At 36.0% G+C, this 144,179-nt stretch overlaps 1 protein-coding gene across 2 annotated transcripts; it reads left to right on the forward strand.

Annotated features, from left to right (window-relative positions):
- Nucleotides 1-18,494: 18,494 nt before the first annotated feature.
- LOC122029995 lies at nt 18,495-104,589 on the forward strand. 2 transcript variants are annotated; one of them, XM_042589146.1, is made up of 11 exons: nt 18,495-18,984; nt 19,070-19,269; nt 19,370-19,430; nt 36,488-36,536; nt 51,366-51,420; nt 54,440-54,527; nt 55,953-56,071; nt 57,043-57,156; nt 95,938-96,031; nt 96,135-96,289; nt 104,215-104,589. In XM_042589146.1, the coding sequence occupies exons 1-11, from the start codon at nt 18,741-18,743 to the stop codon at nt 104,272-104,274; spliced, it is 1,239 nt and encodes a 412-aa protein (XP_042445080.1). In that variant the 5' UTR covers nt 18,495-18,740; the 3' UTR covers nt 104,275-104,589. The 2 variants fall into 2 exon arrangements, with proteins under 2 accessions (XP_042445080.1, XP_042445079.1); XM_042589145.1 differs by having other exon boundaries at nt 18,496-18,984; nt 57,043-57,168.
- The last annotated feature ends 39,590 nt before the right edge of the window (nt 104,590-144,179 follow it).

The following is a 144,179-nucleotide window of genomic DNA, read 5'->3' on the forward strand; positions in this document are numbered from 1 at the left end:
GGGCATGAAAGTAGTTCCTTATGCTTCGGCTGTGGGAAGCCTAATGTATGCAATGTTGTGTACAAGACCTGATATCTGTTTTACCGTGGGCATGGTTAGCAGATATTAGAGTAACCCTGGACAAGGACATTAGACTGTTGTAAAGCATATATTGAAGTACCTAAGAAGGACTAGAGATTATATACTAGTTTACCAAGCAGATGATTTGCTCCCTGTCGGTTACACGGATTCGGATTTCCAATCAGATAGGGACAACAGTAAGTCTACATCAGGCTATGTGTTTACTTTAGGAGGTGGAGTCATTGCATGGAGGAGTGTTAAGCAGAAATGCGTTTGAACTCAACTATAGAAGCTGAGTATGTGGCAGCCTCTGAGGCAGCCAAAGAAGCTGTATGGCTCAGGAACTTCCTAATGGACTTAAATGTGATTCCTGGTTTGCCCAAAATCATCACAATTTATTGTGATAATAGTGGTGCAGTTTCAAACTCGAAGGAACCACGAGCCCATAATGCAAGTAAACATATAGGCTACGTTTAGTTGGGTGTAATGTAATCTAGCTTGTAATGTAATCAAATTTGTAATGTAATGTAATGTAATCTTGATTACATTACTACGTTTGGTAATGTAATGTATGTAATTTTTGATTACAAAGGTGATTACATTCTTTTGTTTGGTATCCATTATTTTTTATAAGGAATGTAATTCATATTATTATAAAATGACAAAAATATCCTGTGACCTCTATCGGCGGTCGCCACACCTCTGCCAGAGTTTACAGTAGCCATCGGCTACCAACGGCCGGCAATCGGCGGCCGCGGTCGGCCGTCAACGGCGGCGGCCGGCCGACGGCGGCGGCGGCCGCCGACGACCGGCGGCCGGCGGCGGCCAACGGCCGGCGACGAAGGTCAGCTACCGGTGGCGGGCGGCGGTCGACAACAGACTAGGGGTATATTCGGCATTTAAACTTTGGTGAAACAATGACCTCGTAATGTAATCGGATTACATAGCATTTGCTTTGTAATCCAGATTACAAATCTTCACTACCTTTTGTAATCCAGATTACATTACATTACAACTTTTAAATCAAACCAAACAAAATAATCGACTTTGTAATGTAATCTGGATTACATTACAAGGTAGATTACAGACTACCAAACGCAGCCATAGAGCACAAGTACCACCAGATACGAGACATCGTCAAGCGAGGAGAAGTTGTCGTCCCCAAGATTACATCAGCAAATAACCTGGCAGATCCTTTCACTAAGGCCCTTCCGACGAAAGCTTTTGATCGACATGTGGAGGAGATGAGAATCAGATGTATGATAGCAGATATGATAGCTTAGTCTTTTAGTATAAGTAGGAGATTGTTAAAGTACTAAAAGCCTAGCTTTTGTAAACATTTATTTTTGAAATAAAAGAAATCACATTGGTCAAATGTCTACATTTTATTTGTTAAGTGTAGTTGTTCAATTAATTTATATTATAGATAACATGGTGTGTGGTGTAACATACAGAATATCATGTTATCAGTTCTTTATAAATTATAAACAATTGCTCACGACTAAAATGGAAAGGAACAAACCATTAGAATAGTCGTAGTGTAATTATGTATTATTTTATCTTGACTAATAAATTACACTAGTACACTCTAAGTATATTGAGTAAGACCATTTTAGGTAAGTTTTTTTATACTAACTTAGTAAAAGAACTAGACTTTAGTTATTATGGAAGTGTGTGCTCTTAATCCTAATATAATAACAAGCACATATATTTAGTATTTATTTCTTTAACTTATCAAAGGGTGAGATTTAGCTCGATAAATCAATAAGTCCGATAAGTTGGGAAATGATATTACTTATAGTGTGTGTTGTTGATTATAGAAGAAACTGTGTCGTAGTTATCTAGGTTGAGAATGTCCCCAAGAGGAGCTCATAAGGATTGTCATGTTAAACCCTGCAAGTGGACTTAGTCCGACATGACAATGAGGTTGAGTGGTACTACTCTTGGACTTAGATATTAATTAAGTGAGTTGTCAGTAACTTACTTAATTAGTGGGCATTCGTTATCTTAAACACAGGAAGACTAACACACACATGATAAGAATGAGCCCATAATGTAATTTGGGATTGGTGCAGTAGTGCAATAATAACTCTCCAGTAGAATGAGTTATTATTGATGAACTTGAGTTGTGTGTTCGGGGCGAACACGGGATACTCAAGCTCATCGGAAGGCCAAAATCAATTTCTCCTTTAGGTCCCTGTCGTAGCCTCATTAAAGCCTCAAGCCTATCTAAATAAAAGCTCTTCTTGGTGTCCAAGAAGGAGGCCGGCCCAAGGCTTGGTGACCAAACAAGGGTCGGCTACCATCTCCTCTTAAGGGGTAGGCCCTTTGCTTGGTGTCCAAGCAATGAAGGGCCGACCACAATTTATCAAATAAGGAGGGGTGTTTTGAATTTTTAAAATCTTCTCTTTGTAGAAAACTATAAGTTTTAAAAGAGAAATTTTAAAATATAAAACTTTCCTTATTTGAATTAGGCCACATGGTTTAATAGAGAGTTTTAAATGTTTTAAAACTTTCCTTTTTTAACCATCCTCATGGTTTTAAAAAAAAAGAAGAGAAGTTTTAAAATTAAAGTTTTCTATTTTTGCAACCATGTTAAAAAAGGAAATTTTTAGAAGAGAAGTTTTAAATTTTAAAACATGTTTTTAATTTTTAAAACTTTCTTTTTTTAACATCCACTTTAGGAAAGAGAGCTTGTAAAATTTTATAAGAGGATTTCTTCTTTTATAAAATTTTTCTTCCCCTTGATGATGTGGTTAAAAGGAAAAACAATCAAGAGGAAAGAAATGGAAAAATAAAAGGGGAAAAGGAAAAACAAGAGGAAGATTTTAATTTTTGTAAAAAGTCTTTCCTTATTTGCCTTGGGCAAGTATTATAAAAGAAGGGGAGGAGAGGCCACATGAGATAACAATTCTTATTCTCTTGCTTGGTGATCCTCTTGTGGTCGGCCCTCTCTCCCTCTCTTCTCCCTTTGCTCTCTTTTGCTCCTTGGTGGTGATGGTCGAATACTAGAAGGAGGAGAAGCTCTTTTGGGTGGTGTTCATCTTGGAGGATCGTCGCCCACACGACGTCAAAGGCGAGGTGAGGAATACGGCAGAAGATCTCGAGGTTATTAGCATACAAAGAGAAGGTATAATTAGCAATTGTTGTCCGCATCATGCTAGTTATTTTTCTTTGTAAGAATTCCAAACACAAGAGGCATTAGATTCTAGTTTTTCAGATTTGTTTTGAATTTGTGTTTTCTTTGTTTTGTTTTTCGAATTTGTGATTCGATTGTTCCTTTTGGTTAAACCTAGAGTTATATAAGGAAATTAAATATTAGCTTTCCTTAAAAGGTTTTGCCTAGGCGCTGGTGGATGCTCCCATACCCAAGAAGACCTTGTGCCTCGCCATGCAGTCTTAGAAGCCAATTTTGGAAATTAATATTTAATGAATTTATAACATAGATGGATTTGGATCAATAGTGTTAAGTTCCGCTTGCAAACCAAATCTAAACTATTAAGAATAGATAAGTTAAATTGGAATCAATGATGTTAAGTTCCGTCTGCGATTCCTAATTTAACTTCTAAAGAACACAATAGGTTATTTAGGAAAGGTTCGACACTTGTACAAAATTTTTATACAGTGGAACCAGTACGATCTTCCTAGGACTAACCAACACTCATGGGTTCATTAGTGTTGGAAAATTTTCATCATGTGAATCTTGCTTGGAAGGTAAAATAACCAAGAGACCTTTTAAGGCCAAGGGATATAGAGCGAAAGATGTGTTAGAACTGGTTCATTCTGATTTGTGTGGTCCTATGTCTATCCAGGAAAGTGGTGATTATGAATATTTTTTCTCTTTCATAGACGATTATTCAAGATACGGATACATTTACTTGATGCTCCGCAAGTCTGAATGTTTTGATAAGTTCAAAGAATATAGGTCGATGTGGAGAAACGTCTTGGTAAAAGTATCAAGACACTACGGTCTGACCGTGGTGGCGAATACCTCTTTGGAGAGTTTAGGAATTACTTATCAGAAGCTAGGATCCAATCCCAATTGTCTGCACTTGGTACACCCCAACAGAATGGTGTGGCAGAAAGAAGGAATAGGACTCTTATGGAAATGGTTAGATCGATGATGAGTTATTCAGAATTACCAAATTCGTTTTGGGGATATGTTTTGGAAACAGCAGTGTACATTCTGAATATGGTACCTTCTAAAATAGTTCCTTCCACTCCCATGGAATATGGAATGGGCTAAGCCTAGTCTGAGTCATATCCGGATATGAGGTAGTCCAGCACATGTGCTGAAGGGAGATACTGATAAATTAGAATCACGTACAGAAGTTTGTTTGTTTATGGGATATCCTAAGGGAATGAAAGGTGGTTTGTTTTATAATCCTAAAAATCAGAAGATCATTGTTAGCACCAATGCTCGATTTCCAGAAGAAGATTATGTAATGAACCACAAGCCCATAAGTGAAATTGTTCTAGAAGAAATTAGAGAGGACGCGTCTACTTTAGTATCAATAGTACAAGATGAAGTACCACAAGAAACTGCAACACGTGTCACAAATGATGCACAGTTACAGACAGTGCCTCGTCGTAGTGGGAGGGTTGTAACGCAACCTGAGAGATTCATGTTTTTGAGAGAGTCTTCGAACTTGATCTCGGGTAAATATGAACCTGATCCCCGGACATATGACGAAGCACTCCAAGATAAAGATATTGTATCTTGGCAAAAGACGATGAATTCTGAAATAAAATCTATGTATTCTAATAAGGTCTGGGAGCTTGTAGAATCACCAAATGGTGTAAAAGCCGTTGGATGCAAGTGGATCTACAAAAGGAAAAGAGGGACAGATGGGAAGGTAGAAACCTTCAAAGCAAGGCTTGTTGCGAAAGGGTATATACTCAGAAAGAGCGAATCGATTATAAGGAGATTTTTTTGTCGGTAGCTATGCTTAAGTCTATCCGGATACTCTTATCCATTACCGCTCATATGGATTATGAGGTATGGCAAATGGATGTCAAGACAGCTTTCCTTAATGGAAGTCTTGAAGAAAATATCCATATGAAGCAACCAGAGGGGTTCATTGAAAAAGACAAAGAGCATCCAGTGTGCAAGCTCAATCGGTCCATTTATGGACTGAAGCAAGCTTCAAGATCTTGGAACATCCGGTTTAATGAAGTAATCCAGTTATATGGATTTATTCAGTGTCCGGATGAATCTTGTGTATACAAGAAGTGTAACGGAAACGTGGTGGTATTTCTTGTACTATATATAGATGACAGTTTGTTAATTAGCAACAATGTCAAAGTGTTATCAGACGTAAGGGTATGGTTATCCAAACAATTCGATATGAAGGACTTAGGAGAATGTGCACACATTCTTGGGATCAAAGTCATAAGGGATCGCAAGAAAATGATGTTGTGCCTATCTCAAGTTTTATATATAGATACAATCCTTGCTTGTTTTAGCATGCAAATCTCTAAGAAAGGTTTCTTACCTTTTAGGCATGGAGTAGCCTTATCTAAAGAGATGTCTCCGAAGACATCAAAGAAGATAGAGGACATGAAGGCAGCTCCTTATGCTTCGGCTGTGGGAAGCCTAATGTATGCAATGCTGTGTACGAGACTGGATATCTGCTTTGCTGTGGGCATGGTTATCATATATCAAAGTAACCCTGGACAAGGACATTGGACTGCTGTAAAGAATATATTGAAGTACCTGAGAATGACTAGAGATTATATGCTAGTTTACCAAGCAAATGATTTGCTCCCTGTGGGTTACACGGATTCAAACTTCCAATCAGATAGGGATAATAGTAAGTCTACATTATGCTATGTATTTACTTTAGGAGGTGGAGCCATTGTATGGAGGAGTGTTAAGAAGAAATGCGTTTCAAACTCAACCATGAAAGCTGAGTATGTGGCAGCCTCTGAGGCAGCCAAAGAAGTTGTATGGCTCAGGAATTTCCTAATGAACTTAGATGTGATTCTTGGTTTGCCCAAAATCATCACAATTTATTGTGATAATAGCGGTGCATTTTCAAACTCAAAGGAACCACGAGCCCATAAGACAAGTAAACATATAGAGTGCAAGTACCACCAGATACGAGACATCGTCAAGCGAGGAGAAGTTGTCATCGCCAAGATTGAATCAGCAGATAACCTGGCAGATCCTTTCACTATGACCCTTTCGGCGAAAGCTTTTGATTGGCATGTGGAGAGGATGAGATTCAGATGTATGGCAGCAGATATGACAACTTAGTCATTTAGTATAAGTGGGAGATTGTTAGAGTGTATACTAAAAGCTTAGCTTTTGTAAACATTTATTTTGAAATAAAGAATCACATTGGTCAAAAATGTCTGCATTTATGATAAATGTAGTTGTTCAATTAATTTATATTGTAGATAACATGGTGTGTAGTGTCACACACAGAAGATCATGTTATCGGTTCTTTATAAATTATAAACAGGAGCTCGCAACTAAGATGGAAAGGAACAAACCATTGGAATAGTCATAGTGTAATTAGGTATTAATTTATCTTGACTAATAAATTACACTAGTACACTCTAAGTGTATTGAGCAGGACTATTTAAGGTAAGTTCTTTTTATACTGACTTAATAAAAGAACAAGACCTTAGTTATTATGGAAGTATGTGCTCGTAATCCTAATATAATAACAAGCACATATATTTAGTATTTATTTCTTTAACTTATCAAATGGTGAGATTTAGCTCGATAAATCAAAAAGCTCGATAAGTTGGGAAATGATATTATTTATAGTGTGTGTTGTTGATTATAGAAGGAAACTGTGTCCCAGTAATCTAAGTTGATAATGTCCCCAAGAGGAGCTCATAAGGATTGTCATGTAAACCCTGTAGGTGGACTTAGTCCGACATGACGATAAGATTGAGTGGTACTACTCTTGGACAAAGATATTAATTGAAGTGAGTTGTAAGTAACTTATTTAAATAGTGGACATTCGACATCTTAAACATAGGGAGATTAACACACTCACAATAAGAAGGAGGCCAAAATGTAATTTGGGATTGGTGCGGTAGTTCAATAATAATTCTTTAGTGGGATGAATTATTATTGATGAAATTAAGTTGAGTGTTCGGGGCAAACACGGGAAGCTTAATTTCATCGGGAGACCAAAACCATCCTCTCAGTTCCTATCGTAGTCTCTTATTTATAAAGAATTATACCCCACCTATACCCACCTTTATACCCATCTTAAGATGGTCGACCAAGCAAGCTTGGAACCCAAGCTTGGGTCAGCCAAGCAAATAGGATAAGCCAAGTTGTGTTGCCGGCCCTAGCTTGAACCCAAGCTTGGTGTGGTCGGCCACATCAAGTTAAAAGGATTTTAATTTTTTAAAAATTTTCTTATGTAGATTCCATGGTTTTAAAATAGAGAGTTTAAAATTATAAGTCTTTTCTTTTATAGCTTTCTACAAAAGATTAAGAAAAGATTTGATATTTTTTCTTATTTGTAGATTGAAAGAAAGATTTTAATTTTAAGAAAACTTTCCTTTTTTGTAACCATGTTTATGATTTAAAAGAGAGTTTTAAAATTATAAATTTTTTCTTTTATAAGTTTCTACAAAAGATTAAGAAAATATTTGATATCTTTCCTTATTTGTAGATTGAGAGGAAGATTTTAATTTTAAGATGACTTTCCTTTTTGGAAATCATCCACATATTTTAATAGAGAGATTTTAATTTATAAAATTCCTTTTATAACCAAATATGAAGGGAAAAATTATTAGAGAAAATTTTATTTTAAAATTTCCGAAAACAAATTAGGAAGTTTTAATTTGTGTTAAAACTTTCCTTGCTTGGAGCAATGAGGTGGTCGGCCATGATGTTTAGGAAAAGGAAATTGATTTTAATTAATTAAAATTTTTCTTTTCATGGCAAAGAAAATAAATAAGGTTTTATTTAATTTTTCCTTATTGCCAGTACCAAGGATTATAAAAGAGGAGGTAGGGGTGCCTTCATGAGAGACAACTCTATTCTATTTTCCTCCCTCTCTTCCTTGGTGGTGGCCGACCCTAGACTTTTCTCTTCTCCTCTTCTCTTCTTCTTTAGTGGCCGGTTTCATCCCTCTCTTGGAGCTTTTGTTAGTGGTCGGTTCTAGCTAGGAGAAGAAGGAGAGAAAGGAGGTTTTGTTTCTAGCATCCCTTGGAGCTTGGTGGTGGTGGCCGAAACTCTTCATCCCAAAGAGAAGTGCTTGGCCGAAACTTGCAAGAAGGAAAAGAAGGGCTTGGGTGGTTCTCATCTCGGTAGATCATTGCCCACACAACGTCCGAGATAAGAAGAGAAATACGGTAGAAGATCTAGAGGTCATTGCATACAAAGAAAGGTATATCTAGTAATTCTTTTCCGCATCATATTAGTTTTTCTTTGTATGAATTCCAAAAACATGAGGCTAGAGATTCTAGATTTTCTGATTAGATATTCAAAGTTGTGTTTCTTTTGTTTTGTTTTTCGAATTTGTGATTCGATTGTTCCTTTTGGTTAAACCTAGAGTTATATAAGGAAATTAAATATTAGATTTCTTTAAAAGGCTTTGTCTAGGTGGTGGTGGATGATCCCATACCCAAGAAGGACTAGTGCCTCTGCATGCAGTCCTAGAAGTCAATTTTAGAAATTAATATTTAATTGAATTTATAACATAGGTGGATTTGGATCAATAATGTTAAGCATCGTTTGCGATCCAAGTATAAACCATTAAGAACAGATAAGTTAAATTTAGAATCAATAATGTTAAGTTCCGTTTGCGATTCCGAATTTAATTTCTAAAGAACACAATAGGTTGTTAGGAAAGGTTCAGGACTTGTACAAATTTTTGTACAGTGGAACCGGTACGCTCTTCCTAGGATCAACCAACAAAAACAACACTGTGTTGCTTTATCTACTATTGAAGCTAAGTGCATAGCAATGGGTGAGTGTGTAGTACAACTGTTATGGATGATGCACACATTAAAATACTTTAATTTAGAATATAAAAATATAAAAATCTATATTGATAAGATCAGTTTAATTAACTTAATAAAAACTCTAGTGTATCATTTAAGAACCAAATATATTGAAATAAAACATCACTTTATTAGAGATCACGTCGACAAAGGAGACCTTAAACTTAACTATGTTAAGTCTAAGTCAAATTTGGTTGACACTTTTACTAAACCACTACCAGAATCTGAATTCAATAATTTATGAAGATGATTGGGATTGTACACGATAGATTAAGACTTTTATTATCAAATAAATTTTCAAGGGATTTGCAAATTCTAAGAAAATTATTTACTTTGTGTTCTAAAAATTTCCCATTTCTCTAGTGTTACAAAATTATTTTGTCCTTAGTAAATCCTTAGAAAGTATGATCCTATAGATCTAGGTAATGAGCATTTCACAAACACACTAAGTTTACCTTGATTGTGTATTTAAAAACATAGAAGGGTGTGAGATGTGTAGGCATTTTACCTGGACTTCAAATGATTATATTAGTGCATTAACATAAGTCTGGGTGAAAAATATCGAAATACAGTGATCAAGTTAAGCAATTCTTCTTAATAAACAATAAATTTGATCAAATTTTACTTAACATGACTAACAAAGGGAACACTACTATCTTTTAGTAGATAGTTAGTAACTAACGGTTAGACATGTACTAAAGATGTTGGTACTTGAATGTTAATTGTGTCCAATAAAGATATTAGATTCAGGAGGAGGATCTAATTTCAAAAAACAAGTACTTGAGAAATTTTTCTTAAAAATTTCTTAATTTTTTTAAAATATTCCTTAGGAAACTTTTTCTCTAAAATTTCTTTTAAAAATCTTACTTAGAAAATTTTTCCTTAAATTTTTTTAATCTTACTTAGCAATTTTTCTTTACATTGTTTTGAAAATCCCCACTAGAAAATTGTTGGAAAATATTTACCAAGAATAACTTTCCTTTACAAATATTTACTTAGAATTTTTTTAAAAAAAAAACTTTAAACAAATTTGCTTAGGAATTTTTTCAATTAGTTTGACAGTATTTTTTTTTACTTTGAAAATCTTTATTAGAAATTTTTTCTTTGCAAATACTTACTTAGAAATTTGTTTAAAATTTATTTAGAAGCTTTTTTAAAAAGTTCACTTAAGAATTTTTTTTTTCCTTTACTTTAAAAAAGTGGACTTAGAAATATTTAATGAAGAATTGTGAAGAAATTTTCCCTAAAAAGGTTTTTTTTTTATAAAGTCCTACTTAGAAAATAATTTTACCAAAAATTTTACTTACAAAATGCATTTAAAAACTGTTTGACTGAATTTCTGTTCAAAACCTCTTCATAAGTATGAGATATATAAAGTATTTATTTTCAACTATTTTCTGTATTGCTGTATAACATTACTTCTTTATGCTTGTATTTCCTTTACCTTAGTTTTTTTTGTGAATGTCAAAGGGGAAGAGTAAAGGTTAATGTAGAAAAATAAAACAAATGTAAAACTAACTTAGATCATTTATTTGCATTTTTAATATTATTTTTTTCTAACTTTAATCTAGATTGTTATTGCATCAAAAGGGAGGAGATTGTTGGTGCAATTTACACTAATGATCTAACTCAGATTTTGATGAATGACAAGTGTATTAAATATTAAATTTAGAGTGTTTTATGATCTAATTATTTTACTAAGTGTGTAAGAGTTGACGGGTCTAAATGACCTAATACTAGGCTAAAATCCAGTTAGGTCTGCGGGACCCGATAGCTGGTGAGAAGTCTAGATAGGTCCGTGGGGTTTGATATCGGCGGGAAGTCTAGTTGGGTCTGTAAGACTTGACAACTGGCGGGAAGATCTGGTGGGTCAAAGGTAAGTCAAGCGACTGCAAGTGATAAGTAAAGGTAAGCAACTGGAGGAAAGATCCAATGAGGCGCGTTCCTGGTCGAGGGAACTATAGTCGTCGGTCCAACTTAGGTCCATTTGGGAAACTTAAATTGAGGTCTTGACTAGATCCTGATCTCGAGAAGACAGGATCTAATTACTACTTTTATTTCATTAATGTTGTGTTAACTCTGTTTTACAGGATAAATATATTTTTATTGTTGGAGCAATCCCAATGGTCCGTGCGACCATGTGTTTTGGTGTTTGGGCAAAAGGTTTAAGTTAGGTTTACCCTTATTATTTGATATGTGTATGTGAGTGTGCAGGTTTGCAGGATAAGCATGTGACTTAGTTTGATGGCTTCGGGTCCGGTGAAGGATGGCATTGGGGATGAGCTGCAGGCTTGTATGCATCCGAGGAACCGTGGACAAGGCAGCAAGGACAAAGGCCGAGGGAAGCGACTTCGAGGCATACGCGAAGGATGACATTGGGGATGAGCCGCAGGCTTGGATGCATCCGAGGGATGAGAGCCAAAGGAAGTAGGCTTGAAGGCAAGAGGTCAAAGCTGCGATGAAGAGTCAAGTGAGTCGTGAGGGTCCGAGTGCGAGAGAAATGTACTCAGGATGGGAAACCCTAGGTTTAGGGTTGTACCAGTCGATTGGTACTGGGACCAGTCGACTGGTGGTGAGCATAGAGAGCTTATGTACCCAAACGGCTATGCACCAGTCGACTAGTGTAAGGACCAGTCGACTGGTAGAGAGACGTTGGAGTACCGTTGGGTTGGCACCAGTCGACTAGTGCAAGGACCAGTAGACTGGTGCAAGGACCAGTAGACTGGTGCAAGGACTAGTCGACTGGTAACGGGCAAATCAGCTTGCTAATTTCTTCCAAGCTCTATAAGAAGGAGCTTGGGATGGGCGGCCAAGGTGACGAAATTATACTTGGTTAAAGCCTAATTAGTAGTCACCAAAGTGCTCAAGGTTCTCTTGTGTCCAAGTGTTCTTGGTTGGTGTTGTGGTGAGGTTTTTCCACCCACAAGGAGTTGCTTGAGTAGCCAGAGTTTGCCGGGGGCTAATCCACCGAAGGATCGGGATCATCCACCTTATGGATAGCTGTGGAGTAGGAGCAAGTTATCTCCGAACCACGTAAACGAACGTGTTAGCGGTTTGCATTTCCTTTCTTAGTTTTAGTCTTTCTACTTGTTTGTTTGTATTTCCGCTTGCGCACTAACATTGTAGAAAGAAGCAAGTATTTGGGGGCACCGTCTATCCAACCCCCCTTCAAGCTGGCCACCAATCCTCCTACAGTTGGTATCAGAGCAAGGTTTGCACTTCACCGGACTAACCACCGAGAAGAGCAACTACAAGAAGATGACAAGCTTGATTGAACCTCGAAAGTTTGAAGGAGGAAGCCTTAGGGACATCACATATTGGATGATGAAGATGGAGGTCTTCTTCGACACGGATTGGGACACCATGATGGTGGTCAAAAAGCCGTTCGAAGTCAAGAAGGACAAGAAAGGGAAGAAGCTCTGACCACGACATTGGACGGAGGAGCAAACCTCACAGTCAAAGGAAAATGACAAGGTAATATCTATATTAATTGATATTTTGCCTAATGACGTGATGAGCCATGTAGGTAAATACGAGAACACCTACGATTTGTGGAAAAAGATAAAGAAGGTTCAATGGGAAGAACCTATGCCTACACAAGAAGAAGAAGAGCTCAAGGAGATGAGTTTAATTGCTCAAGTTGAGGAGGAGCAAACGGAAGTTGAGCCATGCTCAACATCCGAGGAGGAGAAGGAAGATGAAGCATTATCTACATCCTCAAGAATTGAAGAAAATTCCAAGGCAAGTGAAGAAGAAGAAGAGGTCTTGGAAGTGGTCAATCTAGCAAGCACCTCCACCGAAGTGAAGTCAAAAGACCACATAATTTGCTTCGGGTGTAATGAGAAGGGGCACTACAAGAGTAGGTGTCCAATGGGTAAGAAGAAGGTAAATCCTAAACCCGTTCAAGTTAATTTAAACACTAACAAAGGTTGTAGGAATGAAGAAGCCCAAAAAAAAGGAGAATGCACATCGTATGCTTCACATGTGGGGAGAAGGGACACTATCACACAAAATGCCCAAAGAAGAGGGAGATCAAGAAGCTTGCGCATTTAAAGACATGGGAGAAGAAGAAGAAGAGCTCAAATCAAGGGGGAGCTTTAAGGGTAAGGGAGGTATACCCTAATTTGAATCGTAATTCAAAGTCAAATTCAAATTTTTATGTTCCCATGCATGCTAGGAGAAATGATTTTGATTATCATTATTTACCCATGCAAAATTTTGGTTTTAGATATCATGATAGGAATAGGGCTAATGTAGATCAAAACCCTAGGAAACCCATGTATGATAAACTTAGAAATGGTAGACCTAAGGAGACCCAAGGCATTAATTCCAAGAAGGGGAGACAATGCCTAGAATGGGTAGGTCTAGGAATGTCCAATTTGGACAAATTAACTCTAAGGTTAGGAACCTAGAGAAGGAGAATCAAGCTTTAAGGGAAATGCCTGATAAGTTAAAACAATTCCTTAAGAGAATCAATATTGGATCTAAGGAATTAAGTATAGTGTTGGGTAGTCAAAGACCCAACAATGATAGATCAGGTTTGAGATACCGATCTAGTCCCTCTAAGGCCAAGGAGTGATCATATGCTAGGGTGGCAAATAATCATGGCAATGGAGAGTTTTCTAAGATTAAGGGAAAGTCTTATGCTATTGTTGCATATGACTATAGCAAGGAGAAACCAATAAATGACAAGGGAAAGTCATTTAAAGGTAAGAAGAAGTTAACCAAGGACAAAGTGTCCAAGGTTAAAAAGGTTAGGTTTGTAGGCCAAGTGTCATCGGAGGTGCACCGATATGGCCTAGCGATTGTGGATGAGTCACCTAGGGAGGTGACTAAGGCTAAGAGCTCTAGGGGGAGCTCTAATAGTCAAGTTGGGACCCATGGCAAATTGATCTCAGGTGGATACTACTTGGGAGTCTAGAGGAGCCATGGAGTATGCCAAATGGTTTGGAGACGGACTTGAGTCTCAAACCTAGGGATTTGACACACATGATTTGTGTTTCATGCAAGAAATATGACATGGGTCATATAGCATGATAATTGATTTTGGATGTATAGATGTCATATAAACCAATGCTAGGGATGCATTGTGGGTTGGTATGGGCAAATACATCAAGAGGAAGCCAAAACTAGGACTTTAGGTCAAGGTTCAATTGAACCATTTAGCTAGTTTTGGATTTTGTGTCAATCTTGGGATTGGTGATAGATATATTTTGTAATGTATTTTTCCCAAGTAGACATGGGTAAAATGGACCTCTCCATAAAATTTGGGGATCTTTGGAGGTCTGTGGAATTTCTAGTGCATTTCTGAAGTTAGCCAGAAAAGGTTAATTTTTCGTAAATAGGTACCACGATCGGTAACAATAATGTTTTTCAACCAATGCTTACAAGGTGTGTTGAAGGGGCAATCGATTGGTACTTGGGATGCTGATGCCGACTAATAGTTTTTTAGAGCTATTGACCATGTCAACTTGTTTAGATATATGAGATCCATGGGAATACATGAGTTTAGGTCATTTGGATGATAAGTTTTCAACAATTGAGATATTTTTGGAGAACTTTTTGGATGTTAGGCAAAGGGGGAGAAGTAAGGTTTAGTTAGGAAAATCTTAAGTGTCTTTGCGTAGGGGGAGCCTTGTGATTGGTTCTTAAATATCCCTGTGGTAAAATCCTAGCTCATTGGGGAGCTTAGGTGTAGGGGAGCCTTGTGATAGGTTCCAATGCATGTTACATTTTGTTTCGGCAGAGTAAGTCCAAGTGTGTAGCCTTGGCATCGTAAATCTATTGTATTAGCATGTTTATTTGCTATTTGTTTTCCCTAACTTAAACGAATTGCCAAACACCAAAAAGGGGGAGATTGTTGGAGCAATTGGTCCGTGACCATGTGTTCTTGTATTTGGGCAAGGAAGGATTTAAGTTGTTTACCTTGTTATTTGATATGTATGTGTGATGTTGCTGGTGCCTGACACACATGTGACTCAGTTGATGGCTTTGGGCCTGAATTGGGGGTGACGCTTGATGTGATCCAGCTGGGGTGGGACAAGGCAAAAGAAGGACAAGGGCAAGGCCGAGGGAAACGACTTCGAGGCTGTGCATGGGATGGCAGGACCAGCTGGCTTAGATGCATCCGAGGGGACGAGAGCCAAAGGAAGTAGGCTCAAGGCAAGAGGTCAAAGCTAGCGACAAGAGTCGTGAGGGTTCGAGTAGAGAAATGTACTGGATGGGAAACCCTAGGTTGTACTACCAACCGAGTACCGGAACCCAACCGTGGTGAGCATGAGAGCTGCGTCTGGTTCGACGGGCCCAAACTGATCAGGCCAGGAAACGCAAGGACTAGTCGACCGGTAGAGTTGTTGTTGACATGTCGACTGATGCAAGGACCGACGGTAACAAGCAAATCAACTTGTTGATTTCTTCCAAGCTCTATAAGAAAGAGCTTGGGATGACTACAGGACAAATTAGACTTGGTTAAAGTCTATTTAGTAGTCACCAAAGTGCTCAAGGTTCTCTTGTGTCTAAGTGGTCTTGGTTGGTGTTGTGGAGATTTCTCCACCCACAAGGAATTGCTTGAGTAGCCGTAGTTTGTCGGGCTCCATGAAGGATTGGGATAGACAACCGTGGAGCGTGCAAGTAGGAGCACGTTATGAACGAACGCGATGTTGCATTTTCTTTAGCTTTTATTTCTCTACTTGTTTTGTATTTCCGTGCACCAACATTGTAGAAAGAAGCGAGTAGTATTGGGGGCGCCTGCTATCCAACCCCAAGCCGGTCCCCATCCTACATTTATTTGTTTAGACTAACTCCTTTTACGAGATTCAAAAGTTGAAAAAGTCCGCTGCTCCGGGACTGAGTAAAAGTTATCCGGGCGCCGCATCAGTGGTCGAATCTCACGCCATGCTCGAGTGGTCCAAGGACCAAAAAGTTATCCTGTGCATGAGCCGTTTCGACAAGAGAATGCTACGTCAAGAATAATCCAAGAGAGGGTCGCAATGGATATGGTTCTACCTTCACTGAAGAGAACTTTTACACGAGAAGGCTCTCAATAACAAAGTGTCTAGAGGGTTGCACTCGATGAGATTCTAATTTTTCTTTTATTTGGCATTGACAACTAACTTAGTTCTTGTACACATATTTATAATTAATTATTCAAACTGATAGTGATTGCTAAGAGTGTCGACGATCGGCCTTAGAGTAGAGTCGTTATACTGGCTCGAACCAAGTAAACCATCTGTGTTAACATTGTTTTCTTTTTTCTTTAATACTTATTTTAACTCTCGATTTTCGACTACGCTAACCCCCTTCTTCCTTGAGCATTTTATGATCCTATACACACTAATATAAAATCATTGATCTATAGTTTGACAAACTTTATCCCTCTCATATTTTTCCCACTTCTCATTTAGTGTTGTTCGTTTTCTCTTCAATCCTCCTTTTTTTAATGACAAATTCATCCATGGAACCAATTTGTCCAACTTCATCTCCATCTATTGATTCTAATGAAGAAATAAACTTTCTTTTAGTTCTTTTTAAGAACCAAACAACTACATAGTAAAAAAATAGAGTTACATAATATAAAGAAACAAACAACTATATAGTAAAAAAAATAAAAAAAGAAAGGGAAAATGTTTAAAATTTTAAACAAACAATGAAGTATTAAACCAAACAAATAGACAGTCTTATATAGAAGGATTTTTTTTTGCAACAAACACTTTAGCAACCTAGATGAGAAGAAATTTTTTGCAACGAAAAACAAAGATTATGCATTTAAAAGAAATCTAACCTATAAGCAAGCAGTTGATGATGTGATGATGATAATTGATGATGATAGTTGATAAATCTTCATTTGTTCACTTTAGCTAGCATTAAGTTTTCATATTTCAAAGGGTTTAAGATAGAGAAGATAAACGATTATTGCTGCCGCTCTAGTGGAGCCTGTAGCTGGTGGCCATGGGCACTAGACCAGTGAGAGAATAGTGTGTGCCGTTCATATACGGGGCGAACTAGGTGTGGGCAAACTACTTGATGGGCCTTGTAAATAGAGCTATCAGACGGGTCAATTCATGGCGGGGCGTGCCAACCCATGACTGGTCAGCCATTTAACGGGGCGGGTTGATCTATCATCTTGGCAGGTTGGGAAATTTCCAATCCAACCCAACTTAAGGTGGGTTGCGGGTTAGACGGATCACCCCCACGAGCCTAAAAAAATATATATAAATAAAATTATATATAAAAATAAAAATTTTAAATTTGAATTACGAATTAGATGAGTCAAACTCATGATTTAGCACGCAAATATGATGATGTTAAGTATCTTCATATTCAAAGTTCAGTTGGGGTGTGAACTTCACATTCTTTATTTGATAGTTTGTTTTTCTAAGTGTTTGTTTTTCTTTCTTTTGACAATTGTTCTTTATTTGCGTCATATGGTCCAACTTAAGTTAAAAGTTATGTGATCTATCAAAATTTACCTAACATTTATATTATAACAACTATAATTTCATAGTTATAGGGGTATTAAAAATAAACCTGACTCGAGTCTACTAAAAAATATTAGGTTAGGGTTGGGGTTTTTGAGTTCAGGTTGGATTTGGGGTTTTGGCTTGTGTTAGGATAAGATTGGATTTGAGTTGATATGGGATTGAATTTATGAATTGTTATTTTTTGGGGGGGGGGGGGGGGGGTTAAAGTAAAATTTAGTTTAAAAATTAAGATGCTTTATGTATATAATAGCAAAATGTTAGTACGATAATGATGAAATATTAAGATAAAAGTAAAAAGTTATAGAAAAATAGTAAAAAAAAAGTCTTTTTTAATTGAGTGCAGTTTGGTTATTCGGGGCAGTCGAGTTATCCAAGTTTGAGTTTAGGATTTTTGAGTTATGTTCAGATTTGGATTTGGTTTAGGTTGAGATTTTTTGTAATATCCTCGATTCAATCCGACCCACTCGAATTAACATTCTTACATAACTGTTACAACTATGTGACAGCTCAGTTGTAACAACTACTAAATCATAGCTGCCACAATTATGTAGTAACTATAACTACTTATCATCTATAGATTCATAGCTGCTATAACACGCCTTCGATTTATGATTTAGACATGAAATATAAGCAAGAAATAATAATGAGAATAGTGTAATAAAGAGTAGTTAAATAATTATATATAGGATGAGACATCTTTTTGATAAAAAAAATAAAATGGAACCTCATCGTTACAAATAAATGATGTTTTTTTTTTAAAAAAAAATTTTGTATTATTATTTTTTAAAAAGTTATATAGAATTGTAGCAATACTATACTATTTTTTTTTTTAAATTAGTATAGAAGAATAATATTGTGATACATCATAATTTATTAATTTTTGTTTGAGATCGAAACGTGGTCAATTATCTGTTTCAAAAATAACCAGTCATAAGAAAGAAAAAAAATATTCCTAAAACATCGTTACCCCTGTCTTTTCTCAACTCCACGGCGATGTCAAGAGCTTACCCAATCGATGAATTTTTGGGGTCGAGACTGACAAAAGGTGGCTACCAGTTTGGGCAGAGGCAGGGAAACCTTCCGCCGTTCCGGTTCGCAAGGGGAGAATTTCGAAAGTGCGGGTGGAACTTTTGGGAGAAAGGAAGGCGCGTGGTCTGGAGATTTGCCAAACAAAAGCGATACTTGGAGCCGTAAACCAGGGCCGTGCAGCGGAGTGTTGGAATGGAAAGAACAGTAATAACAATTGATACTTCGTCGGAGATCACTGGTTCGACAACGTCACCGGGTGTTGCACCGGTCGTCCTCTCAGATGATCTGGTGGAGGAGCTCCTACGCTTCACTCTCTCCCTTACTGCTTCCGGGGCAATTGTCACCCTCCCCTTCTCCCTCTCACTCTCCCCTGACTACTGCTCCCACCTCCTGCAGCCTGAACCTTCCGCCCTTCTTCCGTTTCTGCATCCGTTTGGTATATAGGTGTTTAGTTTTCCCATTCCTGAGAAATAACCTTTATCTTTGCTGCTGATTAAAGCGAGATTTGTTACTTTGGCAAGACGGTGATGGGACTAGTGGTGTGCCAGCATATCCCTTGTACAAACACTTGGCGAGAGCGATACGAAGATGCATTGACTCAGGGAATTTCATCAGATCGTTGAGCAATGCTATGCCTTCCATTCCGCTAGAAGAAAAGACAAATCTGAAAGTGAATGAATGGAATAGCCTGATCTCGAACAAGGGATCGGAACTGACCAAGGTGAGCCATGATACTGCCATATTTTGATTTCTTGTCCTTGGTATCATTACCACTCTTATCTATCGGAATTGAATTTGTTCTATTTTGACATCATTTGCAGATGCTTAGCAATGTGGACTTCGAACTCCATGTTAAAGAACCTTTCTTCTCACAGCTGAGAGGTGGCTATTTCCTTTATCCCTGGTTCCTTTTTAAACATCCTTCCCAATTTGGCCAAAGCTGGATGTCTTCCTGAAAAAGCATATAGCTGATAATGCTATTGCACTATTTCTTGTTCCAAAGCATTTAACACCACTTCCTTATACTTTTTCTACATATGTATGTGATTCTATTGCATCAGTATATAACTGATTGTGTTTCTATTGGGATGATTGGCATGATCAAACTGTGATAATAAGCTTTGTCTCTCTTGTCAACTTATGAAGGTGATTTCTTAATGCTTATTAACTAGTACCAATTGTGGTATCATAAACTAAATTTAGAAACCCATGTACTTATCTCTGACACATGGGTGGCACAGTTTATGCTCTTTAAAGAATAAATTGTTCATCCTTTGAGTAAGAATCTCCATTCTTGTATAATTGGAATGACATACAAAATCTTTAGTTATTTTCTATAATTAGTCGTCCAGTTCCATGTATTCTTGTTGAATTGCTCCCAAGTCCCAACTCCCAACACATGTAACACTCCTTAACCAAAAACTACTTGTACTTTATTTATCATCACACATTTTGATGTGATAAAAAATTATGAATCTTTCACAAGTTTATACAATATCTACATGGAGTTCTCTTGTGTTGCTGAATATCTATGCTTTTATCCTTGTGGCTCTAGTGGTTTATTCGTGTCATGATTACAAGATAATGGTCAAACTAATTATCCTAATGACATATGAAACATTATGATAGATTGCAATGGTATAATAGATCTTTTTCTATTTATATTTACTCAACAAAATAAGATTTAACTTTTCTCAACAATTAGGAAAGTTGTTCAGAAATTTTCTGTAGAATGGTAAGTTAGGCTTCCTTAAATTTTTTCAATACCAACAAGAGGAACTAGGAAAGTGGTAGGGGAAGTTTGGGCAAGGTTTTATTTAAATTACTTGGAAGCAATGTGTGCCTTGTAGTTTAACTAGTAACTTTTCTCTTGCAATAATTTTTGAGTATCTAATGATAGATTTGTTAATAAACAGGAACTTAGGGAGTTATTTATAAATATTTTTACTATGATAATTATATAATAGATGGGATGACCTAGATAATATATTGATTTTTTCACTCTATTATTTCACATGGTAGAGAGCTTTATAACATGCACTAATTCCTTCTTCTTTGGTAACTTCTCTAAACCCTATGATTTTTGGTATTTAATTGCTTGCCCGTGACATCTTCAATAATTTATGTGCCATGTCTTATGTTGAACTCTACCTTGTTTTTGCACTCATTTGTGCTTAGGCTATATCTACTATCTTATGTGATCATACATAATGGATGAATGCCATCTTATATCTTCTTTGCATAAATAATTTCTTTATCTTAATCATACGGTTACCTTGTTGCCCATTGACAAAACATCTAGGTGTCCTCTTCCAATAACCCTATGCTTCCTTCTCATCTGATTCTGTCTGAGAGATAAAGAGATGATGATGTGCTGGTGATGATGGCTTGATCACTGACGAAGAGAAGACCTCCTCTGAGAGGGCAATTCCTTCAGATCCTGTGCACACTTAGACGATCTAACAAGGCGTTAGTGACCAAAGACCAGGGAAAAGATCCCTGCAAGACCCTCCTATGCTCAAGTCAGTACGATCTTCGGCGAGTGAAATGAAGAACAATAGTGGATATGCGAGAGCGTAGGTTTCAGATGCAGATGATGCGTACCTTGCCAACGGAGAGGATCCCCTTTATATACCATCTCTCACAACCTCCATGATCCTGAGATGATATCGTGCGTCGGAGTTTGTTAGATGATGGAAAATGTACAATCTGGATAATATGCAGTAACAGTTCGAGGAATCTTTTTGGTACCCACAGATGTACCTTTTTTGCCGTTTATGACTTATACCCTTGATAAAATTGTCGAGGGAGTATGCCGTCATAACTAACCTCCGCAAGAAATGTCCAAGGAATATTCCCTTATACTGTTAAAATATTGTCACTTGTTTGCTGAGTATATTTCGGCCGGTCCTTAAGCCGGTCTATTTGTTTAGTTGATGTACTCTACGCTAAATATATCTCAGCTGGTCCTTAAGCCGACCTCTTTTATTGAACCATTCAGTTGCCTTCTGTATATTTCTTTGCCCTATGTCAGATTAAGCTGCTCAATTATGTTCTGTGCAACATTAATATACTTGCTGGAGAATGGTAGAGTGTATCAGGATCCCGGGAAATTCCTTTGATAATAACAATGTTGTGTCAGAATTCCATTTGGGCGATTGATAATAACATAAATATAAGTGTCGTATGCTCAATCAATCCTTTACTTGACCAGGCGTATGTACACTTTGGTCGGACGCACCCGGAAAGATTTATGAAGCTGAGGGCCTTAAGCCCGGACAGCCGGTCGCATATATGGGAATTGATGAGGTTGAGTGCCTTTAACTCGGCCGGTCTTTATCTGGTCGGTTACACATATGGGAACTGATGAGGTTGAGCGCTTTTATCTCGGCTGGGCTTTATCCAGCCGGTTACACATATGAGAACTGATGAGGCTGAGCGCCTTTGTCCTGGTCGGATTTTATCCGACTGGTTACACATATGGGAGCTGATGAGACTGAGTGCCTTTAACTCGGCAGGTCTTTATCCGACCGGTTACACATGTGAAAACTGATGAGGCTGAGTGCCTTTATCTTGATCGAGCTTTATCCGGCTAGTTGCACATATGGGAATTGATAAGGCTGAGTGTCTTTAACCCGATTGGTCTTTATCTAGCCGGTTACACATGTGGAAACTAATGAGGTTGAGCGCCTTTATCCCGATCGGGTTTTATTTGGCCGGCCGCACATATGGGAATTGATGAGGCTAAGAGCCTTTAACCTGGCCGAATATCCGTACGATCAAAGCGTACATGCTCGCCCTGACTTTAAGATCGAACGAATGCACATGCACATGATTGATATGTTGTATAATGAGTCAGTCATTTCGGCCGCTATGTAAGACCTCCCTAAGATCCGGCCACCCTTGAGACATTATACTCCTTGGTTCGCTCGGCTTAACAACTGACCATCTTCCCCTGGCCGAATTAAAATTCGATATGGTTAACCCAAGGATTTTAACACTGGGAATTGATCCAGGCCAAATGAGGGGATATTATTCCTTTTAGAGTAGGACTATCATGTCATCTTGACTTTGACCGCCACGTCTCCTTCTAGGTCCATCCATCATACCCCGTATCATCATCCATCAAATTCAAAAACAACAAAAAGATGTCTCTTATTTTTTATTTTATTTTTTTGATAGAAATGGGCCCTAGGACCATATCCCACTTATGTAATTATAGATACCACTCAACCATTTGCATGATTTTTCTCTTACTTAGTGGCCTCACTTGCCCATATATTGCATTCTTCTAGATTCCCTAGCCAACCCATTTTCCTCACCATTACATGCCAATCCATTGCTAACCATTGTCTTATTTCTTATATTCTCCTACTGGACATGCAAGTTTCCTTCTCCCTAAATCTTGCACAACTTTAGGTTGTTTGTTTGCACTAAGAAACTTGGAACCCCTTCACGCCATGAGATTTCCAACCTTTGCACGCTTCTTGTATCTAAGCATCAAACACAAAAGTTGGGTTAACTATTTTCATGAAATGCTTGTGGATCTTGTTGGTGCAATTGACCAGTTTTGATATTTGTTTGATAATATGTTTATTGGAGAAAGTTGATCTAGTTGGATACTAGCAAAGGGAAATGAATTGGTGAGAACTCTGAGTAGGTTAATGTTGGCCAGATGCTTGGCAAACAAGTGAGAAGTCCTGATAGTTCAATGACCTAGGTTAAGACAAAGTCTAGTTAGGTAAAGGTTGACACAAAGAGAAAGTCCAAGTAGATCAAGTTTGACCGGATACTTGGCAAGGGAAAAGTCCAGAATAAGGTTGATCAGATATTTGGCAAGGGTAAAATCCATTAAGATTGACTAGATGCTTAGCATGTTAAAGTTTAAGGTTGACTAGATGTATGGCAAAGGTAAAGATCAAGTAAGTTTAGGTTGACCGGATGCTTGACATAGGGAAAATTCTAGGGAGTAAATCCTAGGGAGTGAGAAGTCTCGGAAAATTGAACTTCAAGCAAGTGTGATCGAAATAAGGTTTCCGATAGACTGTGTGTGATCAACCATACTAATGTATTTGAGCGACCGAAGTATTATATTTTGCATTACTACTTTTATTGTGCTAACTCAGTTTTACGGAAAATAGGATTTTCAATTGACCGAAGGTTTATAGAAAATAGGTTTTTTAATCGACTGAACAAGGAGGTCTGGTCGATCGATAATAAGAGATAATGTCGAGCTGGATAAGATCCTTTTGATGGAAAGGAGGGGTTCAGTCGACCGAACCCATATATTAGTCGACTGGACAAAAGGAAACTCTGATCAGATAAAGAGGAGACCTAGTTTGCAAAGGAAATGCTAGATTAGTTGATCGATAGGAAAGATTGGTCGACCGATCAAGCTGATTTCACGGCGTCTCGATTCGATTAGAGGATGCAAACTCGGACATCATTGAGGTTTGGTCGACCAATCAGAGGGATAGTCGACCAATAAAGGCAGAAATCAAGCACCGAATTTGCGGGATCAGATTTGGACCAGTCGACCAATTAGGGGGATTGGTCCACCGATAAAGTCCTATAAAAGCATCTCGAAGTAGAGACTCGACATTAATCATTCTATACTTGATAAAGCTCTCAGAGATTCTGCTTGTGTGATCATGGAAGCGCTAGGAGTAGCGTGCAACTTTCAGGCCTTTTGGTCCAGATCGACACAAGTTTGTTTGTATAATTTATATTACACGCATCTCATTTTATTATTTGTGATTGTATTCACTTTAAGAGGTTTCTTCGCCTTTGGAAGATTTCCGAAAATGAGAAAAAGACTTATGTTGAGTACACAGGTCTTGAATGTAGCACCCCTGAGGGTATAAACTAAGTAAATTCCTTTGTTTATTATCTCTCTTTTAGTTCCTTTATATTCTGCTGTGCATACTAACTTTGATAGAAAAGAAAGAAGAAAAGTGAGCGATGTTCGCCCCCTCTATCACACTTTTTCGTCCTACAATTGGTATTAGAGCTAGACGGGCTCATCATTGGACTAACTGTGTGAGGAGCAGGCTAGACGTATCTTAATTTTTGTAATTTTTTTCCTTTTAATTCATATAAAAGTGGAGAAAATGGAACACAAAAAAATGCTTGGGCGAAACATCTACGACTCTCCACATATGAGATGAACAAATTCAATTTATGGAGGTCACAGATGGGATGGTTCATATTGAGTGATGACTTTGACAACTAGGCTACATTGAAGAAATCGTTGGCTAATTTAGAAGCAAATGCTCTAGAGAGTACTTGAGTCTAGCAAATGCTCTAGAGAGTTAAAGAAGAAGGTGCAAGCTAATGTGAAGGCGATAATCACAATGAAATATATCTCGGCACCTGACCAACTCAAAATAAAATTGGTCCCTTTTAAAATGCCAAGGAACTTTGGAAGAAGCTCATTGAGCTTCATGAAGGTACGCGTGATTCAAGAATAGTTAAGTGATCTATTTTTGAGTAATTGCAAAATAAAGGAGAGAGAAACTATGAGTCAACTTCATGACCATTTAAGGAGATCTTAAAAGGATTCCATGCCATAGCAGAGAGTGTAGACAACTGTTATCTCATAAGGTATGCAATGTAAGCATATCCCCTTGCATAACTTTATAGTTATTTATGGTGGATGTGTATAAGATGTCTAGGGACTTGTAAATTTAAGCTTCATGAACCAGCTAACCTTGTTCTTAAGGCGAAGGGATTATCTTTTGTTGTAGAAAAGAAGAAATTTTGAAAATGGAGAACAAGGTACTTTCATCCAACATAGAGCGTGAAATATGCTTATAGATATAAAGAAACTGTTAGAATAAGTAATGTTAGAATAAGTAAAAGGGGTATTTTTGTCTTTTGGTGTATCTCTTCTTTTCTATATAAAGGCCTAACTCGTGGTATCTCTATATACGAGATTTTAGGTTTTGCTTTGAACATGGTATCAGAGCCAAAACCCTAATTTCTTTTTTTTCTACCACGCCGAATTCCTTACTGTGCCCTAGTTTTTTTTCCTTTTCTCCCGACACCTTCCTCTCACGCCGAAACCCACTCCAAGCCGCGGCATCCGGCGCCGTCGTCCTCGCTGCCCTTCTCTCCACCGCATCCTGACACCTCTCAGTTCCCCCCCTCCTCGCGCCGTGTTGAGCACCAGAAGGACCCCGTTCTGTTTGGCGGCACCGAATCGGACTCTCTTGTTCCGGCTTCTTCTCCTGTTCCGGTTTCTTCCCCGTGGTTCGTCCACAAGGTCCTTGCAGCCGGCTTCGCCACCGATGCCACGCCCTCTTCGGTGTTTTTCTGGTCGGCGTCTTCGTACCTAAGGGCGGCCCATTCGCCGGAGTCCTCATCGAGCCCTCTGGGTCCTCCTCACTGGCGTTGCCATCTTCATTAATCATGTGCCCTCTCGAACACCAGAAGCTAGCTGCTGTTCCCATGCCCTAAAGCGATCTCTCGCTGCTTTCTTTCGAGCAGCCTTTGCCGCTGTTGGTTGTCTTCTGCCTGTCACCAGCAGCCAACAAGTTCTATTCATGGCTACCTCTGGCGCCCCGAAACCAGATCTCAATCTTTACCAACCATATCACTGCACCCCTTTCTTCCGAGCAGTTGGATGGTAAGAATTATGTCTCTTGGGCATCTCACATTGAGCTTTGGCTTGTTGGACAGGGATATGAGACACATCTCACTCAAACTGAAGAAGATGTTCTAGTTGCCGATCGTCCTCTATGGAAGAAAATTGACGCTCAGTTGTGTTGTATTATCCGAGCTACGATTCATCCATCTCTTAGGAATGTCTTTCGTACTCACAAAACCTGCAAAACCGTTTGGACACAGGCTCAACAACTCTTTACAAACACCTCTCGGCGACTCTATCAGGTTTGTGAAGATCTCATGACCATTCTCAGTGGCCATCAGATTAAGGATTCAATGTCAATGTATCTGGGTTCGGTTTCTAGCCTTCTTTGTGACTTTAATGAATTGCTACCGCCAGCAGCCACTCCTGTTGAAGAGCTTGAAAATCGGAAGAAATTTTTTATGTCTCTGGCTTTATATGGTTTGCCCACAGATTATTCTCATATTCGTGATCAGATCCTAGGCAGCCCCACCGAAGCTACCATGGACAATACCTGGGCGACTCTCCTCCGTGTCCTGGCCAAAGTCTTGACAATGCCTCCTTCAGTGTTCGTTGACTCGTCGGCTTTGGTCTCTCGACGCAACAACAGACCTCCACCTCACAAGGGTGGCAAAGGGCGTCCTTGGTGTGATCATTGCCACCGACCGGGACACACGATTGATAAGTGCTGGAGTTTACATGGCCGACCGCCTCGCGCTGCTCAGATTATTCAGAGTTCTGTTGCTTCCGTAGCTTCTGCTTCACAATTAACACCGGAGCCGACCCCACTTCCTTCCTATAATGACTTTCTAAAATGGTTTGAGGATCGACAGGCTTCTGATTCCACTGCTACTGTTGCACATGCTGGTAATTCCTTTGCTGGCATATCTCGCTCTTCAGATTCTTGGGTTCTTGATTCAGGGGCCACCGATCATATCACTGGTAATGATTCCCTATTTTCTTCTCTTACTACTTCCGGTTACTTACCAATGGTCACCATGGCCAATGGTTCCCAAACTCAGTCTCAGGGTATTGGTATTGTTCATCCTTCTTCGTCTCTTTCCATTCATAATGTTCTTTATCTTCCCGGAGCTCCATTTAATTTGTTATCAATAAGTCAACTTACTAGGTCTCTTGATTGTGTCATTTCTTTTACTAAAACATCTGTCTCCTTACAGGACCGGAGTACGGGGAGGATGATTGACTTCGGATGTGAGTCTCATGGCCTTTATCGGCTTCAACAACCCTCTCTTGTTGGTTCGGCGGCGGCATCTCCACTTCTTATTCATGCTCAGTTGGGGCATCCAGGTCTTGATAAATTGAAACAATTACATCCTAGTCTTTCTCACTTAGAGTCTTTGTCTTGTGAGTCATGTCAGTTAGGTAAGCATGTTCGTAGTTCTTTTTCTCCTCGCACTGTGAGTCGGGCTACGCCCCCCTTTGCCTTGGTTCATTCTGATGTTTGGGGTCCGAGTCGTGTTCCTTCTACATTGGGATCACGATATTTTATTACTTTTATAGACGATTTCTCTCGTTGTACATGGTTATATTTGATGAAGGAGCGTTCAGAATTGTTTTATATTTTTCAATCTTTTTTTCATGAAATAAAAACTCAGTTTGGTATTTCTCTTCGTACTTTGCAAAGTGATAATGCACGTGAGTATCTTTCTACTCAGTTTCGTTCTTTCTTGGCATCCCATGGTGTACTGCATCACACATCTTGCCCTCATACCCCACAACAGAATGGAGTTGCAGAACGCAAGAATCGTCATCTCCTTGTGACCACTCGGACTCTTCTTCTCCATTCTCATGTCCCTCTTCAGTTTTGGGGTGATGCCGTACTTACCGCATGTTATCTCATCAATCGCATGCCTTCATCCACTCTTCAGGGCAAAATACCTCATCATATCCTTTACCCTCGTCATCCTCTTTATCCTTTACCACCTCGGGTCTTTGGTTCTATATGCTTTGCTCATGATCTTGATCCTAGCATTGATAAACTCTCTCCCCGGTCTCATAAGTGTGTTTTCCTTGGGTATCCACGGTCTCAGAAAGGGTACAAGTGTTATTTCCCTACTCTTCGCCGGTACTTCATCTCTGCTGATGTCACATTCTTTGATTCAGTTTCATTTTTCGGGCCTTCCGCTTCCCAGCCCGAGGTTTCTCCCTCTCCACCAACACCAGTGACTATCTTTTGTCTCCTAGAGGCGTCTCTGTCATCCCCAGTTTCGTCTCCTCCTTTACAGGTTTATCAGCGTCGTTCCCGTTCTGCTTTGCCGCCGACCAACACTGACGTTGCCGTAGACACATCTCTGGAGCCAAGTCCTTCGCCAGTTCCTCCGGTCCCATCTGCTGACTCTGATATTCTTATTGCACTTCGAAAGGGTATGCGTTCCACTCGTAATCCTTCTCCTCACTATGTTTCTTTGAGTTATCATCGTCTTTCTCCTTCCTATTATTATTGTCTGTCTTCCTTGTCGTTTGTTTCTCTTCCAAAGACTGCAGGTGATGCCTTTGCCAATCCAGGATGGAAACAGGCTATGCTTGATGAAATGAGTGCCTTACAGAGCAGTGGGACTTGGGACCTCGTTCCTCTACCTATTGGGAAGTCGGTGGTTGGTTGTCGATGGGTGTTTACGGTGAAGGTTGGTGTAGACGGCACGGTTGATCGGCTTAAGGTTCGTCTTGTTGCTAAAGGCTATACTCAGGTATTTGGATTGGATTATGGGGACACCTTTTCTCTTGTTGCCAAGATGTCTTCTGTGCGTCTTTTTCTGTCTATTGCCGCAATTCGCCATTGGCCCTTTCATCAGTTGGACATAAAAAATGCATTCTTACATGGTGACCTGTTCGAGGAAGTCTACATGGAGCAACCTCCGTGTTTTGTTGCTCAGGGGGAGTCTTCTGGTCTTGTATGTCGCTTGCGGAAATCTTTATATGGTCTCAAGCAGTCACCCAGAGCATGGTTCAGTAGATTTAGTACCGTAATTCAACAGTTTGGCATGACTCGAAGCGAGGCTGATCATTTTGTTTTTTATCGCCACTCATCTACTGGTTGCATCTATGTAGTGGTTTATGTTAATGATATTGTCATCACAGGTAATGATCATCTTGGGATTTCACAAGTAAAACAACATCTTTTCAGACATTTCCAGACAAAAGATCTTGGCAAACTCAAATATTTTCTAGGGATAGAAGTGGCACAGTCTAAAGATGGAATCATTATATCCCAAAGGAAGTATGCAATGGATATTCTGGAAGAAACAAGAATGTTAAACTCAAAGACAGTCAACAATCCCATGGATCCTAATGTCAAGCTCCTACCAAATCAGGGGGAGCCTCTTTCAGATCCTAAACGGTACAGGCGATTGGTGGAGTAACTAAGCTACCTTACTGTCACTCGTTCGGATATCTCATTTGCAGTAAGTGTAGTACGTCAGTTTCTTAGCTCTCCATGCAAAGAACATTGGGATGCAGTGACTCGCATTGTTCGATATATCAGGGGTGCACCAGGAAAGGGTCTTTTATATGAAGACAAAAGACATACTCAAGTCGTAGGGTATTCTGATGCAGATTGGGCAGGATCTCCCTCTGATAGAAGATCCACTTCTGGATTTTGTATATCTGTCGGAGGTAACCTTATTTCTTGGAAAAGTAAAAAACAGAATGTTGTGGCAAGATCCAGTGCAGAGGCAGAATATCGAGCTATGACTATTGCTAGTTAAGAATTTATATGGTTAAAACAGTTGCTTCAGGAACTAAGGTTTGGAGAGGTTACACAAATGTCACTCATATGTGACAACCAGGCCGCTATGCATATTGCCTCAAATCCAGTCTTCCATGAGAGAACAAAGCATATTGAAGTTGACTGTCACTTTGTCAGAGAGAAAGTCATATATGGAGAAATATCTACTAGTTTTGTCAACTCAAATGATCAGCTAGCAGATATATTCACTAAATCACTTAGAGGTCCCCGGATTGACTACATATGTAACAAGCTTGGTGTATATGATCTATATTCTCAAGCTTGAGGGGGAGTGTTAGAATAAGTAATGTTAAAATAAGTAAAGGGGTATTTTTGTCTTTTGGTGTATCTCTTCTTTTCTATATAAAGGCCTAACTCGTTGTATCTCTATACACGAGATTTTAGGTTTTGCTTTGAACAGAAACAAGCAAATTGATGGTATATCAAAGTCAAATATGGTTTTGCTGTAATAGGAATGGACATTAAAAGATGGAGTGCTTGGAGATGCACGAACAAAAAGAGAAGACTAAGGAGAAGAAAACTTTAAAAGTCATGTGGGACGATTCTTCTTCATCATAATCTGTGGATGAAGAACTTTGTGAGGTAACCTGGAACATGACATTCATGGCCATTGATGATCAAGTATCAAGTGACGAGGAACAAACTTCATCAGGTGAAGAAGCATCATCTTCATGTGAAATGTGAAGAAGGGTCTTCACGAGTTGAAAAAGTTGAGAAAGAGAATGCTCTTTTGAAGTGGATAACTTGAAGTTCATCATTATTGAGTAAAAAGGGTGCCCAATGTGTAATGCTGGGTATAAGATTGAGCACCAACTTGAGGCAATTGACTAAGGTGTCAAATAGGGAGTTGGTGAAGGGCATATCAAACATCCAATTTCACAAAGACAATTTGTGATGCATGTTAAATCGGTAAGCAAGCTAAGGCTACCTATAAACGGAAAAATTTGGTAAACACTCCCATGCCTCTTGAATGATTACATTTAGATTTGTTTAATAGTCATGGAGTAGCTTTAATTAATGGTAATATATATTGCTTGGTAATTATAGATTTTTTGATTGCACTAGGTTTGTTTGGGTGAATTTCATGAGAGATAAGGATGAAACCTTAGAACAAATAGTTAGTTACTGCAAAAGAGTAGAGAATGGGAAGAATCTTAAAATCAACCGGATCTAGAGTGTTTACAGTGGAGAATTCGAATTCGAGAACATCAAATTTTAAAAAAATTTACAAGGAAAGAGGATATAAGTATAAGTTTTCTTATCTAGAACACTTTCACAAAATGGGGTGGTGGATAGAAAAAATTAGTGTTCTAAATGGCGGTCGAGGAGGCCGCCTAGGCGTTGCCTAGGTGGGCGGTGGACATTAACTGCACCGCCTCAAGTTGAGGTGATGCTTTAGGCAGTAACTTACATTCTTCCACCACCGCCACGTCTGGAGTCTCCGCTGCTACCGTTTCGTCACTGCGACACATCCGGATGCATGACTTGGACCTGACGATGAGTTCGGATGTGTTGCGCGAGCCCGGACGCGGCTTTTGGGCCTTGTAACACGTTCGGACGCGTCTCACAAGCCCAGACGTGTCGCCCGAGCTTGGCAACGGGCCGGAAGCATTGCTCGGGCCCAACGATAGGGCTCGACATGTTACTCAGGCCAATGACGCGTCCAAACTCGTCGTGCGGTCTCGACGATATGTCAAACTCGTCGCCCAAAAACAGATACACGAGTAAGTTGTAAGTTAGGGTTTAATTAAATTACTTTATGTTAATAATTTTAATCAACTCTTAACTATGATTAGGATAATTTAAAGACTTAATTAAAACCTAATAAAATTATCCTATATATATATAATTATAATTTTTTTATTTTTAAATATTTAGATTAAATATTTAACTTTTAATTAATATATTTGATTAAAAGTAAATATTATAAAGAATAATGATTATTTATAATATGATGTATAAAAAAAGTAAAAAATATTCAATTGCCTAGGCACTGCTTAAGCAGCCTTAGGGGTTAAGGAAGTAGGTAGTCATTGACCGCCCCGTCACCGCCTGCCGCTATTTACAACACTAGAAAAAATACACTTCAACAAAATAGGGTGGTGGATAAAATCATGCTCTACAAGAGGTTGTTAGGAAAATGTTGAATGAATATTTACTTTCTAGCTACCTTTGGCCACAGACAATTGATATCTCTTGTTATGTTCAAAATAAGATTCTCTTGCATAGGTTTCTAAGAGAGACCCCTTATGAATTGTGATTAAGGTGTTTGGTTGTAAGATATATATTTTGAATTGAAAGGACTATCCAAGAAAATTTTCAATTGAGGCTGATGAAGGAATCCTTGTTGGATATTCTTCATCTGGTAGGGTTTATAAAATATACAATAAGAAGACCCTCAAGGTTGAGGAATCTTCTAATGTTGTATTTGATGAAAACTCCAAGCAATTCATTGATAAAGATATCAATGATAACTTGAAAAAGGAAATTTTCTTCGGACTTGAGAAATTAAATTTAGAAGGCAATGTTCAAGGGGGAGTTAGGGGAGATTCGAATATTGAAAGAAGGGAAGAAGAAAATATTGAGAATGTGGACGACACATCTCAACCACCTAGGATACTTGGGATTAATCCTACTCACCCCATCAAACAAATTTAGAGAATATTTCTCAAGGAGTAAAAGGATTAGATCCTATTTTAGGAATTAAGCGATTGCTTTGATATCCCAAATTGAGCATAAAGCAATAGATGATGCACTGTTAGATCTGGATTGGGTATTAGTCATGTATGAAGAATTGATCTAATCGGACGCAAGTTTGAAATTTGGTTCCTAGACCTAAAAAAAAATAAATCAATTTTTTCAATATTAGATGAGTTTTTAGGATAAATAAGGGAACTATAGTTAGAAATAAAACTAGATTTGTTATAGTTTCAAAGTAAAAGGATTTAATTATGATGAGAGTTATGTATCTGTAGCTTGTCTTGAATCCATTTGGATACTTTTTGTGTATGTCACCCACAAAATATTTAAACTATATCAAATGAATGTGAAATTAACATACTTAACTGATTTTATTAAGGAAGGAGTTTATGTAAAACAACCACTTAAACTTGAATGTTTGAATTTTTTAAATCATGTCTACAAATTTAAGAAAGCCTTGTTAGGGGAGGAAACCCTTCAGGAGGAGTAAACTAACTTGAGAATGTGAAACTTGAACCCCATTGATGCAATTAAGAGAGGGTAAATTCAATATTGAACTTAATTTGACTGGAGACCTACTCTTGCCAAATGAAGTATCATAGAGAGTTAAGTCTGACTTTTGATTATGGTTTAAAATCTCGTACCATGTTTGTCAAAACGATGGCAATGGTTGAAACTTTTCATTTTAGTAAATCATCGAAACTTGATACCATTAAGTACCAAGATTCAAAATCTCTCTTTTGTAAAATCTTTCTTTTGTTTTATCTTTTTCCTTCAACTACAATCCATTGTCAATACCATGCGTCGAAACTTCGACACGACTTGAGATTTTGAACTTTGCTTTTGATTCTTATTTATAGTACTATTTGCGATGCTTTGATCAGGTAATTGTTATCATGGGAGATAATCTTCTAGGGGAGGACAACCTCTTGGCGGAACTAACATTAAAGGATGTTTCTTTTTGAAGAATGCCAAAGGGGGAGAACTGAAGCTAAAAATCATTGTGATTTATATTGAATGGGGCAAATGAGATTATTAGAAAATCACCATTGATATTAACACTAGAATTGTTATTTACTCTTGATCATGATAATATTGTTTTATGATAGTTTTTATTAAGACTTAACTTAAAACGGTTGCTAAACATCAAAAAGCTGAAATTGTTGATGTAACATTTGTTTGCATGTAGTTTTGATGATGCTTAAGTTAGACAATGTTATTGGTCTCATATATATGTTAAGTGTGCAGGTGTAGGTAACCTTGACATTGTTTGCAGGTGCAACTATGGAAGTTCAAGGAAACACTTGACATAAAAGAAGTCTAAGTAGGTACTTGGCACGGAAAAACTCAAGTAGATAGCACTTGGTATGAAGAAAGTCCAAGGATATTAAATGTTAAAAACTTGGCATGATGATATCCCAGTAGGTCGACAAGGATCGAATGCTAGGCAATGAAGTCCCAAAAAGTCAACGAGGATTGAATGCTAGGTAAGACGAAAGCAACGAGCTTTCTTAGAGCGGAGAAGCCCCAAAAGCTTGGAAAACATCTTAGCACCAAGGTAAAGCTTAGTGAGGAGAGTTTATGTGAACATATACCTCAGGGAATGAAGGAGATTAGAATTAGGCATAAAATTAGCTTTAGATGTGGCTCAAGTTAATGAGCATTGATGGGTCGATTAATTGACTTGTCTATAGTACTAGTTGACTAATGATCTAATAATAATAAGGAATTTTATAGTTAAAGTTGATCGATGCGTCACACCTTGCTAATGTAATTTCTTACACTGCAAGAGGTATTCCACTCGATGACAATATGATAAAAGGAATCTAAGAACCATATAAACAAGATAACCAAAAAAAAAGTCCTCAAATTTTTTTATTTATATCATTTTTTTTATACAACAAAAACTATACCGATAAAACAGAAAATGAAACAGAACGTAAATACAACAAGACAAAACTCAAACCAAACTAGGACTCAACAAGTCGAGATCTTTGAGCAACTCTATGTACAAGTTGAAACCAACTATAATATTAAAAGGGTGCCTATGCCTACAAAATTGGAGGTCAAAGGAAAGTAGACAGAAGCACAAATGGTTAAGTTGGTAATAAGAATGTGCATGAATTTTATCTTGTTTAAGAGGTTAAGTATAATAGATCTCAATCTCTTATTACAATTTTAAGTTCTCAAGTTATACATAAATGTATATTTATAATCATCTGGCATTTTTATGTTGGAATCTATAATTATAAATTATCATCAATACATAGATAAATATCATCAATGTTCTAAAATTGATAAATTAACTAAGGTGTGAATCATGGGAGCCTGTGTCCTTAGAGTGTAATAATGTCATTTGACGTTTGACCTAAAAGCCTCCTTATCGATGGAATACGACATTATATTTTCATTAGAGGCATAAATAGACAGAAAGAATGTAAGCGTTTAATGGTTGATTCAAAAATTTGAGCTATACGTTCCATTTTCACCAAGGACACAAATAGGCATAAGAACGAAGTGCTTTTGAATCAAAAGTTTGAACTATACCTTCTATTACCCATGCATCACCATAGTGTTCTTTGGTTTAGTAGTGTTGGATTAGGATAAAATGGTATTGTTCACCTTGAGTATTAAAATTCTAATAGAAATAATTTTAAAAGTCTTGTAGATTAGTTAAGTTGATGGAGAGCCTTGGTGTAACGGTAAAGTTATTATCATGTGATCTAGAGGTCACGAGTTTGAGTCTCGGAAACAATCTCTTACAAAGCAGGATAAGATTGTGTACAATAGATCCCTTCCCAGGACCCCTCATTGGTGGGAGCTTCATGCATTGGGTTGTCTTTTTTTTTTGTTTTTTTGTAGATTAGTTAAGTTCCTTGACTAATAGATAATCCTACATCAAATTTTTGTGTTCTATTACAAGGCAATATGACTTCTTAATAAGAAATTAAAAATGTTGAATGTAGTGGGTAGATCAATTGTAAGACATAAAATAAGGCTTATGACTCTTGTCACATCACACGTGGGCTTTGTTTGGCTTAAATACTAATGATGAACTGAATATTGATCTTGCTAAATAAATCCAGATATATTCTGATAAGTAGGCACTTTGTTCATAGGTTCTAATCTAATGTTTCATGACGATAAAATCATGTAGGAAGATTGCCATTTTGTGTTATATGAGGTGTAAGGAACTCATTACGTCTCTTGTTTGTACTAATAACCAGTTAATAGTTCTAATATCCAGTCTATAATATATTTGCTTAGTATTTGAGAGGTTCGGTGAATGATATGTCTGTAACAAGCTTAGATTTTTATTACTACAAATACCATAGAGTTTGCAGGAAGTGTACACTTGTGAATGTGGATAAACATGGATATTGTTCTGCAATAATCTTTATCTAATATAGTTTAGCTAGATACGTTGATAGACTGATATCCTGCCCATTATTCACATGAAATGAATGGTGGGAAAAGAACCTTGTTTCCAACCATAAATATATTGAACATGAATTGTTTCCATACCAATTTTGACTATAATCTTCATATTTCATGTGCAACTTTTATATTGAAGTCTAAAAACCACTGTCTTAACCATGTCTGATTTGCAGGATTCTGATATTTTGAAGTAAACTTTTTGATAAATTAATCCTTGTCATCCTACTAAGTTTTGTACTTAACGTATCTTTGATTCCTCTAATGTTTAATGTTCTTTTTGGTTTAGCTTTGTAATGCTAGAATCCTTTTTCCTGCTTTTCTTGGGATTTTTTTTCCATTCTTTTATGTTTGTGCTATTAAAGACTTTTTAATGTCAAACTAGTTATCCTATAACATAACATTGTGCAGATGGTTTGAAAACTGTTGAAGGAAGGTGTGCTCTAGGTCTTTATAATCGGTAAGATGTTTAATAAATTTGCATGGATTGATTCAGCTTAGCTTGATACTTATTTATTTTCTGTTCTTGTATTATTTGTAATCTTCTGTTCTGCTCCTATGACTACACCTTCATTTTTAGTCAGATAGTTTATTAGGAAATGGGAGGGGAGGGGGTTCAAGATTTATGGCATAGAGGTGGGAAAGTGTAACTTTATTCTAGAGGATGTTTAGATGTTGGTGTTCATATTTGGACTAAGGTTGGGGATCCTAAGGAAAACATGATATTGATGTGACAATAGATAAAACAAGAAGCCAGAGGAAGTTAGAATTAACTCCTCACAGGTTCATTGGACGTGGCTGAATTGGAAACTAATTTTTGTAATCAAATGATTGAATAGGAACATGATGGATTGTATTCCGAGTAGACAGTTGTAAATTAATTTTTTTAATGAATTAGAAATTATTGTCCAAAATTATTTGAGTAATGGAGGTGTTAGAAGAGCTATGATACGCTCAAGAAAAAATCTCAATGAGATGCTCAACGATAGACACATAAATTTATGGCCCACCGTTTCACTTTTTGTGTGCCCCATCATTTTATGTGTCTATCCTTGAGCATTTCATTGAGATTCTTTCCTTGAGCATATCATTTTTCGTATTAGAATATGTAAATATATAGGGGTATTTCTGTAATTATGATGTATATCTTTCCTATAAAAAGCTTAACTCGTGGTATCCAAGACACGAGATTTTGTTTTCCTTTTAACATGGTATCAGAGCCGAGTTAAAGCAAACCCTAATTTCCTAAGAAAATCCTAATTTTTGTCATCCTCCCCATCCCCGTTCCCTTTCTCCTACGCGTTTGTGGCGCTGCTCCATCGCGCGGACCGCTGCCGGCGCTGTGTCCTCTCATTCTTGCCGCCTCTAAGGAGATCCAAGAAATCCGCCCTTCTTCACGTGCCGCCTCCACCGCTCGCTCGCGATTCTCCTCGCCGCGCTCTCCACCACCTCGCTCTCATAGCAGCAAAATCTCCCTCCCTTGCCGCGCCTCCCTCACCGTGACAAGCTCTCAAAGGCGCCGTCGAATCTAGCTAGGGTTCGCAGCGGTTCGTAAAATCTTCTCGCAATCTTCCTCCTCTCCCGGACCCACTGCGCTGCACGACGTATCCTGCATTCCAACCTACTCTCCGGCATCATCAGCATCTTCTCTGGCGTCCATCAGTGCCGTCCACCCGTGGCCCGTCCATCAGCGCCATCCGAAGTCCTCAGCCTTTCTTCGCAGTTCTTTCCAAACTGATCAATGACTACATTCGGCGTCCCAAAGCCGGATATCTCAATCTTTACCAACCACATCACTGCACCCCTTTCTTCCGAGCAGTTGGATGGTAAGAATTACATCTCTTGGGCCTCTCACATTGAGCTTTGGCTTGCTGGACAGAGTTATGAGACATCTTGTTGGAACCCCAGGGTAGTTTTGATATGATCAAACAAGTTAAGTTAAGTCCTGTTAGGTTTAACCTTGTGTCTAAATGTACAAGAACTTAAGAGCACAGGAAGTTGAGCAAAAGACGCAGTTAGCGAGAAGGACGGCATTGGAGAAAGCCGACGGGCTCTGTGTGTCTAAGGGACGAGGTGCTGCGAAAGAGTACATGGGCGGACGAGAAGGAGGTGCGCGGTGTTTCCGAGGGACGAGAAGCCAGAGCGGAAGGTTGCTCAAGAAGGCCGGAAGTTGGGTTCAGGTGAGCCCTATTTCGGATGGCCAAAATTGTTGGATCGAGAAGCGCTAAGGGGGGGGGGGGGGGGAATAGCGCTCGTGGCTTTCACGCATTTCAGATTCGAAAATCGACAAGAGTAAAGCAGCGGAATAAGAAACAAACACACACAGAAGACCCAAGTGTTTTTACTTGGTTCGGAGCCTTGGGCGACTCCTACTCCAAGGCCCACGTTCGTTGAGCATTTACTTTGGGCAATCATTATAATATCGCAAACGAGTACAAATAGAAATAATTACAACTGAAAATTAAACGATATCGACAACAGAGTTAAGAAGTTGAAGCTCCGGGTCGTTGGGGACTTGCAACAGCACTTCCGGGTCATCTTTTTAGCAGCACACAGGAGAAGGAACGCTTGAGAATTGATGATCTGAGCTGCTGGTCGATTACCCGATATAAAGGTTGTTGGAGGTGCCTCAGAGTCCCTTGAGGGCGCCTCCAACGAGTCGAGTCAGCCGCGCGGATTAGAACTGAAATGGTCGCAGCTTATCTGGTTGAAAGCGCCTATATCACCCTTGAAGGCGTCTCCAAGCCTGGTCTGAGGCTCCTCCAGCTCTGTCCGAGGTGCCTCCCGCCCTGCTTGCACCTGAGGCGCCTCAAACTCCATGAGGGCGCTTCGGTATTGTTCATCCGAGGCTAATCTTGCTCCTTTGTCCCTGCAAAACATGTTAGTCCATAAACCAACCACATATCCTGCAAAACAAAGTTAGCATATACAATAAACATAATAATATAAAAGTTTGACAGTCACGGATTGTCCGGTTCTGACTTTGGATTTCCGACCGGAAACCCTAGGTCGAACCGACGCCTACTGTTTCCTCTTCCGGGGAACACTTCCTTACCTACTCCACTTAGAAGAGTATACCTGATGCTAGTCCGGTCTTTCAAATCGACTGGACTTTTCGCCTAGGGTTACCACCCGCTAGAACCTAGGGTTACCACCCCCTAAGGTTTTTCACCACCTAGGGTTACCCACCCCTAGAATCTAAGGTTACCCCCTTAGGATTTCCACCACCTAGGGTTACCATCCCCTAGGACCTAAGGTCGCCGCCCCTTAGGGTTTTCCTCCACCTAGGATTACCACCTCCTAGGACCTAAGGTTATCCCTCTTAGGGTTTTCCACTTGCCTAACCGCAGTTAGGACTTTCCTGCAAACTCATTCAGCATATCAGATAACAAATAACCTTAACTTTAATCCCTTTGCCATTATCAAAACTAAGGTTCGATCGTCGGATGCTTCCCGCACCAACAATCTCCCCCTTTTTTATTATGACAACTGAAATTCAAAATTAAAAAAAGAGATACAATAAAGAAATATTATAAAGCATCTCTAGCATAAGCATAAATTTGATAAACCTTTAATAGAAGTTTATAAAAACTCCCCTTTAATAAAAATTCCTCTGAATTTAAATTTTCGAATTTTCTTTGAATTTGAATTTGAATTGAATTTTCTCTACTCTCCCCCTTTGCCATATATCAATAAGCAAAAGAGTAAAGAAAAAAAATGAGAAAATGATAAATGACCTTAGCTAGTTTTGAGAAATCTTATCTTTTCAGAAATAATTTTTATCTTATCTTTCAAAAAGAAAAATAGAGATTTTAAATAAGCACTTAGCTTTTAAAGAGGAAAATTTTTTTTAGAAAAATAAAGGATTTTTAATAGAGGGTTAACCATGCGTTGATAAACACTTTTTCTTTTAGAGTTAATTTTCTTGTAAACCTTTTAGCTAAGTAAAAAGTTGTCACAAATTTTGAAAGCTTTTACCTAGTTAAGTTTGAAAGCTTTTTGAAGAATACTTAGTTATATGTGAAAAACTTTGAAAAGTGAAATTTAACTGCATAGTTAAATTTGAAAAACTTTTTGAAAGTGAAATTTAAAAAGCTCTGAAAAACACTTAGCATAAAAATTTTTCTTTTTAGAAATTACTAAAAACTTTAGTTAAGAGATAGTTATTTTAACTTGAATAACTTGGTTAATTTTGAAGAACTTTAGAAAAATACTTAGTTAGATTTGAAAAGCATTAAACACATAATTAAATTTGAGAAAACTTTTGAAAGAAAACTAAATTTTTGACAAGCCTTTGAAGAATACTTTAAAATGATTTTGAAAAACACTTAATTTAAAAACTTATAAAATTTTACCTAAGGCCATTTTTAAAAAAATTGTTCCTTTACACAAATTCCTAAAGTCCAAGCATGAGTAAAAAATATCACTTAAAACTTAATTTTCTTAGCCATATGTCTAACCATTAGCTACTGTTTACCTAGAGGGCGACAGCTTTCACTTGATTAGTCAAGTTAAGTTAGTGATCCAATTAGTTTGACTAAAATCTGGATAACTTAACTTGACTATTGTTATTTGGTATTTAATGCCCAGACTTATGTCGATGCACAGACATAAGCATTCTTAAGTCCAGGTAGTACCCTATGCATCTCACACCATTCTAAATATTTGCAAACACAAGCAAATTAATCCTAGTGTGTTTGTAAGATGCTCTGACTGGAACTAGGGGTACATGATTTCTAGGGGTAAGATCCTAGGCTAAACCATATTTTTGAAATAACTAACAAAGTTTGAAATTTTGAAAATCATTTTTCCTAGGATTTTAAAAACTAAAACAGAAACAGAATAATTTAATGAACTTAGTATAAGTATAAATAAGTGCTAATCACCTAAACATAACAACAAACAAAATAAATCCTCCATACATGAAGTAAGTATAGGTATATTATAAAAAGTATAATGCAAGTATGACAGAGTATCAAATCGGAGGGTCGTCAGCTGGAGGGGGTGATGGAGGCTGCTCGTGTATATGCAACACTCGACGAATCTCCTCCCGGAGAGAAGTGAGCTCGGTCCGTAGTGTACGGAAGTCGTCCAAGACCAGCTGATGTGTCAGCGCGGAGGTCCGCTCAAGACGAGCAAGTCTATCCTCAATGGATAAGGAAGTGGAAGACTGCGCTGACGTCGAAGGCTGGGATGGATCGAGAGGCTCTCCAAATAACTGATCATGAGTGAACTCAAATAACTCTTCTCGTCCCTCAGGTGGCTGAAAGAACTCATCTGGGGCTAGGCCACCTCCCTCGGCTGGAGTAATTGGCTCATCCTCGGCTGGAGCAACTGGCTCATCCTCAGTTGGATCGGCTGGCGGAGGCCCACCTCTCCATGCTAGGACCCCCTGAGCAGTGATATCTATATGCGCTAATCTAAGATGATGCTGGCCAAATTCATCATAATGTAAGGAGAATAATCGCCCCCCGAGTCACATCTATGCCCTCTATCGTCGAGAAGATGTAAGTCAGCATACGACAATAGGGCATGTGGACTACTCGGGATGTGACGAGACTAGCCGCATGAATAATGTTATAGAACATATGCAATGCAATGTCTATATCTAGATGATGACATAATGCATATAAAAAGAAGGAATGAGATTGACGCATCTTCGGGACGTCCCGAGATGTGATGGGTAGAATGCATGCAGTCAGGACTCTATACATGATGTAGTCCTGTACCCTAAGAGACACCGACCTGAAGTCAGAGATTCCAAGTGGTCCCCCCCCCCTCCCCTAAAAAAAAGTACTCATAGAGTGTATCTAGAGTAATGTGGGAGTAGGGCTCGCCAAATGGCAGATCCCTACTAGGGTAGCACATGAAAGTGCATGTTAACTGTCTAAGTTCTAAACTGGTACGTAATAAGGAAGGAGTAAACTGGATGCCCTTTCCACCAACTCTGGTGGAATAGATCAAATCATCAACCCTCTCAAGGTTGTTGTAAAACTGGACACATAAATCTTGGTTTACCTCACTACTGCAGTAAACCAGTCTATCCAGGTGATAGTGTACAATCATCTGAATGACAGGCTGACATTAATTAGTGAAAAAAGGTCTACTTAAGTATCTACATTTAATCACAGAGTATGAATGCTCAATGAAACTAAAACTCTGCTGCTTAGTGGGGAATCTAGCATCTGCAGAAGGGGCAATGCCCGATGTGGACGCAACATTGTGTCGTTTCCTAATTTTACCCATATAAGTATAAAAACAAACATGTATAGGATGATTTAAAATAGATTAGGGTATACCTAGGAGGCATTGTTGGGTTTAGGTGAGGAAAACTTGGGTTGAAGGCGCCTTGGAAGGAAGAAATCGCCGGTTTGGTGCGTGGAAATCGCGAGCAGAAGACGAACAGAATTAGTTCTGTTCGCTGTAAATTTTGCGGTTGAAGGCGCCTTCAACGTTTTTGAAGGCGCCTTTCCCGCCTTTCTCGAGGGCACATCTCTTGTGTGGGAGGCGCCTGAGGTTTTTAAAGGTTTTTTTTTTTAAAAAATTTTTAAATAAGTTTTAAAAAGATTTTTAAATAAGTTTTAAAAAGATTTTTAAATGAGTTTTAAAAAGATGTGTTTTAAAAAGATTTTCAAATGAGTTTTAAAAAGATTTTTAAATATGTTTTTAAAAATATTTTTAAATGAGTTTTTAAAAATGTTTTTAAATAAATTTTTTAAAAATATTTTAAAATAAGTTTTAAAATGACTTTTAAATAAGTTTTAAAAAGATTTTTAATAAATTAATTAATTAATTGGATTAAATGAATAAGTTAATTAAATTAAGTTCAGCATAGATTAATCTCATCCGTTTCTAAATTATCAATAAGGGAACCTTAAGTAGTTTTGTGAGATGGTTATCTTTGATTTAGATTATTTTTAAGGATTAATTTATATTTGAGTTAAACTTAGATTTTTCAATTGGTTAATTAAATATACATTTCGAAGATCGGCTCCCAAGCTGTGGCGAGATACTCGCCTTTTTGGGTATGAGATCATCCACCACTTCTAGACAGAGCCTTTCAAAGACAATATATATTTAATTTTCCTATTGAAACCTCTAGGTTTAACTAACCAAGTGTAAATTATGCCTTGGTCCTTAGTCTAACTTAATCTAAATATGCATAATACAAGGAAAATAAATAAACAATCATCAATCAATTTTATCTATTTATTAAGATAGTTTTTCTATTGGCTCCCCTGGATCATAGCCTCGATATGGTCTATCAAGGTAATGGACTTGATCCTTGGGAACTCAATATTGACCAAGTCCAACTTGATTAACCAAATTGGACTTAGGTACCCATGCTTGGACTATCTTTGTCTTCGTTGGTCGTAAATAAGATCGGTATTTCTTTTAGTTTTAATCCTAGTCCTGCGATTGTATCGACTTTTTTGTTTTCCAAAATCAAGTCAAGATTCTTGGAACGTGTAAACCGCTCCAATGTAATCCATGTAACTTTCAAATCCTTGATTTGAATTTTTTAGGCTGAATTCTCTTCCTTAAACTTTTGGACTTGAGTTGAGGTTCCAGTGAACAAGGATTCAGGAGTCACTTTAAGGGAGGTTACCTTCCTGAAGTGACTTGAATGTTGGACTTAGCTAATTTATGCATTAAATAATTGATTAAATTGTATAAGATGTGTACTTACAGAGGTTTGGCCTATCGGAAATGGATACGGATCGGTTTCCTTCAGCTCCGATTCATCCTCACTGACTTCCCTTCGTCTTTCTCGTAATCGCAATACCTGCGTCTGCCTCATTCCGAGTTCTTCGTCGTTCTTCGAGGATGGTCGTCCTGTGTCGCCTTGGCCTTCTTCCTTCTTGGCTTTTTTTGTATCTTTGTTCGGGTTCATGTGATGTCCCTTCTGCATCCGTATCATCGTAACTATCTTTTAAGTTTGGTTGGACCTCCTTGGATTGGATGACCTTTCACCATTCATCTCTTGTTGAAGCCCTTCTTCTCTTCGAGCCAGAGCTTCGAGCTGAGCACCAATGAGTCGTTCGTTCGCTGTTGTCTGACTTGGTTCTCGGTTCGCCTTTCACGATTCTGCTTTATTAACTTTCCCGTTCAACCGCAACCAAAGCTACACCTTTCTCGGTCGAACGTGAGTTAATTTGTTCATGTAATTCGAATTCTGCAAATAACTTATCTAACTTTATTGAAGAAAGGTCCTTAGAAACCTTGTAAGCATCTACCATGGATGCCCACAAAGTATTTCTCGGAAAAGCGTTTAGAGAATACCTGATTACATTTCTGTTTTCTACCTTCTGTCCGATTGCATGTAGACCGTTGAGTAGGTCTTGTATCCGGGCGTGGAGTTAGCTAGCCGTCTTATTTTCCTGCATTTTAATATTATATAGTTTATTAAGTATTAAATCTCTCTTACTTGGTGTCGGACGTTCCTTCATGAAGCTCGATTAGCTTCTCCCAAAGTTCCTTGGCACTCGAGAACGAGCCGACGCGGTTCAACTCCTCCTTCGATAGGCCGCACTGGAGGGTCCAGGTTGCCTTGGCATTCGCTTCTACCTTTTTGATAAGAGTCGCGTCCCAGTCCTCGTATGATATTGGCTTGTCGGTGCCGTCAGTTGGTAGTTGAAATCTGATTTTGACGATCATCCAGACTTCAAAGTGAGTCTGGAGATACGCCTCCATCCGATCCTTCCAGTAACCGAAGTCGTCTCCGGTGAAGAGCGGTGGTCGAGCGGTGCTATAACCTTCTTGGAGAGCCATTTGAGGATCTTGCACGAAAAAACGAAAAAAAAAGTATCCCAGGACTTGATACTGGATTAGCAGTGCGGGTTTAAGATAAGAGTAAAAGACGATCTCGAGTGGTGTTGCACCGACTTCGAGACGAATCCGATTACGAAAAAATAAGATCGGAAGACAGCAAGAATACCGATTCCGATCGACTCCGAAAAACTGGAAAAACACCACGGAAAAAGTGCTTGATTGGTGGTTGCACCAAACTAAAGCTACCCTGCTCTGATACCAATTGTTGGATCGAGAAGCGCTGGAGGGGTTCACGCGTTTCGGATTCGAAAATCGACAAGAGTAAAGCAGCGGATTAAGAAACAAACACACACAGAAGACCCAAGTGTTTTTACTTGGTTCAGAGCCTTGGGCGTGATGTGAACCCAACGAGAAAGATATGTCAAGAACCCACAACGAATTGAAAATAGAAAGAAAGAAGGTCTAAAGACGATAAGATGGATGAAAGAAACCTCGACCCAATGTTTAGAAAAGCACGAACCTTGGTATACGAGATGGAAGAAGCCACAACCTTGGGATTGAGATTGATAAGTCTTTGAATGCCACAAGGAGATGCCTTGATAAGTTCAAGTTCAATGAAGAACCAACAAGCGAGAGCCTCACTGTGTTTTAGATTGAAAAATATGTCAAAGATACATGTGTGGCCGTCACCCCCTTTATTTATAGCTATAAGGTGACCAAAAAATCCTAAAAGGCCAAAAGAAAGCCCATTTAGTAAAGGCCTATGTAGAGTACTTGACCATTTTAAGCTTATGGTTTTATTACAACCCAAATAAAAGCAGAAATTGAGTCTAAATTAAGCCTACATATCCCCACTACATAGACATGAGACTTAAATGCTAATTAAGCTCATCTAAGGCTTGAATTAGGTTGACTATGCCGAATGACTTGCTCTTGGTTAAACCTTCTTCAATGGTAGCTTTTGCCTTCACATATTCCATTAGTACATTAAATGCTTCCTTCATCTTAATATCCTTAGCCCTTGTAATTGGCCCTCCATTGATGCATAATGGATCATCATTAACATCTAGAGTGGGTTGACAATGATCTTATCTTGTTGCTCTCTTTCTTTGACTCCAACATTCCCCCTTTCCCCAAAAGGATTCGTCCTCGAATCTTGATCACCTCAGTTTGTCCATCTGTTTGTGGATGACAATGTGTAGAAAATAAAAGCTTTGTTCCCAATTTTCCCCATAGTGTCTTCCAAAAGTAGCTTAGGAATTTTGCATCATGATCTGAAACTATGCTCCTCGGTACTCCATGAAGCCGCACAATCTCCCTAAAAAATAGATCCGCAATATGGTTAGCATCATCTGTTTTCCTACAAGGAATAAAATGAGCCATTTTAGAAAATCTGTCCACAATGACAAAAATAGAATCCATACCTCGTTTAGACTTTGGTAGTCCTACAACAAAGTCCATGGAAATATCAACCCAAGGTTCACTAGGAATTGGTAAAGGTGTATACAATCCACGAGGTAAAGATCTACTCATTTCATGTGTGGCTAAAAGAAATGCTCTACCAACACTTCTAGAGTTTTTCTTACTCCAAAATGTCCCATTAGTCCCCCACCATGAGATTCTTGGATTAATAATTCCCTTAATGACAATTAGGGACACACAACCTATTCACTCTAAAAAGAAATCCCTCATGCCTATAAAACTTCCCAAATGCAACCTGTTCACAAACATCAAACATATTTCCAAAGTCAGGATCATTAGAATATAGATCTTTGATGTATTAAAATCCTAATAATTTAGTGTTCAAAGTAGAGATCAAGGTATATCTTCGATACAAAGCATCTGCAACAATGTTTTCCATACCTTGTTTATATTTGATCACATAAGGGAATGATTGAATAAACTCCACCCATTTTGCATGACATTTATTCAACTTACTTTGGCTTTTCAAATGATTCAACGATTCATGGTCAGTGTGAATAACAAACTCTTTGGGCCACAAGTAATGCTGCCAAGTGTCTAAAGCCCTCACCAATGCATACATCTCCTTGTCATAAGTTGGATAGTTCAAAACTGCTCCGCTGAGTTTCTCACTAAAATAAGCAAGAGGTCGACCTTCTTGTATTAGCACAGCTCCAATACCTATTCCTGATGTATCACACTCAATTTCAAAACTTTTAGCAAAGTTAGGTAATGCAAGTAATGGTGCAGAACTTAGCTTCTCCTTAAGTAAGTTGAAAGCTGAAACTTGTTCACTATTCCAATGAAACCGAACATTCTTTTTAACAACTTCAGTTAAGGGTGCAGCTATAGAACTAAAATTTTTAACAAACCTCCTATAGAAACTTGCCAACCCATGAAAGCTACGTACCTCAGCTATCATTTTTGGTGTTGGCCACTCACGAATTGCCTTAACCTTTTCTTCATCAACTGCTATTCCCTTAGCACTAACAATATAACCAAGAAACTCTATTTGACTAGTGCAAAAAGAACATTTTTGAATGTTAGCATACAATTTTTCATTTTGCAAAACAAGTAGAACTTTTTGTAAATGATTGACATGCTCATCTAAATTTTTACTATAAATCAAGATGTCATCAAAATATACTACAACAAAGTTCCCAATATAAGCACGCAAAATATGGTTCATTAATCTCATAAAAGTACTAGGCGCATTAGTTAGCCCAAATGACATGACTAACCATTCGTACAAACCATACCTAGTCTTAAAGGCAGTTTTCCATTCATCTCCCTCACACATGTGAATTTGATGATAGCCAGACTTCAAATCAATTTTACAGAAAAAGCAAGAACCATATAGTTCATCTAGCATATCATCTAATCTAGGAATAGGATGACGATACTTTACCGTAATTTTGTTGATAGCCCTGTAATCAACGCACATTCTCCAAGTTCTATCCTTCTTAGGTACAAGCAAAATAGGAACTGAACAAGGACTCAAAATTTCTCGGGCATACCCTTTTCTCATCAACTCTTCAACTTGCTTTTGAAGCTCCTTCATCTCCATAGGATTGCTCCTATAGGCTGGTCAATTAGGAATGACTGCTCCTGGGATGAAGTCAATTTAGTGCTCTATTCCCCTAAGTGGTGGCAATCCATCAGGAACTTCTTCAGGAAAAACATCATCAAATTCCTGCAAAAGAGATTTAACAACACTAGGCAAAGAATGTTAAGATTGTTAGTGTTGAAATAAGCCTCCTTGACAAAAGTACAATCATCGGCTGTTAAGAATAAAAAGCTCTCTTAAATTCTCTTTCTTTTGCATAAAAGCTCCCTTTTTTACTCTCTTGCTCTATTTTTTTTGTTTCTTTTTCATTCTTTTTTTCACTACTCTCATCCTCACTTTTTCTTTTCTCACACTCCTTTTCTTTTTCATTTTTTTTCTCTCACAATCTTTTCACTACTCTCTTGCTCTATTATGCCCACAGATTTGAATTTGATAGTTTCTTTCACAAAACAATCACAAGATTTTTCTATACTTTTTTTCTACCAATTCAAAAATTCATCGCTCTCAATTTATTCTATTGAATTCAGATCCAAGGGCATAAATACATTAATGAGTCTTCTACGAGTCCATTGATTTTGATTTGAAGTATTTAGAGTTCTCTAGGTTCATTAGCTAATTTCATTCGAGATGAAATTGGTTGATGGACCTATACCATTTGAAAATTCAAAAGTTTGATATTTTTTGAATTAGGGGAGTCCTAGGAACCCATTGGTGGTGTTGGTTATTGAATATCATTGTTTTAGGCCTTATAATATGATTGTGACAAATTTTATCGAGCCTTGCAAGTTTCAAAATTCACTACTCTCAATTTATACTATCGTATTCAGATTTGAGGCCATGGATATATTAGGAAGGCTCAAGGGAGTCCTAGGAATCCATCGGTGGTGTTGGTTAATGAGTATCATTTCCCTAGGTTTTATAATGAGCTTATGACAAACTTTATCAAACTTTTGTAAATTTAAAAATTCACTGTTCTCAATTTATGTTGTCAAATTCAGATTTGTGGGCACAAATATATTAAGGGAGTTTCTAGGAGTATATTGATTTTTGTTTGAAGTATTCGGAGTTCTCTATGTCCATCAGCTAGTTTCGGATGAAACGGGCTTGATGATGTGAAAGAAAGAGAAGGGGCATTTCAAGAATATGCTGCGTGATTTAGGGAGTATGAAAGTTAGGCATGCAAAATGATAAATTTGAAATTTGCATGCATGGTTCACTAAAATGTTTTTTTTTTTAATTCTTTGTTAACATAATTGAAGCTACGTACCTCAGTTATCGTTTTTGGTGTTGGCTACTCTCGAATTACCTTAACTTTTTCTTCATCAACTGCTATTCCCTTAGCACTAACAATATAACCAAGAAACTCTATTTGACTAGTGCAAAAAGAATATTTTTGAAGGTTAGCATACAATTTTTCATTTCGCAAAACAAGTAGAACTTTTTGTAAATAATCGACATGCTCATCTAAATTCTTACTAAATCAAGATGTCATCAAAATATACTACAACAAAGTTTCCAATATAAGCACGCAAAATATGGTTCATTAATCTCATGAAAGTACTAGGTGCATTTGTTAGCCCAAATGACATGACTAACCATTCATACAAACCATACCTAGTCTTAAAAGCAGTTTTTCATTCATCTCCCTCACGCATGTGAATTTGATGATAGTCAGACTTCAAATCAATTTTAAGAAAATGCAAGAACCATATAGTTCATCTAGCATATCATCTAATCTAGGAATAGGATGACGATACTTTACCGTAATTTTGTTGATAGCCCGGCAATTAACGCACATTCTCCAAGTTCCATCCTTCTTAGGCACAAGCAAAACAGGAACTGAACAAGGACTCAAACTTTCTCGGACATACCCATTTTTCATCAACTCTTCAACTTGCTTTTGAAGCTCTTTCATCTCCATAGGATTGCTCCTATAGGCTGGTCGATTAGGAATAACTGCTCCTGGGATGAAGTCAATTTGGTGCTCTATTCTCCTAAGTGGTGGCAATCCATCAGGAACTTCTTCAGGAAAGACATTATTAAATTTCTGCAAAAGAGATTTAACAACACTAGGCAAAGAAGGGTTAAGATTGTTAGTGTTGAAATAAGTCTCCTTGTACAAAAGTACAATCATTGGCTGTTGAGAATAAAAAGCTCTCTTAACCTCTCTTTCGTTTGCATAAAAGCTCCCTTTTTTACTCTCATGCTTTATTTTTTTTGTTTCTTTTTCATTCTTTTTTTCACTACTCTCATCTTTACTTTTTCTTTTCTCACACTCCTCTTCTTTTTCATTTTTTTTCTCTCACAATCTTTTCACTACTCTCTTGCTCTATTTATGCCCACATATTTGAATTTGATAGTTTCTTTCACAAAACAATCACAAGATTTTTCTATACTTTTTTTCTACCAATTCAAAAATTCATCGCTCTCTCAATTTATTCTATTGAATTCAGATCCAAGGGCATAAATACATTAATGAGTCTTCTACGAGTCCATTGATTTTGATTTGAAGTATTTAGAGTTCTCTAGGTTCATTAGCTAATTTCATTCGAGATGAAATTGGTTGATGGACCTATACCATTTGAAAATTTAAAAGTTTGATATTTTTTGAATTAGGGGAGTCCTAGGAACCCATTGGTGGTGTTGGTTACTGAATATCATTGTTTTAGGCCTTATAATATGATTGTGACAAATTTTATCGAGCCTTGCAAGTTTCAAAATTCACTACTCTCAATTTATACTATCGTATTCAGATTTGAGGCCATGGATATATTAGGAAGGCTCAAGGGAGTCCTAGGAATCCATCGGTGGTGTTGGTTAATGAGTATCATTGTCCTAGGTTTTATAATGAGCTTATGACAAACTTTATCAAACCTTTGTAAATTTAAAAATTCACTGTTCTCAATTTATGTTGTCAAATTCAGATTTGTGGGCACAAATATATTAAGGGAGTTTCTAGGAGTATATTGATTTTTGTTTGAAGTATTCGGAGTTCTCTATGTCCATCAGCTAGTTTCGGATGAAACGGGCTTGATGATGTGAAAGAAAGAGAAGGGGCATTTCAAGAATATGCTGCGTGATTTAGGGATTATGAAAGTTAGGCATGCAAAATGATAAATTTGAAATTTGCATGCATGGTTCACTAAAATGTTTTTTTTTAATTCTTTGTTAACATAATTGAAGCAATGTCAAAAAGTCTTTTAAAGACACCAACTCAGTTGTATCTTGTAAAGCATCTCCATACATTATTTAATATTGTGAGGTACCCGATCACATTCTAACCATTATGCTAGGATTTTAGTGGGTCCAGATTTAACTGAGGATATCATAACTATATTCGTTTCTGTAAACTTATAAAATAAATAATATACTTATTCATTAACATTTTTGCTTTTATTATATTAGCTCGAAAATGAAGTTTGCTGATACAATCTTTGCAATTGTTTAAAATCTTTCTTGAAAGCTAATCTATTTTTGTATTTTGGCCAGAATCGCACCTCGTTCATTGATTCTCTTCAACAAATGTCTCTTACTTGAAGTTACGGTATGGTAACCGGTCAACTAAGTTTTTAGACTTATTCTACTCTTACTCAAGCTTGAAGGTTTCTAATAGAATTTGAAGAAATAAATATTTGATTGCAATATACAGAAATAACCAGTCCACGGATATATATAGGATGTTATAAAATCTGAAACATAAAAAATGCAAATGTGGGACTAAATCCACTAGGCCTGTAACTCTATTAAGTCTAATAATATCTTTTGATACTATCTTTCAAGCTAAAGCATAGATACTATTTATGTCTAACTTATTACATAAACTAAAGCAACTCTCATAAGCACAACATAAATTGGGCATGGTGATAGTGAAATCATTAACCTCCTACTCACATGTATTCAAGAGTTAAATAGAGGAAGCAACAAATGATCCTTGACCTTAGATTTATAAAGCTCGAGAAATACTTGATGAAGTGCAAAAGGAAAATAAACTTGAATTAATGAGGCATGTAGTTAATTTCTTCCGACCAAGGAGTTAATGAAGCATGTAGCTAATTCCCTTCGATCTCATATAGTTAATAGAGCATGCAGACAAAGATTGCTTTGTAAAACCATCCAACAAATCGATGAGAGAGGTTAAAGAGAGAGGACATAAGGAAATTAGGGTGAAGAAAGATCTTGATATAAGTAAACAAGGAATTAAAATTTTATAAATTTTTAGATGATTAAAAAATATGAATGGATTTGAATTTAAAATTTCGATTTTGAGCTGATAGGAAATTGTTCTATTTTGGGTATCGTGTAGTTTGGTATCTTTTAATTTAGGAGTATAATGGGATAATTGTATTTATTGCTTTTTAGAATTTGTTTCCTAGTTTATTTAGGGTCAAAATTGCAAAGTTATTCCTTTAAGTGTATTAATTGTAGGATCAAAATAGAGGCTATATGGGTTGAATAGCCTATCCTTTAATTTGTACAAGACGGTTAGTGAGGTAAGCAAGAGACAACACAAACACAAACAAAAAACAAATATGAAGATAAGTATAGAAACAATGTAGATAAAGGTATTTACATGGTTCGATAGACCTCGGCTCATACTCTACAATTTATGACCCTTTGACGAGTCACTCTACTAAATCAATTAACTTTCTCCTTCTCGAATTTCTTTCCACTAGTTCAGTTATTATTTTGAGCTTCCAATTGGCTGCTCTTTGCCACACAATAGCTTTACTAATTGCATCAATCGATTGTATCTACCATCAGGTCAACTGATCTGGATTATTGTCATTGTAATAGCTAATCACTTTGCAACAACTGTACAATTACTTCAACAATTGATTCAATTATCCATCAGTTGATATACTATAGAAGCTTTGAGATCATTACTTATATCGATAAATTAATCTTCCAATTGTACAACGAAATTATTTCTTGAGTTGACTCAAATTTGTGGAGCAATTGACTTATTTGGTTGACTAGATTATAAACAGAGGTAAATGCAAACATTGTGCTCCCTTTTCATCTATCTTGACTTGACTAACCAGTTGACTCAAGCTTTAGTCAATTGTGTTACTGATTAAGCCAATTCTAATATTTAGTCCATGCTAATCTAGCCCATAATAAACCCTATTTATATTAATAATATCATCCTCAACTTTGCACAAATAAAAAACACTATGAATATCTTTCTCAGGGACTTCACATTACTAAGAAACTTTGCTTCTGGGTCTTACTCTTTTGTTAAACATCCATTCACCCTTGATATGTAACTTTTTATATTGCAATTGCAATACTTGTGTAAGTAACCTATAGCTGCACACTTGTCACACCTCATTAATAAGCATCACACATTCTAACTTAAACCCTTGTTTAAATATCAAAATCGTCATAGATATGATTACATCAATAATCTCTCCTTTTTCTGTTTAACAACTCATTTAAATTTGATGATCTAACTTAGATTGTAATATAAGTGAATAAAAGTTCTTAAATGATAACTCCCCCTTAATTAAAGTTATAACTCCCCTTTAATGTATCAACATTTCTTACTTATCCTTTCATAACCTTTTCCTCCCCCTTTACCATACATCAAAATAAAATTAGGATCATGGTTTGAAATCTTGTATTATATTGAACGAAACAGTCGAAACTTATCGTGATGATAAATTACCGAAACTCAAAATTACTCGACTATTCTATCTTGTGTTGTTGTGTCAATCATGTCCGTTAGTATCATGTCGATTAGTATTATGTCATACTAACATTAGTCACCCTTTGACTTGCTATAAACATGTGAAGATAAATTAAAATAATTTTATTATTTTTTAGAACAAAATAATTTCAAAATTGTACCATTCCATATGGGAGTTAGGAATATAGATGTGTCCTCTTCTTATTCTCTTTTTCATCTCCTTCCGTATTTAATTCTCCACCGACACCATATATCGAAACCAAAGTTTAAAATCTCAACCCATGCTAAGGTTTAAGTCATAGACCAAAACAATATAGTTTTGGTACCGTATCGTGCCGGTTTTAGAGAGGTTTACACACGAAAATTCTGGGAGAAGACTTAATTGCTCAGAAGTTGAATTATACCATTTGGAAATGGATATATGTAGGATGCTAGTCGAGATGGGGGCCTATTGGAGTATGTTAGAGAAGAGGAAGAGTTCTAGACAACATGAAGCAGAAGGAGAAATGGGAGGAAGAGGGGACAATTATAGGTGCACCTCTGGTATGAGTTAAGAAATTACAAAGCTATGAATTAGGGTAGACAGTGACATTGCTGCTTTAATGTCATGGCTGGATAATTACACAGTACAGGACTATACTTAAAACAAGATGTTAGACTCTGAATTGTCATGACTGCTAACATAGATTGGTTTTCACTGCAACATATAATGGGTCTTTTATTCACTCTTCCATCATTGCATTACTATATTTTCTGCATATAACTCTTAATAGTATATGGTGGTTAACTTATTTTTTACTTCAACAGTATATCATACCTTTACTTTGTCATGATGGAAGAGCCTTATGATTAAAAGATGCATGTTTTTTTGCAGCATGTTAAGCATTACAATTCCTTCTCTGAAATGCTGCAAGTAGAGATTCTTGCTAATGTCCTCCCAGGGATTATGTCTGTTGAAGATGGTAATAGACTCATTCCTTATATGGATTTGTAGAAACTATGGATGTAATGGCATTTTACTTGGTCATGCTTAATAATATCATAAATGCACCTAAGCATTGACCTTAACAAAGGACTCAAATTAATGCAACAAAATTTTGATTATAGTTGATTTTAAAGGTCATTCAACTATGGCAAGTTCAACATTCAAGTATCTTAGGTGTGACGTTCAACTACTAGGGTAAAGACATTTTAAGATTCTTCATAACATGGTTTAAAATTTCGACCCGTGCCGAGGTTTCGGTCTCAGGCCGGAACGATACGGTTTCGGTATCGTATCGTGCCGTGCCGATATAGTTTCGGTATTTTTTATTTATCTATAATAATGATAAGATAAATATGTTTATTGTGTATATAAAAATAAGTTGTATATTGATTTATTATAAGTTCTCAATTATTGAATAATTTAATATTGTTAGAAAAAATAATTAAAATAATTTTATTTAAATAGAATTGATATATCAATAATTCAAATTAAAATGGAAGTATCTATAATAATAATAATAATAATAATAATACAAGATATTATTTTATATTAATAATAATTATATAAATTAACTATTTATTCATTTAATTAATTATTAATTAAATAATATATATTTTAAATAGTAAAAAATATCAAGTAAAAGATTAAAAAAAACAGAATACAAATATAATTTATTAGAATTTTTTAAAATTTTTTAGATTTTTTTTAAAAATTTAAATGAAATTTAAAATAATAAAAATATATTAGAATATAAATAAGAATTATTATATATTTTTTAAAATTTTTAAATGAAATTTAAAATATTATTTTTTCAGTATATTAATTAATAAAATTTATTTAATTTATTTTACTTTTAAATATATTTTTTATATATTTTATTAGGATAATTTAACTAGGTTTATAAAAGCCTCTTTGAAATATCACATCTCCTCTACCCATCCTCCTTAGGAATTGTTTAAATTAATAAAATAAAATAAATAATTATTAAAAACAGAAAAAAAAAACGGCGTACACGAGATCGCGCCCACCCGCGAGGCGTCCCGCGTCTCCTCCGGCGCCACCGAGACGGGGACGCCTCCCGTGCCGGTTTCGGCCGCCCGGCGGAACGGTAAAAACCGTCCGTGCCGGGCGGCACGGAACGACACTTCAAACCTTGCTTCATAATATTGTTGAATAATTTACCATTTTTGACTTTCTGTAGTTTTCAGGATCTTTAAATATCAAGGTTTTCAGTATGCTTTTTTGTTCTAGCTTAAGATGAAGGTTTATTTGAACTTGAGTAGGTTGCAACATAACTTATAGATAGTTAATTTCAGTAACATGATGATTATCACAATTTTTTTATCTATATATTCATGAACCTATTTGACCTAATAATGGAATTCTTTCCTTTCCATTAAAGGGATCCAAGTCTACCGCAAGTTCTATACAGAAGAGAAGGAAATGTCAAATGGTGTATTGGCTATCTCTGTCAAAAGATCTGCTATTCAACCATACAATACCTTGGCCAACTTTCTTTATGTGCGTGATGGTTTGTTACTTCAATTTGAATAATTAATTAAATAAATAAAAACAATGTCAAATTGGCATAGAGTTTAGGCAGAATTTATGATGTGAACTTGTGTACATCCTAGGTAAATATAGTTTTACCCAGCCTAAGGTATCTTTGATAAAACTTTACTGTTATATAGCTGATTATAGTAGTTTCTATTATACAATATGGCATCTAAATTTGAAACCAATTGGATTCATTTTTATGCCACTAAAAAAGTAAATTTCTTCTATATTATATGGTGTATATAAGTGAAACAAGTTTATCAAATTTTTCCCAACCATACAATCTGTTCTTTCTTTATCTTTTCTTTCATCAATGTTTTGCTAGTCATTTCTGTTTCTACATTACATGTAAGAGAGGTAATATACATAACAGTGGATTCTTAGGTATTCATAAGATAATCAAGAGTATGTTGTCTTGTTGATCTCAAACGCCTTGCCACATTATCCAAATATTCAAAGGTGATATTATCGTTTATTCAAATTAATCTTTAATAATGTTGGATAAATTGGAATTTGTGGTTGGTAGTTTTGGAAACATTGGTGGGAAAATATACAATAGTTGGGATGTCATGCAAGGTTATTTCCCTGTTTTTTTTTAATTTGATAAAAAACAATTAAAAGAAAATTAAAATAGGCATATAACCAAAAGAGAGGCCCTATTGGAGAGGTGGGGACCTTATTCTTATATCTTCCCAATCTTTTAAAATATGATGTTCAAAGGAGAGATTTCTGTTAGAATGCATAATAAAATTTCATTAAAGAAACAAAGTCCTTAGTATTTCCATGTAACTTGAAAACATATAATCTTTTGTGATGAGATGATTTCTACCTTATGTTTTTTTGCATGTCTGAGAAGGCCCATTTTGGATTATTTTCAATTTTATATGCTGGACATTAGAAATTGAAACTTATTTAGCTTTTCATTACACAATCAGGGACTTGGTTATGATGGAATAGCTAATCTTCTTGGGCTGGTGCACACTGTCGCAACAGTTCCTGATGCATTACCGCCACCAAGATCATCTTTGATATCATCATCTATGAAACCGGTGAGGCCAAATGTAAGTCAAATTTTCTTTTTCCTTTGAAATAATCTTGTTCCAGATTTGAAGCCTTGTTTTTCAGATTCACTATTAACATTCATTTTATTGAAAATGCTTTTCTAGTAGTCTGAGATATTCCAACTTGGACCTCTAATAGCAAGCATCAAATCTGGGACATACAATTTCTAAAATTCACTGGTAATCACATTCTTTTAGAACTTGAACCCAAGATTGAAGCCACTGGATACAATGCAGATCTCAGAAGATATTATATGATGCAACAACAAAATTGATCTAATACCACAATTTAAAATAAGAGAAAGTGGAATATAAATTAACAAGAGAGGATTGAGTCATTTTAAAAGGCCCCCCAACATTGGTCAAGTTAGATAAGAAATAATCTATCCTAATAACTTCTAAACGAATAAATAATTCTTCAAAATAACTTGTACCATTCTCCTATTTTTGTCTTGATTGCTTTAAATGTTACTTCTTAGAAACTATTAAAATCTACCATTGATTCCTTTCCCTTCTACAGCCGTCCACGAGGGTAAACACGGAATCCTTATTGCAATGAAGGATGTAGTGGATGCAGTGGAGACATAATAACAGTAGCAAAAGATAATTAAATATAATATAATTTTTAACCATATATAATATATACTATTCTAATTAAATATGATCGAATTAAATTATTCTATATAGAAATTTAATTTAATTTTAAATTTAACAAAATAAATCCAAATAAAATCAAGTTTAAACCTACATGATCATAATCGACATCTCTAGTTAACTCCACTTAACTTTAAATAAACTTTTACCCAATTTTAATTTTTAAAATAGTAGGTAAATTTAACTTGCTTTAGTATTTAAAAATAATTTTAAATGTAAATTTGTTAAATAAGATAAAAATTAGTGTTTGAAAGATTTTTTGGTTGTTCTAATTTTAGTGTAGTCAATAGAGATCGAACAAAATAATATTAGCATGTGATAAAAAAATTAAAGAATATATTTTACTAAACTTATCTTAATTATTTGTATAAATTTTAATTTATATCATTTTTTAAAAAAGAGAAGAAATAAATTTTATTGCTTTTATCTAAATTGTTTAACATTTGAAAACTTATAAACACTCATTCATTCAAAAATTATCATATAATATAATAGATACATTATATCAATAAATAAAATATCATCTCCTTATCTTTTACTATAAATAGAAAATTTAGGCAACACTTTTGCACATTCTCAAAAATACAATAATTACATTAATTCATGAATAAATTGAAGTTTTCAAATATATGTAATATATCTAAAGATGCCAGAACCTAAGATCATCCTTATGACTATTATATGTATTGAAACCATATCATTCCGGTCATAAATCAAAATTCCAATATGACTCAAAATTTTAAACCTGAGTCCCAATAGATGTTAATGTGATAAACGACACACTAAATCTCATTGGTGTAGGAGGTGCATTTGAATAGGAACCAAACATCTCTTTGGAAAGGAACGAGGATATATTTTCTTTTCCATAGTTTGTGACTAAGAAGTCATATAATGATTGTCTACAAAGGATAATATACACGATATATAGTGGAAAACCATCACACTATATCTCATTATTGTAGGAGCCCAATTGAATATAAACAAAGCATTTTTACGATGGAAAGGGAAGCTTGTTTTGACCCATACAATTTTAATTACTTAGGTGAGGTTCTCATGTTAGGTGGATCCTAGTCTCTTTGTGGTGACAATACTTATGCAACTCTCACTATCTATAATAATTTACATGTTTCATCTCCACATCATGGATATATATGTCAAATGTTGGTGGACATCCATGTGGATTGTTATGCATAAACTTTGATACTTTTACAATTTTAAGTTTCATAGATTTTGTATCATCTTCATCTATGTGTATAGTTTGTTTAGATAATTAATATCTTCATTTTCATTTCTTTCTATTGAACAAACTAAGTTGTCTAAGTTAAATCTTGTGGGATCAAAAGAAGGCCAAGGGGTTGAATAGCCTTAAACAAAATTTAGATGAGACGAGAAGTGTAATTTTGTAAAAATAAAATCAATTGACAATTAATGAAATGCACAAAAGAAAAGAGAGTGGGAGACAATGCTGACTCGATTTTTATGGGATTGCAGCCCCTAAACTCTTGTTCCACGGCCTATGACCTTTTGGTAGATCACTTCACGAATTCCACTAGCTTTCTCCTTCTTAGAAATCCTTTGGAAGGGCAGAAACCTCTTTCAATGCTTACAAATGTGTAAAAAAACTTACAATGAACGGATGAGAGAGTTTGAGAGATTTTAATAGAGTAGCTTTGCTATAGAAGTGATTGATTTCGTAGCCAACATGCCCTATATTTATATGCCTCTCCCAAGCTTCTAAGAATCCTCTAAAATCATCAGTTCTTCTCTGCATCAGTCCACTACTTTTCAGCGTCAGTCAACTCAACTGGTTGGTAACAAGCAACTGCATTACTCATTCTCTTCAATCGACTATTTGTGTCCATAAATTGACCACTTTAACAGTAGCTTTTAGAAACAATTATTATAATGTACTTACTATTTCATTATCACTGATTAATGGTCCATAAGTTAACTGCTTATGGATAATGGTTGTTACAACAAACTAATGATTCTATTGCAATTCATTAACTCTTCTTCTATTTGACTCAAAGGACCATCAGTTGATTGCTAATATAGATGGTCAAATAGGACCTTCTTGTTGAGTAGTTAGTCGACTAACCCATCAAGTGGTACATAGTAGCGGTGACTGACAAGTTGGCTGACATATATGACAAGCTTAGTGTTTGGGTCATCTGCTGAGTCGACTAGAACATTAATTAAGTAAATTCCAAGGTTTTTATTTGAGCCTAATCTATTCTTCGATTTGTAAATTTACATGTGCACCCATGCTAATCGTTGCACTCTAGAACTTTTGTCTGGAGTCTTCTTTGCCTTGCTAAGCTTTTCTATGACCAATCGAGATCTCTTCTTGCAAGGCATTCGATGATCCTTGATCTGTCAAGAATTCCTCATGTTTGATATCTGATCACCATTGATTTGTTGAGACTTCCTCTTACTAGACTTCCAATCACCCTTAATATTTCGGGACTTCCTCATGCTATGCGACCTATTCCTGTATACACTTGTCACAAGCTTAACAAATATATTTTCTAACTTAACTATTTGTCACATCAACAATCTTGACCATTTTCGATATTTGACAACTAATTTAAGTTAGATCATAAGAGTAATAAATATGAATAAGAACAATATGATGGGTATGAACATGAATATAAGAAATATAATCATGCTAGATAGGCAATGAAATTTGAGCTCCCTTTTATTGTGTCAATTTTAACTATTCTCCCTCTCAATGTATAAATATTCTCAACCATTCTCCCTCTTTGCCACACTGGACTAATTTTTGTAGTTGACGGTTCTTTTTGTAGTTGGTGTCTATCAGGTTTTAGAAAATTATAGAAAATTCTATAAATTAAAAATCTATGAAATTTTGCACACATATTTGTCTTATAATTATGTATCCAAAATATAGGTTTTTATATAATTTTTTTTTTATTTTTATGCATTTTGGTACAAAGCTTTTGTTGAAATAAAAAGTTTTCTTCATATTCAAAATATTTCAGGAGAATTACATATGCTTATATAGCCACACAACCCTAAGCATCAACTTATTTACAAAAGATAAAAAGACTTATCTACTCTTGCTTCTCACAACACTCCCCCTCAAGTTGAACATATATATCAAACATGTTTAACTTGCTAAGAGAAGAGTCAAACACAGCTTGGGGTATAGCTTTTGTAAACATATCAGCAAGTTGGTCCTCAGACTTAACATAAGGCAGACATAGCTCTCCAGAATCAAGTCTCTCCCGAATAATATCAATCTCAATGTGTTTAGTCCGGTCATGTTGTACCGGATTATTTGCAATATTGATTGCTGTCTTGTTGTCACAATACAACCTGAGAGGTAATTCAACCTTTAATCCCATGTCTGTCAACAGAAAACTCAACCACAACATCCCTGCAAGACCATGTGCCATGGCTCGATATTCAGCTTCAGTATTGGACCGTGCACAAACATTTTGTTTCTTACTCCTCCAAGTTACCAAGTTTCCTCCCAAAAAAGTGCAATAGCCAGAAGTGGACCTTCTATCATCTCGAGAACTAACCCAGTCTGCATCAGAATAACATTCTACCTTCAGATCACCACCTCCTTTAAACAGCAAGCCTTTTCCAGGACATGATTTCAAGTATCTTAGAATCCTGTCAACAGCTTTTATGTGGATAGTTTTTGGAACATGCATGTACTGGCTTACTACACTAACAGCATAGGTGATGTCAGGCCTAGTCATAGATAAATAGAGTAATTTTCCAACTAGCCTTTGATACGTTCCCTTTTTCAGACTTGTAAGATCTTCCCCACTCGAACTAGTAAGATCATGATTTACTTCTATAGGAGTAGATGCTGGCCGAGAACCCAGCTTCCCTGCCTCCTTGAGTAAATCCAACACATATTTTCTCTGACATACATATATTCCTTTCTTTGATTGAGCGACTTCAATACCCAGGAAGTACTTCAATGATCCAAGATCTTTAATTTCAAATTCTGATGTTAACTTGGACTTAAGAGCCTGGATTTCTACCTCATCATCCCCTGTAACTATCATATCATCAACATAAACCAAAAGAATGGTAGTGCTGTCTTTTTTCCTTTTTATAAAGAGTGTATGAACAGCATTCCCTTGTTTAAAACCAAACAATATCATGACTTTGCAAAACCTATCAAACCATGCTCTGGGAGATTGTTTAAGCCCATACAAAGCTTTTCTTAACTTACAAACCTTTCCTTTTGTTTCAATTCCAGGCGGTGACAACATGTATACTTCTTCATAAAGGTCACCATTCAAGAAAGTATTTTTAACATCTAACTGAAATAAAGGCCAACCATATTGAGCAGCAAGAGAAAGAATTACCCTGACCGAGTTCAGCTTTGCAACTGGTGCGAAAGTTTCCAAGTAATCTACCCCATATGTTTGGGTGAATCCCGTGGCAACAAGTCTGGCTTTATATCTAATCACTTCACCTTCTGAGTTATACTTGATAGCATAGACCCATTTAGAATCAACCAAGTTCTTCCCCTTTGGGGGATCAACTAGTTCCCAAGTACCATTTCTGTTAAGAGCCTCCATTTCTTCGTTCATTGCTTCCTGCCACCTTGAATCCCTTACAGCTTCATAATAGGAAGAAGGTATAGCATGATTTGATAACTGTGAAACAAATGCATGATATGAAGGAGACAAACGAGAGTATGAAACATGGTTGGAGATAGGATGTTGAGTACATGACCTGACACCTTTTCTAACAGCAACCGGAAGGTTCAGCTCATTCATATTTAGAGGTGCGGTTGACTCAACTGATGAGGATAACTGCTTCACAGGATCAGGAGCCAGAGCATCCGATTCAACTAGCCGATCAATAGTAGGTTCTTGCTTGTGTCTTCGTCGTTTATAAGTAATAATATCTGGTGAAGACTGTGCTCCCAGTGATGGAACATCTTTTCCCAGTGATGGGGCATCTTTTCTATTTTCTATGACATCCAGTGGAATAGGAGAAGAAACCACTTGAGGAACTTGAGGAACCACTTGAGGCACAAAGGAAGAGGTAATATTCTCCCCCTGAGGATGAGACTGAGGAGAATAATAGGACTCAGACTCAAAGAAAGTAACATCCTTCAAGATATATCTCGTCCTAGTAATAGGATCAAAGCACTTGTAGCCTTTCTGGCAAGTGGAATACCCTATAAAAACTCCTCGTATAAAACGAGGATCAAGTTTAGAGGATTTGGGACCAAGAACATGTATAAAACAAAGAGAACCAAAAACCCGAGGTATAAGGGAGAACAACTCTACGCTAGGACGAAGAATAGTGAGAGGAAACCGGTTTCCGAGACCTTTAGATGACAACCGATTGATGAGATAAGCAGCGGCAAGAACAGCATCAGCCCAGAAATATTTAGGTAAGTGACGTTGAAATAATAGTGCACGGGCTGTTTCAAGAATACAACGATTCTTTCTCTCGGCCACTCCATTTTGTTGTGGTGTGTAGGGACAAGATGACTCATGAAGAATTCCTGAATCCTCAAGAAAAGTATTTAGAGACTGTGCAAAGTACTCACGGGCATTGTCAGAACGAAGAATCTTCACCTTTGAGTTAAATTGGGTTTCAACCATTCTACAAAAATTTTGAATGAGACGAGGAACTTCTTCCCTAGTTTTCATCAAGTAAAGCCATGTACAGTGGGTGTAGTCATCAATAAAAGAGAGAAAATATCGATAGTCATCCAAAGAAGTCACAGGAGAGGGCCCCCACACATCCGAATGAACAAGATCAAATGGAGACAAACTCTTCTTTAAAGACTCAGAAAAATGTGTTCTACAATGTTTGGATAACTGACAGATTTCATATTGAAATGACTGAAGAGAAACAGAAAAGAACAGACTAGGAAATAAAATTTTCAAAGACTGAAAAGACAAATGTCCCAACCGAGAATGCCATAAAAGAATTTCTTGATGCTTAGTTCCCAAACACTTGGCTGCAGATTTCAGAGCAGATGTTGTTTCAAGCTGATAATAATAAAGACCCCCTACTTCACGGCCAGTCCCAATCGTCTGCTTGGTCTCGAGATCCTGGAAGACACAATGATCAGGGAAAAAGGTTACGGAGCAGTGTAGTTGTTTAGTAATGCTACTAACAGAAAGTAAATTAATAGAGACGGATGGAACATGAAGTGCAGAGGATAGAAAAAAATGATCTGTAAGTTTTATGGAACCTTTGCCAGCAACAGTGGCTTTGGTTCCATCTGCAATGATCACTTTCTCCTGCCCAGAGGATAAAGAATAAGAAATAAAGGAGTTAGTAACATTTGTCATGTGATCCGTAGCTCCTGAATCAATGAGACAGGTACCAGGACCAGAACACTTAATCCTAGGCTATGGTTCAGTGCGCTTGAAATGGAGTAGAGTCTCAGGTGGTTAGTGAGAAAAGATGAAGCCGCTGAGAAGGAAGTTCCTGGAGATTAACAATATGGTGAAGACAATCCCATGATAGAGGACACAGAGGAACCAATAGCCTCTTCATTTTCTAACTTTGACAATATTACTACTACTACTAGAGCCTTCTTAGCATTGTGCTTAAATTTTTCAGGTTTCTTCGATATTTTTCCTAACGGAAATCAATCTGAATCATGATTAGCTCTTGCATGCAGCAAAATCTCCCCTTGTCTTTTAGTCCCCAGAAACTTGTTCTAGAACAATAAAGACAGAGGTCTCCCCAATCGGAGGACCTCCAGTGGAAATCCCCTTGTTGTTCATGGTCCTTTTTCTACCTTCTTCACTTAGAATTTTGTAGTAAACCTGTTCTAGAGAAGGAGTAGGATCAAGACCAAGAATTTGCCCTGTTAAATTCTCAAACTCTACAGCAAGTCCATCTAAAAATTTAATAATTCTGTTTTTTTCCAGAAGCTTTAAATATCTCTGATGATCATCAGTGGAACTCCAATTTTCCATCCGGTAGTAGTCAAACTCATCCCACAGTCCTTTCAGAGTAGCAAAATAATTGGTGACTGACATAGAACCTTGTTCAAGTTTGAAAATTTGACTACTGATCTGATAAGTACACAGCATATCATGTCGACGTCCATACATCTGCTCCAGTGTCTTCCACATGTCGTATGCTGTTTTGTTATGAAGAATGACTTGTTTGATGCCAGAATTAATAGAGTTAAGCATCCAAGTCATTAATTGAATATTGTCACACCGCCAAGTGCGAAAGCTAGGATCCTTTTCATCTAGTTTCACTTTAGTGCCATGAAGAATATCAAGTTTATCATGGCCTTCGACATAAAGTTCAACAACAACTGCCCAAGATGCATAATTTGTCTCAGACAATTTTTCTGATACTATCTGAAGACCGGACCCTCCAGTGCCTGCCATTGTGAAAACAGGTTGTACCTGTCCTGAAGAAGACATAGGGTTCGCAGAAATCCCCGAGGTTTCGCTAGCGTTGTCCGCTATTAAAATTTTTCTGGAAGGGGCGACGGCAGTAGACTGGGCTGAAGAAAAGGAATTCGAGAGAGGGTGAAGTGCAGGAGATCGTGATGAAGAAGGGAAGAAGAAAGCTTGGTCGGCGCCAGGAGATCACGATGAAGAAAGGAAGAGGAAAGCTTGGTCGGCGCTAGGGCAAAGAGGAAGAAGACGCGCCGACGGCTAGGGTTAGGGTTAGGGATCGGAACTTTGCTCTGATACCATGTTGAAATAAAGAGTTTTCTTCATATTCAAAATATTTCAGGAGAATTACATATGCTTATATAGTCACACAACCCTAAGCATCAACTTGTTTACAAAAGATAAAAAGACTTATCTACCCTTGCTTCTCACAACAGCTTTAAATAGGTCAATTTTTTTAAAAAATGGCTTGAATTATGAATCAAGTCTATGGTATATACTTGTTCTTTTCTATTTATGTTTAGGTTGTTGAAAATATGTTTATGGGTACTTAAAAATCCCTTGTGAGGTATGCCTTTCTCGTAATGCTATTTATAGTTATCATATATGTCTAATTAATGTTGCACATATGGGGTTCTCTTCTTAGTGAAGAAAATTTGGGTTTAGGTAGTAGCTTTGTGAAGATGCCGGCAAGATTAGATTTTTGACTCAAACATGTGAATTATACATCATCTCTTGCCACATGTTCCCGTATAAAGTGGTGTCTAAATTCATTCTGCTTAGTTCTAGAGTGATGTATGAGATTTTTAGTTAAGTTAATTACACCCATATTGTCATAAATAATTTGTACATTTTTATCTACACCACAATGCTTAAGGTATGAACATCATCCATAGGATTCGGGCTAGACATCCACCTAGGGCTAGGTATGCAACTTCGGTGGATGACCGTAAGACAATGTTATTTTCTATAGCTAACATTGAGTGAGCATCCTTGGAATTGGCACCCTCCATTTGTGCTCTTATTGAGTTTACTACCCTTTTAATTTGAGTTTGAATACCCTAGTAACTTTAAGTTAACACATTCAGGGTACCATAAGCTTACATTCATTATTTCTTTTGTTTTCTACCCTCTTAGTATATTTTGTGAAGGTTGCAAAGGTGCCATTTTTATGCCTTAGAAAATTTACCTAAGTGAACCTAGTATAGTCATCAACAACAATATCGCATAACTTGTCTTTATCATATGATATCTTGGATAATCCTTTCACTAATTCTTCCTTAGCTAATTTTGTGATTATCTTCATGCTAACATAGCTAATCCATGATTTAAAATTTCAAGCCGTATCGGAGTTTCAGTTTATGATCGACACGATACAATTTCGATATCGTATTGTGTCATGTCGTGCTAATATAGTTTTGATATTTTTTTAATATAACATATATTAATAAAAACATTTAACTTAAATATTAAAAAAAATATGAAAAAATAAAAAAATATGTATGATATATAAATAAATTTTATTATATATTTTTAGAATTAAAATAAATAATATATATATTAAATTATTGTTATAGTTCTATTAGGGTTTAATAAAGCTTATTTAGATTATCTCTACTATAGTTGAGAGTTAATTAAAATTATTAAACTAATTTTTAATTAAAATTAATCACGATGACACCAACACGGTCGAGGGGGTTCCGCGATGCCTCCACGAGCCATGCTGGTCTCTGTGTCGTACCAGTTAGTGGGCATAATAAAATATTTTGCCTATGCCACTAGGTACGATACAATATTTTAAACCACATAAACACTTAAAATATATAAAAATATTAAAAATATTTTTTTTTAAAAAAAAAGAACAAATGGAATTGTAATACTCTCCTATGATAGATAAATAAATAAAAATTTTATTATATATTTTTAAATTAAAATAAATAAACTAAATAGTTAATAGGATAATTTTATTAGGATTTAATTAAACCTATTTAGATTATCTCTATTATAGTTATGAGTTAATTAAGTTTAATAACGTAAGTTTGAATTAAAAAATTCTAGCCCTGCGTCTGTATCTCGCTACGCCTGGTGTGGAGTCGCATGACCCCTTCGTTACTACCTACGGGGTTGCGTGATGCGACCGTGGGCTTGGTGTCGGGCGTGCTAGTGTCACGCGGAATGAAACATTTTGTGTGTTTCGTTCGGCACGCCACAAGATTTCAAACCATGAGCTAATCTCCTATGTCATTGCTAATATTCTTGTTCTTTAGTAAGATCTTATTATATCTTGTTGCTTCTTTTGCCTACTAATTAAGTTCTATCTAAATTTGAATACTCAAATAGATTTTTGCTAAAATTTCAATTTTGTATTTGGTGTCATATAGTTAACTTATGTTAAGTTATACCTCATTCCCTTAACTAGAAATATGAAATTTGAGTTTAATTCAATATCTCTTGTTCCTACAAATCTAAGTTTGTCATTGTTACCAAATGAAATACTACCTTTATTCTTATGTCTAATAGTTGAAAATTTACTAGTATCGCCTAGTCATGTGCCTTAGCAACTATTTTCAATAATTTATTGCTCCAATCTCTTTTTGCCTACAAAGATACCAAAAAAGTGTTAGGCCAAGCAGTTAATAAGTAAGTGCTTGGGAATCCAAGCTTTAACATGCCTAGATTTTGAAATAATGCAAACATAGAAGTACTAGAGCAATTAAAGAATTATAAGATTTGGGTAAAAACACTAAAAATAAGAAGAAACTCAGAACTAAACTATATATATTATTATCTAATGAATTACAGGAACATATATTTATAGTTATATGTTTACAAGAGATAAAGATAAGCTAGAGATAAAATAGGAGATAAACTAGGAAGATAAGCTAGAGATAAAATAGGAGGTGAAATAGGAAGATAAGCTAGAGATAAAATAGGAAGATAAGATAAGATATTCTATACTCCCCCCTTAAGCGGGATGGTATATGTTATACATCCCAAGCTTGTCTATTAACCAGTCAAAAATAGGCTTAAAGAGAGCCTTTGTAAGAATTTCTACAGCCTGCTATGTGGTAGGTACGTAGGAGACTTCAATAATGCCTTCATCAATCTTCTCCTTAATGAAATGTTCGTCAGTCTCAATATGCTTCGTTCTATCATAATGAACGAGGTTGCGTGAAATTGAGATTGCAACTTGTTATCGCACCAAATAATTATGGAACTTTTCTTCAGTATGTGTAGTTCTTCAAGGAGTTGTTTCAACCAAAGGACTTCACATATACCAAGAGCAGCATAACGAAGCTTGGCCTCGACACTACTTCTTGCTATAATATAATGCTTCTTACTTCATTAAGTGACCATATTTTTGAACACAAAAGAACAATAACCCAAAGTGGATCTACGATCATTCGGACACCTTGCCCAATCAATATAAACAAATAATCAACATTTCTTGTCACATTCTTTCTAAACAAATAATCAACATTTCTTGTCACATTCTTTCTAAACATTAACCCTCTACTAGGGTTCCCTTTAGATACTTCAAAATTCTATTTGTAGCATTCAAGTGACATTGATATGGTGAGTGCATAAATTGGCTAATACAACTCACTGGAAATGTGATGTCAGGTTTGGTGTGGGCAAGATGAATCAATTTGCCAACGAGTCACTGAAACATGCCTCGGTCTACTGGTGAATCTTCTGGATGTGTCAAGTTTTACATTTAGATCTATGGGAGTATCAACAAGTTTACATCCCATTAACCCGGTGTCTCTTAGCAAGTATATTTTTGTTGTGAGACGAATATTCCTTCCTTGCTTCGAGCAACTTCCATCCAAGGAAAAATCCAAGTTTCCCAAGATCCTTCATTTCAAATGTTGTTGCAAGATGTTTCTTGATCCTTTCCATCTCTTCAAGGTTATTACCGGTGATATAATGTTTTCTACATAAGCAATCAATATGACAATCTTACCCTTTACTCTATGGTGACATAGAGTATGGTCGGTGTGACTTGCTTGTATCCAAGCTGCTGAACCATCTTGGCAAACCTGTCAAACCAAGCTTTGAGATTGCTTTAGATCGTAGAGAGTCTTCTTTAGACGACAAACTGAGGCTTCTTTATTTTTGTTGAACCCAGGTTGCAAATCCATGTACACCTCATCTACTAGATCACCGTTGAGAAAGACATTCTTGACGTCTACTTGGTGAAGTGGTCAATCTAAGTTTGCTGCAAGAGATAGTAATACCCGAATAGTGTTGATCTTTGCCACAAGGGTGAAAGTCTCTTAGTAGTCAATTCCGTATGTTTGAGTGTACCCCTTGGCCACGAGACAGGCTTGTATCTTTCAACCGAATCATCGCTTTTGCACTTAATCGTGAAGACCCACGTGCAGCCAGTCTGGTTCTTTCCTGTTGTTGATTGACTATGTCTCATGTATCGTTGTTTTCCAAGGCTTTTGATCTCTTCATAAATTGTTGTATGCCAATGTTTGTGTTTAAGAGTCTCATCAATATTGGTTGATACTGCTGTTTCTGAGAGATTTGTTACCAAATCATGCATATGTCTAGATAGATGAGAGTATCCTAAAAAATTGGAGATAAGATGTTGAGTACATAGACGAGTACCTTTACAAAGTGCGATTGACATATCCAATTGTGGTAGCTTAGTATCATTAGGATCAGAACTTGAGTCAGACGCGTGAGGCGCTCGAGATATCAGATCAAACTTGGCTTCTACGTACTTTCTTCTGCTGTAAGTCATGGGAAAAAATTTAAAATTTTGGGTACTAGAGTGATCTAGGGAGATATTTGAGGTGATTGTGGATTTTCTTGATTTGGAATTTCTAGATCTACAGAAGGAGGGTAATCTTGAATTTCTGAATTTTAAATTTTTGGGTCTTGTGAAAGTAAGATAGGTTTTTGATTTCGAATTTCTGGGTCTTGTGGAAGTAAGATAGGTTCCTATTTTTTCGAGTTAAGATCTCCCCCGAGCTCGATTAGGAGGTGAATTTGTTTACCAAAACTATTCCCAATTAGTTAGAGAAATATGTGGCAGGGCCAAATTTTTAATCAGAGACTTCCCCTAGGTAGAAGGCTTCAAATAAAAGGATTGGTGTTTAAAAAAAGTGATGTCTCTAGAGTAAAATATTTTCTCTTTGCAGGAGAATAACATCTATAACCCTTTTTGGTGGAAGAGTTCCCAACAAAAACGCTCTTGTGACTTCTAGGATTTAACTTAGACCTAAGATGATTATGAATATGAACGAAAACCGAATATCCAAGTATGCGTAAAGGAAGATTAGAAAAGATATGAGATTTTGGAAAACATTCTTGAAGAGTAGAAATTAGGGTTTTAAATTTTAACACCTGAGATGGTAACTGATTTATCAAATACCATCCCCCAAAAATGTTTAGGTAGATTGCTAGTAAAAAGTAGTGTGCGATCAACTTCTAGAAGATGATGATTTTTCCTTTGTGGTGTATCGACACAAGAGCTTTGATGAATAATACACCTTTTTGAAGAAAAATCATTTAGTGAGGGATGAAAATATTCGGTTCCATTTATCAGTTCAAAGAATTTGGATATGAGAGTTAAATTGCGTGAGAATCATGTCATACAATTGCTAAAATATATGCGCAACTTCAAATTTTTCACATAAAGGAAAAACGTTTTGAAGCATGATATGAATGAATTGAAAAAGGAACCCAAGTGTGTTTAGCTAATTGACAGATTTCACACACAAAGTGATCTGAAGGAAGAAACAACGAAGGAAATAAGCAACGCATATAAGAGAGGCTAGGATGGCCAAGGCGGTGATGGAGTAGCTTTATTTGGTGGTGGTGGTGAGAAGAGACTGAACTACAAATAACTTGACAACAGTAAGCCTGAGAGTTAGCACATAGAAAGTAGTACAATTCATCCAACTCAGCAGCACACCCAATTGTCCTCCCTGAGTTCCGATCCTGAAGAACACATGAGTTTTTGGAAAAATTAGCCACACAATTTGAATCCTAAGTTAGTTTGCTAATTGAGAGTAAGTTATATGGCAACTTGGGAACAAATAAAACTTTATGCGGCAAAAGATTGGGACTAAGAGTCACAGTTTCAATTCCCACTACTGGTGAAATAGATCCATATGCCAAAGTAACAGTACAAGTACCAGAATATCGGTTGTATGAAGAAAAATAGTACGAGTACCATACATATGCTCAGAAGCACCAGAATCAATAATCCAAGACTCTCTCGATGTGGATGACTCATTCATAGTAGACGAGGAAATACCATGAGCCATCAAGGATGTAGAGGATGAGAGCATTTGACCAATATGATCGAGTTGGGCCTGGGTGAAGGTCAAAGATGATGAGGATACTGCATCAGATTTGGCTATAATTAGCGGCTTGGATCTACGTTGGTTGCGTGGTACCTAATCTGTGGGTTTACCATGAAGCTTCTAGTAGGTTTCTTTGGTGTGATGGGGATGGTTACAATGATCACACCAAAGAGGTTTATGAATGCCGCGAGAGTTGTGGTATTTAGTAGCCATGACAGATGCATCAAAATTAATGGACGAAGTAGAGGGCATGGAGGAGCCACCAAGCATGATGCAGTGGCCTTGTTCTTCACGATGGACCTCTGAAAAAATAGCATCAAGACTCGGGAGTGGTTTAATGCTTAGGATGCGACCATGAACATCATCGAGAATAGGATTGAGTCCTGTTAAAAAAATCGTAGGTCCGTTCTTTTGCAAGTAATTTGCGATAGATCTCGTTGTTGGTGGTGTCAGTCCAAGCCGACTGAGTAAAGAGATCAAGTTCCTGCTAGAGTTTGGTTAGAGAACTGAAATATTGAGTGATTGTACCGTCATCTTGAAGTAGATTTCTAGAACAATGTCGCAGATTGAATATTTATGAAGAGTCTTCCAAATCTGATTAGGCCAAGTTGATTGCATCCCATATTGCTTTCGCCGTCGGGTAAAGGAGATAAATCTCAGTAATGGTGTCATCCATCAAGTGTAAGAGCCATTCCATTACCATGGAGTTCTGGATGTCCCAATTAGCAAAGGAAGGGTCGGTTGAAGATGACTTGGGAATAGAACCATCGAGATAACCGAAATGGCCCTTCCCTCGAATGATAAGTTGGACGGATTTGGACTCTTGAAGATAATTTTGGCTACAGAGCTTAAAGCTACTGATTTGGAAGGGTAAAGAATTATCAGAAGTAGTGGGAGTAATTATGGGGTTTGATTGACCAACGCCCGTAAACATTTCAGAATCATTCATCCTGCTCACTCCTAAAATGAGTTTCCTCAATAAATATTTTTATTGCTCGGATACCATAAAAGCACTAAAAATAGGAAGAAACTTAAAACTAAACTATATATCTTATTATTTAATGAATTACAGGAATATATATTTATAGTTATATATTTACAAGAGATAAAGATAAGCTAGAGAAAAAATAGGAAAAAATAGGAAGATAAGATAAGATATTCTACATTGGGTTTGCAGAGAATTAAATCTATTCCTACTATTCTATAAGTGACCCTTTGATCACGTAACATCATATTTAGAATTTGGAACCATTAGTACACTTTTCAAGGGAACTTGCGAGATCACTAACTAAAACTTTTAAATGAATTTTCCTTAATTTAGAATTATCATCATAAATTCTCTTTGGTAACTTAAAGTTAATTCTTTCTTAATTGCCATTAGTTCATTAGAGGGCACTTGATTCTCTCCTTAGATTTTGCAAGGACATTTGTTAAATATATAATTGTACTGTAATTTAGAGAAATTTATTTCACTATTGTTGTTTGATAATCCTTTGTTGAAGAATGTTGCTTCATCATTATGAACTCTCATCAATTTCTTCAAAATTCATAAATGCTATATGTTCATGCCACTTTTTGTTGACTTTTAGTCTTTGGAAGATGATGAAGATGAAGTTTCATCCCAAGTATTTCAAAACATTTTTCTTCTTCTTAACATCTCGCTTTTTGAATTCAAGTACTCTAACTTATAGTATCCTTTTTCTTGTTTTGGTTCTCTTGTTTGAGTCTTCAAAAAATTTCATGTTGTCCCATTTGCTAATGTTTTTGTTCTTCATGAATCTTTTCACTAGATGTGTTGCTTCTTTTCACTAGGTATTCTACTTTAGTTGAAGAATCTTCACTTTCGGAGTTAGAGGATATCTTGTTGGATTCGGATGATGATTTAGGCTCCTTTGTAGATTCTTTTTTTGTCTATAAGAACTAGTCCTTTGTCCTTAGCAATATGGTTAGCTTGTTTCTTATGGAGCTCAAACTTATAAAATAGCTCATTAATTTTTGCATTAGATAAATCTTTTAAAACTTGATAAGCATCTACTAAAGAAGACTATAAAGAGTCCTAGGGTATGATTTTAAGACATACCTTTGAATCTCCCATACGTTTGATTTACTGATTCTCTATCCTTAAAGCTAAAACTTGATTATAGAATAAATATCTTTTTGTTACCTTATAGAAAAAAGTATTCCATTTTACCTTTTTAGTAAGAGAAATTAATATCGTCAAAGTAGGGTGGCCTCGTCATGCTAAAGCCTTTTTGTAGTGCCACAGTGATATCCTTTCTTTAGCAGCTAGTCCTTATGAAGTAGAACCTTACTCTAATATCAATTAAAGGATCGAAAGACGCAACAAATAGAGTTATTTCGAAAAAAACAAAACCAAGACAGTTAATGAAATGCACAAAGAAAAGAGAGTGAGAGACAATGCTAACTCATTTTTTATGTGGTTTGGCCGCCCTTTTAGTAGGTCACACCATAAATTTCACAAATTTTCTCCTTGGAAATCCTCCATTGGTGGAGAAACCTCATACAATGCTTAAATTACAAAAGAGTAAAATAAAATTACATGGAAGAGAGAGCTTGAGAATAAAGATTTTGGTAGAATAACTTTGTTGTAGATTGATTGATTTCATAGCCAACATTCCCTATATTTATAAGCCTCTCCCAAGCTTTTAAGAATCATCCATTTTGCTCTACACTTTTTAGCATCAATCAACTAGTCACTAACGCACAATCGCTTTACTTATCACTTCAGTTGACTGTTTGTATCCCAATTGACTATTTTCAATAATACCTTATTGAAACAACTATTATAACAAACTAACCATTCCATTATAATTGAATAACCATCCATTACTTGCAATTGTTGTTACACCAAACTAACACTTCAGATAACTTAAAGGACCACTAATTGACTATCCAACATGGATGATCAAATAGTATACCCTTTGGTTGAGTCAGTAATCGATTAACTAGTCGACTAGCATGTTTGGCAAGATAAGGATCTCAGTCGTAGTCAACTTGACTATTAGTCAATTGGTAATTACAATCTAATCTACTGGAGCATTGACTAAGCCAATTATAATCTTTAGTCTTAGCCTAATCTATCTCTCGATTTTCAAATTTTACATGTATGCTTATGCTTATCATTGTACAAATGAAATTTGCCAAGTCACATTCTCCATATTTTTTGCCGTCTTCTTTGCCTTGCCAAGTTTTTCCGTCAACATTGTCTAGCCAAGACTTTCTCTTGTTAGGCATCTGATCACCCTTGATGTGCCAGGACTTCCTCTTGTCAAACATATGATCTTCCTTTATCTTATGGGACTTCCTCTTGTCAAGCATCTTGCTTGATTTGTCTAGACTTTTTTTTTTTTTGCTCTTCTTCTTGTTATGTAACCTGCTCTGCAAACACTTGTCACAATTTTGCCAAATATATTTTCTAATTTAACCCTTTGCCTCAAAACTGATTTTAGTCTACCCATACAATTTTAAGCTCTCAAATAAGATTCTAGTGTTATCTGGATTCTAGTACCTTCGTGGTGACAATATTTATGCAAGTCTCACTATCTATATATTTTACTATTTTTTAATGTTTTATCTCCCCCACAATGTGTATACAAGATATGAATTAGTGTGGGAAAACTTTAATGTTTTATCAATGTAACAAGTGATAAATTGGAGAAAAATATGTTTAAGAATAATCAATTGGAGAAAATTTAATGATTAACTAATGAAACAAAAGTAATGTTCAACAAAAGATGGTTGCTTGCCCCTATAGGTTGACGTAGTTGGTATCTGTGTGGGCGTTTGCTTTAATAAGTTTTGGAGTCAACTCCCAGCGAGTGTAAAATGTCTCTTTGAGTGTCTGACCTTCCCCGTGCAAAGGGCCACTGTGCTAGGGAAAAATGTCCATTTACCTGCCTATATCTTACCTTGGGGCTGGTGATACTGGACTACTTAGGGTGAATGATATTACCTTTTGCTTTAACAAAAGATGGTTATAATATCAAAGTTATTATGTATTAATCTCGAGGTTAAGGAGATGATTTCACTTGCAATGTTGAAGTTATTGCGCATTAATCTCGAAGTTAAGGAGATGATTCCACTCTTGTACTGAGATGTAGAATGGGTTGCCACTTTTATGGATAAAAGGATAGGGAGCAAAATGACTCATTAACATCAATGTCAAAGAAGGAGAAGTAAGGGAAGGAGAGAGAGTGAGATCGGGAGGGAGAACGAATGAAGATTACCTGCCAAAGGAGGGAGGATAGAGTGAGAGAGTCAATGAGAGAGATGACATGTCTCTTGTGGCATAACAAGAGATATGGTAAGAGAGCAAGTTTGCAAGGGGTTGAGGAAAGACAAATAAAGAAATAAATTAGGATATTATCCGAAAACTTTTTTAGTTAGATTGGAAAATACAATTATACTCAGTTTGAACCAAAATAAGTTTAGTTCAATTCTAAATTGTTCAAATAGAGTCCAAATTATACCAAATTTTAACCCACTCAACCCAAAAGACAAACCCCGCCCAAGTTACTCAACCACACACTAATTACACTCATATTGAGTTCCTTAAAGCCTAAAATATGGTTAGTTTGGTTCACCTTAAATAACTAATCAAATTGAAGTTACATAGCAATGAAAATTTTAATTAAAAGAAAAACAGATTATAATAATAGTTCTGATAGACACTCATTTTAGATGTTCTAAATTGCCATATGCTGGAATCAAAGTTTTTTTTTTTTAATCTTTATTAGTGTTCTCAATCGGCTACATTAAATGAAATGAAATGGGTATTATATTTCCAACATAAATTTTGTATTACAAACATTCAATATAATATGTATAGATTGTGTTTTGGACATCCTTTTGCATTTCGAAGTTATTAATGTTGAAGTTTCGATCAAAGAGTCTGCATTGCAATTCAATTGATTTAACTTTATTTTGATATATAAATGATACAAAAGAAATTAAATAAATAATAATATTTGTATCTTATCAAATGACAACAACAATTAGACGAATAGAAGCAATTGACAATATAAAACCTATGTTTTAATTGAATTCTAAAAGGAATAAAGAAATATTTCGATTTTTTTTTCTTTTTTAGATGAAAATAATTATAATAAGAGATTTTGATCTCATTCTGACAAATCTCAACTTGCAAAAATATTTTTTTAATACAAACATTAATTTAGATGAACACATTTGACACAGGTATGCTTTCTGAATATAGAATACACATCTTATAGAGATGAAACTGCATTTTGCATTTTCTTCGGTTAGCTAGTGAGTTCCTACTTCCTACAAAGGAAACAAGTAGAAGAAAGGATATTTAAAAATTTGTTTTGACAACCAGATATAAATGCATACATGTGATGTTAATAACTCTATAAACAAAATGATGGAGATTTTTGTAATAATTTGTAAAATCTATTACTCTCAAATACTAATGTAAAATATTTTTTAAAAATTGTTTATAGTCTTATAATTAAAAGTAAATTAGTACCGAAACTTTATTGAAGAGGGTGAATAAGTTGAGTTGTTGCAACAATGTGTGAGTGGAGTTAGTTGCAACAATGGTAAATAATACCAACAATGGGGCTTTTGCGTTGTCACTAGAGAGTGGTTAGTTAGTGGACACGTGGACTCGGAGGAAGTTGGGATTAGGCGAAGGAGAGAATGCAGATATATATAGTCACTAGGTGCCAGGAAAGAGAGATACCAAGCCTAATTGGCTAGGGGAGGCACAAGGTGTGTTTTATTGTCGTTAGTTAAGAAGGATCACACTCATTCCTAATACTGTGAAGTTTCATAAGCAAATCGTTGACTAGAAAAGTAGATGATCAATGAATGGCATGGCCACATCTTGCAATTGGAGGTGGAGAGAATAGAGCTGTTCGTTGTGCAGTGGGGTTGTGAACATAAAAAGATTGCTATCCTGAGCAACACAAAAGAAAAGATCACTAGATGTAAAAGATCTGCTTTACACTAAGAGTCCGTCAAGGTTTCAAGCTAAGGTTCTCTCTCTAGCGAGCACAAAAGGGTATTCGATCAAATGCTACAATAGTTAGAAAATTGATTTCTCTCATGGATTATGGTAGAGAGAATGACAGAAGAGAGAGAACTGGAAAGTACCAATTATTGAATCAAGAATTTCATACCATTAGATCCAATATCAAAATATCAAATACCATCTGACACAACCCAGTACAAACAATCTCAAGTAGAGAACAATAATAGCAATCAAGTTTTATCCCACTAAGTGAGGTCAGTATATGGATCCTTCTATACTATTGGACTTTATCTCCTACTATATCATCATTTATATTTAAATAAATTTTATTTTATTTTATCATTGCTAATCAAGTCTTTTTTTTATCTCTTTCTCATTTGATGTACAGATTTATTATAGTTTCATATCGCTAATCAAAGCATTTATTGATCGTCAAAATACATATTTGTACCATCCTAAATATATCTCCTGAAGTTGTCTCTCAATATATGCATCTCGACTCTATAATATTTTTATTTCTTATCATGCCCATTCTTGTATATTCGCACATTCATCTTAACATACTCATATTTCTCTCAATCTTTCCATCCTTTTGCAAAAATGATCGTAAATACTTAAAATTCTCCATTATAGATAACTCATCATCCCCTATCTTAATAATTATCTCATTATGTTTAATATTGTTAAATTTAAATTCTCTAGCGGTCTCGTCAAGATTTAAATTTAGCATTAATTTATCTATCAAAACAATATCATATGCAAAACAACATGCGTAATGGTATCATATCTTGAATGTGTACAGTCACTTAGTCCATGATTAGTGTAAAAAAATGAGGATTTAGAGTTGATCATTAATGTAACCCTATCTTTATGAGAAATACTTCGGTTAATGCGCATTGAGTCTTCACTCTTATCATTACATTCTCATATATATAATACTTAATTGGTTCAATATATGCTATGCTACACATCTATCTTTTTTAGAATTTTTCATATAATTTTTTTTGGAATCTATCATAAGTTTTTTATAGGTCGACGAATATCATATGTAAGTCTTGTTTCTATTCTTAATATTTTTCAATTAGTTGCACAAGAAGTATAACTTCTATCGTCGACCTTCTAGGCATAAATTATTCTTCGGCCATTGTGGTGTCTGTCCTTAGTTTTTTTTCTATTACTCTTTCCCAAGTTTTATGACTCATTAATTTAATACTTCTATAATTTGCACAATTTTGTACGACTCCTTTATTCTTATATAAGGAAACTAGAGTATTTACCCTCTAATAATTAAACATATTTTTTTGTTTTCAATATCAAGTTGAATAATTTTGTAAATCATTCAATACTTTGTTTCCCTAGACACTTCCATACTTTTATCGAAATATCATCTAGTCTAACTTTATTTTCATTGTGCATCACATTTAAAATTTGTTCTGCTTCTGAAGTTTAAATTATACGATAAAAATCATTTAATCTACTTAAATTACATAAGTTAATCATCTTCAATGAATGAATCGTTACAGGGTCCGACTGTAACGTCTCAGCAAGGACCGCTACATCTCCAGAACTCGGGTGTAGTGATAAATATGTAAGAGTTCGCGTTACAAGGTCTGACTATAACGTCTCAGCAAGGATCGCTACATCTCCATGAGAACTTGGGTGTAGTGTTAAATAGGCAAGAATTCTCACACCATAGGTTAGATAAGAACAAATATGATAGAAAAACTAATAATCTAAGATTTGGAACATGGAACATAGGAACTCTCACTGGTAAATCAATGGAGGTAGTAGATATGATGATTAGGAGAAAAATTAGTATTTTGTGTGTATAAGAGATAAAATGGGCAGGCGAGAAGGCAAAGATGATAGAGAACTCAGATTTTAAGTTATGGTGTACTGGAAAGAGTAAAGCAAGAAATGGATTGGGTATTATTGTAGATAGTTTGTTAAAGGATGAAGTTGTAGGAGTAGTTAGAAAAGGGCATAGAATTAGAGCCATCAATTTGGGTTGGGCCCGTCGGGTTGGCCCGCCCCGCCAAACAATTCAAGTGGGTTGGGTTGGAATTTTATCAACCCAAGTCCGCCGTGGGCCGACCCGCCTAGGCCCGCGACCTGCGCGGGTCGACCCGCTTGGGCTTGGGTTGGCCCGCGGGTTGAAAAACACATGTAAGCTAAGTTTTAGGCCAATTTATTATCTTTCTTTGTTATATAATTTTGAAATAAAAATAGTACTTTTCATCCCACATAAGTACTCGTTTGTGTTCATTTATATTTAAAATACATGTTTATGTATACATTTAATTGTAGAAAACTTTTTCGAAGTAAAATGTTGAAGATATGAAATATTTTTTAATTTTTTTAAAAATTTTTGATGGACCCGCGGGTTAGCCCGCTAAACCCGCAACCCGTCTTAGAATGGGTTGGGTTGGAAATTTCCCAACCTGCCAAGTTGGCGGGTTGACCCGCCCCGCCCCGCCAAATAGTTAGCCTGCAACGGGCCGACACGCCCCGCCACGGGTTGGCCCGTTTGACAGCTCTACATAGAATTATAGCCCTTAAGATAATAGTGGCGAAAGAAACTATGAACATAATTAGCGTATATGCACCACAAGTAGGATTAGATGAAGCTACCAAATCAAGGTTTTGGGAGGACTTAGATGAAATATTACAAAATATTCCACCAAATGAAATGATTTTAATAGGAGGTGATCTAAATGGGCATATCGGAGTGAAAAATGAGGAATATGAGAGAGTATATGGGAGTTATGGGTTTGGAACGAGGAATGAGGAAGAGAAAACTATATTAGATTTTGCGATAGCATATGACCTTATATTAGCTAATACGTTGTTTAATAAAAGAGAAGAACACTTATGGTTAGGAAGAATAATAAATCGCAAATTGACTTTCTTATGGTTAGGAAGAAGGATAGAAAGATTTGTAAAGATTGCAAAGTCATCCCTGGAGAAAGCTTAACTACCCAACATAGGGTAGTAGTGTTGGATATACGCCTCAAACATAATATCAATAGAAAGAAAATATATACAATTCCTAGCATTAAGTGGTCGAAGTTAAAGGATGGGAAGCAAAATATATTTAAGAAGAAGGTAGAAGTACAAGCATTAGGTAAAATATATGATGACTCTAATACAACATGGGATAAGATGGTATCAAAGTTGAAATAGTAGCTAAGAGGGTACTCGGTGAGTCAAAGGGACATGCATCACCAAGTAAAGAATCTTGGCGGTGGAATGAGAAAATACAAGAGAAAGTAAAGGAAAAACGAATAGCTTATAAGGAATTATATATTTGTAAGAACGAGGAAAACTTAAAAAAAATATAAAATAGTCAAGAAAGAAGCTAAAAAAGTAGTGAGTGAAGCAAAAAATGAAACTTTTGAACGGTTATATCAAAAATTGGATACAGAAGAAGGGGAAAGAGACATTTATATAACTAAAGTGAGAGAAAGGAGAACAAGACATCTTAGCCAAATAAAATGTATTAAAGATGAATGTAATAGGGTATTAGTAAACGATGGAGAAACAAAAGAGCGGTGGTAGAGGTATTTTTATCAACTTTTTAATGAAGGTTTAGGTGACCAACTTAACTTAGGTAATTTAATTAGGTCAAATGAGCATAGAAATTTTAATTTTTATCGTAGAATTCAAACTTCAGAAGTAAAACAAACTTTAAATGAGATGCACAATGGAAAAGTCGTTGGACCAGATGATATTCCGATAGAGGTATGGAAGTGCTTAGGGAAACAAGGTATTGAATGATTTACAAAATTATTTATCATGATATTGAAAACGGAAAAAATGTCTGATCAATGGAGGATAAGTACTCTAGTTCTCTTATATAAGAACAAGGGAGACATACAAAATTGTGCAAACTATAGGGGTATTAAACTAATGAGTTATACTATGAAACTTTGGAAAAAAAGTAATAGAAAAAAGATTAAGGAAGGAGACCACAATAACAGAAAATCAATTTGGGTTAATGTCTGGAAGGTCGATAATAGAAGCTGTACATCTTCTTAGACAATTAATTGAAAAATATTGGGAGCAAAAACAAGATCTACATATGGTATTTATTGACTTAGAAAAAGCTTATGATAGAGTCCCAAGAGAAATTATATGGAGAATTTTAGAAAAGAGAGGTGTTAGCGTAATATATATTGAACTAATTAAGGATATATATGAGGATGTAACGACCAGAGTAAAGACTTCAGGCGGAGTAACTGAAGCATTTCCAATAAAGATAAAGTTACATTAAGGATCAACTCTAAGTCCCTATCTTTTTATACTAATTATGGACGAACTCATTGCGCACATTCAAGACACAGTACCGTGGTGCATGTTGTTTGCAGATGATATTATTTTGGTAGATGAGACACGTAAAGGAGTAAATGCTAAGCTAGAATCTTGGAGGGAAATACTAGAAGGGAAAGATTTTAAGCTTAGTAGAGTAAAGACAAAATATATGAAATTTAAGTTTAGCAATATTAGAAGTAATGAAATAATTGTTAAGATAGGAGAGGACGAGTTGCCCGGAACCGAGAGATTTAAATATTTAGGATCATTTTTACAAAATGATGGAGGGATTGAGAGAAATGTCTTATATAGAATACAAGCAGGATAGGTGAAATGGAGGGGAGCGTCGAATGTTTTATGTGACCGTAAAGTACCTCTTAAACTTAAAGATAAGTTCTATAAAACCGCAGTTAGACCTGCTATGTTATATGAAGTTGAATGTTGGGTTATGACTCGAGCACATGAGCAGAAGATGAAAGTTGCAGAGATGAGGATGTTAAGGTGGATGTGTGGACATACAAAGATGGGCAAAATAAGAAATGAGAGTATAGAGAGAAAATCAGAGTTGCATCTATTGAGGAAAAACTCCGAGAGACACGTTTAAAATGGTACAGACATGTACTTAGACGACTAATAAATGCCCCAGTTAGGCGATGTGAAATTATGATAAATATGCATATCAAACGAGGAAGAGGAAGACCAAAAAAGACTTGGTTAGCAACAATAAAACAAGATAAAATTTATTTAAATATAGATGATATAATAGGAGATAGAGCTCAATGGCGTAAATGATTCATACAGCCAACCCCACCTAGTGGGAAAAGGCTTGGTTGTTGTTGTATAAGTTAATCATCTAAATCTTTATTAAAAAGTTAATAAAAATACCTCTTCCATCACTTTTTTATTTTCTCATCATTTAATAATGTCTTATTGCATTTATCTTTAATATATTTTATTTAGATAAAATCTCTTATTATTCTCTCTCTCTTTAGTTATTTTGTAAATGTCTCTTTCCCCTTTTTTTATATCCTATTTCCTATATAAATGTTCAAAAATTTTATTTTTGGCTTCATTCACTGATATCTTGGCCTCTTTTTTGTCTACTGTATATATATATATATTTTAAGTTTTCCTCGTTCTAACAAATGTATAATACCTTATAAGTTGTTTGTTTTTTCCTTCGTTTCTCTTGTACTTTCTCATTCTACCATCAAGATTCTTTACTTAGTGGTGTACATCCCTTTGACTCAGAGTAGACTCTTGACACTATTTTCAACTTTAATATCATCTTATCTCATGTCGTATTTGTATTTCTCCTAATATTTGTACTCCATTCTCTTTTTAAATATGTTTACTTCCTATCCTTTAACTTCTAGTACTTAATTCTAGAAATCGTGTATATTTTTCTTCTATTGATACTATGTTTGAGACGCACATCCAACGCTGCTAACCTATATTAGGTAGTTAAGTTTTCTCATTGATGATCTTATAATCTTTACAAATCTTTCTATTATTTTTATTAATTATTAGAAAGTTAATTTCTGATTTATTATTCCTACTTTTGAACGTGATCAAGTGTTCTCTTTTTTGGAAAAACGTATAACCTAGTATAAGGTCAGATGTTATCGCAAAATCCAATATAATATTCCTATTTTCATTTCTTGTTCCAAACCCATAACTCACATACACTATAATATTTCTCATTTTTCATTCCTACATGCTCATTTAGATTTTCTCCTATTAAAATCATTTTAGTGGTGAGATATTTTATAATACCTCATCTAGTCATCGTAAAACCTAGATTTGGTGTCTGCATTTAATCATACTTGATGTACATATATGTTAATTATATTAATAGTTTCTTTCACCACCACTATCTTGAGAGTTATAATCCAATCACATTTTTAACTACTCTTATTTCATCCTTTAGCGAACTATTACAATAATACCTACTTCATTTTTTTATTTTACTCCTTGTGTACTAGAACTTAAAACCTATCATCTTTGCCTTCTCTTTTACCCATTTTGTTTCTTGTACATATAAAAAATTAATTTTTCTCCTAATTATCGTATCTACTACTTCCATTGTTTTACCGATGAGCGTTCCTAAGTTCCATGTTTCATATTCCAAATTTTAGACAATTAGTTTCTTATAATATTTGTTTTTATCCAACCCACGATGTGAAAACTCTTGCATATTTAATTCTTGAAGAAAATTGGGAAGATTAAAGGAAAAAAATTAGAAGAGTTATTATTCATTTTCAACTAGACATTACATCAATAAATAGAAGATACAAAGTGCTGAAATAAGAACAAATAAAAGAAAGGAAACATAAGAAATGGAAATTATTAAAATAAATTATTTCTTGATTTCTCAAGATTCTTTCTTGATTTTATACGATCATTATCTCAAAGTTTATTTCCTGATTTTCAAAGATATTTTCTGATTTTATACAATTAGGATCTCCTAATTTTCCAACACTCCCCCTCAAGTTGGTGTATAAATATCAATCACGCCCAACTTGCTTGTTAACAGTTCAAAGTTGACTTTTGTAAGTCTCTTCTTCAAGATGTCAGCTATTTGTTGGTTAGAAGGTACAAATGGTAAGCAAATGTTTGCAGCTCCAATTTTCTCTTTTATAAAATGTTGATCAATCTCAATGTGTTTCGTTCTATCATGTTGGACTAGATTACGAGCAATACTTATTACGGTCTTATTATCACAGTATAACTTCAATGGAAGTTCTATGGGTTTCTTGAGCACTTCAAGTATTCTGTATATCCACAACATCTCACAGACTCCCTGAGCCATTGTTCTAAACTCAGCTTCTACACTACTTCTGCCTACAACACTTTATTTTATTATTTCTCCATGTTACTAGGTTTCCCCATATAAAGGTGCAGTATCTTGAGGTGGATCTTCTGTCATTAACCGATCCTGCCCAATCTGCATTAGTAAACACATCAACACTCTTTTGATTAGTCTTTCTAAAAATTAGACCTTTTCCCGAAGTAGTCTTCAAATATCTCAAAATCTCAAGGTGTTCTTCAAATGGTGTATACATAAACTGACTCACAACACTGACTGAAAAAGTAATGTCTGGCCGAGTATGAGATAGTAAATTAGTTTCCCAACTAACCGTTGGTATGTACTGGTATTAACAAGAACACTTCCTTTTTCCCAGAGTTTTATATTAGGATCCACGGGAGTCTCTGCGGTCTACAACCACTCATTCCTATTTCCTCCAAGAGATCAAGTATATACTTCCGTTGAGAGACAACAATACCTTCTCTAGAGTGAGCGACTTTCATACCAATGAAATACCTTAATGTTCCCAAATCCTTGATCTCAAATATAAATGTTAAGCTTTTCTTCAGTCTTTCCACTTCAATCACATCATTACCAATCTTTCCTTTAGTGGAAAATTATAAGAATAATGTATGATTTGTTTGTCCTTGAGTGTATCCTTGCTTCTTGACTGATTGAGTAAATTTTTCAGACCAAGCTCTCGGAAATTGCTTGAGACCGTATAAAGACTTTCTTAATTTACACACCTTTTAGCCGAATTTCTCCTCAAAGCCCGGTGGACTATCCATGTACACCTCTTCTAAATCACCATTGAGGAAAACATTTTTTGCGTCTAATTGCATCAAAGGCCAGTCTAGATTATCAGCAATAGATAACATTATTCTCACCGTATTTAATTTTGCAATGGGAACAAATGTCTCAAAGTAATCAACACCATAGGTTTGAGTGAACCCTTTGGCCACCTATCTAGCCTTATATCGCTCCACTGAACTATCTGAGTTATACTTCATAATGAAAACCCACTTACATCCCACAGTTTTTTTTCCCGTTGGCAGTGTAATAATCTTCCAAGTATTATTCTTTTCAAGAGCTCTCATCTCCTAAGCACAGTTTCCTTCCACTTTGGAACTTGTAGGGATTCCTATACAGTTTTAGGAATGTCTATATAGGATAATTAGAACAAAAAGTGACAAGGGATGAAGATAAATTGGAATATGACACAAACTTAGATATAAGATGTTTGGTACAAGATATGCCACCTTTTCGAAGAGCTATTGGTATGTCAGACTCAGATTGACTATCAGATTTTGGAAGAGAATTATCAGTACTAGGATGAAGATTCTCCCTTGCCTTGGAATCACGACTATGTTGTAGAGATGATTCATCTTTTCCTTTCTGATGATGTTTTCTCAAGTAGACGATTCCCTTCCAAGTTTGTTCCCCTTCCTTGAATCTATTATCTGTCATATTATGTTATGACATTGTACTAGGTTTTTCGCAATTTTATTTTTTAGATTTTTGATTGTCAAATTTAGGTCTGGATTCAATAGAACATCACTCATTATGAGAGGAGTTTCAAAGAATGATTCTTCGTCATTTGTTATTTGTGCAGAGGTAGTAAGCTCAAATTTAAACATATTATTTGACAAAAACATATCATTAAAGCTAGTAAATAAATCTTCCCTTGAACTCTATCCCTAAAAATGAATGTCCTTAAAAAAAGGTTGTGTTTCAAAAAATGTGACATCCATTGTCACAATTTTTTCTTTTTTTTTTATATCGTATCATAACACTTATAACCTTTTTTCGTAGGGGAGTAATCCATGAAGATACATTTTCTTGCCAGCTCATGTTTTTGGGTTATCCTATATTCGTGAACAAAAGTTGTGCAACCAAATATTTTTAATAGTAAATTAGCTGAAAGACAAACATAGGAAAATATATTGTTATGTATTGAATGAAGTCTTAAATTGTAGAACTTTAGATGACATTCTATTAATTAAATATGCAGCAGTTAAAATAGCTTCACCCCACAAATATTTTGGTACTTTAGTTGAAAAAAGTAATACCTGGGCTACCTCCAAGAGGGGTTTATTTGTACTTTCAACAATACCATTTTGTTGAGGTGTATCTATACACGAACTGTGATGAACTATTCCCTTTTTAAGGAAATTTTTTTCTAATATTGTGTTAAAATATTCCTTTCCATTGTCACTTCTAAAAATCTGTATACTAGTTTGAAATTGAGTCTGCACCATATTGAAATTTTTTTTAAAGACTTGTTCAACTTCTGATTTTTTCCTTTAATAAATACACCCAGCAAAGTTGAGTATGATCATTAGTAAATGTGATACCATTTCTTATTAGAGGGGGTGTTTATCTTATTAGGACACTAAATATCACTATGAATTATGGTAAACGGTTTTTATGGCTTGTATGGCTGTGAAGGGAAGAATGTGCGGTGATATTTTGCAATCTCACATGCTTCACAATGAAATAATGATGGATCTTTATTGTGAAAAAATTTAGGAAATAAGTGCTTTAAATATCAAAAACTAGGATGCCCTAATTTAAAGTGCCACAACATAGTATTACTATTGGAAACAAGTGCTTTAAGGAAGTAGAGTCCTTTACTCACTGCCAATCATCCTCCCCGAGGTCAAATCCTGGAATACACAGACGAAAAGAAATTAGCTTTACAATTTGATCATGAACAAATTTACTAACAGATAAAAGGTTACAAGACAACTTTGGAACATAAAGGACATTATTTAGAGTAAGCATAGGCGATACTGTAACAGAATATAGAATCAAAAGCGCTAGGGTGGGGATGAATAACGCTTGTGGCTTTTTCAGATTTTTCAGAAAATATTCGGAGATAAATGTAGCAGAAATAAAGATAAACAAATATAAGCACTAATACATGTTGGTTTTTACTTAGTTCAAATTCTGTGATAACTACTCTAAGGCCCACACTCATTGAGTGTTTACTTTGGACAATTCACTATCAATCCGGAGAATTACAATAACTAGTACAAGTACAATAAAATTATAGATTAAGTGCTATAAGTGAAAATTATACCGACGACTTAGAGAGTTGGAGTTGCGGGCTTTCGGTAGTAAGAGTAGCGTTACAGCTTCGTAGACTTGTCTTTGGAGCAGCATGCAGGAGAGACATCACTAGAATTGATGTGTTTAAGCTGGTGGTCGAGCCCTCTTATGATAGCTGAGTTGAACCTAAACTGATCAATTGATCTTGGGATCACTGTTTGACTCGATATTGATCGGTCAACCGATCCTTCTAAATCAGCCCAGCTTCCTATCCAGATGTTGCCACTTCGGATATGTCTTCGTTCAATCGACCGATTTATCCGTTCGGTCGACTGAACCTTCGATCCGGCTTATCTTGTCCGATTAACTCGGTCCAATCAACTCGCTGTTTATCCATCGTTTGGTCGACTGAACCCAAGGTTCGATCGATCGATTCTTTGGTCAAAACTTCATCGTGAGCTGATATGATCTCTGGGGTTCGATCGACTAATCCATACGTTCGGTCGATCGAACAAGGAAAAACCTTAACCTGCAAAATGTTAGTCTTCTTGCAACATAGAGTTAGAATAATAAGCAAAACATAGTATTTTGACATCCTTTGGACTGTCCAGTTCTGACTTTCGGATCTTCCAGAAATCCTACGTCGAACCGATGCCTACTGTTCCTTCAATGGGGAACGCATCCTCACTTTCTCCTCTCAAGAGAATTTACCTTTTGCCAAAGTGGTCCTCCAAACTGTTTGAATTTTTGCTCATCGTCCGAGATTTAGGACTATCCATTGGATGTCTGATCCCCGACCCATCCAGTCTACCGCGTTGTGTCCGCGACCCCAAGATTTTCACCAAACATCCTTGATCCTAGGATTTCGCCCAACGTCCTCGATCCGCCAAGAATTTGCCTAGTCCTTTGTACCAGGAATTTGTTGCCTAATCACAGCTAGAATTTTTCACCTTTTGCCTAGCCTCAATTAGGATTTTCTCTTTGTCTAAGATCACTTAGGACTTTCGTGCATACTTAGTTTAACTTGTTAGAACATTAAGAAGCCTTAACTTTGAACCCTTTGCCATAATTAAAACTTAGGTTCGATCTTGCATAAATAATCTCCTCCATTTTTATTATAACAACCCATTTCAAAATTAAGTAAAGCATAAAAAAAATAATGTAACATTAGTAAGAAATTTGAGTATAAATGAAATAATTTGACAATTTAACAAAGTAAAGATTCTCCTCCTTAATTTAATATTGTGCACCTCAATCTTTTGAAAAAAACATATTTATGTGTTGACTTAATTTTTAACCTTTCTCTCCCCTTTGACATATATAAAAAAAATACGAAGTAGAGAAAAAAGTTGTTAATTTGTAAAGATAGTACTTAATTTTGAAAAACTAACTTTTAATCTTTTTCCAAAAATTTAACTTTAATCTCCCCTGAAAGTATCACTTAACTTTCTTTTCGAAAAAATATTTATCTTTAAAAAGAGTTTCTTTTAAAACTACTTAGTTAAATACTTAGTTTTTTTTTAAAAAAAAAGAGTTTTCTTTTGAAAAATATTTAGCTAATTACTTTAAAAAGAATTTCATTGAAAAACACTTTAGCTAAATACTTGTCTTTAAAAAATATTTAATTAATGTAAAAAAAAGCTTGAATTTTTTAAACAATTTAATTTAAGATCAATACTTTTGAAAATACTTAACTTTTGAAAAAAAAAAACATAAGTTTTAACCTTTTGAATTTTTTTTTTTTTTTTAAGATACTTAACTTCTTTACTCTCCCTTAATTAATAAAAAAAGAAACTTTTAAGTAATTGCTTAAGTAATTATTCTAAGTAGTTGCCTTAATTTTAAGAGGAATGTTAGCTTCAAAATTAGTTAATGATTATTACCTTAAAGTCCAAGTATAAAAAAAAAATACTAAAAGTAAGTTTAAGGAATATATTTAAAATAATTATCTATTTTTTTGATTTTTCATCTCATCCTTTCTAAGTTATCGAACATGTTAAGCTTATGAGTTTGTGTGAGATGGAGTTAACTTAATCTTAATTTTGAAGTTGATTTTAAGTTTTAAAATATTATCTATGTTTGAATTTTGAAGAATTGTTAAGTTTGAATTATATTAAAGTTGATTTGAATTTAATCAATTTTTTTCTAATTTGAACTGGTTTGATTTAAGTTTGATCAGATTTGATTTAAGTTTGATCTAGTTTGATTAGATTTGATTTGAGTTTGATCTGGTTTGATTTAAGTAAGTTTAATTTGAATTTTGATTTAATTAAGTTTAATTTGATTAAGTTTAATTAAGTTTAATTAAGTTTAATTTGATTAGGTTTAATTAAGTTTAATTAACTAATTTTTATTGTAAACCAATTTCATCTCACCCTTTTCTAGATTGTCAATCAGAGAATCTTATAAGTTTTGTGAGATAGTTAATTTTATCTTCAATTTAAATTAAAATCTAAGGATTGATTTACATTTGAGTTAGACTAAGATTTAACAGTTAGTTAAATAAACATCCATTTAGATAAATAGTTTCCAGGCTGTGGCGAGTCAATAAGCCTTGACTTGACTTTTTAAGTTGAAAATTTTTTCCTCAAGTTGTTGGACTTGAGTTGAAGTTTCAGCTTGAACAGACTCGGTTAAGGGACTTGGGTTTACCACTTCCTTAAGGGTTGTTGTTTTCTTTTGGAGTGACTTGACCTGAATGTTAAATTTTGTCAATTTTCTTGACAGGTAAGAAATTAAATTTTGTAATCTAATTATTGACAGACTTACAGTGGAATCGTCTTCTGAGCTAGATTTGGATTCGTTGCTTTGCTTTGCTCAACTTTGTTCTCGGACTCGATTTCTTATTCAGCTCTGGTTCCGAACTCGGACTCGATTTCGACGACATGAGTTTGTACTAGTAAAGCAAGGAAGCTTGCTTGTTCGTGTTCTTCGTCAGAGTGTTCCAAGGATTCGGTCCATATTGCTTTCAAGGCCTTCCTTCTTTGCTTCTGGTTTGGACCTTCCGACTTGTAGTGCCCCTTCTGATTGCACCCGTAGCACGTCACTTCTGATTTTGGCTTCGTAGTTTGATTCGCACCTGGCTGCCTGCTCTTGCTCTTGGATTGGATCACTTTTTCTTCTTAAGTATTTTCCGAACTAGTTTGACTAGTTCGGTGGTGAACTCCTCATTGTCTTTAGAATCCGATTTAATCTCGGATTTGGGTTCGGGTTGGTACTTAAGCTTCAGCTTCTTGTTTGTGAGTTTCCCTACCAGCAATGCAATACTTTTCTCGACCTTAGTAGTATTAGTTTGTTCGTGATTTTCAAATTCGGAAAATAACTCGTCTAATTTAATTAGTAAAAGATCTTTATAAACTTTGTAAGTATCTACAATGGATGTCAAAGTGTTCCTTGGAAAGACATTCACTACATACCTAATGACGTCGTGGTTCTCCACTTTTTGTCTGATCGTGTGGAGGCCATTCAAAAGATCGTAGATGCAAGTGTATAACTGGCTCGTCGATTCACCTTCTTGTATTTTTATATTATATAATTTATTTAAGATTAAGTCTCGTTTAGATACCTTTGTGTCAGAGGTCCCATCATATAGTTCGATTAATTTTTCCTATAAGTCTTTTGCGCTTGAGAATGGGCCGACTCGGTTCAGCTCTTCTTTTGTCAAGCCACACTGTAAGGTCTGAGTAGTTTTCGCGTCGACCTCGATCTTTTTCATTAGGTGCGGGTCCCAGTTATTGCATGTCACTGGTTTTCTAGTTCCGTCGAGTGATAGTGAAAAGTTGATTTGGATGATTATCTACATTTCAACTTGTGTCTTCAAGTGGTACTCCATCTGGCCTTTCCAGTAACTGAAGTCTGCACCGGAGAAAAGAGGTGGGCGTACGGTGTTGTAGCCTTCTTGGTGGACCATTAGAAGAAATTCTTGCACACAAAAAAGAATGAATGCTCCAAGACTTGGTCTTGGATTAGTAGTGCGTGATAAAAAAAAAGCTAACAAACTTGTGTGATGTTGCACCAACTTCGAGAAGGAAATTTGATTGCGAAGAGAAAAAAAATCTGATCGAAAGGGAAGATAGCATCGATTTCGATCGGCTCTGAAAAATTTAAAAATAGTACCATGAAAAAATTGCTCGAATGATGGTTTCATTGATTCAGAGCAGTCTCGTTTTAATACCAATTATAAGATTGAAAGCACAATAGGGGTGAATAGCGCTCGTGACTTTTTTACGTTTTTCGGAAAACACTCGGAGATAAATGCAGCGGAAATATAGACAAACGAATACAAGCGCTAACACGTGTTGGTTTTACTTGGTTCGAAGCCTATGACAACTCTTACTCCAAGGCCCACACTCGTTGAGTGTTTACTTTAGGCAATTCACTATCAATCCGGAGAATTACAACGACAAGTACAAGTATAATGGAATTATGAAAATTAAACCGACAACCTAGAGAGTTGGAGTTGTGAGCTTTTAGTTATCGGAGTAGCGTTACGGCTTCGTAGACTTATCTTTGGAGCCGTGCGAGATCACTAGAATTGATGTGTTTAAGTTGCTATTCGAGTCCTTTTTTTATAGTTAAGTTGAACCTGATCTGATCCACTAATCTCGGGATCATTGTTTGACTTGACATTGATCGGTCGACCGATCCTCCCTGATCGGTCTATTGATCCTTCTAAATCAAGCCAGCTTCTCGTCTAGATGTTGCCGCTTGTCTTCGTTCGGTCGACCGATCCAGTCGTTCGGTTGATCGAACCTTTGATACTCCCTGGCTTATCTAGTCCGATCAACCCGGTCCGATCAACCCACTGTTTATCCATTGTTCGGTCGATTGAACCCGAGGTTTGGTCGACTGATCCTTTGGTCAAAACTTCACTGCTAATCTCTGGGGTTCGGTCGAATGATCTGGACGTTTGATCGACCGAACAAGGAAAAACCTTAAGTTGTAAAATGTTAGTCTTCCTGCAATACAGAGTTAGAATAATAAGCAAAATATAGTATTTTGACAGTCTCTGGACTGTCCGGTTTTGATTTTCGGATTTCTCGAAAATCCTAGGTCGAACCGATGCCTACTGTTTCCATAACGGGGAACACGTCCTCACCTACTCTTCTTAGGAGAATTTATCTTTTGCCAAACTGATCCTCCAGACTATTTGGACTTTTGCTCAGCGTCTGAGACATCAGAACTTTCCTCTAGAAGTCCGTCCGATCCCCGATCGTCCAGTTTTCTTCCTGGTGTCCGCGACCCCCAAGACTTTCACATAGCATCCTCGATCCTATTATTTCGCCAATGTCCTTGACCCGCTAAGACTTTGTCCAATCCTCTAGACTAGGACTTCGTTGCTTAACCGCTGCTAGGACTTTCCACCTTTTGTTTAGCCTCAACTAGGACTTTCTCTTTGCCTAAGATCACATAGGATTTTCTTGCACACTTAGTTTAACTCGTTAGAATAATAAGAAGCCTTAACTTTGAACCATTTATCATGATCAAAACTTAGGTTCGATCATCTGGTGCTTCCTGCACCAACATAGAACCTTTCCAGCAATGGCTGAAAGAGAGTCATCTACAATTTTAACTTTTTGGTTACTTGGACAAGGTCTATATGAAGAGAAAAGGTTTGACATTCTTGTCATATGATCAGTTGCACCTGAGTCAATGATCTAAGCACGATTAGAATTGACATTAAGGAAGGTTGTTGTCATGCGATTACCTATTTGAGCTATTGAACAAGAGTGCTTTTTTTGAGACTCAAGGAGTTTGTACGGTTCGCCTATTTGTTCCTTGATGAAAGGAAGTACGCTAGGAATAGATTGTCTCTCTTGATCTAAGATAATAGTCTGAAGCGCACGACCTTCACTATTAGTTCTCTTCTTTCGATTTTTGGGCTTCCCATGGATTTTCCAACATGTTTCCTGCGTGTGCCACGGAAGTTTAGAATGGTCACACCATGGCTTTCTAAAACTTTTGTCATCTTTCTTTGCTTCCTCTTGAAAACCTTTAGTAACAACGGCAGAACCTTCCAAACATGAATTAGTAGAGACCAAGGTAGATTTGTTAAGCATAACCATTTGTCGAGCTTATTCTCTTCTGACTTCTGAAAATACTTCACGGATTGTTGGTAGAGGTGTGTTTCCCAAGATTCGACCCCTTCATCTAGATCTTTTTTTAGTCTTGCCAAGAAAATAAACACCCAATCATTCTCTTGCCATTTCATAAAACAAACACTATCATCAACACAATTCCAAATATTATCATAGCATAGATCTAGTTCTTTGCCACAATGTCATCAATTCATTGTATTAGGAAGTCACATCACGTTCCCCTTTCTTTGCTTACCATAGCTTTGATTTTAGGCTAAAAATTTGCGAAGAGTTCTCCAAATTTGAATAAGTGTCTCTAGTTGCCTCTCACATCTCTTTGGCTATAGGTAGGAATATAAATGACTTTCTGATAGGGGGTTCCATAGAATTGACTAACTATGCGATAAGGAGTGAATTTTCAAATTTTCAACCTTTAAATCTGAGGTCTCTATCAGTTGGTTTTATCACTTCTACTATAACATATCCAAGTTTACCTTTCCCTTCTAAAACCAAGCGCACAGTCTATGATCATTGTGTGTAGTTCTTCCCGTTAAGACGTTGAATATTGACTTGGAGTGCATTAGAGAATACTTCAATCGAATCATTGAAAGATACCAGTGGGTTTAAATTTGAGTTGACAGTCATTTCTTCTCCGGACACCATCAAATCTCTACTCGTGGTGCTGGTTAAGGCAATCTTTCATGGATGTTGATTTGTCATAGAAAAAAAACAAACCCTAGAAGGAACCTAGGGCTATGATACTATGAAAAAAATCAGGAAGATTAAAGAAAAAAAACAAGAAGAGGAATTTTTTATTATTCATTTTTAATTAGACATTGCATCAATAAATATAAGATACAAAGTGCTAAAATAGGAGCAAATAAAAGAAAGGAAACATAAGAAATGGAAATTACTAAAATCAATTATTTCCTGATTTCCCAAGATTCTTTCATGATTTTATGTGATTATTATCTCAAAGATTATTTCCTGATATTCAAAGATTATTTCCTAATTTTATGTAATCAGGAGCTCCTAATTTTCCATCATTCTCGGTCACCGTTGCAAATGTCTTTTTTGACTTGAGGGATTAGAATATTATGATGAACAAAGCCACGTCGAGGATGTTGAAATTTCCCTCAATGCAATCACGGCACCTGCGCTCCTTAAACCATGCGGATTCAAGGACGAATTAACCACTCCCCCCTTGCTGGTTCTCATCGATTCGGGAAGTACTCATTGCTTGTTAAACTCATCACTTGCATCTATCTTGGGCTTATCTATTGACAAACGTCTTACGCTCTAGGTGGCAGTAGCTAATGGGCGGCGATTACAATCCAAGGAGTTAAAGCTTGTTATGAGTTTTATCTGGGAAATAACCTAGCATTAGCATAATAGTTTGATAGATCTATTCATTGAACATTTACCTAAAAGTCAACATTAACCGACAACCTAACGCGTAATCCTTATTTTTTTTCATCCGAGCTTAGAACTGACATTGTCGGGTTTAATCATAAGTTGAGAAATAAACAATAATTTAAAATTTTATTATAAAAATATTAAGAGAGATTGGGGTCCCATTTAAAGGGCTATCGATTACTTTATCCCGCAAACAACTAATTCCTAAAATGATTCATTCTACTAAAGTAACTCTATATTATTATTTCATCTTGTCTTCTTTCAAAATACCTACATATTTATTAATACATGGAAATTTTAAACTTCCTATTTAAAATTTTTAAAATTTTTAAAATTAGAAACTTCCTAATTTTAAATCCGATCACTATACATACTGCACCACAATGTATATCATGAACTAAGAATTATTTAACAAAAAAGTATTACAATAAACTTTATCACTGTACAGGCATACTAATTCTACAACTGGTACAATTGCTATGTGTTTCAAACTCACTGTACTACCTATATCTATCGATCCTTGGTTGAATGTGAAGATTTTAACCACACCAAATCCTATGTCAACTAATGTTTGAGATAGGTAACAATTCTGGCATGTTCCTATTGTTGATATCTGCTTCAAAATGCCATGCATGGTTTTTGTTTTTCTTTTGTTACGCATTCAATTACACAACATGATGGAGCAATAGAAGTACAATTATTTACTATCTTGAAACATTTGGTGAAGGTCACTGGTTGTTTGTTAACTGATGCTGCAAAGGCATTGGCTAAGCATGTTAATAGGAGCAAGAATCGATGGTGGGGTGTCTTCCATGGGAGCGGTATGGATCTCTATGCTTGCGCACCATCTTTCTCCTTTGAAGTTTAGCATGCCCACGTTCTCTTTCAATTTCTTTCTGGTTTTCTAATTCCTTTTTATTTTAGATTCCAATAAGAACAAGTTAGCGTTAGCAGTGCTTCACCGTTTGTTGAATGATTGCTGTTGGATGAACATCCACTTAATTCAACCTTATGGATGTGTTTTTGAGATAAGAGTTCCTGAAGGTTTTGGTGCTCGTTGGTCTCATGATGGCTCAAAGGTATTTCTCTTGTCCTTTTTGAATATTGCCCATTTATTAGACCAAATAATCGTTGTGAGGTCTATAATATGTTTTTAAAACCGGAGGTGATTTTTAGTAGCAGTGGACTTAAAAATCTGTAAGTAGGAAAAGAGACTGATTGCCCTAACACAACAAAAGTTTTAGCTATTCTTCTACCTCTTATTGTTAGAGTTAAGAAGATGAAAGGGCACATCTTCTCCTTCATCTTCTAACCCATTCAATTCCTCCATTAATAGAGGAAGAGGAAGAGTCATCTTCTTCTAATATATATGCGTCCAAGCCAAAGAAGACAAGGGGGGCTTGCTGTGTGCGAGGTTTGTGCAATGTCAAAAGAGAAAAGGTTCGCCCCATATGTGAGACGTCTCTGTGCAAGGTTCGTCCGCATGCACAAGATTGTAAAAGGAGAACATCCATTAGAGAGGGATTTGACTCGTGGAATCTTGAAGAACTTTTCGATTCATTCGTAATCGTTCTTCTGACGATAAGTTATTCTTCAATAGCTTCTTCGATCTTCTCTGAGTATCATTGTGAGTTTTTCATTTTGTACAAAAAGAAAAGATCAAGATCTGTGAGTTATATTTTATGTTTCATGCTATTAGAATTAACAATGGTATCAGAGCATTAGTTCTAAAAATTCATAAAACTTACCCCATGTCCATCTCGAAAGAGGGATGCTGTCAGCAACAGTGTCGCTTGCCGACAGAAATATTGTTGTGAACAGTGTTGCGTCCGGTTGAAAAAAATGTGACAGCGTCGCGATTTCCATCGAAGTTGGGTTGCGCATGGTGGAAAGTCGTTGGCGATGTTTTCTTTGGGATCGGCGAGGGCATCTGATTGCCCGAGGATGCACTCGTGGCTGCCAATGCGGCTGTGGGCCGCCTCTCGTTGTTTCTATGCAGGCATACGCCGACGACTACGTTGGGCCAAGGGCGATCGGCGTCCAACGTCGGAAAGGGCAGACAACTACCCTAGGATGTTGGTGGTTGGCTACTGTTGTCTACGATTGTGTTTGTCGCGGTTCGTGAGGCGTGAAGGCGTGCGGCGAAAGCGACGAAGAAGACGAATGGTTTATTCGCGCCTGCACAGTAATTAAAGTTTTTTTTTTGCATAAAAAAGGCAAAAGTTATCTACAGGCACATTTTCTTTATAAAATTAAAACGTAAGAAAACAAAAAAGAAAAATATTATATGGTATATATTATTTAATGGTTCATTAAACTAGATATGTTTTTTATCCTAATCAGACCGTCAGATTAGGTTTTTGACCTAACCCTGGTTTAAATCATTAGTTTATTTAACCAGACCAGTTTTGGCTCAATAAGACCTAGTTCTGGTTTAAATCATTAGTTGGTTTAATCAGATCAATTTGGTCCAATCAGATCAAGAGCTGGTTCAAATCATTAGTTGATTTAAACAGACTAGTTTGACCAGATTAGTTTGGTCTAATCTAACCCAATCTGTGATTTAAACCATTAGTTGGTTTAACTAAACTAATTAAATTTGTTTTAATGGGTCAGACTTAATCCAATAGACATTGGTTTGATCAAATTGACCTGAGTTTGATTAATAAGTTTGAGTTTGACTTAAATGGGTTTACATTAACAGAATAAAGGTAAGGCAGCCCAGTCCAATTAGATTAATTCTAAAGAGGACAATTGACAAAGTTCAAGATCTGGTTTCTTGATCGACCGGTCTAATGGGTCAGTTGACCTAGACTCTTGAAAATCGAGAAAATGTGTTTTTCTTGATTAATAATGTTGGTTCTATGTTTGTATAAATTGAATTAAGCCAGTTTTGTACTAATAAGTTGATTTTGTACTGACTTATTTAATTTACAGATAACACAGACTATTACCACCTTGACTCGTCGCGAAGTGTGACGGAACCAGCTGAAAGACGAAATTTACGAGATTGAATATAACCTAGTTTATGGAGTCAACGAACACATTGAAAGGCTTGATCGATTGTTCTAGATACTTGAACGAGAAAAGTTTCCGGTCCTATACAATTATAGGATCTGGGCTTTGATGCATTCATTGCTGGAGTATCCTAAGGTGGAAGCAGACTATGTATGGGGCGAATCTCATATGCACAGTTGTGTATTGAGCTATTCACCATATGGATCAAGAGGATCACCGAAGAGTTTGAGGAGGATTCACAAGAGGATCCGAATGTTGATCCAATAGAGAATTTTGAAGTTGGTCTACTGGAGTTTGCCTCAAATGAGTCCAGGTTCAAGGGGATTGAGTTGATAGCTGTACTGGTGTTTGTCCTAGTGAGAGTAGTGTTGATCTATCTAGTTTATTAGAGTTCTTTTATTTAGTTTTTGAGTCATGTAATAATTTCTGTCGTTATGTATGAACAGAGTTATTTTATGAAAAGTTTTGTTATGTGTTAACAAACTTAATCATGATTAATTCATATTCAATTCAATGATTAGTTCATGTTTACTTTAATGATTTGTTCATTCGATGATTAACTTATTTGTTGGGATGTATGTAATAGTATTGATCAATGTTGATTTGATTGCACCATACAAATGATGAGTGGAAATATATTTATCACTTGATTTTGTAAATCAACTCAAATTAACATTAAGTCAATAATAAATTGCATGCATGTGAGTTACATTGAATACTAAATAATATGTTTATTTATGTTAGATCATGGCAAATATGAACATCATAGCTAAACTCAATAACAGAGAGAAATTATATGAGGATAATTATAAAATCTGACAGCTCAAGATACAATATATTCTTGAGGGAAAAGAAATTTTTGAGGTTATAACAGGTTGTGGAAGAATCTGTAGATGGTCTCACTGCATAGAATAGATGAGATCTTGATACCTATAAAGCATGGAAGAAGAACTCCACTGCTAAGGGAATATTGATTAGTTAAATGGTGGACGACCTAGTTTTTGAATATGAGTCGTATCTTACGGCTCATGCAGCCTGGGTAACCCTTAAGGAGAAATACAGTGGAGTAAGTCTGAGCAAGATTCGACAGCTGACGATTAAGTTTGACAGCTATAAGAAGCGTCTGAATCTTTCAATGGTTCAACACCTCAGGGAGATATTGAACATGATTCGGGAGCTTAAAACTGCTGGTCATGAGTTGTCCGATGAACAACAAGTTCTAGCAGTTGTTCGTTCCCTTCCAGATTCTTTGGAGACCATGAAACATACCTTAATTCATAGTGAGAGTATAAAGACTTTTATTGACATCTCACGCCATATAGAATTAGAGGCGGAGAGAGTTGAATCCGCAAGGATTTCTGGACTAACTTATGTGGCTATTGGTTCTATTGGATCATCTGGATCCAAGAAAAAGAAACGGTTGAAGTAGGGAAAGGGAAAGAAGAAATAAGTTGCAGTTATGGAACAAGGCCCAATCAAGAAGAAAAGAAAGAAGACTAGATTGAAATAATGTAAGTGTGTCTTATTTTCCTGAGCATTTGTTGCTAGTTCAGTGTTATTAGTTGATGCTTATTCTTTGTGGATTACAGATTCGGGAGCAACCGACCATGTAACTTGGGAGTGAGTTACATTCATAGAGTATTGATGGACACTAGCTGACAACAAATGAATCTATGTAGGAAATAATGCAAGAGTTGAAGTCAAAGAACTCGACACTTGCAAACTCAACCTCCGTGGTAGTAGTATTTTGTTTCTACATGATGTTCTGTATGCTCCTGAAATTCACGGAATCTTGTTTCCGTTACAAGTCTTCTTGATTTAGGTATTGTATTAATTTTTATAGCCGGAGTGTTGAACTTATGATTGACTTAGTATCAATTGGATATGTTTTTTTATCAAATAGTTTTATGGTTCTTGATGTAGAACCAGATGTCAATTGTACTATTGAGGGTTGTTTTTCAAACATTGTTCTAACTAGTGATACAGACATAACTAATAAGGTTTGTCATGCTAGATTAGGGTATATAAGACAAGAATGTATGAATCGGTTGACTAGAGAGGGTTTATTGGGCACTCTGGCTAAGATTCACTTGTCTATCTGTGAGCATTGTCTTGCTGGAAAAGTAACTAGGAAATCATTTGATAAGGTTATAAGAGCTGAATTATCATTGCAATTAATTCATTTGGATATTTGTGGTTCTATTAATGTGAAGGTTAGACATAGAGCTTCCTATTTCATTATATTTATTGATGATTTCTCTCGTTTTGGTTATGTGTATTTGATTTCTCATAAATCAAAAGCATTAGATTGCTTTAATCGTTATTTGCCTTTATAGTCAATTCCATCTAGCCCATATAAACGGTGGACAGGCAGAAAATCAGATTAAGTAATCTGAGACCCTGGGATTTAGCTGTTTATGTTCATGATAGTTCTCACAAGTATGGAAAACTGGGACCTAGGGTAAGAAATGTATATTTATTAGATATCATGAGATCTCTAAAGGTTATGTTTTTATAGGTGAACAACTAGATGAAACCATCTTTGAAATAGATTTGAGATATGCGACTTTTCTCAAACAGAATTCTCAACTAGCGGTGATGTTGATAAAATTGTTTTTTTTTTCAGGAGGATGAGATATTATCAACAAGAGAGATGTCAAAAGAGATACCTGAGTCTAGTTAATCTAGTGGGAGTGATTTGCCAAATCATAAGTTGATTTCTCCACAACCCAACTTAGGAAGAAGTGTTCGTAAGATTAAACCTTGGAAATGGTCGGATATTGAGAATAAAGCATTAATAGCACTCTTAGTTGATGCAATGAACCTCGAACGGTTGAGGAAGCATTAAGATGCTCAGTTAGAGAAAAAAAAGTAAGTTGTAATGGATGAAAAAATGAAGTCAATGAGAAATACTCAAGTTTGGGATTTAGTCCATCTTCTTCTGGGCCGAAGGGCTATTGGGAATAAGTTTATTCTCAAAATCAAGAGGAAAGCAGATGGATCGATTAATCGATACAAAGTTCGACTAGTTGCAAAAGTATATACCCAAATGAAGGGAAGCTGAGTACATCTTAAAAGTGAAGATCATGAAAGATTGATTAAAAAGGCTTTTGGATTGGTATTAAGAGGTTTATATCACTATGATGTTACAATACTTTAATATGTTAAATTGTAACATTGTATCCCAAGGCTCTTGAAGAAATAGTCGAAAAAAATCATATGTCAGTGTTATTGGTAGTTTGATGTGCACTATGTTGTGTACTTATCCTGTTATACGCTATGTTATTGGCTTAGTTAGTCGTTTCCAGTTAAACCTAGGATCGAGACACTATAAAGGGGTGAAGAGGATATTAAAATACCTTAAAAAGGACAACAGATTATTATATCTGTTTCCAAGGATCTATGATAAGCCTGAAGGGCTATACAGATGCAGATTGGGCAAGAGACCTTGATGACAGAAATTCTACATCTGGCTATACCTTCTTGCTAAATGATGGCGTCATCTCATAGAATAGCAAGAAGCAGGCTTATGTAGCCTTGTCAATAATGGAATCTGTGTGGCTCGACTTGTGTAGTCTTGTCGACAATACAAGTTATATGGGTAGGCTTGTGTAGCCTTGTCGACAATGGAAGCTGTGTGACTTGCGCATTAGTTGTGCAATAATCTGTCTGGTTAAAAAGGTTCCTGAATCATTTAAAGATTGTTGAGGATAGTAAGAGTCCTGTTATAGTGTACTATGACAGTCAAGTTGAGGATCTCAAATATCACAGTAAAGGCAAACATATAGAATTAAGCATAATTTTATAAGGGATATTGTGGAAAAAAATGATAATTCTTGAGTATATCTCTACATGTACTATGCTTACAGATCCTTTTATTAAGCTATTGACTAAAGAGTCACTTCAAGGATATGGGAAGTCTTTGTGACTTCGTAAAATGTAACACGTTGTAAAATATCATGATCTATTCAGTGTATATATTGTTACATTTTGGATTTAAGTCTCGATGAGTATGTTGACAGGTTAAGATTGGTCCACTCACATGGACAATCACCTCTATTTGTAAAGTATAAATAGAGGTAAGACCGTTACTTATGGGACAACTTATATAGCTGTAAATAGAGACATACCTATAAGTTAAGGTCGTCTTAATAATTGTGTCAAGATGAGATCATTTATGTAATGATCAGAGTAAATGTATCAATTATTTACTGAATCTGCTTAAGGCCAGATTGAAATTCATATGTTGAATAAGGTGGCAAAAGGCGAATACGCTCACCCTTAGCGTCCCCACCAACCCGTCCCAGAGCTAACACGGAGGAGGAAATCACGGGCGGCTACTAGCCTTCGAAATAGTAACTAACATATAAGGGAGACATTTACCTCGTCTTTGTCGAGATTTGAACTTCAGACCTCATGGTGGCAACAACTCATGTGCTAGCCACTAGATCGTCCTGAGAAAACTTCATATGTTGAATTCAAGATTAGATATTAGGTATGTCTAGATCGAAATCTTTACGATGTTAAAATTAAAAAAAAACATGCGCTCTTTTTAGTAAAGAAAATAATATCGTAGCATGTGATTCATACCACATATGCTATGGTGACAAGAAGGGTAGTAGGAGAATGGATCCCTGCTTACCTACTATATGAGACCTTTAAGATTATAAATTAATTTCAATTTTACTTTAATTGACTATTTAGTTGTCTACTTGAATTTATAATTCTACTACTTTAGCATGTTTCTTATTGGCTATGAATGATTCGGTCTATGGAGCATAATTAGGAAAGCGACTGATTAGAATGAATAGATTCTAGTTAAAAAGGAAGATTAAATAGATTTGCATCTTTTGATGTAATTCATTGGTCGACTCATTTCTGTTATGTATAGAAATGATTTGTGAATATTAAATATGAAACATGCTTTTGATATAAATGAATATTATCTAATTTGGGTAAATAGCAAGACATGGATATTTCGAAGATAATAGTTGTGCTATTAGGAGATTGGATGTTTCCTGGATAACAGATATGTACCGACAGGAGAAAGGCTATGTGTCATTATGTGAATGTCTCTGATTCGTTTTATAGAGCAGCTATGTAAGATGTAACAATCTTCTTAGGAATAATTGCTCAGTGTGCTTGCTGTCGCATGAACCATTTTCCCTAAGTATAGATTGAATATTCTTATTTGGCCTTTGTGACTAATTAGTATTTTGCTCTGATTTTTATGACTTGATTACAATATAGTTTATGTGACTTACATGGTCTTTGTAACTAGATGACCTTTATGAACTGACTTGGATGAGTCGAAGATGTTAGAGTTGAGAAGATGAAAGGACACCTCTTTCCCTTCATCTTTTAGCCCATTCAATTTCTCCATTAATAGAGGAAGAGAAAGAGTCATCTTCCTCTAATATATATGCATCCAAGTCAAAGAAGATAAGGGGGGCTTACTGTGTGCGATGTTTGTGCAATGTCAAAAGAGAAAGGGTTCGTCCCATATGTGAAAGGTCTCTATACGATTGTAAGAGGAGAACATCCATTAGAAAGGGATTTAGCTCGTGGAATTTTGAAGAGCTTTTCGATTCATTCGTGATCGTTCTTCCGAAAGTAAGTTATTCTTCGATATCTTCTTTCATATTTTTCTCCGAGTATTACTATGAGTTTTTTGTTTTTGTATGAAAATTGAAGATCAAGATGTATTACGTGAATTCTATTTTATATTTCATGCGATTAGAATTAACACTTATTATATAATTAAGCCTTGTTTTACTGTTTTACTTATTGTAATTTTCTATACAATTGTACCAATTCCTTTTTCATGAACGTACAATGGAAAATCTACTTATGTGTAATGTTACACGCATGGCGATAGTTGTATGATTTGTGTCATGATTATTTTTCGGCAATGCATCTGCATCTTAAGTCTCTACATTATCTTCCTCTTTTTTTTTTCTTTTTTTTTTTTGTTCTCGGGTTGCAGTTCATTGGATTTCTGGAACCGTATACTGAAGACGGCTTCTCAAATCGGTGGCAACATTAAGCCTTATTTCACTATTTGGTGCTTACGCTTCAGCTTTCCAGCATCTGCGAATCATATCTGTTTGAAATGGAAAGAGGGTTTCATTGTTAACTAGCTTGCACCTACCCGGCATGGTGCTCAGTATTTACTAAATTAGAATGGTGCATGCATTGAAGAGGTAACAGCATTGAAGGAAGGGGTAACAGTTATCGAACTAGACCTTGTTCATCTCTTTTCTCATATTTATGTACCTAGATGAATCGATAAAATGTTTTTTAAGGTTATTATCCTGAATAAAATATCTATTTATATAGGATATTGATGGAAGAAAAACTATGAGAAATGTATTTAAAATAATATAGATATGTTCTTAGGAGATGGTGATAAAAATATATATTAATCAAGAAAGCAGGTTAACAATGATAAAATTAAATAATAATTATTTAAATATAGATTATATAATAGGGATTGACTCGGCCATATTTAATAGGATAAAAGTTTGATTATTATTGTTGTATAGATATAAAATATAGAATTCTATTAAATATTTAATTAGACCCTTTTTATTTATTTATTTTATTTTGAAGGCAAATTGTATTATAAATTATAGAAAGGTGTACATCTTACCCACCTAAAAAATAGAAAATAGATGTATGTATCTTTCAAAATATCCTCTATGTTGGGGAAATCACTCTTAGACATCTATTTCATACTTGTTAAAGTAAGTAAATCATACCAGAGAGGTTTAAATACCGAGCTTTGGTCAATATGCAATCGTCTCGGAATCATTGATGGAAAACCTCCAATATCTACTTGAACGTGTCTAACTCTTGCCTGATGTGTAGTTAGGATCTGACTTTGGCCCAAAGAATCTTACTTATGATACATTCGAAGTGGATATGGTCTCGAGATTCATCTTTCTGTTTACAAATAGTTGACCATTTGTAAGGAGTCATTATGTGAATTGGTATGTAGCCACCCATTCACAAGAAGCCATAATCTGAATTGATAGCTTCGGCAACAATTGACTACGCCTATATCTTGCTTCTTGGCTAAAAAATGCAGTCCGCCGCCCAACCACGCTATTGTTCAGATTCAAACCCTTTTTACCCTTCTTAAATGGGAATGACGTCTTAAAGTTTATTTATTTTTAAAAAATGATCCAACTCATTTTGTACCAGGCTTGAGTTAATTTACAAATTAATTTATAGTTACATTTTTTATTAAAATTAATTATTTTAGACAACGAATTTTATAGGCTCAAATGTGAATTTTTTTAGACAACTATTGTACCTAAAAGTTTACAAATATCAAAATTAATTAAACGTGCAAGTTGATTAGTAAATTAGTTTATCGTATACAAGTTCATTTTCACTTGGACCATTATCGCCATTTAACCACAGTTAAATTTTTTTTTTTTTGTTGTTTTTTTTTATAATCAGGTATCTAGTTTTGAAAGAGTTTCGCCGCTTTACCATCGCACCGTGCCTTCGGGTTAGGTAAATTTGTTGGGTTTCTTTGTATTTTAAAATGTTTATTTTGATGAAAAATATTTTGTAAGAAATTTTTATTTGACACTAGGTATTCACTATCTTGGGGTGACCGACTCGATCTCATATAAGTTTCCTATTGTCCACTAAGATAAATTAAAAAGTACTCACAGCTATCAGTTTAGCATTCTTAGGTCAATTATTTATTAAGAGAAATTTATATGTTAATTAATTGAAGATGAGACTCAATTCTTAGATGCCTACGAAATTAAGAAAGTATTTTGTTATGGACCATTGTCTCGGGTAGAAATTTTCATTTTTTGAATAATGATGAAAATGTGCAGATGACCCATTTGAGTCCACTCTTGTATTGACTTTTCCCAAACTATAACATACAATTAGAAGGAGTAGGGCAGTTCCTCTCTACGTAAGCTCACACAAGTGTTCCCTTGGATTTACACGGCCTCCTGCCTTTTACCAAGTTAAGGACTTGTTCTTTTGCTTCTCACTGGTTTGCATAATATGAACAACTTCTTCTAATTGGAAGATAAAGTAGGGATTGACTTAACAGGAAAGTAAAATTACTCTAAATTGCTCTTCCGAGAATACCTTAGCCTAGTAGTTTAAGCTAGCGCCATAAATAAAACTTCGCTCTGATATCAAGGGGCAGAGGGATCAGAGGGGCGAGAAATTAAAATTGCTAGAGATCAATTAGCAGATTGAAAAAAATAAGTAACTTACTTCATAGACTTTCGCTACTTCAAACTATTATAATTTCAACCTTGAATAGAGCTCAAGTGTTGCTTGATGTTTCTGCAAAGGGGTGAGTCACTTCTAAGTGGATATTAGATAGTGGATATTAGACTTAATCAATATTTTCAAAGTTAATTAATAACAACTCCTACCTTTTATAGAAATCTAAGTGAATATTAGATAGTGGTTATTCCAAATATATGATTGGAGATCACATTAAATTCACCGAATTAAAACACAAGAGCTTAGGAACAAATTTAAAGTAATTGGAATAGGTAATATTGAACTTGAATTTTATTTTATTATTCATAAAGTATTATTTGTTTAAAATTTTAAGTTTAATTTATGTACTATCAGTCAATTGTGTGATTCTTACTATAAGATTAAGTTTCTATCATCTGAATACTTAACTAAACACACAGACAACCCTAACATAAGACTAAAGGATTTAAGCAAAATAGTATCTATGCAATTAACCTAGCTAGCTCCTTATTCAAGTGTCACTTGATACAAAAAGAGTGTTGGGTCAGTCGGGTCGCGAAAACCGCTTTTTCGCGTCACGGAAACCCCGAAAACCCCGCCACCGGATCCGTGCTCAGGAAAAATAAAACAAAATACGAGTACGAGTTTCTTAAAGTCTAGATCTACACTAGATAAGAGCGTTACCCTCGATGCGATGCCCTTCGCTATCCTGCTAGTCCAACGGTTTAACGGATCTCAAGATTGTCAAAGTAGACAACCCTCTAGAAGTATCCACATGAACAAAATTAGGTGGAGGGGACCAAACAAAGGTGTGCTAGCACCTATGGTGTTTGGCCAAGAAAGGAGAGGGAGAGCTTGAGAAAGAAGATGATGGAATGAATGAGAATTACTCACAAAATGAAACTCATCTTGCAATTGATGTGGCCGGCCACATTAAGAGGAGTTGTAACCTCCATGGAATGCCAAGAGTCACAACTCTTGGTAACTCCCATGAGGTGGCATAACACTTAAGCAACCATGATGATGTGGAGCATCATCATTGGCCCACTCAATGCCAACTCACCAATGAGGTGGCATAAAGTCAAGTCAAACTTGACTCTTCATCTTCCTCTCAAGTCAAGTCAAACTTGACTTAATCTCTCTCATGGTTGATCTAATCCAACCATTTAATTCAAGCCAATTTAATATAATGAATCTAATTCATTTAATTAAATTGATTCAATGAGTCATAATCAAAATTAGACTCATTGAACACATGAATCAACTTGAGTCCAACTCAATTAGCCCAATTAGAATAACTCTTAATCCAATTTGATTCATCAAATGAATCTAATCCTTTTGGCTCATCATATGAACCTAATCTCCATCTAATTGTCTTTAGTGTGTGACCCTATAGGTTTTTGTAACGTTGGCAATGCCCCTAAACCCATTTAGGAGCATAAGTAATGAGCGGTATCTAGCAACACATCATTACTACCCAAGTTACAAGAATGTTGAGATCCAACATCACCTTGTGACTCCTCACAAAATATGATAAGTGTCCTTCTATCCTAGACATCTATATTGATCAATGTGAGACATAGACCGTGTCATCCTCTGATCAATCTAAATCTTGAACTCCAAGTAGACTCACTAAATCAAATGAGCTCAATATCTCATATTGACTCATTTGGGCATGACCATGCACTTCGTGGTCTCACTCTATCAAGAACATCGATGTCTCTCCTGTCATATAGGAGGGATAGATCCCATCTATATCACTCACATCCCTCTGCATAATTCGTTATATAGTTACGGGTGACGTTTGACGAAACCAAAGTATATAACTCCTTATGTAGGGATCCATGGTGACTTCAAGTCCAAGGACTAGTAGTCATACTAATAGCCACATGAGAAAGTATATGACACTCATATAACGATCCATGATACTTTCTCATGGCGGGTCATTCAGTATACATTCTCTAATGAATATCCATGTGTCAACTTGATATCTCTATATCCATGACTTGTGAGATCAAGTCATCGAGTTGACCTACATGCTAGTCTCGTCGCACTAACATTGTCCCTGAATGTTAATATTCGATTAGGAATGACTAAGAGTAGTGTTCCCTATATCATCTCACTATCAGTTCAACTAACCGATTGATATAGGTGAGAACCTTCTACTCAAGGACGTTATCATACTTAGTTTATTTGGCACCAATACAAGTAAGTATAATAACCAAAAAAATAAATGTCTTTATTTATATAAGAATATGATACAACAAGTCCATAATACAATCATCAAATGATTGGCTCTAGGGCTCTAACTAACAAAGAGAAAACCTGGCTATGACATAAAAGACTGTCCCACACTCACTTTAGAAACATAACTAAATTAAATGGTCTAATTTGAAGATTTCCCAAATTACCTAACTTAGAATCAATAATTTATAGTGTTTGCCAATAAGGAAAATAAACTAAGTCAACTTACAAACCAACTAATCAAGCTTAAATCAATTCAATATTTGAATTATTACACTTAGAGTTATTTGACTTACATGGAATTAAATCAATAAATGAAAGCTTATACTATTTAGTAATAATTGATAATTATTCAAAATTTACCTGGATAAAATTTTTAAAAAATAAAGATGAAATATTTGAAATATTTAGTAATTTTTTAAACAAATAGAAAATGAAAAAGACTTAAAAATGAAATGACTTATGAGTAATAATGGTGGTGAATTTAAGAATCATATGTTCAACAAATTTTTCATAGAAAATGGTTATCATCACGAATTATTATGTCCTAGAACACCTCAACAAAATGGAATAGTAAAAAAGAAAAAATAGAATCCTACACGAAGCCACTAGGACAATGTTTAATGAACATCGACTATCCAAATAATTTTGGATAGAAGCTATTAGTATAGTTTGCTACGTATAAAATAGAAAAATAATAAATAAAAAACATAATAAAATCAAGTTTAAAATTTATTATAATAAAATACTTAATATTAAATATTTAAAAGTATTTGGATGTTCAATTAATATATTAAATATAAGAGAACACTTAGAAAAATTTAAGGGTTCTCTTAGAAAAATTTACCTCAAAAGTGAAAAATAAAATTTTTGTAGGATACTCCCTAAATAGTAGATGTTATAGAGTTTACAATAAAAGCACACTAAGAATTAAAAAACCAATAAATGCAAAATTTGATGAAAAGGCTAACTCTAGAGAACCTAACCTAAATCAAACTCAACATCAACCAATTTATTTTGTTAGGGCTAACACTGATCAAGAGGGAGTTAGTGAAAATCTAAACTAAATAGAAGATCAAGAAGATGAGAAAAAACAACCACAAGAAAATCAACAAGAACAAACTGATTAAAAAACAACAAGAGTTATTTCAAATAATCTAGTTGGCCAAATGCTAGGTGACTCATACCTAAGGGTTCAAAGTAGATCAACCTTTAGAAATCTAAGTCAAATTGTATTAATTTCTAAAATTGAACCCAAAACAGTATAAGAATCTTTACTTGACCTAGATTGGATTATAGTCATGCAAGAAGAATTGACTCAATTTTAAAAAATGATGTCTCAGACTTAGTACTTTGCCTAAAGATAAAAAATTCATAGAAACAACATGGGGTTTTATAAATAAACTAAATAAAAAGGAGAAACTGTTAGAAATAAAGCTAGATTAGTAGCTAAAGAGTTCAATCAAGTAGAGAGACTTGACTATGAGGAAACATATGCCCAGTAGCTAGACTTGAATTCATTATAATGTTATTGAGTTATGCAGTCCATAAAAGATTCAAACTTTACCAAATAGATGTTAAATCTTCCTTCTTGAATATACTAATCAAGGAAGAGGTCTATGTAGGTCAATCACCTAGATTTAAAAATTTAGATCATCCTGACCATTTGTTTAAACTAAAGAAAGCATTATATGGTCTAAAATAAACACCTAGGGTTTGGTATGAAAGATTATCTACTTATCTAATTTCTAAAAAATTCAACCAAGGTCGAGTTGACTCAACCCTTTTGTAAAAACCCTTAAGTAAAATATTTTTATAGCCTAAATATATGTAGATGATATAATTTTTGATTCAATAAACTCAGAATTTTTTGCAAGAATTTATAGCCTTAATAGAATAAGAATTTGAAATGAGTCTAATAGGTAAATTGACATTTTTCTTATGTTTACAAATTAAACAAACAAATGAAGGAAATTATATTTATCAATAAAAATACACAAAAAAAGTTGTTTAAAATTTCAGAATGGAAAATACTAAGGAAATAAAAAACACCAATGACAACCAATATAACTTTAGATAGTAATCCAAATGGAAAGCTAGTAGATCTAAATTATTATAGAAATTTCATAGGTAGTTTGTTACCTAACTACAAGCCGGCCTGATATTCTATTTATAGTTAGTATGTGTGCTAGATACCAAACCCGTGCTAAGAAATCTCACTTAACTAATGTTAAATGGAGCTTTAGATGTCTAAAATGTACATCTAATGTAGGAATGTAGTGCCCTAGAACAATAAATTTTAAACTTCTAGGATTTTTTAACTTAGATAATGTCGACTGTAAATTAGATAGAAAAAAATATAAGTGGTGGATGTCAACAACTTGGACCATAATTTGTTAGCTGGTTTAGTAGAAAATAACACTGTGTTACTTTATCTACTACTGAAGTAGAATATATATCAATGGGTGAGTATATAACATAATTACTATGTATGATGCATACTTTAAAAGATTTTAACTTAGAATATGATAATGTAAAAGATCTTTAATGATAACATTAGCTCAATTAGCTTAACCAAAAATTTAGTGCATCATTTAAGAACCAAACATATTGAAATTAAATACCTTTTTGTTAGGGACCATGTAGCCAAAAAAGACATTGAGCTTAATCATGTTGAGTACAAGTCAAATTTAGCTGACATGTTTACTAAACCACATCCAAAATTTGAATTTAATAATTTATGAAGATAATTAGATATGTGCACTACAGACTAGGACTTGTTCTAAAAACTTATGTTTTACAAAACTTATTTTTAATTAAGTTATGTCTTCAAACTTAAACTTTTAGCATGCACCTATAGTTTTATGTGGCCAAAATCTCACAAGCACATTAGGACTACCTTGCTTGTGTATTCAAACATTTAGAATGGTGTGAGATGCATAGAGTCTTGTCTGGACTTTAGATGTTTATATCAGTAAATCAATATAAGTTTGAACGAAAAATATTACAATATATTGATCAAGTTAGAGTAATCCTTCTTAGTAAATGACTAGCTAGAGATATTACTTAACTTGACTAACCAAGTGAACACTACTATCTTCTGATAGTTAGCTAGTAACTAGAGGTTAGACCAGAGGCAAGTTTTATCCCCATCGCGGCGTCGACACGTGGAGCTCGCTGGTTGGGTCGGCTACTTCACACAAGGGCGCCCCGAAGGGCTGCGGGCGCCCCGAAGGGCTGCGGGCACCCCGAAGGGCTGTGGGCGCCCCGAGCATCCTATAGAAGAAGAGTCAAGGGTGAAGCTTCAATATACAACTCAGAACAAACGATCTGCTCACTTGTGCTCCTGCGACGCTGTGAAACTCCGACAACGCGCTCTTTTCTTTTGATTTCTTCCTTGTCGGTACTGCCTTATTTTTCATTAGCAACTGTACTTTCAATTGTAAAAGAATTATTCGAATTGCTAGTGAATTGCCCAACGAAAACACTCGACGAGTGTGGGCATTGGAGTAGAAGTCGACACAGGTTCCGAACCAAGTAAAAAGAACTTGTGTTAGCCTTGTTTCTTTTCGCTTATATTTTCCGCTGCGCTTAACTCTTTTCAACGAAAGTTTTTAAATCGATATTCACCCCTCCTCCCTCTATCGAAATTCAAGATCGAACAAGTGGTATTTGTAACGCCCGCCCTCCCTGCTACTCAAAGGGACGGGGCTACTGACTTACTTAACTATTCCATGATACATAAATATTCAAAAATTCTTTCTTATAACATAAAGCAGCGGAAATGTTATAGAGTTATACTGGAATGTAACATAATTACAATGGTTCATGTCAAACATAACAAAACATTATAGCAGGTCTTATTTGTCTTAGCCGAGCCACTGCCACACACAACTCCTTGTCTCTCCTGCAGCTCCCTTAGGTCATCCATCCCTTGCCTTTATCTGTGGTACAAGAAATTAAGCTATGAGCACACGAGCTCAGTAAGATTCTTTCCTACTCACAAAATCCATATCTCAAGCATAATCATACAAGCATATCATCAATGAAAAATCATAATCATTAATAGGTGAGCATAGTTTCTTATCATAACATATTCTTACGAATCATGTTTCTAACATATCATAAACAAAGTAATCATATGAGGTAAATCATGAGAAGCATAACATATCATGAAACATAGAAAGAAACATATCATATAAGCATGGGTGCATTATGCAAAATGCCTTTTTAAAACATATGTCATGTTGAGTGCAAAATGTCTTTATACATATCTTTTAATACTTGAACATAATATCATCATCATGAGGGCCCGGCTTGTACCACATACATACATAAATGCGCGCAATCCCTAGGACAGGGTAGCTAGCCCCGAACCTACTAGGGATCTAGACCCGTTCATAGTCCGTCGGTCTAGGGGCGTACTAAGGAGCTCATCCCTTTTTACTAGATCCGTTCATAGTCCGTCGGTCTAGGGGCGCTTATGGAGCCCACCCTTGGTACAAGCCATACAAAGTAAAGTACATGTCATGCATATCATATCATCATAATTGTCATATCATATCATCATAAATGTCATGCTCTTGTCTTAATCATGAAGGGTGCTCTTAATCCCAACTTAAGGGAAGCAACTCCTTGCCATTTTCTTATCATATCATAAGGCATGCATTCTTGGCACATAGCCATCATATAAAACCATTATCATGCTTGGTTCATAAGCTTACATGGATGAGCATGCAACATATTGAAATCATACATGCTTGAGTACATAATCATCATAAGGATCATCTCATGCATAATCAACATGTTACTGATCTTATCATAAACATGCACACTTAAACATAAAACATATCAATAACAAATTCATGGCTTGCTAAGTTTAAGTTTAAAACTTTCTTGAATTCTAAGTTATAGTCATGGCCGAAAGTTCATAACAAAAGAATACTCCTAAGCCACATACAACATGAATACTTAGCAAATCTCATAACATATCATAAGAAGTCTATGAACATACTAAATTAGATTTTGAGTTTCATGAACCTTAACACCTTATCATAGCCGAAACATCATATAACAAGAAGTAAACTTCTAAACAACACATGAACTTAAATACTTAGCCAAATTGCTAACATATCATAAGGAAGTCTATGAGCATGCTAGATTAGGTTTTGAGCTTTATGAAACCCTAAATTCTTATCATGGCCGAAACTTCATAAGCCAAGAATATACACTTCTAAACAACATGTAACATGAACACCTAGCTAATTCCATCATATATCATAAAGAAGTCTATAAGCACACTAAATTAGGTTTGGAGCTTCATGAACCCTAAGGATTTATCATGGCCGAAACTCCATCATGTAGGAAATGAACTTCTAAGCAACATATAAGTACAAGTTTCTATCCCATTTTATAACATATCATCAAGAAACCTATGAGCATACTAACTTAGGTTTTGAGCTTCATGAACCCTAAAAATTATCATAGCCGAAACATCATGCAACAAGAAGTAGACTTCTAATAAATCTTTTAACATGAATACCTAGCCAATTTGATAACATATCACAAGGAAGCCTATGAACATGCTAAATTAGGTTTAGAGCTTTATGAAACTCTAAATCACCATCATGGCCGAAACTTCACAACTAAGACATGAACTTATGAACAACATGTAAACATAAATCTTCTTAGTAAATTTCATAACATATCACATGGAGGTCTATGATCATACTAAATTAGGTTTTGAGTTTCATGAACCCTAATATTTCCATCATGGCCGAAACTTCCTCAAGCAAAAACATAACTTCTAAACAACATATGAACATGAATCTCTAACAAATTTCATAACACATCATAAATAGATCTATGAGCAAGTTAGATTAGGTTTTAAGCCTTGTGAACCCTATATTTTTATCATGGCCGAAACTTTCTTCAAGCAAGAACATAAATTCTAGATAACATATGAACATGAATCTCTAGCAAATTTCATAACACATCATAAATAAATCTATGAGCAAGTTAGATTAGGTTTTAAGCCTCATGAACCCTATATTTTTATCATGGCCGAAACTTTCTTCAAGCAAGAATATAAATTCTAGATAACATATGAACATGAATCTCTAGCAAATTTCATAACACATCATAAATAAATCTATGAGCAAGTTAGATTAGGTTTTAAGCCTCATGAACCCTATATTTTTATCATGGCCGAAACTTATAAAAAAAAGAGAAGGTTAATAAACATCTTAATAAGAAGATCAAGCTTAACATCACATACATAATTTCCTTTCTAACTAAATTCATATCATAACCTACTAAAGTTCATAAGCATGGTTTCTTCTCTTCTTTTTATTTCTAATTCTAAGAGTTCAAATCTTTCGAGAAATACCGTAAGCAACTTGTGCCACAGGTGAGGAAATACTTACATCCTTATTCGCTTAAGGAAAAGGGATCTTGCTTGTGGAGCCTTCCTAGAGAGGGGTCTTCTTTGTTTTTGGGTTTCGGCAAGGAGAGGTAGGGGAAGATCCTTGGTCACGGTGAGGAAGAGGAGGGAGGAGGAAGAGAAGAAAATGAGTTTTCTTCTTAAATTCCCCTTTTATTCATCATGAGAGGAGGAGGGGAAAATGTACTTTTCCTTCTCCTTTCTTTTACTTCTCCTTAATGAAAAAGAGGAAGTAAAAATCCTCTTTTCTTTTTGAGAGGGGGAGACAACTCTAACTTCTCCTTCTCAATGAAAAATCTCTTTTCTTACCCTTAACTATATTGTCACTTCTTTCTTTAACAATAATTTCTCTTGGTCTATTGGTTAACACATGCATATATCTAGTAAGAGATCCAAGGTTCAAGCCTTGGTCATCTCTCTTTTTGGTTCTATTTTTATTTTTATTATTTTTTGCAAAATTCCACATAAGGCCTATTTTTATTCATGATAAAAATATCTAAAATCTCGCTAAGTACTTTATGGGTGTTATAGTCCCCCATACCTCATAAAAGTTCATCCTCGAACTTAAAATAATTCCGGATACTTCTGCCTCATATCGTCTTCTCGCTCCCATGTGGCTTCTTCGAACCGTTGATTTTGCCACAGGACCTTTACTAATGATACTTCTTTGTTCCTTAGTCTTTTGATGCTTCGATCCAATATTTGTACCGGTCGACTTACGTAACTCAGATCCTCTTGCACTTGTACGGTTTGGGGTTCGATCACCTGGTCCATGCTCGGGATATATTTCTTTAACATCGAAACATGGAACACATTGTGGATAGCTGACATCTCCTGAGGTAGCGCTAGTTTGTAGGCCACCTTGCCCACCCTTTTCAGAACTTGATATGGGCCTACATAACGCGGGCTTAGTTTCCCTTTCTTTCCGAACGTCATCACTCCTTTCATAGGAGCTACCTTGAGGAACACTGCATCTCCGACACTGAATTCTAAGGGCCTTCGTCTCTTATCTGCATAACTCTTTTGTCGGTTTTGAGCTGTTTCTATTCTTTGGCGGATGTTCTGTATAGCACGGGTGGTGTTGTCAATAAATTCTATTTGAACTCCCATCTCCTTCTTTTCACCACCTTCCTACCAGCATATAGGGGACCTACATTTCCTCCCGTACAGAGCCTCGTAGGGTGTCATTCCAATAGTTGCCTGATAACTATTGTTGTAGGCGAATTCCGCTAAACTTAAATATCGACACCAACTCCCTTTGAAATCTAAGGTGCAAGCCCATAGCATGTCTTCTAGTACTTGATTTACCCTTTCTGTTTGTCCGTCCGTTTGGGGATGGAAGGCAGTGCTGAACAATAGCTTGGTGCCAAGGGCTTTTTGAACACATTCCCAGAAATGTGAAACAAAATGACCATCTCGGTCAGAAATAATGGTCTTAGGAATCCTATGTAATCTGACAATTTCTTTGACGTATAATTGGGCTAATTGCTCAACAGAATAGGTCATCTTAATTGCTAGAAAGTGGCTAGATTTTGTCAATCTGTCCACGATTACCCATATGGCGTCGTAACCATTTGTTGTCTTGGGTAAACCTGAGATGAAATCCATTGATATATCTTCCCATTTCCATTATGAAATTTGGATTGGCTGCAGTAATCCTCCAGGTCTCGGTTTACTCTTATCGCTTTGGATCGAACAAGTCTTGACATCATGAGCCACATCTCTTTTCATACGGACCACGAATTTCTTTGGATCTTGGTACATCTTAGTGGAAACCGGATATTATAAAGTGTTGTATGGGCTTCTTCAGTATTTCAGCGACCTGGATCCTCAGTACATAATCGATCCTTGAGATAATATTCTACTATCCACTACGGCCCATCATTCTTTTCCCTCTAAGTTTCTTGCTTAATCCTTTGGAGACTTTGGTCACTAGTTTGCTTCTATATTATCGAACAATGCGGTGCTAAGGTCAAGGAGAGTTGCGGGACATGCAAGTGATGGTGTGTTCAATGTTGGCTTCTCAACAATTATTGACTATCGATCGTCTTGAATAGATAAGACTTTAGGATCTGGATATAGGCTGAGCTGGTACACCCAGTGATGACTTAGAGCGCATCCTCCTTGGTGATGGAGAAAATCACGGCATCCGTCACTACGGGCTTCAGCTCTCCTATCTCTGCGGGCCTTCTATTGCGCATGTGCATGTGTGTAGGCAGCTGTGTACTTCCGTTCCGAATAGGAGGGAGGGATGTGTGTACCAGTAGGACAATTCAATTCGAGCCATATGTCCTTCCATCAATTGGTTAGTATCTGTTTGTACCTATACGGCATACCAGGGGTGCTTCTTTAGTACATTGAGGGAACATGAGTTGCTTTGGTTGGACCACTCTGAATCATTCTTGCTCTCTGGGTTTCCTTTCCGGTGGTTCGGTTACTTTGTGATTTCTGTCCTCTGAGTTCGATTCTTGCCCTCATTCATTGCCTTCGATAGTGTTCCGTGATCGGTGCTTAATTCTTGATGCTAATTAACTCGAAGGCTATCTCCGAACATCTTCACATAAGTCGACTCTTTCTCTCGACCAATTCTGGGCACAGGCGTGCTAGGCGGTTGAATCTCTTAACGACCTCATTGACGGATAGATTACCTTGCCGAAACTCGGTGAATTCATCATAGTGTTTATTTGTGACTTGCATATGGAAAAATTCTTCGAAAAATTCTGTCTCGAAGTCGGTCCATCTCATCTGATTTATCTGTCGTTTTGCTTTGACTCGATCCCACCACATTCTGGCATCGCCCGTAAGGCAGAACGATGCGCATTTGACTTTCTCGTGCTCACTAGAGCTGGGCCTACCGGTGGTGCAGGTGCCGGTGGTACTGGTACCGCTGTAGGTATTACTGGTACTATGTTCTGATGTCCTGGCGGGGTGGCAGGATTCCCCTATTGATTCAGTAGAGCAGTGATCATCTGCTGCTGTTTCGTAACCTGACGCTGGAGCTTAGTAACTACATGCATCAGATCAGGTGGAGGTGCTGTTTCCTCTGCTCTGGTATTTCGTCTTCTAGCCATCCTTATCTTCATTAATGACAACATAGCTAGTATAAGTTATTATCATTCCTAACCGGACTAACGAAAGGTTAATGTCATTTCTAATTAGTTGTAAGTTTGTTGTGTTATTATCATCCCTAACCTACCATCATGCAACCTAAACTAAAATTGTGACTTAAAAGAATAAAGTAAGCATGCATACTATTAGAGTACCATACATAAAATAATTAAATAAACTGAGCATAAACATTATGAATAAAATAAATAAATAACTGAGCATAAGTATAAAAGAAATAACTAAATAAACTGAGCATAAGCATCATAAAATAAATAAATAAACTGAGCATAAGCATCATAAAAGAAATAAATAGATAAACTGAGCATAAACATAAAAGAAATAATTAGACTGAGCATAAGCATCGTAACGAAATCTTACTAAGCATAAAAATAATTTCTTACTTGGAGCTGCAGAAAGAGACTCGATGTGTGTGCAGTGGGAAGGCTAACCTGGCTCTGATACCAAACTGTAACGCCCGCCCTCCCTGATACTCAAAGGGACGAGGCTACTGACTTACTTAACTATTCCAGGATACATACATATTCAAAAATTCTTTCTTATAACATAAAGCAGCGGAAATATCATAGAGTTATACTGGAATGTAACATAATTACAATGGTTCATGTCAAACATAACAAAACATTATAGCAGGTCTTATTTGTCTTAGCCGAGCCACTGCCACACACACCTCCTTGTCTCTCCTGTAGCTCCCTTAGATCATCCATCCCTTGCCTTTATCTGTGGTACAAGGAAGTAAGCTATGAGCACACGAGCTCAGTAAGATTCTTTCCTACTCACAAAATCCGTATCTCAAGCATAATCATACAAGCATATCATCAATGAAAAATCATAATCATCAATAGGTGAGAATAGTTTCTTATCATAACATATTCTTACGAATCATGTTTCTAACATATCATAAACAAAGTAATCATATGAGGTAAATCATGAGAAGCATAACATATCATGAAACATAGAAAGAAACATATCATATAAGCATGGGTGCATTATGCAAAATGCCTTTTTAAAACATATGTCATGATGAGTGCAAAATGTCTTTATACATATATTTTAATACTTGAACATAATATCATCATCATGAGGGCCCAGCTTGTACCACATACATACATAAATGCGCACAATCCCTAGGACAGGGTAGCTAGCCCCGAACCTACTAGGGATCTAGACCCGTTCATAGTCCGTCGGTCTAGGGGCGTACTAAGGAGCTCATCCCTTTTTACTAGACCCGTTCATAGTCCGTCGGTCTAGGGGCGCTTATGGAGCCCACCCTTGGTACAAGCCATACAAAGTAAAGTACATGTCATGCATATCATATCATCATAATTGTCATATCATATCATCATAAATGTCATGCTCTTGTCTTAATCATGAAGGGTGCTCTTAATCCCAACTTAAGGGAAGCAACTCCTTGCCATTTTCTTATCATATCATAAGGCATGCATTCTTGGCACATGACCATCATATAAAACCGTTATCATGCTTGGTTCATAAGCTTACATGGATGAGCATGCAACATATTGAAATCATACATGCTTGAGTACATAATCATCATAAGGATCATCTCATGCACACTTAAACATAAAACATATCAATAACAAATTCATGGCTTGCTAAGTTTAAGTTTAAAGCTTTCTTGAATTCTAAGTTATAGTCATGGCCGAAAGTTCATAACAAAAGAATACTCCTAAGCCACATACAACATGAATACTTAGCAAATCTCATAACATATCATAAGAAGTCTTTGAACATACTAAATTAGATTTTGAGTTTCATGAACCCTAACACCTTATCATAGCCGAAACATCATATAACAAGAAGTAAACTTCTAAGCAACACATGAACATAAATACTTAGCCAAATTGCTAACATATCATAAGGAAGTCTATGAGCATGCTAGATTAGGTTTTGAGCTTTATGAAACCCTAAATTCTTATCATGGCTGAAACTTCATATGCCAAGAATATACACTTCTAAACAACATGTAACATGAACACCTAGCTAATTCCATCATATATCATAAAGAAGTCTATAAGCACACTAAATTAGGTTTGGAGCTTCATGAACCCTAAGGATTCATCATGGCCGAAACTCCATCATGTAGGAAATGAACTTCTAAGCAACATTTAAGTACAAGTTTCTATCCCATTTTATAACATATCATCAAGAAACCTATGAGCATACTAACTTAGGTTTTGAGCTTCATGAACCCTAAAAATTATCATAGTCGAAACATCATGCAACAAGAAGTAGACTTCTAATAAATCTTTTAACATGAATACCTAGCCAATTTGATAACATATCACAAGGAAGCCTATGAACATGCTAAATTAGGTTTAGAACTTTATGAAACTCTAAATCACCATCATGGCCGAAACTTCACAACTAAGACATGAACTTATGAACAACATGTAAACATAAATCTTCTTAGTAAATTTCACAACATATCACATGGAGATCTATGATCATACTAACTAGGTTTTGAGTTTCATGAACCCTAATATTTCCATCATGGCCGAAACTTTCTCAAGCAAAAACATAGCTTCTAAACAACATATGAACATGAATCTCTAACAAATTTCATAACACATCATAAATAGATCTATGAGCAAGTTAGATTAGGTTTTAAGCCTCATGAACCCTATATTTTTATCATGGCCGAAACTTTCTTCAAGCAAGAACAAAAATTCTAGATAACATATGCACATGAATCTCTAGCAAATTTCATAACACATCATAAATAAATCTATGAGCAAATTAGATTAGGTTTTAAACCTCATGAACCCTATATTTTTATCATGGCCGAAACTTTCTTCAAGCAAGAACATAAATTCTAGATAACATATGAACATGAATCTCTAGCAAATTTCATAACACATCATAAATAAATCTATGAGCAAGTTAGATTAGGTTTAAAGCCTCATGAACCCTATATTTTTATCATGGCCGAAACTTATAAAAAAAAAAAAGAGAAGGTTAATAAACATCTTAATAAGAAGATCAAGCTTAACATCACACACATAATTTCCTTTCTAACTAAATTCATATCATAACCTACTAAAGTTCATAAGCATGGTTTCTTCTCTTCTTTTTAGCAACTTGTACCACAGGTGAGGGAATACTTACATCCTTATTCGCTTAAGGAAAAGGGATCTTGCTTGTGGAGCCTTCCTAGAGAGGCGTCTTCTTTGTTTTTGGGTTTCGGCAAGGAGAGGTAGGGGAAGATCCTTGGTCACGGTGAGGAAGAGGAGGGAGGAGGAAGAGAAGAAAATGAATTTCTTTCTTATATTCATCATGAGAGGAGGAGGGGAAAATGTACTTTTCCTTTTCCTTTCTTTTACTTCTCCTTAATGAAAAAGAGGAAGTAAAAATCCTCTTTTCTTTTTGAGAGGGGGAGGCAACTCTAACTTCTCCTTCTTAATGAAAAATCTCTTTTCTTACCCTTAACTATATTGTCACTTCTTTCTTTAACAATAATTTCTCTTGGTCTATTGGTTAACACATGCATATATCTAGTAAGAGATCCAAGGTTCAAGTCTTGGTCATCTCTCTTTTTGGTTCTATTTTTATTTTTATTATTATTATTTTTTGTAAATTTCACATAAGGCCTATTTTTATTCATGATAAAAATATCTAAAATCTCGCTAAGTACTTTATGGGTGTTACAGTCCCCCATACCTCATAAAAGTTCATCCTCGAACTTAAAATAATTCCGGATACTTCTGCCTCATATCATCTTCTCGCTCCCATGTGGCTTCTTCGAACCGTTGATTTTGCCACAGGACCTTTACTAATGATACTTCTTTGTTCCTTAGTCTTTTGATGCTTCGATCCAATATTTGTACCGGTCGACTTACGTAACTCAGATCCTCTTGCACTTGTATGGTTTGAGGTTCGATCACCTAGTCCATGCTCGGGATACATTTCTTTAACATCGAAACATGGAACACATTGTGGATAGCTGACATCTCCTGAGGTAGCACTAGTTTGTAGGCCACCTTGCCCACCCTTTTCAGAACTTGATATGGGCCTACATAACGCGGGCTTAGTTTCCCTTTCTTTCCGAACCTCATCACTCCTTTCATAGGAGCTACTTTGAGGGCATCTCGGACACTGAATTCTAAGGGCCTTCGTCTCACTTAAAAGGAAGGAAATAAAAAGTTAAATTATAACAAATACTTTCATTAATCAATTCAACTAATTAATACAAAAGTTAAATTATTTTAAATAAGTATTAAATTATTGAATCAAGTAAAAGTTAACCAATTATCGATAACGATTAATTATTATTGAATTAATAAAATCATATCTTATTTAACCTTAAACTAAAGCTTAAACGCCTGAATCTAAAATTAATTATTAATCAAACTCAAATAAATAGTTATACCAAGGGTACAGAGAAAATTATGTAAATAATATAAGTGTTACTAAATTAGAAAAATGTATTAGGGCTTTGAAATTTTACACACCCAAACCTTAGCATTATATTAAGGGGGAGTAATTAAATAAGGAAGATTAATAAATTAAGGGAGAGTAATAAATTAAAGAAGTATCAAATTGGGGGGGGGGGGGGGGGGGGTTTATTTAAAATTAAGGGAGAGTAATAAATTAAAGAAGTATCAAATTAAAGAAGTATCTCTTTAGAAAATTCTACCTCAATTTATTTAAAAAATAAATTACTTCAAAAATCTTATTTTTAGAAAATATTTTCAAAAGATTTATTTTAAATAATTTTCAAATTTAAGGGGAGGACTTAATTATTTATTTTAAAATGAATATTTGAAAAACGTTCTCTTATTCTAAGGCTGTTACTTTTAAAAACTAAGTTGTTTTTAAATTTTAAATGTTTTTACTTAGTTTCTTTCTTTCAAAATTAAAATTGAAAATTAAATTTTACAAACTAAGTTATGTAAACTAGATTTTACAAACTTAATTTTGCAAATTGAATTCTTTTTCTTAGTTTTGAAAATAAGAGTTTACTTGCTTTTGAAAATCTAATTTAAAAGTTGAACTCTACTCTGTTTTAAATATTTTAAAATGTTTTAAGTTTGCAAGCTGTGGTTTTGAAAATTTCTCTCTAAGTTATCTTTGAAAAATTATTTTAGAAATTAAATTTCTCAAAATTAGATTTTCCTGTTTTTGAAAATTCCAGTCTACAAACTAGATTTTGGAAAATTAAGTTAATTTTGTAAAACTGCTATTTAAAAATTAACTCTTAAGTTTGAAAATCATACTTTCCAAAGTTATCTTTATATATTAGCTATTTTTCAAAAATCGGTTATATTACTAAATTAGTTATTTTTCACAAAACTTAGCTAATGTATTTCAAAACTTAGCCTTAAAATTTGACTTTTTTTTTTTTTGATACACCTATTTTTGAAAACTAGCTTTATAAAATCAAGTCTTTTATGTATAAGAACTTAATTTTAAAAATTTGATTTAACAACTTAGTTTTGAAAATTGAACGTTACAAACTTAGGTTTGAAAAATAGATTTCACTCGGTTTTATTTTCTTTTTTTTTAAAAAACTTACTTAACTTTGAAAATTGGATTTTACTTAATTTTGAATATTGAACTTTACCTGATTTTTGAAAACATTACTTGTGTAAAATTATCTTTATAGAACTTATATTCGAAAGTTTCAAGTTCAAGTTTATTTTGAAAAATTATATTTTGGAACATATAAACTTATGTGTTGAAAGTTTGAAATTTTAAAACTTGGTTAACTTTAAACTTATACTTGAAAAATTAGCTTTTATATTGCAAAAATTATCTTTTGAAAATTAATCGGTAAACTTAATACTAAGTTATGTTGTTAAATTAGCTATCTTTCAAAACTTAGTCATTTTACAAAAGTTAAGAAATAAAAGCTAAATTGACTATGTTTTAAAATTTAAACTCCCCCAAGTCAATTTGATCTTATTTCGTGCAATATTTACATTGGTTGCATTCTTTTATTTGCATTTTTGATCTATGTTCATGTTTGATGAATGCCAAAGGGGGATGGATAGGTGGTTAAGTTAGTGCAACAAAATATCAAATTTAAAATCTAACTTAAAAAAACCCTATAAATGCTTGTTTTTACTTGCATATTTTTTCACTAACTTAACCAGGTTGTCATTTCATCAAAAAGGGAGAAATTGTTGGTGCGGTTAGCACTAACAGTCTAACTCAGGTTTTGATGAATAACAAATTAGGTTAAGTTAGGTTTGTCGTTGTCTAACACTCCGATTGAGTGTGCAGGCGAAATCCAGACAGGTCGACGGGCTGATCGGATGTCTAGCACGCAGCCCAGCTAGGTCAACGGGCCGACCGGATAGCTGGCACGAAGTCCAAACGGGTCGACGGGCTGACCAGACGTTTGGCACGAAGTCCAGCTAAGTCGACGGGCTGACCGGATAGCTGGCACGAAGTCCAGATGGGTTGAAGGGCTGACGGGACGTCTGGCAAGTAAGTAAAGGTAAGTCACTGGAGGGACTCGCCTGTGAGGACGCGTTCCCGGGAAGGGAACTTAGGCGCCGATCCGACTTAGAACCATTTCGGAACTCTAAGTCGAGATCTTGACTAGATTCCGGTCTCGGAGAGACGGAATCTAATTAATACTCTTTTTGTCAAATTATAAACTGTGCTAACACTTTGTTTTGCAGGATATATATTGCCTCGGACTAACCTTGTCTTGTAGGAGAAGGAGTTTCTGGAGAAAGGTGGTTCGGGCGCCTGGAAGGGATCCGGGTGCCCGGAGGCAAGTTTTATCCCCATCGCGGCATCGACACGTGGACCTCGCTGGTTGGGTCGGCTACGTCACACCAGGGCGCCCCGAGCATCCTATAAAATAAGGGTCAAGGGTGGAGCTTCAATATACAACTCAGAACAAACGATCTGCTCACTTGTACTCCTGCGACGCTGCGAAACTCCGACAACACGCTCTTTTCTTTTGATTTCTTCCTTGTCGGTACTGCCTTATTTTTCATTAGCAACTGTACTTTCAATTGTAAAACAATTATTCGAATTGCTAGTGAATTGCCCAACGAAAGCACTCGATGAGTGCGAGTCTTGGAGTAGGAGTCGACACAGGCTCCGAACCAAGTAAAAAGAACTTGTGTTAGCCTTGTTTCTTTTCGCTTATATTTTCCGCTGCGCTTAACTCTTTTCGACGAAAGATTTTAAATCGATATTCACCCCCCCCCCCTCTATCAAAATTCATGATCCAACAATAAGAGCTGGAGGAGAGAGACTTAGTGAGGGTGTGTTCCTAGTTGAGGAAACAGTAGGCGTCAGTCTGACCTAGGGTTTCAGCGAAATCCAAAGTAAGAACCGGACAGTCCTATGACTTTCAAAATATTTATTTATCATATTATGCATGTTTTGCTACCCCCTATGGTTTATTACATTGAAGTTGGAAGATGGTTGGAAAAAGGAGTTCCAAGCACCTTGGAAGGGACTAGGCACCCGGAAGTCCGGGTGCCCAGATTGGGTCAAGGCACCAAATGGTCCTAAACCCAGTCACTTGTTTAGATGAGTTGACATGCTCTGACTAGCCGACACACATCAACATTCAAGCGCTTGGAGGGTGCTCTAGGCGCCTGAGATTGGATAAAAGCTACTAGATAGAGCTTCACTGTGGTGCATTCACATTAGTATTCCAGGAGCCCATGGATTGTTCAGGTGCTCAGAGGTATATAACTCAGCATTGAAAAAGGATCGGATAGGTCTCAGTCCAGGTGCCCAAAGGTAGTCCAAGTGCCCGAAAATGCCTATAAAAGGAGGTCAGTGACATCTTCAAGACACAACATCTTCTACACTTCAAGCTCTATTATGCTTCCTAAATGACGATACTATGCTGCATTCAAGCCTTAACGACACAAGAACGACACAATACCACTATGTGCTCAAACAAGCCTAGACTTGGGTAACAAGTAGTTTTTGATTTATATTACTCTCGCTTTCTTTCTGCATTTTGCATTTTAAGGTTGGTAGTCTTGTTACCTACCTATTGTTAGCTAGAGCCCTAGAGCCAATCATTTGATGATTGTATTATGGACTTATTGTATCATATTCTTATATTAATAAAGGTATTTGTTTGGTTATTATACTTACTTGTATTGGTGCCAAATAAACTAAGTATAATAACGTCCTTGAGTAGAAGGTTCTTACCTATATCAATCGATTGGTTGAATCGATAGTGAGATGATATAGGGAACACTACTCTAAATCATTCCTAGTCGAGTATTAACATTCAGGGACAATGTTAATGCAATAAGACTAGCATGTAGGTCAACTCGATGACTTGATCTCACAAGTCATGGATATAGAGATATCAAGTTGACACATGGGTATATATTAGAGAATGTATACTAAATGACCCGCCATGAGAAAATATCATGGATCGTTATATGAGTGTCATATACTTTCTCATGTGGCTATTAGTATGACTACTAGTCCTTAGACCTGAAGTCACCATGGTTCTCTACATAAGGAGTTATGTACTTTGGTTTCGTCAAACGTCACCCGTAACTGGGTGGAATATAAAGGCGATTACTGGGTATGTAACAAATTATGCGGAGGGATGTGAGTGATGTAGATGAGATCTATCCCTCCTATATGACGGGAGAGACATCAGTATTCTTGATAGAGTGAGACCACGAAGTGCATGGCCATACCCAAATAAGTCAATATAGGATATTGAGCTCATTTGATTTAGTGAGTCTACTTGGAGTTCAAGATTTAGATTGATTAGAGGATGACACGGTCTATGCCTCACATTGATCAATCTAGATGTCTAGGATAGAAGGACACTTGTCATATATTGTGAGGAGTCACAATTAGTAGTCACAAGGTGATGTTGGATCTCAACATTTCTTTTAACTTGGGTAGCAATGATGTATTGCTAGATGCCGCTCATTGCTTATGTTTCTAAAGGAGTTTAGAAACATTGCCAACGTTACAAGAACCTATTGGGTCACACACAAAGAACAAGTGGATAGAGATTGGGTTCATATGATGAACCAATTGGATTAGGTTCATATGATGCACCAAAGATTGGATTCAAATTAGACTTATTGAGTTAGACTCAATTAGATTCAATTGTTGAATGGATCTAATTTAAATTTGATTCATTGAGTCAATTTATATTAATGAATTGAGATTCATTAAATTAAAATTGACTTGAATCAAAGGTTGGATTTAACTCAACAAGGAAGATAATTGGTCAATTTTGACTTGACTAAATGGAAGTTGAAACATCAAGTTTGACTTGATGTATTGCCACATCATGAAGGTTGACTCATCCTACATGGCATGACTAACATTGCCACATCATCTCCACCTCATGAGGTATGCCACCTAATGGAGGTTACACATCTCATGCCATTTAATGTGGCCGGCCACATTAATGAGGGAGGTTACATGGTGTGGCCGGCCACACTAATGTAGTGTGGAAGTTTTTGTTTTTGTGTATTGATGTGTGCATTCATTCTATCATCTTCTTCCTTGGCCTTTCTTCCTCCTTGCTGTGGTTGCCGTGAGCTTTCATCAAAGGAGAAGGTGGTTGAGTGAGTCCAAAAGAATAAGGAAGGGTGAAGGTCACAAAGGAGGATACTACTTCTTGAGTGTATGAGATTTCTTTTGCATCCTCTCTTTTTCTTCCTTTCAAATCCTACCCGAGAGCACTAGAAATTGCTAGCACACTTGGGGTGCTCTCTTCTCCATCCTTGAGTGTTAGAGAACACTTCTTGTTCGTGTGGATATCACTAGAGAGTTGTCTACGTTGACAACTTCGAGATCCGGCGTACCGTTGGACGAGCGGGATTTGCGAGGGCATGCGTCAAGGTATAACTCTTATCTACTGTAGATCTAGAGTGTGAAACTCGTATTCGTAGTTTTAGAAATTTTTCTTTGCACGGATCCGTTGGCTTTGTGGCTTTCGGGGTTTCCGCGACGCGAAAACGCGATTTTCGCGACCCGAAAAACCCAATAGTGGTATCAGAGCCACGTGTGAAGCGAATACGAGTTTCTTTTTTGTTTTTATGAAAACTTTTCAGATCTGTAATATTCTGTAAATTTAGGTTTTTTATAGTTTTCATGGGTAATTTTCTCGTAGAAGCGAAGCACAAGTGTTTCGGCGCTTGTAGGCTTCCGCTACCGGGAAGATTTTTCCAAAACGGCCAAGTTTCGCCCCAAAACATTTTGGGACAGCGGGCTAAGGCATTGTTAGATCGCAATGGAACCCTCACGATGGTTAGATCGCGGGTAGGGGCGCTGCCCTTGGCCCCGCAAGGGGATTCGTTCCGCGATTGGGCCCGAAAACCGCTAAATAGAACTGCCAGGAAATTGTACTCGTAAAAATTGTAAAAAATTATAGAAAAATTATAGAAAATTATAGAAATATATAATTTTGAATTATATAGTATTTTGTGATAGTCATGGCTCAAAGACCTAATTCGATTGGATAATTCGTATTGTAATTCATAATACGGCCTGCGTGCCGTGATGTGATGTGCGTGTTGTATGTTTTTATTTTTCGCGACCTGCGCGTCGTGCCTTTCTCTTTTATTCTTGTTGTAAATTAGATTTAGACTCGAATGTAACTTGAGTTTCAAAATGTAATGTAAATTTTGAAGCGGTGGAAGGTCCACTCGAGACGGAGTTACGAGGAGGGCGCGAGCAACACGAGGTGGTCAAAGGAAGGAGCTTGAGAAGTTGTTGACCTTAGGTTGACCATCCGATCTTCTCATTGGCTTGAGAAGATCGTAGTAGGGGCCATGACATAATCATAAAATTATCTGATTAATTATTTAATTAATTATTTTTGTGTGTATGTGATGCATGCTAGTTAATTAAGTAATTAATTAGTGTCTTACGATTAGATTAGATCTAAGTCGTGCACATGATGCACCCTTCGATTAGATTAGATCTATCGAGTATATGATACGCATCATCTTTTAGATTAGATCTAAAATGCGTCAACTCGTAATGCCTACCATGCCGTGATACCTACCACTATCTCGATCGCATGTTGTTGTTGAATCTGCCAAAGCAGAGCAACACATACTATCTTGGTAGGATACGGAGGGACAATCTTGGTCCCGCCTATCAACGCATGGGTGAATACAAACTCAATTAGATTGAGTATTCCTAGTTTACTCGGTTGGATCGAGTACAACTATAGGCATTCTTCCAATGGTTGGAAAGGTAGGACAAAATCACGTTTATATTAATTCTCGGGCGTATTAGCCAAAGCTAACTCGAGTTTTAATATAAATGCGGATTTTATCCTATAAACAAGAGTTGCATAGAGATGTAATTGGTAATCGTTACCAACTGTCTTGGGCGTATTAGCCAAAGCTAACTCAAGGGTTAGTATGATGTGGATCTTGTCCCACATGAATTATAGAATTGGGTGGGAGCATCATTTAGTTAAAGGCCTAATTAAATGATTAAGAATATGATACTTATTTATTTTTTTGTTGTAGAATTGCCATGACGTCAAACACGAACATCTTCTCTCTGCGTCGTCCTGAAGGACAAGTTCAACGAGTAAATTTCTGGATTGATGCAGAATCGAGAATAGTTCTCACTCGAACATAAGCTATGCGTCGGCCATTCGAGGCTCCTCCCTTGCCACACCGCAGCGAGGCACCGAGATGCTTACAAGAAGCATCAAGATGACGCATGATGTGTCCTGTCTTATGCTCGCGACTATGAACTCGAGCTTCAAAAGCAACATGAGTTGATAGGCGCTACGATATGGTTGAACATCTTTGTCACCTATATCAAGGACAAGCAAGGCACTGGAAGAAAAAAATACCTGGAAGATCTTAAGAAGAAGAGAAATAAGATTTCTACTTCAGGTATACATGTTATAGAAGTCAACCTCTCTATTTCTTCATCGTGGGTATTAGATACCGGATGTGCTTCGCACATTTGTACTAATGTACAAGCACTGAGGAATATCAGGGCATTGACGAAGGGTGAGATAGACCTACAAGTAGGCAATGGAGCACGGGTTGCTGCTATTGCTGTAGGAACTTACCATCTATCTCTTCCCTCTGGGCTTGTACTAGAATTAGATGATTGTTGTTATGTGCCTGCCTTGACTAAGAACATAATTTCATTTTCTTGTTTGGACAAGAAAGGATTTTCGTTTATAATAAAGAACAAATGTTGTTTCGTCTATTTAAACGATATGTTCTATTGTAGTGCACATCTGATAAACGGACTCTATATTCTAGATCTTGAGAGTCCTATCTATAACATAAATACCAAGAGGTTCAAGTCAAATGACCTGAACCAAACCTATCTCTAGCACTGTCGCTTAGGTCATATAAATGACAAGCGCTTATCCCAGCTCCATAAGGATGGTTTGCTGGACTCATTTAATTTAGAATCATATGAGATATGCGAGTCATGCCTACGAGGCAAGATGACCAAAACTCCCTTTAGTGGGCACAGCGAAAGAGCGGCTGATTTGTTAGGACTCATACATAGTGATGTATGTGGCCCTTTCAATGTCGCTGCTAGAGGCGATTATAGGTACTTCATCACATTTACTGATGACTTCAGTAGATATGGTTATGTGTACTTGATGACACATAAGTCAAAATCCTTTGAAAAGTTCAAAGAATTCAAGAATGAAGTACAGAACCAGCTTGGCAAGAGTATTAAGATACTTCGATCCGATCGAGGTGGAGAATACCTTAGCCATGAGTTCCGTGACTACCTAGCTGAGTGTGAGATTCTATCCCAACTCACTCCTCCTGGAACACCACAATGGAATGGTGTATCCGAAAGGAGGAATCGTACCCTATTAGATATGGTACGATCTATGATGAGTCACACTGATCTTTCGACATTCCTTTGGGGCTATACTCTAGACACGGCAGCTTTTATACTCAACCGAGTTCCATCCAAGGCTGTGATAAAGACACCATATAGGATATGGACTGGGAGAGATGCCCAAGTGTCTTTCATGAGGATTTGGGGTTGTGAGGCTTACGTTAGACGTCAAGTCTCAGACAAGTTAGGACCCAAATCCGACAAGTGCTATTTTATTGGATATCCCATGGAAACTAAGGGATATTACTTCTACATTCCCAGTCAGCACAAGGTTGTTGTGGCAAAGACTGGGGTCTTTCTAAAAAGGGACTTTGTTTCTAGAAAGACTAGTGGGAGTGCGTTCGATCTTGAAGAAGTTCAAGATGCGAACAATAGCACTGAAGCCTCGATGGAAGTTGAACTGGAACCACAAAGTGTTGTGGATGATGTTGTTCCACAAGGAGTTGAGGAACAACAACCAGTTCAAGTAGACATACCTCTTCGCAGGTCTGATAGGGTGCGTCGTCAGCCTGAGAGATACTCATTTCTCTTGTCTGACCATGATGACGTAGTGCTCATAGAAGATGAGCCTACCACCTATCAGGAAGCTGTGATGAGACCAGATTCCGAGAAATGGCTAGAGGCCATGAGATCCGAAATAGAATCCATGTACACCAACCAAGTATGGACTTTGGTTGATCCACCTGAAGGGGTAAAACCCATTGGGTGCAAGTGGGTCTTTAAGAGAAAGACTGACATGGATGGACTTATCTATAAGGGTCGCTTGGTAGCTAAAGGTTTCAAGCAGATTCATGGTATTGACTATGATGAAACCTTTTCTCTAGTAGCGATGTTTAAGTTCATTCGGATCATGCTTGCTATTGCAGCCTACCATGATTACGAGATCTGGCAGATGGACGTCAAAACCGCGTTTCTGAATAGAAACTTACTCGAGGATGTGTACATGACACAACCTGAGGGTTTTGTAGATCCACAGCATACTAGCAGAGTATGCAAGCTGCATACGTCCATTTATGGACTAAAGCAAGCTTCTCGAAACTGGAATCTTCGATTCGATGATGCAATCAAACAGTTTGGTTTCATCAAGAATGAAGATGAACCTTGTGTCTATAAGAAGGTTGTAGAGAACACAGTTGTCTTCCTCATATTGTATGTGGATGACATACTGCTCATTGGGAAGGACATCCCTATGCTTCAGTCTGTCAAGACCTGGCTAGGGAGTTGCTTCTCAATGAAGGACTTAGATGAGACATCTCGCATTCTAGGGATACAGATCTATAGAGACAGATCTAAGAGATTGCTTGGCCTAAGTCAGAGTACATACATTGACAAGTTACTCCTTCGGTTTTCCATGCAGATTCTTGCCGATGTCACATGGTGTGAGTCTTTCGAAGACTCAAGGTCCCTCTTCTAGAGAGGAGAGACCGCATGGATCGGATCCTTATGCCTCAGCCATAAGATCGATCATGTACGTCATGCTATGTACTCGACCGATGTCTCGTATGCTTTGAGCATGACGAGCATATACCAGTGAAAGTCACTGGATAGCGGTCAAGAATATTCTTAAGTACTTAAGAAGGAATAAAGAATATTTCTTGATATATGGAGGCGATGATGAGCTAGCTGTAAAGGGTTACAGTGTTGCTAGCTTCCAGACCGACCAGGATGACTATAGATCGCAGTCAGGGTTCGTATTTTGCATTAATGGTGGTGTTGTGAGCTGGAAAAGTTCGAAGCAGGACACAGTAGCTGATTCTACAACAGAGGCTGAGTATATTGCTGCATCAGAGGCAGCAAAGGAGTCTGTTTGGATTCGCAAGTTCATCACTGAACTTGGGGTGGTTCCTAGCATTGCTGACCCTATTGAGCTCTATTGTGACAATAATGGAGTTATAGCACAGGCGAAGGAACCTCGCTCACACCAGCGGACCAAACACATACTACGATGCTTCCATCTCACTCGAGAGATCATCGAAAGAGGAGATGTGAAGATTTGCAGAGTACCTACAGAGGCTAGCGTCGCAGATCCCTTGACCAAGGCTTTGGCACAGAGGAAGCATGATGGTCACACTAGGTCATTGGGGCTTAGAGCCTACACTGATTGGCACTAGTGCTAGTGGGAGATTGTTAGCTAGAGCCCTAGAGCCAATCATTTGATGATTGTATTATGGACTTATTGTATCATATTCTTATATTAATAAAGACATTTGTTTGGTTATTATACTTACTTGTATTGGTGCCAAATAAACTAAGTATAATAACGTCCTTGAGTAGAAGGTTCTTACCTATATCAATCGATTGGTTGAATCGATAGTGAGATAATATAGGGAACACTACTCTAAATCATTCCTAGTCGAGTATTAACATTCAGGGACAATGTTAATGCAATAAGACTAGCATGTAGGTCAACTTGATGACTTGATCTCACAAGTCATGGATATAGAGATATCAAGTTGACACATGGGTATGCATTAGAGAATGTATACTGAATGACCCGCCATGAGAAAGTATCATGGATCGTTATATGAGTGTCATATACTTTCTCATGTGGCTATTAGTATGACTATTAGTTCTTAGACCTGAAGTCACCATGGTTCCCTACATAAGGAGTTATGTACTTTGGTTTCGTCAAATGTCACCCGTAACTGGATGGACTATAAAGGCGATTACTGGATATGTAACAAATTATGCGGAGGGATGTGAGTGATGTAGATGGGATCTATCCCTCCTATATGACGGGAGAGACATCAGTATTCTTGATAGAGTGAGACCACGAAGTGCATGGCCATGCCCAAATAAGTCAATATAGGATATTGAGCTCATTTGATTTAGTGAGTCTACTTGGAGTTCAAGATTTAGATTGATTAGAGGATGACACGGTCTATGCCTCACATTGATCAATCTAGATGTCTAGGATAGAAGGACACTTGTCATATATTGTGAGGAGTCACAATTAGTAGTCACAAGGTGATGTTGGATCTCAACATTTCTTTTAACTTAGGTAGCAATGATGTATTGCTAGATGCCGCTCATTGCTTATGTTTCTAAAGGAGTTTAGAAACATTGCCAACGTTACAAGAACCTATTGGGTCACACACAAAGAACAAGTGGATGGAGATTGGGTTCATATGATGAACCAATTGGATTAGGTTCATATGATGCACCAAAGATTGGATTCAAATTAGACTTATTGAGTTAGACTCAATTAGATTCAATTGTTGAATGAGTCTAATTTAAATTTGATTCATTGAGTCAATTTATATTAATGAATTGAGATTCATTAAATTAAAATTGACTTGAATCAAAGGTTGGATTTAACTCAACAAGGAAGATAATTGGTCAATTTTGACTTGACTAAATGGAAGTTGAAACATCAAGTTTGACTTGATGTATTGCCACATCATGAAGGTTGACTCATCCTACATGGCATGACTAACATTGCCACATCATCTCCACCTCATGAGGTATGCCACCTAATGGAGGTTACACATCTCATGCCATTTAATGTGGCCGGCCACATTAATGAGGGAGGTTACATGGTGTGGCCGGCCACACTAATGTAGTGTGGAAGTTTTTGTTTTTGTGTATTGATGTGTGCATTCATTCTATCATCTTCTTCCTTGGCCTTTCTTCCTCCTTGCTGTGGTTGCCGTGAGCTTTCATCAAAGGAGAAGGTGGCTGAGTGAGTCCAAAAGAATAAGGAAGGGTGAAGGTCACAAAGGAGGATACTACTTCTTGAGTGTATGAGATTTCTTTTGCATCCTCTCTTTTTCTTCCTTTCAAATCCTACCTGAGAGCCCTAGAAAGTGCTAGCATACTTGGGGTGCTCTCTTCTCCATCCTTGAGTGTTAGAGAACACTTCTTGTTCGTGTGGATATCACTAGAGAGTTGTCTACGTTGACAACTTCGAGATCCGGCGTACCGTTGGACGAGCAGGATTTGCGAGGGCACGCTTCAAGGTATAACTCTTATCTACTGTAAATCTGGAGTGTGAAACTCGTATTCGTAGTTTTAGAAATTTTTCTTTGTACGGATCCGTTGGCTTTGGGGCTTTCGGGGTTTCCGCGACGCGAAAACGCGGTTTTCGCGGCCCGAAAAACCCAACACCTATCTTTTGTAAAGAAGTGATTTGATAGTGAATTACCTGTAGGAAAGGTCCAAAGGGCCTGAGTCTTGGAGTAGAAGTCGTCAAAGGCTTCAAATCAAGTAAATCGTTGTGTCTTGTTTATTTCTCTTCCTTCTTTCTTAATCATTTTATTTTACTGCACACTTATTTTTTATAAGTCTGAAAGACTCGTTTTTAAATACACGTGATTCATCCCCTCTCACGTACACGATCCTACAATAACTTCTTTGATTAACCAGTTTATATCAATGAAATGTTTTGGCAAAGATTTCGAATGCAGAGAGAGTTATTTCTGGGCATTGCTAAAAAATTACCAAATTATTTAGAGTATTTTCAATGGAGAATCAATGCAATGAGAAGGATGGGCTTGTCACCACATTAAAAATGCATAGTGGCTCTCTATCAATTGGCATATGGAGCCCTGCTAACCAATATGATGAGTATCTAAAGCTTATTTTATCAACTAACATCGATTGTTTGATCAACTTTTGCAAATGTGTGTATGAAGTATTTGAGGACCAATACTTAAGAAGATCAACTGCAACTGACACCCAATATTTTCTTGAAATGCATGAGTGAAGGTATGGTTTCCCTAGCATATTGGGTAGCCTTGATTGTATATATTGGGAATGGAAAAATTGTCCTGTCGCTTGAAGAAGCTAATTTACTCGAGGCGATCATGAGCACCTAACAATTGTGCTTGAAGTAGTCATATACTGACTTATGGATAGCCATGCTTTTTTTTAGGCAGCAAGATATGTAATGATATAAATTTGATTTATGAATCACCTTTATTCAACAAAGTTTTGGAAGGAGGTGCACTAGAGGTTATTTTACAATAAACGACACAACATATACTAGATCGCCTCTGGGATCCTTTGAGGCTCCAAAGCTAGATCGTGTTCACCACCTTGATCATATGTGTTCACCTTCCTTATCTCTTATGATTATCCTGTTGGTGCAATTATACTCTGAAAGTTTCAATGTGTTGACAATTATTTAAGTTTAGATTAATACATTGGATCTAACATGAGCTGCGAGTTTGCAGGAGAAGTCCTTGTAGGTCGGAAGACTGGATGCGAGGCAAGGGAAGTCCAAGGAAGTTGAGGACTGGATTCTTAACAAGCGAAGTCCTTGTAGGTCGAAAGACTGGATGCAAGGCAAGAGAAGTCCAAGAAGGTCAAAGACCGGATTCTTGGCAAGAGAAGCCCTTGTAGGTCAAAAGGTCAGATGCAAGGCAAAGAGAAGACCAAGGAGGTCGAGGACCAGGCTTTTGGCACAAAGGCCCGGTGATGAAAAAACTCCAGGCACAAAGTCCAGGGAACAGGTGTTCATTTGGCATGAGATGTACTCCAATCGATTCACGGTGACATCCATGAGAGAAACAACTATATTTCGAAGACGTTTAAAAGGTTGAAATATAAAGAACGAATTTTGCATGGGAAAAATACTATTCGATTGCTCTCAAGCACTCTCAAGTGATCAAGATCTCTAAGTGCTCAAAAACAAATTCAAGCTCTCCTCCTTGCCAGATTTTCAAGTTGTACTCTACAAAGAGAAGCTATTTCAACTTTGTAAATCATCCTCTTCTTCTTCCTTGTAGTTGTTGTGAGCTATTTCTTTGGAGAGAGGGAGAGAGCTGTAAACCTTGTATGGTTTCTCCAATTTCGGTGTAGTTCCGAGAAGGAGAAATTTCATAATGGAAGAGTGACTGTGGTGTGGATTCTTGGACTAGTCACATCCTTGAGGAGGTGGATACCAAGTAAATACAAGAGTTAGCATTGTCTTCAAGTTTCCGCTGCACAAAATCAAGTCGACAAAGAAATCGATGTGATCCATTCACCCCCTCCCCCCTCTATCTCAACCGGTCCTAACATATCCCATATCCTATATGCTAATTAAATAATCAAGAACCATCATTGTAAGAAAAAAGCTCATAGACAACGGTTTTCCACCGGTGCCTATGAAAAAATCGACCGGTGTCTATGAAGGCGTTGTAAAAGGTCTGACATTTTAGATACCGATTTGTAACTGGTGTAGTATTACTTTGTAACGACCCAATTTTCCCTATTTCAAGTTCTAAAAGTCCATAAAAATATTTGGAAATACTTTTAAAATATTCTAGAGATTTTTAGGAATTTTTAGAGTATTTTTACGTAATTTTTGGAGGTCGTTTAGTATGTTACAAAAAGAAAGAAGTTTTGACCAAAAATGTTAAAGGTGAGACTCGAACCCAAGACCTCCGACCGAACCCGACCTAACCAAACACAGCCAACCAACTGGGTTGCGCGTGATTTGTTAACCAAGTATGTAGCAAGATGTATTTAGGTTATAGTAAAGGGAAGAAATAAAACCTAGGTTATAAAGGGTTAATTTCTTTCCCGAACCCTAATTCCTTTCTCTTCTCCTCACGCGTGCGTCGGCGCTTCTGGACTCGGGCAGAAACGCCGGCCAATCTTCACCCGTGGGTGGTCATCCCGACGAAGGGAGCTCGGAAGCACAAAGGAGCTGCCGAGTTTCAAGCTCCACCCGGAACCCTAGCCGCCTCTCCCTCTCGGTTGTAAGTTCTAAAAGCAAGGGTAAGTACTACTCACCTGTGGTAGGAGTTGCTCCGAATTCGTTTGGATTTTTTCCTAGCATCTCTGGAATTTGAAGCATGTCGTACAGATTTTTCTACTTGTGCTTACTGCTGTGAGTTGAGGATTTGGATTCGGATTTCTGATTTCTTCTTGGATAAGTGTAGATATTATTTATACTATCTTGGTTTAGATGATTCCATCCGAATCTACCACTTTGAACCTTGGTTTAGATTTCTACAGAATTGGGATTTAAGTTGTAAGATTTGTTCTTGAAGCTTGCTGCCGTGAGGTTGTTCTGTTGCCATGCAGTGCTATTTAGTTAGATTCTTCCTGGCTGAAACGAATAAGAACAGCCTTTGAGGTTTGCTATGTATTAGAATTGGTACCGCTCCTGTTCACTCCTTTAGATAGGCAGTTTTAAATCCTTTGTGGCCGAGTAAACAGAAATGAACAGCTAGGAGTGTTTGTTGGATAAGTATAATTGCTTGGTTTCAGTTTGGTTTAAAGAATGCTAAAAGGTTTCCTTTACTCTATAATAACTTAAGCTGTGGATAAGTTTGTATAGGCCTTTTTGTGCTTTGCATTGGGCAAGAACAGTCCTATAATCAACATTCCTGTTAGACCCTTCTTTTGTGCTAAGTAGTGGGCACGAACAGCCTTAGATCCAGGAACATGGTGTTAGCTTTCTTGCTATTTAATAAACATGATCAGTCTTGTTTAGTAGCATTGGAAATTTAGTTTTCTTGCTATTAGAATATCATGTGTAGAATTTTAGTGTAGTTGGATCTCTTTGTATGCAGAATTTTTCATTGTAGCTTAGTTCATCTTTGCTAATTCCATGCACATGATTAGTTTTAAGTTTAGTATCTTAGCCTTGGATTTCCATGTTTCTGAACATGAATAACCTTTGTTATTTAAGCATGCAGTTAGCATTTTCCTTGCTACTAAAAAAGGCAAGAACAACCTTTATTTAAGTATGTAGTGTTAGCTTCTTGGTTTTCTTGATCATGAGGTTTTAAGTGTTATACCATGTTATTTTTAGGCACTTCAGTTTAGTATGGCATGCAGATTTCTTATAGCTTAAATGCAGATTTTTATTAGTTATGTGTGCAGATTTTTATTAGTCATATGTGCAGATTTTTATTAGTCATATATGCAGATTTTCTAGTGTTCATTTGCTATTTTAACAAGCATGAGCAACCATGTATTTTAGTGGTATGATTATGTGCCCTATTAAACCTTTTGAGGATTATGGGTAACTACAAGTAAGAAAAAGACCAAAGTCTAGTTAGAAAAGATAACAAGTAAATTAAAGTAAGAGGCTAGTACCCGACTTTCGAGGTTGTCGTTAAACAAATCCAGGTGACCAATTCCGAGGTCTTGACCCTGGTAAGACCGAGGTCTTTATCCTCATAGGGCTAGAGGCTCGCTACCCCAGTCACTATTAGAGAGCGCGCATAAGATGGTACTAAGCCTGGGCCCAAAGAAAAAGAAGAAAAAAGAAAAGTAAAAGTAAAAGAAATTAAAAGATTAATTTCAAGTATAAAGCTATAAGTAAATGAAACAAGTACCACCTATGTTTAGAATCAACAGAAGTTTAGTTCCTTTAATTCTAAGCATACAGCATGAGTTTCATTACTTTTCTTATCAGTTAAGTGAGCATGTTTAGTTTTATTTCCAGTATTCAGCTTTATTCTGGTATATCATGAGTATGCAGTTTATTTGAGTACTTTGCTATTAGATGAGTACATGTAACTTTTCTTTTAGCATTTCAGTTTCAGTATTGTTTGCATTTTTATGCACTTCGAGTTTTTGTGAGATAGTTTAGTACTTACTAAGCGTTTCGCTTATAGATTTCTTTTTCCTCCTACTGCAGATAAAGGAAAAGCTAAAGTATGAAAGGAAGGCGACAAGGTGGTGGTGATGAAGGTGTGTGATGGCTGGACTATGGGGAGATCAAGAGTTTGTTAAGGAATTATCCAGATTTTCCTATTTAGAGTTCTTTTAGTTTAAATGCTATTATGAAGTTGGGATTGTAATTGAGTTTATTCCATACTTGTAACTTGATATGTCCTATTGTTGGAGTTAGATATTTGTTTACTATTGCTAGAATAGTTTTCTTTTACTTATTATGTTATTATTACTGCGTGGGTGTGGAAAAATATGTTCCAGCCGCCTGTGGCTGTGTATATAGTGTTTGTATTGTTGATTTGGTCACCGATACAGGGGAGACTCTGTTGAAATTTTTCGGTAGGAATTCCTCTAGGGCCGTGATAAATCTAAGTGTCGTTAATAATAGCATAAGTGACACTAGTGAGTAGAGTAGTAGTTAAGTAACGGTCATCCTTAAAGAGTAGTAGAAGTAGTAAGAAGGGTGGTCGTTACACACTTAACGACACTAGTTTCTGAATCGGTGTAGTATCACTTAACAATACCGTTTTCTATAACGATATAAGACCGATGTAATATCTGTTAATAACATCAGTTTTGGCAACGATTTTTTACCAATGTAATATTAATGACACCGATTCTAGTAACGATGTAAGACCGATGTAATATTAGTTAATGACATCGATTTCGATAACGATTTTCTAGCGATGTAATATTAACAACACTGAAGCTAAAACTGCGGTAATACCACTTATTTTTTTCTTATTATTTGTAAATTGTGATCGAGCAAGAGTATAAAATTGATCTAATTCCCAATAGTACAAAATTAAGTTAATATTATAAATTCACCAAGCAAATCATAAAAACAATGCACTGATGTATTTAAACACACCAAGTCAATATCCATCAATGTAACAAACACATAAATATATTCTTCCTGCAATATAAAAAGCTAATAGATATTGTAGAGATACACATCAAGTCAATATCCACATATTACATTTCATAAAATTACATGGGGTTAATTCTCAATTTAGTCCCTCATTGTTTGACATGGTGTTGATTTCGTCCCTAATTTTTCAATTGATCAAATTTAGTCCTCCAATTTTCGAACATTTTTTCAAATTGATCCTTCCGTCCAAATCCTCATTAAAATAGATGGGAAGACTTGTTTAATTGGTGGAAGTGACCTATGTGTTGCTTTTATTTTTGCGTTATTTCCCCATTCTGGAGATGACCTAGAAGGAGATACTAACGCCTTGTTCAGCGATAGCCTTGTTCACCGATTTCGGGAGAGGTAGTATATTCTTGCTGCTGTTGCCATTCTTTCTCCTCTCTGTTTCCATTTCACCCTTCAACAGGTCTCCCCTCTCCTTCCACCATTTTCTCTTTGTTATTTTAATTTTAGCTTATCATTCATTTGTCACCGAGTTTCGTCAAGCTTATCATTCATCTGTCATCGAGTTTCGTCAATGATTGATTGCTATAGGCACTTGGTAGAATTTAATCTCACTGAGTTTCATTTTCTCTCATTTTCTCAAAAAGATTTACTTTTTCCAATCTTCCCACAAGGCTACGTCGATTCAATTTTTGTACCCTACTTTGCAAAATAAAAAAATATGCTAGTTTGTTATGTTATTTTGTTTTCGAAGTGCAAAAGGGAAGCTTTAAAAGTTTGTACAGTTGGAAGTTTGATCACGATGCCATATATAGATATACTCCCTCACTAAGCACTGTCAAGTAATTTTGGCTATTATTTTGTTGTAGCTTTTGTGTTTACATTTAAAAATTTTAACTATGTATTGACTATATTATGCAGACATAGTTAAACTTCTTAAGGTGACTCATGTTAAAATGGCGAGCCTTTTGAAAATTTTAATCTTTTAATGCAATTTATATTTTTTCTCATTGAAAATAATGTTCTTTTAAATATATTTCTGATGTAGGACAAAACATATGCTGTATTTGTTGGACATAAACCTAGTATTTATGATAGTTGGGCAGAAACACATAATGAAGTGAATAAATTTAGTGGTGTTTTACACAAATCATATTGGAGCAGAGAAGAGGCAGAGAAAGCTTATGGTGCTTTTTTAAAGACATAGTTGAACCAACCTGCAGTTACTTCATTTTCTTTCAGTGACAACAATTGTTTGACTTTAACTTCAAATTCTAGTTCAAATTCAAGTACAACACCTAACGAATTTGAAAAAATTACTAAGCTACGAGATGCTGAACTGGAGTTAAAATGTGAGAATTGCGATCATGCAGCAAGAGTTGCGAAGATATATGAAAAGATGGATACAATATTTGAATCCTTGCACTTGTGATGATGATGGAACTTGTTAATGTTACTACTCAATTGTGTTATTAGTTAATATTATTCTCAGATATTAACCCTTCGTGAAGAGCAAACACACAACAAAAGTTGCCTTAACTTGTCGAAGTTGCTCCAAAATCTCCAGTATGTACCAAAGGAGGGGTTTTTGATCTAGCTGTACTTGCGTAGTTGTATCTATATGAATGATAAGCTAAACTCAAAATAACAAAGAGAGGTGGGAGGGGAGGGGAGGGGAGACTTATTGGAGGGTGAAATGAAAGTAGAGAGGAGAAAGAATGACAACAGTAGCAAAAATACGCTACCTCTCCTTACATCGATGAACAACGCATGAGTCTCTATGATTTCTAGGGCAACTCCAGAATTAGGGAAATAACGCAAGAATAAAAGCAACTGGTCACTTCCACCAGTTAAATAAGTCTTCCTGTCTATTTTAACAGAGGTTTGGATGGAAGGATTGATTTGGGAAAACGTTCGAAAATTGGAAGACTAAGTTTGGTCAATTAAAAAATTAGGGATGAAATCGGGACTACGTCAAATAATGAGGAACTAAATTAGGAATTATCTTAAATTGCATGCATCCTCCAAAGCTTTCAAAAATTGAATATCTTTCCTACTTAAATGTAATCTAGCATTCATTCAACCCACTCGAACCTCACTTCATCAATTTCAACTATAGAGTACTTGAGATTTGTAAACTGTAAAAACACATAAATGATATATTAATAAAATCAAGTACTAATTACTTTGCAAAAAGATATTTTGAATGTACTAGCTGACCTTAGTGCTTTAATTACTAAAAGATTATTGATTAAGTACTTTCTTTAATTTGATACAAAAACATTGTTGGAAAATTCAACAAATTTTCCTTAGGACATAACTAGTATATTAATAAAACAACAAGATTCAGCCACAAATATACAAATGTAAGCTCAATCTCTTTCTCATCACACGCACACATACAGAGTAACAAAGTAAGAATCATCCAACTGGATCATGACTAATTGACTACTACCGACATAGTACTACACAGAAGGGAAACTCCAAGAAATGCTCAAAGTCTAACAAAATTCAGCAGATACTAATAACCTTGCACAAAGATATTAATGAGTTAGTTTTCAAATCAAATATGTAAAATGAAAAATATTATATTATTACCATTGATGGAAGTGAATCCTTGTGGTCAACTCCAAAATTTTCAATTATATCTTTCATATATCGCATGATATAAAAACCATATTGCTCTAGATCCGATTGTCAAGGAGCCTATGTTAAAAAATAAATATTTAAATAACTCCTTCGATGACAATGAAACAGTTGCTAATCACAAAAACATATCTTGACAACTTTCCATGTTGATTGTTTTTCTCATTCCTTCCCACCCCGCATTATATATTTTCAAGGCCCTTCATGCATATAAGAGTTTATTATATTGTCACATCCAAATAAATCCATGTTTTAACAAAGGTAAGAAAAGAAAAAAAAAACTTACATGTTAACACATTTCTTGACAAATCGCAATGATTCATGTTCTCATGATCTATCATCAATGCTCAAGCTTGCCATGATCCGAATATGTTGAATCAAATTAGGGTAGGAAGGTATGTTGACTTCACACAGTTCAGAATTGATCTACTCCCAACTGAAAATATGATTTATTTATTTATTTATTTATTTTTTGCATCAGAGTATTAATCTACCATGCTCATCCCCAGTGTTATACTCTTTCCATGCAGAACAGAACTCTCCCATTCTATGGGCTAACCAACTGAGATCCAATTAGAACAAATGCCAGTGGATATGACATTTCCAAAAGCAGTTTTCTGGACATTGATTTAGCAAGTGCATAATGAATAAATTATAGAAATGACTATATGGAATCCTTTTCTCTAATTCTATATGCTACACAAATAATGTAGTGGACGTTGCATTGCCAACAAAAATCTAATATAATAATTCAGGTATCATGGTATTTGGTATTATATTTATGACTCCTGAACCCCATAATTAGATTGACAACCCCTAATCATGAAATTTAGGGAATTCTCTCATTCTGTAATAAAAAAAATAAAATTAAAATTGCTGAATACAGATTTAATATATCAAGAGAAATTTGAGTATT

This window comes from Zingiber officinale, chromosome 10B (assembly GCF_018446385.1).
Source record: "Zingiber officinale cultivar Zhangliang chromosome 10B, Zo_v1.1, whole genome shotgun sequence".
NCBI lineage: Eukaryota > Viridiplantae > Streptophyta > Magnoliopsida > Zingiberales > Zingiberaceae > Zingiber > Zingiber officinale.

Excerpts from the sequence above, each read along its gene's own strand:
- LOC122029995 (XM_042589145.1), top strand. The coding sequence starts at position 18,741 with ATGGAAAGAACAGTAATAACAATTGATACTTCGTCGGAGATCACTGGT. Across the intron at positions 18,985-19,069 it reads TCCGTTTCTGCATCCGTTTG|ACGGTGATGGGACTAGTGGT; the intron begins GTATATAGGTGT and ends TACTTTGGCAAG. Across the intron at positions 51,421-54,439 it reads GTCTCTTACTTGAAGTTACG|CATGTTAAGCATTACAATTC; the intron begins GTATGGTAACCG and ends GTTTTTTTGCAG.